Source organism: Nomascus leucogenys, chromosome 22a, assembly GCF_006542625.1.
Source record: "Nomascus leucogenys isolate Asia chromosome 22a, Asia_NLE_v1, whole genome shotgun sequence".
Lineage (NCBI taxonomy): Eukaryota > Metazoa > Chordata > Mammalia > Primates > Hylobatidae > Nomascus > Nomascus leucogenys.
Genome location: NC_044402.1, coordinates 17,703,353 through 17,847,531, shown reverse-complemented (window position 1 = coordinate 17,847,531; position 144,179 = coordinate 17,703,353). Strand labels below are relative to the sequence as shown.

The following is a 144,179-nucleotide window of genomic DNA, read 5'->3' as shown; positions in this document are numbered from 1 at the left end:
CTCACCAACATTGAAATCATCCTTATAGGTACTTGGGAAGGGCTGGGATTTTGGAGGAAGCGGGTAGCTGCCTTTGCGACCACTGGTGAGAGTGGTGAGTGTGAACAGCTCATCTTCATGCAGGTTCAGTGTGAAACTGCCACCGCTGTCGAGGAGCTGAAAAAGAAGACACCACTGTATTCAAGACCAGGTACTACAGCTCATCTCATGTGGACAAAATAGCTTTAAAAAAATTAGCTTAAAGACAAGTCCAAATCATTTGTCAGAACTTCCTAAACATTTGTGGAAAACTCACCAATATCAAGGCCCTTGGAATCTTTTTTTCCTAAGTATTGTAGAAAACTTTATAAAATTATGCTTTATAATTTTAAGCAACCTTACTTCATGGAATGAAGGACTAAACAATCTCAAAATCTATTTCTATTAGCCTATTCTTTTCCACTACACAGTAAGCTCCTTAAAGCTTGGATATATTCAATACATGCAACTAAGATACCTGCTTTTTTCTCTCAGTAGTTTACTAAGGTAGAAAAATCCATAAAATATCACTGTCGACCCAGCTGTTCATCACAGAAATCCTTTTACAATTAAGAGAGAAAAATCCTGCTCATTTTATGATCAATATATATTTCAACTAGCAAGTTAGGCTTATGTCACACTTACGATCTTGGCAACTTAATCTCTTTAAGCCACAATCTCCTCATCTACAAAATGAGGAAAAAATACATACCTCATAGACTGTTGTGAGGATTAAACCAGATAATGCTTTTAAAGTGCTAAGCCCAGTGTGTGACCAATGGGAAACGCTCCCAGTATCAAAGCTGTTCTATGCTAAATGTAGATCTCTGAAGACACTGGAATCCTTTGCATAATCACTGAAAGCATTAAATCTATGCCCAAAATTTGAACAGTGTTTTTCTACTTTGAATTAAAGGAGTTACTATCCTTGTTTTAATGGTAAATTGATGATCAGATCTATGAAATACCTGATGTTATATTCAGGTTGAAGAATAACCCCAAATGACATTATTTTTCTTATGGGGAAAATCAATTTTATTATGCCATTCCTAGCAATTTGTTACACAAAAAGTAGGAACTTTTTTTTCAGAACTTAATATATAATAAGGTGTTTTATCACTGTTAGTGACTAGTTGGTTATCAGAACATTAAGAATAACCAGAAAAAGTGGTAGACTTGTGTCAATTAAGTGAAATAATGTGCTTGTTTGGGCCAATTCGTTCTTGAAACCTTTCCCCAGAAACCACCATGGATGAAGCACTGTGGGAAGCACCTGGGATATAAAGCTAAGGCAAGGCTCAGTCTTCAAGGTGTCCAGGTGGCTCAGGAAAAGCATTTACTAGGTAAGCACATGGCCCTAGGTGAATATGAGCTAAGACTGGTGAGGAAGCTTCAGAGGAAGAGACACTTGAATTGAGTCTCAAAAGATGACAAAGATGAAGAGAAGCCATTCTAGCTGAAGAACACAGTATGTGCAAAGTCACAGAGGTAAATAAACAGGCATGCTATGCTTTGAAAAATGTTAAGTTTAGTCTGTGAAGAGAGGCCAGTTTAGTAGGACACACATCTAGGAAGAAGACCAGTTTTCTACCTCCTGGGAGGATAATGAGGGCCATGTGCCACACTAAGGAATGTCAACTTCTAAGAAAATAATCACTGAGGTACTCTGAGCACGGTGGTCACAAAAATCAGATCTGCATTTTTGACATTTCACTCTGTAGCAGTGTGATGGGTGACCTGGAAAGTCAGACTGAAAAAACAAGAGGCAGTTTCTGAAATCCAGGAGAGAGATAATAAAGAACTGAAACAAGAAGTAATGGTGGTAATGGAGAATAAGGAGTGAGTAAGAGAAATGTGTGGATACAATCGTCTATACTTGACCACTGGCGGGATACAGAGGGTGAATGGGAAAGACAGAGAGTCTCAAATGGGACTTAAATTTCCAACCTGGGAAGCCAGGTGATGGCGTCACCATCCACCAAGGCAAACTAAATGTCTAAGAGCTAAACACATCTATAAACACACAAACTTATAAAAACAAAAATTCTTAATTAATGACATTTCTGTGCCCTTTTACTGTTTTACTGTTGGAATACCCAAAATATAAGAATTTACTTTAAAATTACCCACAGAGAATCCAGCTGCTTAAAAAGAAATCTTTCGGATGTTTTTCCAAGTTTGGTATACCATACCTGTAGCTCTGGTATTTCACTCTGTAAAGAAAAGACAAAAAAACATGGCTGAATAATTAATCACATCCTCTTTGAGGATTTCCAAAATCAGTACCAGCAAGAATGTACCAATGACAATATTATCTCTATTTATCGGGAGAACCACCTCAAATATTAAATAATAATATTTTTAAAAATAGGAAAATATTGTTCAAGCAAATACTTTATTCTCTAAACACTAAAGAATTTTGGCAAATGATAAAAAAATTACAGTGTCTTTGCTTAAAAAACATTCATTACTGTACCTGTGTAATAACTTCTAAATTAAAATAACTTTCTAGTATTAAAAAACAATTCTTATGCCATTAGTAAGCAGAAAGGGTACTGCAGTTTCTCAATTCAAACGTAACAGTTCACAGAAATAGCAAGTATCTGGTACTTTTAAAAAACATTTTTGGCATAGTATACTGTAAATATCAATGCTTGAAAGTTCCCTGGACCATACAATGCTTCTACCACCAAGAACAACTTTCTTGCAAGTGACTTTTGTAAGTGTTCCTCAAAGTCACAGAGCATTTTACCTCCTACTGGCTTCTATCCTGTTAGATTAAAGCAAGTCAGGAGACAGAAGACACCAGGGCCTCTGTCAATTCATATGCAAACTGTTAAAAGTTCATAATATAAGGCTTCACTTAAGAACTACTGGCCTATGATAGAATATATAAATTCTTAAATCAAAACCAAAATAAAGTTAAACATATTTACTTACAAAAGATCCCTTAAGAACAAAGGTGGCAAATTGTTGTGACACATTGAAATAAGGAAGAAATGGCCGTATGCACTTAGAATGTTTATGACTCTGAAAAAAAAAATCACATACATTATCCAAATGATATATAAGCTACCTTAGGGGAAAAAAAGTTCAATAGTTAATGCCCAAAATTAACAGAAATTAACATATACTAGATAACAAATATGAGTTTATTTCACATTTTTAAAGACTTTTTTATAATATAATCTTTACTGAATGTGTATTGTATGTTCCTAGTCAAATGCAAAGGTCAATGGCATTTCAACTGGATCAAATTTTGAATTCACAGCTAAACTGTAGAGACATATATGGCACACAGATTTTTTGTTATAACTGTTTTCCAACTAAAATACATCAAATAAAAAGCAAAAGTAAGGATGTTTCCACTGAAAAGACATCTCATCTAAATATAACTTTCGTTCTCATGTAAGAAGTAAAATATATATATATATGTATGGGTGTGTATATATATAGTATATATAGATATCAAATACACACTAAGGTCAGCTAAATATGTGTAACATAGTTCTCACATTGCCATCACTGTTTACTAAATAGTCACAACTATGGGCTGGGATCAAAAGAAGTATGAGACATAATCCCTACTTTAAGAGATTCCACAGTCACAGAATACTTACAGTACACAGTTCTATTTCAGGCTTTGCAGACAATTAAAAAATTACTTTCATAATCAGAGATTTTAATACCCATCTCTTAGTAATTGATAGTACAACTAGATGGACAATCAGCAAGGATATAAGAGATTTGAACAACACTACCAAACAACATGCCACCTATAAATGCCTCCATCTAGCAACAGCAGGATGCACATTCTTCTCAAGCACACATGGAACACTGACCAAACTACACAATACTCTGATCCATAAAGCAAGTCCTCATAAATACAGGAAGATTCAAGTCACACAAAGTACTTTTTTAACCACAATAGAATTAAATCAGAAATGAATAACTGAAAACCTTCTGGAAAAGTCAAAAATATTTACAAACTATCAAATTTCTAAATAATCAATAGATCAAAGGAAAAATAAAAAGAGAAATTAGAATTTTCAGCTTTATGAAAATGAAAACACAACATATCACAATTTGTGGTATGCCAATAAAGCAATACTTAGGAGGACATTTACAGCTCTAAATACCTAGATTAGAAACCAAGAAAGGATTTGAGAGTTCAGCTTCTGTCTTGAGATACTAGAAAAATAGGAGCAAATTTTAAAAGATTACAAATTGGGTTCAGTGTATACTGCTCGGGGGATGGGTGAACCAAAATCTCACAAATCACCACTGAAGAACTTATGTAACCAAATACCACTTGTTCCCCAAAAAACTGTGGAAATAAAATTTTTTTAAAAAGTAAAAATAAAAATAAAGAAAAAATCAAAATAGGCAAAGAAAATAATAACAAGCAAAGAAGAATCAATTAAACAAAAACAAATTTAAAAACCACAAGAAAATAATAAAACCAAAAGCTGATTCTTCGAGAAGATCAATACAGTTGAAAAACTTCTAGCCAGACTAATAAAAAATCAGGTTAAGAGAAAACATACATTTCAACAATAAGAAAGGTGACATCAGTAGAGATTAGAGATTTACCTAGGGGGAGAGGCAAGGCATGAAACAGCTTCAAACCTTTTCTTAAAGGAATTGATATTTGACACAGAGCATAGAGAGCTTTAAGACTCATGTTGTTCTAAAAAATAATGGAGGTTTTGGTGAAAAGAAAGTAAGAGACCAGTAGCTTCACTATAGGCATAAGCTAAACCACAGCCCAGCCTAATATCCTGTTGAGAACCACCCAGCCTAGTATCCTGTTGCTCCACTAAAAATGACAGTATCACAAGACACAGCTTCTTTAATGTCCATTGCTGACCCCTGGAAAAAAATTCATTTTTATACAGTCAACATTCTTCATATCTGAAGGATGAAAAACAGCACAAAAATCTTGAAAACTATGAAGTCCCAGAATCTATTGGTTCTCCAGATCTCAGTGGTCATTTCTTAGCAAACTGTATGAATAGACATGTTCATGTGAAAGATAACTTTGTACATTCTGTTTCTGAAACACAGAATATAGAATCCCAGAAGATTCACTCATCTAAACTGAGTGATGTAACTAGCTCTAATATGCAAATATGTGGATTTAAAACCACAGTTCCACATTTAACTGAAAAGTATCAAAAGCTTCTCAGTGAAAATAAAATTATAGATGAACAGCCTAAACATCAGTCAGATATATGTGGTCAGAACTTTAACACAAATTTGTTTCAGTTAGGCCATAAATGTGCAGCTATGTTGGATTTGGTTTGTAGTACTAAACAAATTAATATAGGGCCTGAAGTGGTACAAAGAGAGTGTGTGCCAACAGAATATCATGAAATACAAAACCGGTGTTTGGGATTATTTTCCTTGAACACAGTAGATAAGCCAAGGTCTGAAGCAGCAGTTAGGAAGGTCTCCGACCTTAAAATATCAACTGATACCGAATTTCTCAGTATAATTACCTCCAGCCAGGTTGCTTTTTTAGCTCAAAAGAAAGATAAAGGGAGGAGTCCTATAAATAAAGGGAATGTAAACATGGAGACTGAACCAAAGGCAAGTTACAGGGAGATAAGAATACCTGAAGAGAATTCGATTCAACTTGATGATTTTACAGAAGCATACGAAAGTGGACAAAACCAAGCATATTCCCTTGAACATTTTAGTCCTGTTTGTCCTAAAACAGAAAACAGCCACATTCACATAAACTCTGATAAAGGTCTTGAAGAAAATACAGGATCTCAAGAACTTTTCAGTTCTGAAGACGAACCGCCACCAAATGAGATACGTATTGAGTTGTGTAGCTCAGGAATACTGTGTTCAGAACTAAATACCTTCCACAAAAGCGCTACTAAAAGAAGCTGCACCTCTGAAGATAAAGTAGACCAGTCTGAAGCTCTATCTAGAGTCCTTCAAGGAGCTAAGAAAATGAAGTTGATTTCTAATGCAGGAGATTCTGCTGTAGAAATGGATCAGAGGAATGTGTCTGAATTTAAGGGTATTAAAAAAGTCATTAATAAAAAACTGTGATTCTAAAAGCCAGAAGTATAATTGTTTAGTCATGGTGCTATCTCCATGCCATGTGAAGGAAATAAACATAAAATTCAGACCAAATTCTGGCTTTAAAGTGCCTTTAGCAACAGTTACAGTAATTGATCAATCAGAAACTAAGAAGGTTTTTCTGTGGAGGACTGCAGCATTTTGGCCATTTACAGTGTTTCTTGGAGATATAATTTTACTCGCAGATGTTGTTATTCATGAGGACCAATGGGTTGGCGAGACAGTACTACAATCAACATTTAGCAGTCAGTTATTAAATCTTGGGAGTTATTCATCTATTCATCCTGAAGAATATTCCAGTGTAGTTAGTGATGTTGTACTTCAAGACTTACTGGCACATGTGTCCTCAAAACATTCCTACCTCAGAGATCTTGCTCCGAGGCAGCCTCAGAGGGTGAACAGTATAGACTTTGTAGAACTGGAGCACCTTCAGCCTGACGTATTAGTCCACACAATACTAAGAGTTGTTGATTTCACTATACTGACAGACGCAGTATACAGTTATAGAGGACAGAAGCAGAAAAAAGTTATGTTAACAGTGGAACAGGCCCAAGATCAACATTATGTGCTTGTATTATGGGGTCCTGGAGCAGCCTGGTACCCTCAACTTCAAAGGAAAAAAGGTTATATTTGGGAATTCAAATATATTTTTGTTCAGCGCAATTACATACTAGAAAACCTAAAATTGCATACAATGCCTTGGTCATCCTGTGAGTGCTTGTTTGATGATGATATAAGGGCAGTTACATTTAAAGCAAAATTTCAAAAAAGTGCACCCTCCTTTGGGAAGATATCAGACTTAGCAACCCACCTAGAGGATAAATGTTCAGGAGTGGTTCTAATTAAAGCCCAGATTTCAGAGCTGTCATTTCCTACTACGGCAGCTCAGAAGATAGCTCTAAATGCTCACAGTTCTCCGAAGAGTATTTTTTCTTCTCTTCCCAACATCGTATATACTGGCTGCGCAAAATGTGGATTGGAACTAGAAACAGTTGAGAACAGGATCTACAAACAATGTTTTAGCTGCTTGCCATTTACTATGAAGAAAATATACTATAGGCCATCCTTAATGACTGTAGTTGATGGAAGACATGATGTTTGCATCATGTAGAATCAAAGCTGATAGAGAAGATTCTTCTCAACATTTCTGCAGGCTGCCTCAACGGAGTGATAGTTCCTTCCTCAGGGATCACCTATGGGATGGTCGTGGCAGACCTGTTCCACTCCTTGTTGGCAGTCAGCGCAGAACCTTGTGTATTAAAGATTCAGAGCTTTTTTGTGTTAGATGAAAACAGCTATCCATTACAACAAGATTTCTCCCTCCTGGATTTTTATCCTAACATTCTAAAGCATGGAGCCGATGCCCTTCTCTGAGGCCAGAGGAAGAAATTGCAGGCATTTCAAGGAAGAAGTACTGAAATGATTTGTCTTTTGAAGTAAATAAATGATAGGGCTTTTGCTTTGGATTTTTTATTAAATATATTTTACAAAGAGAATTGCAATTAAAACTTTTTTCTAAGAAAATCCTGTGAGGTTTAAAAAGATTATTTTTGTTTTTTGGTTTCTTCCTTTCTTCTGGAGAAATGATCTACCAGTCAAGGCAATATGTAGCAGATCCCTGGGAATTAAAGGTTGGTTTGCCCATTTGTTCACTGTATTTGGTCCCTGCTACGTTCCAGACATTGTACTAAGTACGAGGAACCACAGGGAAGACATTCCCTCAGAAACTGCTGCAGTGCTTTTGCTTATCCCTACCTAAAAAACCGTCAATGTGAAATCATTTCCTTGATTACAACTGTACACGATAATGGATTAGTTTATACAAACCTATGTTTAGACAAGTTCAAGACAAGCGTGTCTTTCTATAAAAAGCATTGAAAACGAAGGAAATGAGATCATGTTTCAATTTATTAAAGCGGGGAAGAGCGTTCTGTGGTTAGTTCGTGTCTAGGATTTGAGTGCCTTACTGAATGTATTTACCAGCAAACATGTAGCAATCTGTTCTCTCATTGTGATTGTAGAAGAAGCTCATGTAAAATGATAGTCATTAATGAGGAAGTATAGAGTGGTATTTATTCTGTAAGTTCAGAGTATGCCGAGTGTTAATAGATTATCATATTGCCTGAAAATAAATTTATGATGACATGAAAAAAAAGTGACAGTTAAAAAAAAAAAATCTCCAGTGGTCAGAAGAAAACTAAAACACTAACCTCAAACCACCCCTGAAAATGAGCTGGAATTTAATTGGATCAGTCTTTGCAACAATTTAAGTCCCCAGGGCATTGTTTAAAACAATACAGAAATCCACCAGCAATTAGTGTAACTTACAGTGAGGTGTGATCAAGGAACCAGACAGAGTTCTGGAAAAACAAATGTCATCCCAGGGTGACTGTAGATATGCCCAAAGCCACATTCTCCAAGGAGCAACATTTCAGGCTTTACAGTGTGTGGAGGGGAAGAGGGAGGGAACAGAGTTAACTAAAATACTCCAGCAAATCACTAAGTAAATAAATAAACAACAACAAGCCTCAAGGGGGAGAGGATCAATGCCCAGAGTTGCTAGCGTATATTATATATGAGTTGCTACCATATATTATATATAAGGTCCAGTTTCCAACAACACACACAAAAAATGAGACATTCAAAGAAATAGGCATTACTTCATTCTTTCTATGGCTGAAGAGTATTTCATGATATATATATATATATGTATATATATACACACACACACCATATATATATATATATACACACACACCATATATATATATATACACACCATATATATATATATATATACACACACACACACACATACACACACACCATATATATGGTATATATATATTTCCTTTATCCACTCATCAGTTGATGGGCACTTAGGTTGATTCCATATGTTTCAATTGTGAATTGTGCTACACAAACATATGTGTGCAGGTGACTTTATGATACAGTGACTTCTTTTCTTTTGGGTAGATATCCAGTAGTGGGATTGCAGGAATGAATGGTAGATCAATCAATTTAGTTCTTATCAATCTCCACATTGTTTTCCATATAGGTTGTACTAACTTAAATTCTCACCAGCAGTGGATAAGCATTCTCTTTTCACCACATGTATGCCAACATCTATTGTTTTTTGATGTTTCTTAATGGCCATTCTGGCTGGAGAAAGGTGGTATCTCATTGTGGTTCTAATTTGCATTTCCCTGATGATTAGTGATGTTGAGCATTTTTTTCATCTGTTTTTTGGCTATTGATATATCTTGTTTTAAGAAATGTCTATTCATGTCACCTGCCACTTTTTAATGGGATTTGTGTTTTTCTTGCTGGTTTGAGTTCCTTATAGATTCTGGATGCTAGTCTTTTGTCAGATGCATAATTTTTAAATGTCTTCTCCCATTCTGTAGGTTGTCTGTTTACTCCAATGATTCTTTGCTTTGCAGAAGCTTTTTAGTTTAATTAAGTCCCATTTATTTATTTTTGTTTTGTTGCATTGCTTTTTGGGTCTTAGTCATAAATTATTTGCCTAGGCCAATATACAGAAAAATTTTTCCTAGATTTTCTTCTAGAATTGTTATGGTTTCAGGTCTTAGATTGAAGCCTTTAATCCATCTTGAGTTAATTTCTGTATATGGTGAGGTGAGAGGTAGGGATGCAGTTTCATTATTCTATATGTTGCTATCCAATTTTCCCAGAACCATTTATTAAATAGGATGTCCTTTCCCCAAATTTATATTTTTGAATGCTTTGTCAAAGATCAGTTGGTTTTAAGTATTTGGCATTATTTTTGGGTCTCTATTCTGCTCTGTTGATATATGACTGCTAGATCTGATAAATGAATTCAGTAAAGTTTCAAGTTACAAAATCAATGTACACAAATAATCTACATAAATCAGCAGCACTGCTATATACCAATAATGACAAAACTGAGAATCAAATCAATAACTCAATCTCTTTTAGAATAGCTACAAAAATATATAAGAATATACTTAACCAAGAACCAATAGTTCTAAAGGGAGAACTATTATACAAAACACTGCTGAAAGAAATAATAGATGATGCAAACAAATGGAAATACATCCCATGCTCATGGATGGGAAGAATCACTATTGTAAAAATGAGACCACAATGCCCAAAGCAATCTACATATTCAGGGTAATTCCTATCAAAATACCAACATCATCTTTCATAGAATTAGAAAAAACAATCCTAAAATTCATATGGAACCAAAAAAGAGTCCAAACAGCCAAAGCAATCCTAAACAAAAAGAACAATCTGGAGGTATCACATTATCTAACTTCAAATTATACTACAAGGCTATAGTAACCGAAACAGCATGTTACTGGTTTAAAAACATATAAATTTATGTATAAAGTAACAACGTCCTATTGAGTTTGCAGCACGCAGTGTTGTGATATATGTGCTAATAATACAACAAAAGGAGAAAGGGAACAGAGCAACAAGGGAATTCAGCATAATCTACTGGAATTCGGTTAGTTTAAATCTGAAGTGAGTCCAGTAAGTTAAGATGTATATGGTAAGCCCTAGAATAATCACTAAAAAATAACTCACAAAAATATAGTGAATAATTAATATTGTTAACACGGCCATACTACCCAAAGCAACTACAGATTTAATGCAATCTGTATCAAAATGCCAAGGACATTCTTCACATAAATAGAAAACACAACCATAAAATTTATATAGGAACACAAAAGACCACAAACAGCCAATGCAACCCTGAGCAAGAAGAACAAAGCCGAAGGCATCACACTACCTGACTTGAACATATACTAAAAGGCTATAGCAACGATTAATAAAACAGCATGGTTTTGGCATAAAAGCAGACACACAGACCAATGGAACAGAATAGAAAGTCCAGAAATAAATTCATGCCCTATGACCAACTAATTTTCAACAAAGGTGCCAAGAAAACACACTGGGAAAAAGGACAGTCTCTTCAATAAACAGCGCTGGGAAAAATGGATAGCCACATGCAGAAGAATGAAACTGGACCCCTATCTCTCACAATATACACAAGTCAACTCAAAATTGATTACATACTTAAATATAAAACCTGAAACTATGAAACTAGAAAAAAACAAAGGGAAAGTGCTTTATGACAATGAGCTGGGCAAGAATTTTTTAAATAAGACCTCAAAAGCACAGACAAAGCAAAAATAGACAAAGGGGATTACATCAAACTAAAAAGCTTTTGCACAGCAAAAGAAACAAAGTAAAACAGCCTACAAAATGGGAGGAAATATTTGCAAATTATACATGAGACAAAGTGTTAATATCTAGACTATATAAAGAACTTAAACAACAAGAACAACAACAAAATAGCCCAATTTAAAATTGGGCAAAACACTGTAATAGACATTTCTCAGAAGACATACAAATGGCCAACGGGTACATGAAAAAATACTCAACATCACTAATCATCAAGGAAATGCAAATCAAAACCACAATGGGATACCACTTCCCTCTACTTAGAATGGCTATTACCAAAAAAAAAACAAAAACAAAAGAAAACAAGTGTTGGTGAGGATGTGGAAAAAAAGAAATACTTACTTAATGTTGGTGGGATTGTAAATCTGTACAGCCACTATGAAAAACAGTGTGGAGATTCCAAAAAAATTAAAAATAGGTGGGGCACATGGTGGCTCACGCCCATAATCCCAGCACTTTGGGAGGCTGAGGTGGGCAGATCACTTGAGGTCAGGAGTTTAAGACCAGCCTGGCCAACATGGTGAAACCCCGTCTCTACTAAAAATACAAAAATGAGCCAGATGTTGTGGCAGACGCCTGTAATCCCAGCCACTCAGGAGGCTGAGGCAGAAGAATCACTTGAACCCAGGGGGCAGGGGTTGCAGTGAGCCGAGATTGCACCACTGTACTCCAGCCTGGAAGTGCAGAGTAAGATTCTGCCTCAAAAAAAAAAAAAAAAAAAAAAAAAAAAATTAAAAGTAGAACTACCATATGATCCAGTAATCCCACTACTGTGTATATATCCCCCCAAAATAAAATATGTATGTTGAAGAGGTATCTGCACTCCCATGTTTATTAAAACACGATTTACAATAGCCAAGATATGGAATCAACCTGAGTGTTCAACAATGAATACATGAATAAAGAAAATGTGATATATAAACATAATGGAGTATTATTAGTCATCGAATGAAATCCTGATATTTGCAACAACATGGAGAAATATGGAGGATATCATGTTAAGTGAAATAAGCCAGACACAGTAAGACAAATACCTCATGATCACACTTACGTGTAGAATTAAAAAAAAAAAGAAGAGTTGATATCACAGATGCAGAGAGTAGAACAGCGGTTACCAGACACTGGGGTGGGGCTGGGAAGGGAAAGACAGGAAGAGGTCGGTCAACGGGTACAAAGTAACTATTGGACAGGAAGTATAAGTTCTGGTGTTTTATTACACACTAGGGTGAAGATGGTTAACAGTAAGGTTTTGTATATTACAAAACAGCTAGAAGAGAGGCTTTTGAATGCTTTCATCACAAAGAAATGATAAATTCATGAGGTGATGGGCATACCCTGATTTGATCATTATACCACATGTATGTATCAAAACATCAAATTGTACCCTGTGTCAATAAAAAATAAAAATATGACAAAATTGAAGTACTCACATTTCCTCACTTCAAAATTTACCAGATAGCTACAGTACTTAAGACAGTGTGGTGCTCACATTAGGACAGATATATAGGTCAACAGAAAAAAATTGAGGTTCTAGAAATAAACCCTCAAATTTATTGCTGATTTTCAACAAGGGTGCCAAGACAATTCAATGAAAAAGGAACAGGCTTTTCAAAAATTAGTGCAGGGACAACTGGATATCAAAATGCAAGAGAATCAAGTTGGACACACATATAACCCCAGTTAAGAAAGAAAATGGACCAAAAACCTAAATTTAAGATTTAAAACTCTCAAACTCTTAAAGGAATACATAAATATAAATCTTCAGAACCTTGAATTAGGCAATAGCTTCTTAGATATGACACCAAAAGCACAAGAAACAAAAGAGAAAACAAAGTGGGCTTCATCACAATTTAAAACTTTTTTTAATTCAAAGGATACCATTAAGAAAATGGAAAGACAACCCATACAAAGGGAGAAAATATCTGCGAATTATATTTCTGATAAGGAATTTTTATATAGAATAAAGAACACTTATGACTCAATAATAATAAAAACACAAATATCCCAATTTAAAAATTGGCAGAGTTTAAATAGACATTTCTCCAAAGAAGATATACTACTAGCCAATAAACACATGAAAAGATCCCCACATCATTAGTCACTAGGAAAATGCAAATTGAACTACAATAACATAGCACTTCACATTCACTAGGATGGCTATAATCAAAGGCATGGACAATAAGAACTGTTGGGGAGGATGTGGAGAATTGTAAGCTTCATAAACTGCTGGTGGCAATGTAAAATGGTGCAGTAACTTTGGAAAACAATTTGGTAGTTCCTCAAAATCCTAAAGACAAAGTTACCATGTGACCCAGCAATTCCACTCCTACATACATACCCAAGAGAACTGAAAACACGTCCACAGAAAAACTTGTACACATATGCTAATCCACACCATTAGTCATAACAGCCATGATGGGGTTCAAGACACACTCCCCCCAAATATTTTAAAGTGAAATAATTTGAGAAAAATGCAGAAGCAGGAAGTTTACTCTCTGACCTTCTCCTTTCTCCTCTGAAGCAGGTCGTAAGAGCCTCATTCAGCAGGTGCTCTCCCTATATTCCTTACCTCTGAAGACAGTTTCTGGTGAAGAAGATGAGATGCCTACTCACTCTTAGAGCCTGCAGATAAGATCCTGAGACACTGACAAAAAGCTGACAGAAAGGTAAGAATTCTCACCAAGGCCTGCTCTTCTGGATCTCTGCCTGAAGTACCCGATCGAGAGAAGACAATTAAAAAAAAAAAAAAAACCTCCTCATCCCTTCCTCTCCAAATTCAGATTAGCAGAAGAAAAACATTTGTTTGGTTTGTGACTCTTGTATAAATTTAGCTTTGGGTACTCATTACCTGTAGATCCCTTCTCTCCCAGGGTCGCTATTGCTTTCCTATTTGTCTCATTTTGTGTACTGAGAACCTGGCTTGACTTCCCACCTGTAAGGGATGTGTGAACTGTCAGTTTTGTGTATGCAGGCAGCCAACTTCAAGTTGGGGGCCCCAAGAATATAACCGGACAAAAATGTGATTTGCACCCTATTTGCATCTAGTTTACCAACTATCGCCAGCTCTGACAGGGAGTGGGGAGTAGGGAGGTTATCTGGGTCTTTCTTTTGACTATCCTTGGGAGTGGTTCTAGGTCTTTGGAGGATCACTTCTCAGCCTTTTGACTATGATCAAGTGTAGATTTTGGGAGGGCTGCATCTTTTTACACCCTTTTGAGGATCCTCTTCATCCACAGTAAGACATAAAAGGCTTATTGGTTTGTGGTGTGAGTCACTTAATAGATACCTTTAGTTTAAAAAGGTCAGTACTGCCAAGAATATTTACTGTTTCTCCTGGCTCAAACCTGATAGTAGGATATTTGAAAGAATTTGTTTTTTAGGAGTCTATGGTCAGGAGTTGGCCAAACTGTAGGCTGACATTCAGAACCTGATATGATAGATACACACACACACACACACACACACACACACACACACACACACACACATTTTTTTAAGGCTACTCTGTTTTCTGTTTTGGATCTTGCTTCTCCCATGGGAACTTAGTTGCTAGAAATACTTCTTCACAAAGCCCTGCTGACTATATGCACTTCCTATTCTGTCTACCTCCTTTTTGTTGGAACTTCATTGACCTCTTTGGGAAGCCTGAGATCTCCCCACACTGGCACCTCTAAGACTTCTTCTCTCCATTAGCTTCTGCTTCTCCTTCCACATTTTTTCACCTTCATTCTTTCATTCAGTTCCCTTGAATCCTTGATATGTCTGCTTTCAAGCCCCTACCTCCTCCCATGCCTCTGTCCACCTGTCAGACCTATTCCCTTCCTACTCAAGCCCCTCAATCACCTGAATTTTAAGCTCCTTGCTCTCAACAGACTTAAAATCTCCCCAAAACAACCTGAGGATGAAAAAGAAAAAAGCCACAGCCTCCATAAGGTTACACATCAGGGCAAGGGAAGGTCGTGAAGGTCTTCTCCACAAATATTGGTATACAAGTAACCTTAATTTTGTCCCAATTGCCAGGAACAAAGTGAAGAAAAGATAAGAGCCAATTATTTTGTACAAATCAGTGAGTTGTGTGCTATGATTTACAACTCATGGCTAAAATTTTTTAAATGAAAGCCATAAGATCTTGGCATCTGTCTGTATGCTTATGTATTTACATGTAAAACAAAAGTATTTAGTTTTGTATAATGTTATTTTTCCAATAGTAAAGAAATGAGTTAATCCAATAGCAACAACAAAAGTTTACCATGGTTTCAATGATGATGGTGAGGTTCCCTAAGCCATCAGTCAGAGCTACGTAGCTTCCTCCTTTCTCTAAATGGCCAACCGTCTTCAGGTAATACCAGCCAGGTTGAGTAAACTGAGTGGTATGAGCTATAGAAAAACAGAAAGTTCCAAATAAGACAAAAATTGTAATAACAGTATTTCTTTTGGAAAAAAAAAAGCTGTATATCAATTTGAGTCTGATTGATTCAAACAAGTTATTTTCTATTTTGGAGGAATATATCTGTCAACCTCATGTTTAAAATTTTAAATAATTAATCTAGATAAATGGTACAACTGCAAGAAGATTCCTGGAATGATGGGTAAAAATAAATGAAGCTGTAAATTCAAGAATATGATCAGTCTTTTTTTTAAGAACAAAATAGTTATTCCCCCCAACCCTGGTTCATCACTATTTAACCCATCCTAAAATAGCTACCAAAAAAAGGTTTAAAAAGTTAATAATGAATTTCAGAAACTAACTTTATGGTTTCAAACATATTTATTTCCACCACATGTACATTTATTGGTCACCTCCTAAGCTCGTCCTGAAAATGCACTAAGCAATATACCATGTCCCAACCCTTGGAAAAGTCACAAAATTAAGAGTACATTAGTTAATCTAGATAATGTGGGGCCAACAATTTCAACATTCAAGGGTCTGATATACAAGTCTAACCTTAATTTTCTCACATAATTCTCAATATTAGAATATACAAGTCTAATATACAAGTCTAACCTTAATTTTCTCATGTTTTTGGGAGGACAATTTAAGGAGTTTAGAATAATATCATGATTACATGATTAATATGATTACAAATCTGTCTTAGGAGAGCACAACTAAAAGGGAAAACCACCAAATTTAAGTTTATAATAAAAACAAATTCACTCCAAATTCATAATTCTCTTCTGAAAGCATTTTACCTTTAAAGAAATTAGCTTTTTAGAAAGATTCTTAGGATTTTAAAACAAAATGGTAATAAATGTTTAATTTTTTACAAAAAAACTGCAGAAAAAATTTCAACACTATTCAGCAATAGATTTTGTTATTTTGTTTAAAATATAATCACTATTAGTATGGTTATATCTCTTCATGAAAAAGTGACACTATGCCATCCATCCCTGCATAATCTCAATTTCCCCTGTGGCTAATGAATGATAGTGTAGTAAAACTTTTGTGTTTCAATAAAAATGGATGTATTATCTATAGCCCTGTTCATTGTTTCTGAGCTATGTAAATTATGTCTTGTCTGGTAGAAATTTAATTAATTTCTTCCCTGTTGTGGGAAACTTAATTTGCCTCCATTGACAATTCATCTCCAATTCCCTTACATTACAAAAATTTGTGCTATGTTGACTTTTCATTTGAACTGTTTCTAACATCTGCCATCTGCCAGGATCCTTCGTATCATATGAGTAACATAAAATCTTCAGTATGTGCTCATTTTTAAAATCTTTATGAGCTTTACATTGTTGCCTATTTTGAAATTTACCTTTTCACAACCCACATTTCACAGATTTAGGGGGCAATATAAAGCCATATTTCACATAACTTTCATATATACTTATTCGATGACTCAATAAACACAGTATTTTTAATCATCTACCTTTGATTTTGCTAGCATATCATTCTAATTGAAACTATATTAACATAAAAGAACAAAGTGTCTTCAAAACTAATCTTAAGACTCCTAGATACTCTATTTACAAATACATAATTTATTAGCAATTATCATCGTTTGTAATTACATCCTTAGATGATTATTTATTTCTGTCTCTATCCCTATACAGCTCCTCCTTTCCCTCTCTCTCCCTTCCTCTCCTACACTTTTCTAAAAGCCTGGTCTTAGAATAATCACAGAGTAGTCTAGTTACCCTAAATATTCTCATAAAACACTAGCAAATCTTGCTTAGAAACACATACTTAAAACACACATAGACACACAGTTTATATAATCTTCTCTAAGTGTTTTTCTGCTTTGTCTCTTAGAGAAGAATTTAGGGAGTGAGAGATGGAACTGAACTATACCTGATACCCAGACAGGAGATTCTACCACGTAGTGCCCACTCCATGGCTCCTGGGCCGTCATTAACCCGCATCTCCCATAAGGCAACTGTTCATAGTAACTAGCCACTAAATTCCATGCGATTGTGCTAAAAGATTTGTTTGATAAAAAAGAAACACCAAGACAACTTGTGATAAAAATGTAAATGTCTAAAAACCTGTAGTAAAAAGACTTTATCGTAGTAATACACATATACATAAATGACAATAAAAGGATCACACAAAGTAAGAAAATATAAGTTGTCTAAATTTATTCACATTTTGAAAAATCCAGTGTTAGGTACATTTTAATATTTTTAATGATGAATCACATGATGAAAAATACAAATGTATTATGTGCAAGATTTTCACTGAACAGTGGTATAGCCAGAAGATGAATCATGTCTTACCAGTACCCAACACACCACAAATTTGAGCCAAATACAAATAAAGGCTTTGTGCATACCTACTTTCCTTTCGACAGTCAGCCTTCTTAATGCCCCAGTTTCATGACATAATTTTTATGAACTTGACTCTGAACTGTTCCAAAGTTTTACAATGGAGAATTATTAGAGTCAGACTGCATGGGTTTAAACCATGGTTTCACCACTTAACCTCTCTGTAAAATGAGGATAATAATTATATCTCTCTCATGTGAGTTTGTAAGGATTAAATGTACTAATGCATATGAAGAATATAGAACAAGGTCTGGACTGTAGTATTGCTATTAAATATGATTCCACTTCATCTATAAGTAGTAATTGGATCCGATTGCTGATCTGCTTTGTGGCCCATTCTTTCTTAGATGATCAGGCCCTAACAGTCCAGAGCAGGTGCTAAACCCTAAAACTTTGACTCTCTGCTTCTCAGGACATCCAAGGACAAAAGGGAAGTTCTTGAACTTGGTATTGTCGGGTCCCTCACAGATTAAAAAAACAAAGCTTACCCACAGAATTTTATTTTTCCTATCAAGTCCTCCTCCAGTATAAAAAAAGAGACTGACATTCTTAGCAAATCAAAGCCTTCTAATTCTATCAATACAAAGTAGAAATAATAGCCGTAATTTTCAAAACACCTTACTACTAGTGGATATTTTAAGTTCTTGTAATTTTGCCCATGGTTTGCAAGATGTGTGGTATCCTTTCTGACTAGTGATAGATGTATAACTCAAGACAAGCTTTCTGGAGGGTATTTTGTAAAATACATACAAAATCCTTCAAAATCTATCTATTTCTGACCATTCCATTTCTAAGAATACAGCCTAAGAAAACAGTCATGGACATGTACAAAGATATTTGTGTACAATTGATTATTTCAGTTTGTACAAAGCTATTAATCAAAACAGAGACAACTTCCAATTCTGAAAGAGGAGAATATTCAATAAGCAATAATATATTTTCCACATCAGTGTTTCCCAACTTGTGTGGCATCATAATCACCTGGGGGCACTGACTAGATGGACAGAACCCCAGGAGGCTTCGCTGTAGATTCTGATTCACAATGTCTGGGCAGCTGCCAAGGAGAAGGTATCACAACAAGTGTCTCAGGTGCTTCTTAAGGGAAGTTTGGGAAATGATGCTTTATGTGACAGAATATTTTAAAATGCATTAAAAACGATGAAGTAGAAATATAGGTAAATATGAGGAAAAGTTCCTAATGTCGTGTCAAGTGAAAAGCAGTTTTTTAAACAGATTCTACAGTATGGTCTCAATTTTGTATTTAAAATGTATACATGCCAATATAAAATAGGAGGACATTCACTAAAATTGTTAAGGATGGTTAGTTCTGGATCATAAGACTGTAGGTGATTTTGCTTCTTTCTTTGTACCTGTATTCAGTTTTCTAAATTCTCTGCCATGAAGATGCCTTACCCCAAGACCAAATTAAGTTTGAACCAAACTCTCCTAAGTGTCTTTTCTTTGACAAAGAGAAGAACAAACACAATATATGGCAACCCACATTAATATCACAACAAATATATAAATATTGGTTTGCTTTTGTTCTATTTATCACTGTTTAAGAAAGCTAATTGGAATCTATTCACAATTAGTTTTTCAAAGCATTTAAGAAATGCTTCCCTAGGAACAAAAGAAGTTGTGTTCTCCCTTAAGAACATCTACTTTTTAAACAAACAATTACACATATTAAGTGATGCCATGAGGAATCAATCAGACAGGCTGGGAAGCAGACAGTCCAGAAGACAACCAGCCTGGTCTCTTCAGCAGATCACTGTCATCAAAAATGAGGAATAAAGAAACTACTCTAGATTAAACAAGACTTGAGGGGCATAACTTTTAAATGCAATATGTGTGTGCTTGACTATTCCTTTTCCTAAAAAAAGCTACAAATGACATTTTTGGGGAACAATTAGGAAAATCTGAATATAGACTGAGAATTAAAAACACTCTCATGTATGAAAAAATGATACTGTGATCATGTAAAAGAGTATCCTTATGCTTTGGAGACATGTGCTAAAATATTTAGAGATAAAGCGTCCTTACATATACTATTTACTTCATAATTATTTATTAAAAATATATGTAGCTTGTCAAAAATCAGAGAGCTGCATGTATTTTGCTACATATAAATTATACCTCAATAAATCTGACTTTATTTAATATAGACTATATTCAAATATAGAAAATTAGATATAGATTAAGTATAGGTATAAAAATAGAAGACGCTAATAAGGCAAAATGTTTACAATCATTGAATCTAGGCTGGAAGAATAAGGAATTCCATTTTTTTCTAACTCTTATGTTTTTAAATTTTTTATGATAAAAACTCTAAAAGGGTTTTTAATAACTTACGAAGTCATATAGCCATTGATATAATTCTGATTTAAAATGCGACCCCAGCAGCCTGCACCCGTGTCACTATTTAAAGTGCTAAAGTCTTCAGAAGACCAAAGCTTCTTCCCAGTCAACTTTGCATCTTTTGCTGAATGGGTTCCAGGATAATGAGCCCTAGAAAAAAAAGGGTGGGAGTCAATGAAAAAAGTCACAATGTGGCACTTATATACATATATATTTGTTGAGTGTATATGTATATGTGTATATACATATATATTTGTTGAGTGTATATATATGTATATATACATATACAAATATATGTGTATATATATGTATAAATATATACACATATATTTGTTGAGTCTTCTCCAAGGTTTTCAATTTTAGAACAGTTGAGTAGCTTCCAGGTAGATAATGAATGTAAGCATCTGCTTTATGCCCTTTTGTCTCAGCATGCCATTAAAATGACAGCAAAGAAAACAAAAGGAGATAAACCTACAACAGCATACAGGATAGGAAGGAAAATCATCAATAGATAAGAAATTTCAATCTATTTCTGGAGCTCACAAGATGGATGGAAGTATATTGAAGGATGCAGGGAGCAGAGAGGGCCACAGCCTAGAACACTCCAAGAGGAGAATGAAGTAAAGATAAGATTCAGACTTCCCAGGGGAAGCTAAGGAGCTTGGGGCAATAGCAAACGAGTGAGGAGGAGGCCAAAAATAAGACTAGTGAAACCTTTATATAAAGTAGTACTCTCCCCATTACTCCTGTCCTTAGAACACAGAAAGATAGCTTGGCATTTACTCCCGGGCCAAAAACAAAAAACAAAACCCACACATGGTTATTTCTTGAATAAAAAGAATAAGCTACCTTGGGAAAACTAAATTACTGTATCAGAGGAGGGCGGTTCTCAACCCAGATGATTTTTGTCCCTGGAGGGAATATTTGGCACTATCTGTAGACATTTTTTTCAACTGTCCCACCTGGGGTTGGGGATATTTGCTACTGGCATCTGGTGAAGAGAGGCCAAAAATGCTGCTAAACATCCCACAATGCACAGGACCAACCCCTACACCAAAAAAATTATCCATTGAAAATATCAATAGTGCAGCAGGTGAGAAACTGCCCCAGAAAATGAATGCCTCCTTCATTTTATCATTTGATGGGAGGGGAGTCAGTCAGTAGAAGTATAAATACATATTCATTACTGCAAGAGTAAAATACTCCCATAATGATGATTGTGGAAGACACTGATTATAGGAATAAAAACAATTAATAAATTTTAAATGTAAAATAGAAAATAGATTGACAATCCAATAAGAGAGCACACTAGCTAAATACCTGTAGGAATAAGAGTATCTACTTTTTAGTTTAAAAATTATTTACAAAAAACAATGCAAGCAAAATAATGGAGATTAAGTTATATCATAATTCTAATCTTTGTAGTTTGGTGTAGTAGTATTTATAACATCAAAAGAATGATTGTGAATACTTGTTTTACTTTTTAGTTATTTAATTCCCTTTTAGGTCACAAATCTTTTAGGAAAAAATCCTATTTGGTAATTCTTTATACCTAGCGAAGATGAATTAGGGCACAATATCAATTTGGCATCCCAGGATTTCATGAGTAAGAAAATAATATACAATATATACTGGAGAACATAAAAAGAAGTATTAGAGAAAAATGAGGTTCCACTAAGATTTTACGGAGTCACTAAACTCAGGTGAAAGCAGGCATCTATTCAATATTGCAAATCTACACTACAAAGATACCAACAGAAATCTAGCATCCAACAGGATTAAGCAATCATTGTTCTGGCACTATAACGCCCAACCTGAAAAATCTGGCTACTAGTCTTTTAAATAATATAAATTCAAAAAATTACATTTTAGATTTATTCTTCTATCCCACAACTCCATTCTATTTCCATGAAATTCAGCTTTGGTACCTCAGCCAAATGTTAATTTTTAATACTCATCTAGTTGTCATCCAGTTGTCTAGTTGCCAAATGCATGTTTGGTGTATTTGGTTAAAATATATTTCTATATTAAATAAAACGCTGTAAAGTAATATGCTAGCATGTTACCAATAATCAGTAGATGTTAGGATTCTAAGTAAATTCTATCTTTATACTTTTCTACATTTTCCAAATTTTCTATAATGAACATAGTATATTTATAAAATGAAAAAGTAACTTTATTGAAGTTATAGGAATAGGTGATATATCCTTCATTCAGAAAACGACGAAACTGTTACTACATTCAAAACCCAGATGATTTATTACACGATCTGAGCAAAGAAAGGCAGAACTAATGCTAAAATCTGGGTCTTTCTTAATGTATAGATTTATTACTAGTGCAACAAAATGTAAAGGCTCTTTAAGAATATAAATTTTTATTGGGAAGCCAAGGCGGGCGGATCACGAGGTCAGGAGATCGAGACCATCCTGGCTAACATGGTGAAACCCCGTCTCTACTAAAAATACAAAAAAAAAATTAGCCGGGCGTGGTGGCATGTGCCTGTAGTCCTAGCTACTTGGGAGGCTGAGGCAGGAGAATGGCATGAACCTGGGAGGCAGAGCTTGCAGTGAGCCGAGATCGCACCACTGCACTCCAGCCTGGGTGACAGAGTGAGACTCCATCTCAAAAAAAAAAACAGAATATAAATTTTTAATGTACATAAGAAGGCAAACATTCTCTATCATTTCACAGCATTATTTTTCAAACTTCAATAACAGACAAAATTAAGATCATTGAAAGTAAACCAACTTTACAGTTTATCCTAACAGAGGAACATATTTGTACTTTAAAAAATTAGAATTTCTGGCCAAGGCAGAACATGACAGCAGCCCAGTTTCTGAAGCTCCTCAGTACTCCTCCTGAAACCAAACTGACCAACCAGATAAGGGAAAGGAAAAACTCACAGATAACACTGCCATTAAACCAGGTGATAGGGACTCTCCCCAGGAGCCTCACAGCATCAGAAATGTCCCAGGATCAGCAGATGGTATGTGGAAACTGGAAGTGAAAGGGGACTGGCTGGTACTCACACAAAAGGAGTAGACCCTACCCTAAGGGGGAGCATAGAAGACCAACTCAGGAAGATGGGAACATCTTCACAGGCTTGAAGTTAGGGGTCAATGCTCAAAACAGTGAATTCATTAGGAGATCAAACCCAATACTGTAACAGTTCAAACCAGATTTGTCCTGTAGAAATATGATATGAACCACACATACAATTTTAAATTGTCTAGCAGCCACATTAAAAACCAGCAAAGGTCTTTACCACAATAAAACACATAAATGGAAAAAATTTAATTGAATTTACAAGGCAGAAAAACATGGAGAACATAATTTTAATGATATATTTAACCCAATATACCCAAAATATTATCACTTAACATGTAATCAGTGTAAAACAATTGTAAATAATATTTTTATGTTCAATTTCCAAAACCCAGTGTATATTTTACACTTATAACACACCTGAACTCAAACTAGCCACATTTCAAGTGCTTCCTAAACATATGTGTCTAGTGGCTACTGTATTGAACAATAAAGGTTTAAGCAATAACAATTTCAGGAGAAGGTAGCAAATAATCAGGAATGGTAGAGCTTCAACATGAAAATAAGCTGTTTGAACTAGAATCCAAGTTGAATAAGGCAAGAACACTTTGTTTGAGGCAGAACAACTTTCAGTCAGTAAGAAGAATGGGGCCCAGCAGAAACAGACCCTAGAAAGTACTGTAACTGTAAAACAAAAATCTGCAGATATAGCACAGGCCAAGCACAACATGAATGAGGCAGGGAGGCATAGTCTTCCTATGAAGATGTGAGCCAAGAAATATCTCCTGAACAAAATTCCAATAGCCAAAAATTGGAAACAGTCTAAATGATCATTAAAAAATAATACACAGATAAGTTGTGGTATGCTACATTTCGTATCCAACAACTGGATGCTAAACAATAAATATGAACTACCTCTATATATAACAACATGCATTAATCTCACAAATTTATATAATATTGGCTGAAATAACAGCTACTATAAGATGCCATTTAAATAAAGTTTTTAAACCAGCAAAATTAGTCCATGGTGTTAGAGGTCAGATTGGTAGTTATCTTTAAGGCAAAAAGAGAGCTTAATTATTGGAAAGATTTCCAAGGAAAAATCTTTCCAAGAGGGCATATCCGTAACCAAGCTTCTTGGGCACTGATAATTTTCTGGGTGGTGGTTACATAGGTACGTTCACTTTGTGATAATTCATTAAGCTATTATCCGATGATTTTTGTACTTTTATATATGTATGTATGTATGCTGTATTTCAATTAAAAATTTTAAAGATTAATTGTTAGTGATATAGGAAATTAAAATGAGAGAATTATAGAAGAATTATTTTTAAAAACACATGTTGGAAATGAAGGCTAAACTAGAAGGAACATAAGACAGAACAGACACTGTGGAAAACACAGTGAGGAACATAGAATAGTAAGGATAAAATAATAGAAAACATAAATAAAGAGATAGAGAAAAATTCAGAGAAATACAAAATAAAGGCATATGCAAATAAGACCAAAGTATAACTAGGGCTTCTAAAAAGAAAACCAAAGTAATGGAATGGAATAATGATTTAACTTATAACTTAAGTAAACCTTATTGAAATAAGAAAATACTTAAATATAGACATTAAGAGAGCATACACTATATATCTGGAAATGGTAAAGTGTATACAACAACTAAACTTTAAAGATGAATAAAAATATTCTTTGGGCATAAAGGAATTGTGTCAAGTTACTTATAAGGAAAAGGAAATTATCTCTGGAGTCAAAATTCTCAATAGCAACATTTTATATAAATAACTAATGGAGCAAATTTTATGATATATTTACACATATTTGAGGATTAAAAAAGGATTATATCCAGTTAAACTGTCCTTCAAGTATAAAGGTCATAGATAACAATAAACATCTGAACATATCAAGAAATATTGTTTCCATTAGCACTTTCTGAGACATTTAATAGATAATTACGCTTCTGACATCCAAGAAATTGAGGGAGAAACTTCGGCAAAAGACTTAAGGTGAGCATTTAATATGTTTAATGGTAGAGCTAGATTAAAAGAAATAGTAATTAAATTATATATAAATATTACACACTTGGCTAAAGTACAACTAATATAGCTACATGAAATAGGACAAGAGGGAAAGAAGGTGAAACGTAAACTAAGTTTGCAGATTATTTGGGAGTAAACAGTTAAAACTTGTAGCTGTCAAATCAATATAGTATAAGCTTAAGTTCACGTAAGAGTACAAAAATTAAAACTAAGATATTTCTGGTAATTAAAATTCCACAGTAGGGGAGAAAAAGGGAGGAAGAAGTTATCAAATAATTTTAGTATTGCTCATAGTAAACCAATAGACAATAACTAAACGAAGAAGAAACCAAGAGTATTAGTATGAAGCAGTTCCTCAACCTCAGCACTTAATATTTTGGGCTGGATCATTTTTTGTTATGGGAAAACTATCCTGTGTACTAGGATGTTTAGAAACATTCGTGGCCTCCATCCATCGGATTCCAGTGGCACCGCCCTACCTATTTGTGGCAATTAAAAATATTTCCAGGCATTGCCAAATGTCCCTCTGGGAGGCAAAATTATTCTCAGTTGAAAATACTGGTATAAATCAGTATAAATATAATTGATAGAACAAAAACCAAACCTTGCTAAATAACAAAAGAAACACCTCCTTAAATAAGTGCAAAGTAAACAAATCACATAGCAGAACAGCTTGTATTAGTACATGGTTAGTATAAATCATTCAATAACAAAAGACAATACAGTAGTATAGAAAACACAAACATCAGTTATATTTAAAAATGAGTTTAACTCATTCATTAAAATATAAAGATTTTCAGAGGAACTTTAAAAAAGCAAAATCTAACTCTATGCTATATGCAAGCAATGCACATAAAAGAGAACGGCCTTGAGAGGTGAAGAATAAAAGGGCAAAAATATATTAGGCAAATCCTAATGAAAAGAAAGCACGGATCTCTTAGTCATACAAAAAGCAGAATTCAGGCCAAGAAGCTTTAAACGAGACAAAGAATGGCATGTTCTAATGATAAGAAACAAATCATAATGAAGATAAAACATTCATCAGTATTTACGTACCAAATAACAAAGCAGAAGCTTCCACACAGCAAAAACTGCCTAAGATTGAAAGGAGAAACAGACCCTACTAACATAAGGAAACAAACACACCTGGTAGCCCTGAGCAGTTCAAGTGGACAAAATCATTAAGATACAAAATACCTGAACAATATAATCAAAAAGGTAGATGTTATAAACTCGATTCTGTATCCTAATAAAGAATACATCTTAATAAGTCAAAATATGCTCTTGAGATAGTCAAGAAAAATGCGAAGGTATTTTTTCAGATTTTTTTTTAATAATCTCCTGAGAAATTTCCCCCAAAAATGTAAATAATACATTTGGTATTAAATGGCCACAATGCAATAAAATTAGAAATTAATGATAAAACAGCCCTATGAGATAAAACTAAAGCAGTACTCAGAGGAAAATTCATTACATTAAAATACCTATATCAATAAAAAATGAAGTACATATTCAAGTCCTTCATGAAGATACAGTAAAACCCATATTTTCATTTAATATTTTTATAAGAAAATATATTTAAGATGAACGCAACTTTGTTTTCCTTCAAGACTTCAACTATTTATGAAAGCTTTAACAACAGCAAAACTTTCATTTTAATTTCAACGTATAAAATGTTTAAATATAATTAAGAAATTTTATCTTGCAAAAAAAAATTAAGCCTAAATCTAACCTAACCTAAATCTAACCTAAACTACCAATTTCAAACACCATTGAAAAAGGATAGATGAGCAAGTTATATTAAACTGCAGGGGTGAAATCAGTAAAATCCAGACTGACACAAAGTTTATAAGACAAACAACCCCGTTCTTCAACAAATTAAAAGAAAGAAAAAGAGCAAGAACCTAAAGATTAGAACAGATTTAAATATCAACCAATCACAATGCATGAATTTTAAATGGATCCAGATTCAATCAAATAAAACTATAAGATAATAATGGATATTTAATATCAAAAAACTATTACATTTTAGGTATAATAATGGTATTGTTTATGGTAAGTAGAAAAATAATCCTTATCTTTGGAGACACATACACAGTAATATTTTTATGGAAGAAATAATGTCTGGGATTTCTTTCAAAGTAATGTAGGCAGGAAGGGAAGAGGAGTAGATAGATGCATGGATGAAGAATTGGCCATAGGTTCACAGTTCAAGAGGCTGAGTGATAAGAACATAGATATTCATTGTATTATTCTGCCTATTTTTGTGTACATTCAAAATTCTTCATTAAAAAAATAAAGCACATGGAGAGATCAATCAATCTTCACATTGGATAAAGAACAAATTCTACACACATACATACACACACACACACACAAACATACATATCCTATTTTTCAAATGTTTATATCCTGTGTCATGGTAGAAAAAATGTAAATTCAGTTTTTTAAAAAAATGAACCCAATGAAGTCAGGGTCCAGAGTTCTAAAAGGCAGAAATGGAATAAAGAGAAGGGGTCAAAACTATACTACTAAGGAGGCATGACAAAAGTTATTGTCAGTGACCATAATGAACCATTTACAAAAGTGTTCATGCAAGAACTTCCAGCCACAGAATATCTGAGAGTTTGAAACTAATTTCACAACTTTGCCTTTATAATTTCTAAAATTAAATACAGGTATTACTCTGCCCCTTAATCTAAAACAAAGCCCTGTTTTATTATTCCAAACATCAACATGCTTTTTAAAAGCTATTAATACATGTTTGTCATAGAAAGATCCTAAAATACATTTAAAAGAGAAAGTAATGAACTATGAGCCATGCATGCTTCAGGTAAGTAAATACAGGAGAGCTACCTTCTGAGAATGTAATCAAATGGAGAGAAGGCAAGAAAAAGATAGTCAATACACAGAGCAAGCAATCAGAAACTGCTAGTTTTCCAAGTAAAACATGCCTTACCCTATAACATCAACCACCTTGAAGAGTTCGGCATCAAGGAGCACGGATGCAGAGATGGACTCCCAGAGATTATCACTTGCTATGATTTTCACTCGCTGGAGACCTTGATAGTTCAGCATTTTTCTTAATATCTTTTGGAGTAATAAACAGAACATATGAAAGGATACAAATGAATTTTTAGCTGTTGAATTTATGACCAAGACAGATAAAGTTATCTTTACAAATCAGCATTCTGGATAATAGCTTTTTTTGTTTGTTTGTTTGTTTTTCTCAGACAGAGGCTTGCTCTGTCGCCCAGGCTGGAGTGCAGTGGCAGGAGCTCGGCTCACTGCAACCTCTGCCTCCCGGGCTCAAATGATTCTCCTGCCTCAGCCTCCCGAGTAGCTGGGATTACAGGCATGCGCCACCACGTCCAGCTAATTTTTGTATTTTTTTAGCAAAGACAGGGTTTCATCATATTGGCCAGGCTGGTCTTGAACTCCTGACCTCATAGACGATAATTTCAATACTATATTTTCTTAATAGAAATATCCCTCCTATGGAAAATGAAAGCATTACCATTAAGATAACCTACTGCAGTAGGAATATAAAAAGAAAAAACAACACAAAGTGTAAAATGCTTTAGAGGATTTTCACTTTGACTTTAAAATTACGTTTAACCATAGAAATATGGGGGGGGGGGGAGTGAAACAAAAATAATCAAATGGTACTACCCTGAAATAACCACTATTATTTTGCTATGCATTCTTCTAGGAAGTCTCCTATGCAGACACAATAATAAAATGGGTAACATATTAATCATACCATTTGGCAAAATGCTTTATCATTTTAAGTATTTTCCACAGTCTTCAAATATTCTGCCATTATTAAACAGGAGAGGAAATAAAATTTACCTGTAGGACTGTCTACCCACGAAAATTAAAAGTAACAAGCTAAATTCTAACAGGAAATAAATCAAACAAAGCACAAACAGCACCTACTTTAGTACTCAGTACTATGCTTGGGCCCCATGAGGACTCTAAAAGAAGTATGAGATGGAGCCCTCACCCTTAGGTGGCAAACACACTCAACAGGACACCAAAACTAACAGGGCATACTAGAAAATCAAAGGGCAGGTACATATCAAAACGTATGGATTGCCTATATGTAAATGAAGAGCAGAGAAAAGCAGACATCATTTTACTCAGGATCAGGAAGATCAGATTTCCTACCATAAGCAGTTCTTGATGAATGGATACAAATAAGCCCACTACTATACCCCAAGGACTCGGAAATCTCTGGCACATAGCAGCAGATGCTCAATACTACTGGTTGAAGAAATTAAGAAAGACCAAAGAATTTCACAAGCTCTCTCTTCACATTCCAACTTCTCTGAACTAGGGCAATTTCCAATTAATGTGCTCTTTTAGGACACAATAAAAGCTCCAATTAAATCCATGGTATACTTTTCAACAGACGGTTTCTTAAAACAGATATATTATAGGATTTTAGGAAACAGGGTGAAAATTACAGGTGGCAGTCTAAGTTCATCTTTCAAACTGGATCAGTTGAGTCCTAGGACACTCTAGAAGTCTACAGCATGAACAGATCCTTCGTAGCAAACCGAGACCAACTCTCAAGATTCAGTAGGATTGAGAATCCCTATCCCTCTAGCAGGAGGATCAATCCTGAATCTCATCACCCTGAAGTTCTTCCTTTCCTTTGAGACGGAGTTTCGCTCTTGTTGCCCAGGCTGGAGTGTAATGGCGTGATATCGACTCACTGCAACCTCTGCCTCCCAGGATCAGCAATTCTCCTGCCTCAGCCTCTCAAGTAGCTGGGATTACAGGCATGTGGCACCATGCCTGGCTACTTTTATATTTTTAGTAGAGACGGGGTTTCTCCACGTTGGTCAGGCTGATCTCGAACTCCTGACCTCAGGTGATCCGGCACCTTGGGCTCCCAAAGCGCTGGGATTACAGGCGTGGGCCACTGCACCCGGCCTCTTTATTCTTACAGAGAAGAGGAAGAGCAACTTAGTCAAATTTGCATTTTTCACTACGGATGGATCTAGTCTTTCTAGTCCTAGTCCTAGAAAATCCCAGTAAGACTGCTTACTTTTTTATACAGGGTATTTGAATAACATTCCAAAATTTACAAGTCTACATGCTATGATTTCTAAATAAGTTTCCATCCAAAAGTCATTATGAACAGCAGCATTCTTTTGAGCAGTTTTGTCCAACATATTTTCAGATTATGTTTTTGTTTTGGAAATTTCTCATCCAGAAAAAGCTTAAATAGAAGCTCTATTTATAAGATAAATGGAAATGAACTCGTTCTGGTTGAAGTGAATGAAGGTCCAAAGACCCACACTTCCATTTCCATCCACTATCCTCAGATCCTAGATGAGATTTTCCAGACACAATTTAGAAAACTTCAGAACACCACTGAAAACCACGATAAACCATACATATCAGTAGCAAAAAAAAAAAAAAAAAAAAAAAAAAAAAACAACTTTAAAGAAACAATACCCTTGTCATCTTTATATAAATTGCTCCTTTGTATTATATTTATTTCTACTATTAAAAACAAATCCTTATTCTTTCCAGGGGTCATCTTATTATCCCATAAAGAATATACATTCGTTAAGGTTATCCAATCTGAGCACCTACATTATTATTGAACTCATCATTATTGAACTCTTTGTGATAGGCATTTCTTTTTTGTTTCTTTTATTTTCTTTTCTTTTGAGACAGAGTCTCACTCTTTTTGCCCAGGCTGGAGTGCTCACTGAAACCTCTGCCTCCCAGGTTCAAGTGATTTTTCTGCCTCAGCCTCCCAAGTAGATGGGATTACGGGCATCTGCCACCACACCCGGCTAATTTTTTTGTATTTTTAGCAGAGATGGGGTTTCACCATGTTGGTCAGGCTGGTCTCAAACTCCTGACTTCAGGTGATCCACCTGCCTCAGCCTCTCAAAGTGCTGGGATTACAGGTGTGAGCCACTGAGCCTGGCCTGCAATAGGCATTTCAACAAACGGAACACAGATCCCAATAAAATCTTGCTGGAAAAAAATGGCAAACACAAAGTAAAAAGTTTTTGTATCCTGAGAGATTTTACTGCAGGAAAACTCAAGGTTCAGAGAAAAGGAAATGAAGTCTGAACTGTCTGAAACACTGAAAATATGTCTTAGAGCAACAATTAGTCTTTCAAACCAGGTTAGTTGAATTAGAATGCACTGGAGTCAGCAACAGACTCTTAATAGTAAAAAAGTTAAAATAAAATAAAATAAAATATAGCCCTGTCTTATTTCATTAGTTTAAAAGAAAATTGAAACTATAATACTTTTAATGTTTCCCTCAAATGAAATGAACACGAGAGACATGTGTATAATCACAAGAAAATAAAGCTTAAGCTTTGAAATGTCAAATTTAGGTATTTAAAAAGTTCATCACCTTTCACTATGAAGATGCTGTAGCAATGCCATCCACCTGATTACAGAGTTATCCACTATACATGCACCAACTTGGCTTCTGCTGTCCCCTTACTGCTCTTATAAGACCTGTGTTCATAGCAGACATGACTTTCCACTTACAATCCCTGTGCTCCAATCTTATTAATAGCTTCACTGCCCCACCTCCCCCACCCATCCTGCTCCCACCACACTCCCATCAGCATACTTCAACCTGGAATTGACCTCGAGTTACCTAGCTCTGGTTGCAATAGATCTTCTCAATCTATGCCTTCTCCACCCCTACAACTACAGATTAATTAAAATATGCCATTATTGGCTGGGCACAGTGGCTCATGCCTGTAATCCCAGCACTTTGGGATGCCGAAGCAGGAGGATCACAAGGTCAGGAATTCAAGACCAGCCTGGCCAAGATGGTGAATCCCCGTCTCTACTAAAAACACAAAAAAAGTAGCCGGGTGTGATGGTGGGCGCCTGTAATCCCAGCTACTCAGGAGACTGAGGTAGATAATTGCTTGAATCCAGGAGGCAGAGGTTGCAGTGAGCTTAGATGGCGCCATTGCACTCCAGCCTGGGCAACAGAGTGAGACTCTGTCAAAAAAAAAAAAAAAAAAAAGCCATTATTCCAGTGAATACATCAGCTTACTGATGGGGGTCAGTACCCCCACTCTTCCTCCATTGTCTAATCCATCTTTCACGACTTGTTTTCCCCCATATCCCTTTACCTCTCAATCTTCAGTTCTTTGCACATGCTATGCCCCTGCCTTAGCAACGTGGAGAGTTCCTATCCATCCCTTCTTGAAGATTCAAATTACACATCACCTCCTCTAAAAGACTTCCCTAATCAACCCAGGCAGAGGTGTCATCTCCTCTGTGCACCTTCTAAGAACCCTGTAGGTGTATTATTCCATTATTTGACACATTCCAAATTATGACACATTTTAATTGTCTATATCTGAATCTATACCACCCTCCCCAATACAAAAAACCTTTTAGGCAGAAAACAGTATTCTCTATCCTTATATTACAACCATATGCACAATGCCTGACAAACTAGTGTTGAGCAAATAAATGCTCTATATTAACTGAATGAAGAGATGAAAGAAATGTATTGAACCTTATCTACTTAAGAACATAAAACACCCAATTTAAAGAAAATTTTTTTCTATAAACACGCATGTGCAAGTATCTCTTTTGTATAATGACTTCTTTTCCTCTGGGTAGATACCCAGTAGCAGGATTGATGGATTTGTGAAAATATGGAACTAGCCCAAATACCCATGAATCAATGAGGGGATAAAGAAACTGCGGTATATGTATATGATGGAATACTACTCAGCCACAAAAAGGAATGCATTAATGGCATCTGCAGCAAGCTGGATGGGATTGGAGACTGTTATTCTAAGTGAAGCAACTCAGGAATGGAAAACCAAACATCATATGTTCTCACTCATAAGTGGGAGCTAAGTTATGAGGATGCAAAGGCATAAGAATGATACAATGGACTTTAGGGACTCGGGGAAAGGATGGGAAGGAGGTGAGGGATAAAAGACTACAAATTTGGTTCAGTGTATACTGCTCCAGTGATGGGTGCACCAAAATCTCACAAATAACCACTAAGGAACTTACTCATGCAACCAAATACCACCTATTCTCCAAAAACCTATGGAAATAAAAAAAAATTTAATATAAAAATTTTTTAAAACTTGAAATAAAATATTGTCCCAAAATTATATTTCTTGGAGAAAAGATACATACAAGACAAAAGGAAGTGAAAAGTAAACTAGAGAATAGCTCCACCTGAAAAGTGAAACTGTGATTTTTTTCCAATGGTAGAAGTTATTATTCTGTTTTTCCTTTCCTGGAAAACAGCAATTATAGTAGTTACCTCATAGGTAAGGTTGTGAGAATTAAATGGAGATAAATAGGAAAAGTGGCACAAAAATAACAAAATTGGCAGATGTTATTGCTACCTCTTTGTTTGTCACAAAGAGAAACATGTACTATAACACACTCCAATAGAAAACAAGAATTATAATATATGCCATAAGTTTTGACAAAAGACAAAGAAAAAGCAGCCACATTTCTTGAAGTCCTAAAAGTCTAAAATGATATAATTGTTTCATAAAATTTATCAGAATTCCAAAACTAATGAGTTTTAAATAGAAAAATTCAACACAACTCTTTAGACAAAGGTAATTCGGGGCTCACAAAGAATTACACATGCTTTAATATCAGGAATATAAACACTGTTAAGATTTTGCTTGAATTTTATGTCACAACCAGCAAAATAAATAACTGTAGTATAAAAAATATGGTGTTTCCAACACAAATTTCCTACTAATTTCTGTGTTTGGAACCACAAGGAATTATTCACTAAAAAGTTAAAAACAGAAAGATACTAAAGTTGTACACACCTTAATATAATTGGCATTATATGACCTCTCATTCCAAATCTGCAAAACAAAAAGTCAAAAAAGTATGAATTGAAAGTTACAAAATGTCAGAAAGTAGATTATCGTTAAGACACCATTTCTCTCATCATCTTTCATATTATCTGATAAGCCATTTTTTAACTTTATGGGATATCCTGCCATAGAATTTATAGATAGTTATAAGATAGCACAACTTTTTAAAAATTAAAATATTATTTTTAAAAACCTTAAAATATTTAGTGGGTATTTTTCAAAAAGTAATTTATTCCAAAGATTTTCAACAATGGAATATATTCATTAATTCATTCAACACATATTGACAGTGCAATGTGTGCCAGAGACTATACTAGGCGTTGGAGAACTAATAGATAGGGAAACTGTTACAATTATGACAAGATCCCTATAGGCATTCCTGAAAGCCAAGTATTAATATTATACTGTATAGAAGGCATACTTTTAAGCATACACAGAGAATCACAGTAATACACTAGTCACAAAAGCAAACTCTGAATGAGGATGGATAAAAGGAACATATATACATCCATTAGGTTTAGAGTCATGACGCATGGGGTTTTAGAATTGAAAGAACTTCCGTAACTCCACAGTTGAGAAAACTGTTAATAACAAGAGATGATTCTAGAATCCAGGTGCAGGTCTTTTTACTCCAATGATACAGGAAAGAGTTTATCAGTGAAACTCCTCACCATAGCATGTTATCATGAGTCTAAACAAGATGTGAATCACCCATTACTTGTGACTGTACCATAAGAGAAAGCTATTAGACCAAACCTACATTTAGTCTCATTATGGGTTATAAATGTCCTGACATTTAAGAAAGTTCTCCGGCCAGGCGTGGTGGCTCATTCCTGTAATCCCAGCATTTTGGGAGGCCGAGGGGGGCAGATCACGAGGTCAGGAGTTTGAGACCAGCCTGGCCAACATAGTGAAACTCCGTCTCTAATAAAAAGAAAAAAAATTAGCTGGGTGTGGTGGCAGGTGCCTGTAATCCCAGCTACTTGATGCAGGAGAATCACTTGAACCCAGGAGTCAGAGGTTGCAGTGAGCCGAGATCACAACACTGCACTCCAATCCAGGCAATAGTGAAAAAAAAAAAAAAGGAAAGTTCTCAAATATAAACTAATTTTTCAGTCATAATTGGAAAAGGATAGCATAAACTAGTATATTCTTTCTTCTGACTTCCTCCAGCCCTTGGCTCATCCTCATGCCCTGTATCATCATGTAGTACTGCAGTTTATATGTTCCAGCGTCTACTTCTCTTACTGAACACTAGAGCTTATTAATCTTAGTAGCCCTAAAATATTATAGTCATGGTTCCTGCAACACAGTAGGAGCTCAATAATTGTTTGCTGATAATCTAAGTCGTGATTGCATGAAAATGTTTAAGTATTAGTTTTAACTGATGGTATATTAATAAGCAAATGATTATGGAGACCCACTATGTGTATGTTAAGGCTCTGTGGGGTACGATGCAGCCTGAGGCATACCTCCACCTAGCCAACAGACAAGCTGGACATGATATCATTTTTCATACTTTTTAAATCCTTAAAAGGTGTTAATTAACAGTTTGTGACAGGTGAACGCAGATTTCAGCCAGCCTGCCAAATCTGGCCCATCATCTGTAATTTTACAACTTGAGAGCTAAAACTGTTTTTAGTTTTAAATAGTTACATTTTAAATAGCTATATATTTACCTCAAGATCCTCAACACTGCCTTTTGGCCCACAAACACAAAACTATTTATGCTCTGGCCCTTCAATAAAAAGTTTGCCAATCTTTGGCTTAAGACAACAATAGGATAAAATGAGACTAACCCATAAGCTGTATAGGAAACACAGCATTGTTGTAGGAACCAGAGAAAGTAGGGAAAGCTTTGAAGGAGAATTTGAGTTGGGTTGATACAAAAAAAAAAAAAAAAAAAAAAAAAAAAAAAAAAAAAAACCCAGCTCAGAGGAAGGAGGTACACACTTAGCACAGTTTTCTTTTTTTTTTTTTTTTTTTTTTTTGAGACAGAGTCTCGCTCTGTGGCCCAGGCTGGAGTGCAGTGGCACAATCTCGGCTCACTGCAAGCTCCGCCTCCCGGGTTCACGCCATTCTCCTGCCTCAGCCTCTCCGAGTAGCTGGGACTACAGGCGCCCGCCACCATGCCCGGCTAATTTTTTTGTATTTTTAGTAGAGACGGGGTTTCACCGTGGTCTCGACCTCCTGACCTCGTGATCCGCCCACCTCGGCCTCCCAAAGTGCTGGGATTACAAGCGTGAGCCACCGCGCCCGGCTAACACTTAGCACAGTTTTCAAAAGTGGGAACACTGGGATGGGCAAAGGGGAGCAATTAAAGGTCACATGTACTTAGTTTGTGTTATTATCAGACACTATTAGAACAAATTAGTCTCATGACATAAAATGATTAGTCAAAAAGTACCACAGAATCAAATTATTTTTTAAATTACAAATTAATGTCCAAAACTGAATCATATTTTAAATATATTACTAACTCCAATATAATCAATGTCCAAATCATGATAACGCTTGGCACCCACAATCCAGGTCACGACATAATAGGCAGTCAGCTGAAGATTGACATAAGGCCAGTTGAAACCTTTTCCCAGCCATCCAGGGAATGACCATGGCAACCCTGCACAGAGAAGGGAGGAGGCAAAAGTAGAGGAGGTGTAACAGTGCTGACGCTATTGAAAATAAATTTTTTTTTAAGAAAAGCATTCAACTAGCAAAAAACCAATACAGATCTGACTAAAGGAAAGTTTATATACCATATAAAAATTACTGAAATCCTTTCCAATCTATAGACACTATAATTCCTTATTGATCCCTAGAGTCAGGTCCCATAATTTCAAATGTTCTTTCCAAGAAAAAGAAAAATAACAAATAGAAACACCTCTCTCCAAGACCCTTACCAATAGAAAGAAATGTACCATGTTTTAACTTAACGTCTCCACTCATTGTTGGAATGTTCAATATTCAACTTCTGTTCTTTGAGGTCAAACCAAAGAATTCTAAAAGGCTTATGCCTAACTACTCCTTTGAGTTATATATAACACAAATTTATCATTCACTTGTACATCTTCTTACAATTTAGGGTCCTTAAAATATTAATCGGGCAATCTAATTTAGCAAAACTAGTTTGTTCTCAGATCAATATAAATTACAATAACTCCATAGAGAAATATACCCTTGTTAAGTGATACACATCAAATAAGTCCATATTCTTCCAATAACCCTGATTATGTTTAAGTAAAAAAATGAGAAGAGTAGAAAAGTACTTATTACAATTCTAAATTTAACTTGCTACTAATATATTAAAATAAGCTCAACAGTTAAGCTCCTCAGCAATAAATGTATTACCAAACTAGTTCACCACTGAAAAAAATAAAAATCAAAATGACAAAATGCTTATTTTCTAAACTCAGGAGGAACACCCAAGTGTATTACATAAGAAATGTGACATTAAAGTAATAGAATTCTTGAAAACAATGAAATGTTAAATGCAATCTGAAGGCCTACTAAGTCTTTGTTAGGACATGGTTTAGCATGCCATATTTTCTACATTTAAATGAGGTCTGACCTTGGAAGCAGTCTAGTGGATATGTGCTGAATTCAGTGATGCTTTTACTGCTTACAGCATTTCTGGAATCTCTTACAAAAGCTCATTTATAAAGAACATATTACTCCTAATTTCTGTTAACTTAGAAAATATTATTCTTCTCCTTTGATTGTTGAGAAAATTATTTTTTAAATAACTAGAAATCAGGTCTTTAAAATGAATCATTAATTTCATTTAACTTAGTTTGAATTTAAGCCTGTTTCAAAAAATCAAATTCATCTCAAATGATGAAAGTATCCCATCACTCTGGATGTTTGAAATACGTCACAGGCTCTGTATGCATTCCCACAGAACTGTGAAATGTACATAGTCCCATTTAAGCAACTAGCCAATGATCCTCCCAATAGAACATAAGCCCCACAGGTGCAGGAATTGGGGACGGGATTGGCTTCCTGAGTCCCAGAACAGTAACCAGCACATTATTGAAGTTCAAAAACTACCAAACAAACAAAAAACACTTTCGTGTGTAACTTTTCTAAAAATGGGATTTACTACTACATGCAACATACAATTTTGTAACTAGTTAGGTGTACCACTGCATGTAATATACAGTTTTGTGAATAGTATATTCACAAACACTGATGACAGATTTTGTGAAGAAAAGTAGTTTAGCATCATAGAAACATGGAATTAGGTGCTAAAACCGATTTTGCCATTTACTAACTGTCTATGACCTTAGGTCAGTGGCATAATCTTTCTAAGCTTCTACTGCTTCTTCCTGTAAAATGGAAAGAGTCATGCCTTACTCCACAGGTATTATAAGGATTCAACATAATATACAAGGGCAAAGAAAGGATCACCCCTGGCACATGCTTTGCTGCTGGTAGCATACTGGTAGTATTAATGACATTATGAGTACTTCCGTATTAATAGAGATTCCAACATGATTCAGAATTTAAAAGTTAAAGGAAAAGAGACTGAAGAAGCATTGCAAACTTCATTTCTTACCAATGAGTGTAATATTGGGATTCCTCTTCTTAGCTTCCTTCATTAACCACCACTCATATCCTCGGAAATAATTCTCATCTAGTGCATAGTGCATGTGGGAGGGCTCAGTGCCATCTGAATAGAGAGCAAAAACGGAAGTAATGATCCATGAATGGTACTTCCTAGGACCATCTCACTCCCCACCCCCACCCCAGACACACACTTCACAAAAGCAGTATTCCAGTTCTAATCCTGAAGTTGGGCAAATCATAATCTTATACACTTAAGGATGGATGATAAAAGCGTATTATTTCATCCTTTTTTCATTATCTTAAGCATTGTAAAAGTCTTAATAAAACCACAACCTTCTATTATAAGCAGTACTGAGAGAAATGTTATCACCTCATATAACTAAAAATTCCCAGTAGTCATTCTTCTGGGCTTTTGATCTCTCTGTGGTTTTCAAATCCCCATGTCCAACTTTAAGTTCTCATTATCTCAACTTTTAGCTTATCAACGCTGGATATGAATCCTTGGGCTCGTGAGCCCTGTTCTCAGAACCCACACTTTAGCCTATTATATGTCTTGATATAGGAAGAGTTTTGAGAAAAAAAGAAGGAATGAGTATACATATCCACTCTAAAAATAACAAAATTCTATACTAACATCTGCAGTTAGTAGAGGTTACATTATCTTAGCACTGAGGTAGGTAACTGCTATCAAAGTCCTCCTATATTCCCACAGTTCACAAACATCTGCCCTTGCTAAGCAGGGCCTTTCGAGAGGCCCTTGCCCATTTCTTCTTAAAGGTAAACATCAGAATTCACAAGAACTGCCTGTTTATGTATCTCTACCTATAATTTAGCTTCAGCAAGTGAAATTAGCCCATCATTGTCAATTCTGCCTAAAAGGTTTTAACAGTAAAATGCAATAGCTTGAAGAAAGTTTCTGTTATGGGGGTTTCTTTTGTTTTTGGTTTGCACTTTTTCTTTCAACATAAACACTAATACCACCATATAGACATATCTGTCCAACAAAGAATTACTTCGAAATCACTAGCAGGAATACAAGTATGCAGGAGATACTCTAGAGTTCATTATAACGGAATCTGATCTGTAAATAATAAGCTATATCTAATCATAGAGAGAATTTTTTTTCTTCTTCCTGGAAACAAAAGGCCTATAAACTGCCAATTGATAACATGGACTACACAAAGCCTATCAAAATAGTGACAATGAAGATTGGAGATTTAGTGATTAAAGATAAGTTTTGTTTTTAAAAGAAAAAAAAGCTGTATCTCTGAAACACTGGTTACATACGTTTTTACCACATATTTTAAGTTAATAACACTTTATATGTTCTATATGAAATTAAAATCTTTCTAACTGCTCAATAAAATTCAAAACTGTCCCTATGTATGCTCTGTCCTGTATATATAAGTTTTAGAAAACTGTGGATTTGTTTACTACCTATTACTTCAACTAAATAAGCAATTTGAAGTCTGAATATTGTTTTTGATGGACCAGTCATATTCTATATTTTACAATAATTACATTTAAAAAATGAGGAACACTCTAATAAGCAACAATCAATCTCAAAAGTGTTGGTATTATTTACACATATTCTGAAATCATAGTCCATATGGTGAGGTACAGATTAAAATGTTGATGGGAGAAATCCTATCTCCCAAATTCTCCTACCTGTTGTCTGCCCATCACCACCTATTTCCACTTTTAGAATATGCAAAGAGGCACCAAAATTCGGCTGTGTAAAGAAGTAACAGTATTAACATAGTGCTGTATTGTATGAAACTTCAAGACAATTACTAATTACTGCCTTAGGTTTTACAGACGCAAAAACAAAAGCAAAACTTCAAATAGCAATTTATTCCAAAAGTAATGTGCCACTTTTTCAAAAACTAGAATTGTGAGGCTAATAAATTCTATGGTGAAATTCACCGTACAATTTCTAAAATATCACAGGTGCCATGAAATAATTATTTTTTCATTACCTTGAAGAGATAATCCAGTATCTGAGAACGATAGGGCTCTGGGTAATTTACTAGAAGTCGGGAGGTTGCCTAAAAAAAAAAGTTTTCAAAAGTATGAATAAAAGAAATCCAATCATGAATATTTGTCTACAGTGTTCATGCACACCACCTGGTATACACATATTTAGCCTCAGGCAAGGTCAGGCTGAGGAAAAGCACCTCACAAATTGTCTGTCTGCCCTTTCTGTGCCAATCATTGGGCAAGTAGGGCTGCTGTTTGTCCGACAGCTAAAAGGTTCTCTTCTTCTGGCATGAGGGTTAACTGGGAGGTAAGCTTGCTAACCGCATGATCACAAACTTATCTTGAAACTCAGGTTTTCTATCTTGAGACCACTTGGCAACAATATCTCAGGGCTAAAATGAGAGGGATGAATGTCAGGTAATTTTTCCCCTTAACATCTTCTGGAAAAACATTACAAGCAGTAATGCTGAAAGGAAGCACTACTTTCCCCACCCTCATAAGGATGTAAACATGCTAAGACCTGTTACTATTAAGAATAACTAGCAATAATCTCCAGACCAGGCTGTACTAAGAAAACTTAACATAAGAGTGGCATCAGAATGCATGGAAAGACAAGGGTGGACAGTGCGGGGACCAATACTGGATCACGCCTGGACCACAGCATACAACTATTTGAAAAAGGAAACCACAAAACCAATAATTGACCCAAAATCTATCCTTTGGGAGGTAATATAAGCAAAAAATAAATAAAAAGAGGCCGGTTTTCAGCACGAAACGGTAGCCTCAGGCTTGTAAACCAGACAGTCCTAGGTTCAAACTGCTGACACTTTGCCAGGTGTATGTATGATGGTTGGGACAAAATACTTTTATGGGGTTCAACTTTCTATTTTATATTCTCATACATGCTACCACTGACATTCTGGTAAGTGCCCATATCTACTCTCTCACACCCAAAACATCCCCAGTCCCTACCAGTGAGGCAAAGACCCATGGAGCTGCTCTCTAGCCATTCTTCCCATCTACCTCAATATACCCCAAACCAAATATAGCACTTTTGCATGTATCTGCTCCTTTTCCTGAACTTGCTGTCTCAGTAACCAACATTTGCTGAAACCATAAACTTGGGCCACCTTTTGTCCAGACTTCCCATGTACCCTCAGTCTCCAAGATATCCTTAATAGCTCTCAAATCCTTCCTGTACTCTTCAACCCCACTGACTTACCCAGGCCCTCCTCACTTACGAGAACAGCATAAGTGGTCTCAGGACATCCCCTCTGCCTCTCCCTGTATTCTATCTTCCATGCTACTTACGAGAGTAACCTTTCCAAAACACAAATGTAATCACGAAACTCTTCTGTGTAAACATGCTAAGACCTTCCCTTCCTCACAAGCTTTCACGATAAAGCTCAAATTGCTCAATTTTGCACCCAAATCCCTTAATTATTTGGCTCCTAACCCTGATACTTTATCCCTTATCACTCTCACACCTTCTGTCTAGATGCATCGAACAACATTTTCTATTCTTATGCCTGGAATGCACCCCACATCCTCTCTTGGACAACTCCAATTCACCTTTCAGCTCAAATTCCACCTCTTCAAGGAAGGATGCCTTCTGGCCCTGCTCACTGATTTGACGTAAGTGCCTCTCCTTTGGCACCAGGTCCATATCTTTATTACAACACTTCGAACCCTGCACTCCTTTACTTTTCTGACTCACCTCTTAGTTCCTTAAGGACATGGACTGTATCTTATTCAAGTTTGTATCCTCATTCTTTGTTATTCAATAAACACTTATTAAATATTTTACGGGTCTTTTGTTGCACTGGGACTGGCAACATAAATAGGAGTCTTTGAGTCAAATGGAGTTTGTATCCTGATTTCATCATTAATAAGCTATGTAATCAGGCAAATTATTGTAAAGTGGGCTATCTTATTCATTCAGCTGTTGTAAGACTAAAATTAGATGTATGTAAAGGACTTGGCGCATTACCTGGCATATAGTAAGTTCTCAATAAAAGCAAGTGTTATATATACAAATTTTTTTAAGTACATATTTCTCAAAAAGCCTACAACCTAGCAGGGGCTCCGATATTAAAATAGGCACTCTTTAAGTGAACACTGTACAGGCACACTAATATATCCTTGACCCTAGGTAAACAATGCTTCCTGTCCTACACTACGCCATTAAAACTGTGCGTTTTGCTGTCTAGGGTTTCTTTTGCCCTCTATGCACTCCCACATTTAACAGAGAAAGTATCGGCTTTAGGCAAACACACCAATTATGCTATTGCAAACCTATAGCCACACCTAACACAACAGCATAAGTCAAAGGCAATATAACCAAATGTTAAAATGCACCATCAAGCAATAACAAATCATGGGATTACTAACCACACTGCCTGAATGAGGCCTGGAACTGTTTACAGGCCCAGAAAAAAGCCTTGGGGACATTTCATCATTCAGTGGCCTTGAAATAACTTCCTCCTCCCTAATCCCTGAAACTGGTTATTAACCAAAATTAGTAATGTGCAAGACATCATCCTAAGCACTTTAGGTCTATCCTCACGGTGCTCCTACCATGCAGGTATAACTGTATCCCAAAAAGAAAGTGAGGCAGAGAGGAGTTATAATAGATAACCCGCCAAGGCCATACAGTGAGGTGGCAGAACCCAGAATACACTCTTGGCAATCTTCTCTTTAGTCTACATTCTTTTTGTTTTGTTTTGGTTTTGGGTTTTTTTGTTTGTTTGTTTTTTGAACGGAGTCTCACTCTGTCGCCCAGGCTGGAGTGCAGTGGTGTGATCCCGGCTCACTGCAACCTCCGCCTCCCGGGTTCAAGCGATTCTCCTGCCTCAGCCTCCCAAGTAGCTGGGACTACAGGCGCGTGCCACCAAGACTGGCTAATTTTTTGTATTTTTAGTAAAGACGGGGTTTCACTGTGTTAGCCAGGATAGTCTTGATCTCCTGACCTCATGATCCGCCCACCTCCGCCTCCCAAAGTGCTGGGATTACAGGCGTGAGCCACCGCACCCGGCCCTACATTCTTAACTACTTACTGTACCATACTGCTTTCCCTCTCTGACATGAAGATTAAATGGCAGCACTCTAAACACTTACTGCCACAACCTGGGCTACGGACCAAGGACTCCACAAAGAAGTTTAAAGTAGTATGCAAATATAATGTTGCAAGAATTTTCATTATTTAGTGAGTTCCTATGAGGAGTAATGCACTATATAGAGATACTAATAATTGTTGTATATTCTATCAGATTAGATAGGAGTTTCCTACTCTGAATTATGAAATGATTCTTCTCATCTTAGTAATTTTAAACTGGGCTTAATAAACCTAATGGAAACAAAGACTTCCACTTTTCGGTAAGCTCTTACTCTAGATTTAGTATCACAAGTAAAGCTATAAAAAAGATGGGGCCTCATTTCATGAAATATTGGCTGTTTCAGGTTTAGCCCAAAAACATAAAAAGGAGAATAGTAGTAGCAAAGAATAAATGCATTAACTCATCGGCCCACAGGTTTCCCCTGAAATACACATCAGCACTGCTGGAGAGATTGCAAATTAGGGAATGAAAACATAAAAGTCAAAAAGGATCAGCTAACTCCAGGGGAAAAAAAATTTCCCCTAGCAGAAGGTTATATCACGTGGTCACACTACAGACAAGGTCATCCTTGCAGCAGGCATTCAAGCTTGTTCTGAGTTGAATGTAAGGATGCAAGCTCCATCCAACTCAACCCCAAAAATCCGAGTTCAACCTTAACATTTTCAAGAAACATTAGCCCTAGATGTAATTTCGGATACAAAACCAAAAAACAAAAACCTTCTCACCCAAAGGTCGGCCACCATGTAGCCCATGGGCCAGAGGGAGTACCCGGTAGTTTCAGGCGGCTCGCTTATCTTCCTTTTAAAGAGACCTTGAGGCACCAGTCCTGCCTCCAAACGAAATCCTATTCGGCGCTACCCTCTCTGGAGGAGCCCATCCTTACCCTGCACTAACAACTGCCCGGACTTACGACTCCACCACCCACCAACTCCCCCAAAAGGAAGAGACACAGCCAAAGCAACCCACTGGGGCGTTCTCTTTCGCACACGGACGCTCCTGCACTCCCTGGCCCTTTCTGGAGCGCCGCTCCCCGACTGCCATCTCCGCGATGAAGACAGCCTGTGCCCCACTGCTTGGGACGAGAGTTCCAGCCCCGGCTTCTTCACTACTTAGACCTGTCACTTTACTCTCTGGACCTATACTCTCTGGACCTCCGGATCCTCATTTGTTCAAACCTAACTGCCTCTCTGGTTCGTGTTAAACGAGAAAGCACCCGCCCCAGACCCGCAGCGGGCCCGCCCCAACCGCCTGCTGACTGGCACCCTAGGGGAATGCGGCGGAGAGTGGAGCGGGTGGAAACGCAGGGCAACGCCGCGGGGGCCTGTGGGGCGGGCCCCACGGGGAGGGCTCTTGCCGCCCCCCGCGTATCTCCGCAGCTCGCCGCTCACCCCGCCGCCGCTGACCCCGCCGATGCCGTCGAACTCCCGGCCCAGCCCGTCGGAGTCGTCCAGCACGTACGCGCCGCCGGGCGCCAGCAGCGCACACAGCAGCAAGGGCACCACGGCGCGGCCCGCCGAACCCGCAGCGGCCGTCATAGCTTTCACTCGGCGTTGCCAGGAAGCCGAGAGTAGCCACTCAGCCATTGTGTGGGTCACATGACTCCGGCGCCCAGGGAGGCGGGTCCCGTCGCCGCCACGATAGATACGAGCAGGAGGCCGCTGACGCTGACGCTGACGCCGCCGCCGCCATTTTGAGTGCGGGTCAAGGGCCACTGACGCAGCTGGCGGAGTGTTGAGGAAAGAAGCAGCGAGCTTTTTTTTATCGCTCGCCTGTCTGTGGTCAGCCACGGGATTTCACTTGTACTTACTTCTGGCTTCTCTTCCGGCGTCACCTGGTGGAGCACTTTAACGCAGGGAAGGTGGATGTCCAAGGTCCGCCAAAGGAAGAGGGCCATGAGTGGCCCTACCCATGGCTCTTACGCAGCATCTCAGGGAGTATCTACTTCGTGCGAGGACCAGGCTTGGACCCCAGGTCCCAATTCCATTGTCATCTTGGTGGAATCAGTTTGCTTTTGGAGCCTGAGTTTTCCCTTATGTGAGATGAGGCGAGAAGAGCAGCAGAGTGAGGGACTGAGAGAAAAGTTAATAAACACTCAGTACATTGAATGCATTCCACAAGTGGCAAATAGCTGAGAAGGTTCTCCAGTCTGGTAACTACCCCGGCATATTCAAGGCTTTTAGCCTTGAAGGAGTTAATAATATACCACCTCAAAATATGCTGCTGTGGCATATTGACTATTTTAAATTAAAGGCACTTAAAAACAGCAGGTGCAAGATCACTCTCATGGATATTATGTGTCTTATAAGGAGGAGATGAAATTCCCATGTGAAAGATGTCTTCCCTATAAAATAACATTCTTATCTTCAAGGACAGAAAGTCGAAGTCGAGGGAAATCTATCCAAACAAAATTTGTTAATCCCTAACTTTCTAGTCGCTTCTTCACCCCAAGCCCCTTCCCCTTATGTTTCACAACTTACTATTTTTTGTCCATTTCACTCTGTAAGCAATTGGCTCGTAACTGCTGCTTTCGGTCCTTTTTTTTTTTTAATGAGGGCCCCCGTGCCATGTAAAATAAATTTGTGTGGTTCTCTCCTGTCAGTTTATTAATATCTTAAATCAATTTAATACTAGGGCCATGCTGGGACCCTACAGGGACGAAGGTGAAATTTTGCCTCCCCTACAATTTTATAAATTGGGTGCTAAGTAAGCACCCTCTCCACCCCCATTCAAGTTCCCACAGAGCCCACCATGTATGTGCCTGAAAAGGGGAAGAAACTTTTTCCTGGGAACCTGCTAATCACACAAAGAACAAAAGGCTTCTATGTTGGGCCTTCCTTTCTTACCAGTGCAGCTGTTGCCTGAGTTTTCCCCAGGCCATTCTATGTGTGCCTGTAGCTCGATTTTTCAAGATGTCTTTCTGTTTAAAAGAATTTTACCAAAGACCAGCTTTAGCTGTCTGCCCAACTAAGTTTTCCCTTTTCTCCTCCCTCAATTGCACCTTGTAGTTGGAATGCATGCCACGGATATTTGAGCAATGTGTGAAATCTACAAAAGAGGAAACAAACTCTAATAGAAAAGGTAGCCTCCCTTCCAGGAAGTCCCAGTAGTTCCTATTAGTTCAGTTACCAAAGAAATTGCTTACCAGATAAATATTTTTTGTTTCTAATTTCTGATCTATATTCATGAGAGCAGATATGAGGTAAGAAAGTTTCTAACAAAAGGCCAATCAATACATGCCGACAGAGATCCTTGGAGTGCTGGGCACAGCACTCAAATGTGCTCAAGATGTGAGATAAAGAAAAATGACAGTTACCCCACAAGTGATCATATGCTTAGCTTCCCTTGCGTCTGTGGATCAGGGTCAGTGAGATAAGACGGTAAGAAAGGAAGGTCCCAGTTTTCAGATTTTGAATGAGTTTAAAAAGTAATGACAGTGTTTCTCTCTCTGTCTTTTTAGTCTGAAACACTTCAAGAATTTACATGTCATCCTTGCTCAGGGGCCACACTGATCTCTGTAACATTCCAGTGTTTGTAAATGTGCTGCCAAAGGAAACACGATGATTTTTCTCTTAAATAACGGGAGTTTCTAAGTATCACAACTATACTTTGGCCACCCCAAATCTCTCCTTTTTCTAAATAAAATAATGTGATCAAAATCAAATAGTCTTTTGAGAAGGATCAGAGATCTTGCCTTTTAATGAAAGTTTATCGATAAACTCTAATAGCAGTCTGGATTTTTTTTCCTTTTTATTTCCCCAAGACTATCATAAAACAGTATGATAGCAGTCTGTTGTCTCACTTCAGGAAAAGGCTTTACTTTTATAAATCAGTCTACCTCCCCTTCAGTCTACCATTGATGGACATTTAGGTTGATTCCATGTTTTTGCTATTAAGCTGTCAGAAATTCCAGGGCAGAGGCCAAGTTTATTTCTTCTTTGTGCGTCTTAAGCACAGTGCCCAAACTGTGCTAAGTACTCAATAAATACTAGTTGAATTGAACTAAAAGACAAATCACTGAATGGTCACATAAGGGAATACGAAGAAAGAATTATTTACAAAAGGAGTTGGAAACATTTGGTTAAAGTAGGAATCCCCTGGGACATAAGAGTGTGGAGTGTTTTCTTGAACTGTCCTGTAACATCTGCTATATTTTTTAACTGTTATTTTAGGTTCAGGGTGCATGTGCAGGTTTGTTACAAAGGTAAATTGTATGTCCTAGGGTTGATATACAGATTATTTCATTACCCAGGTAATAAGCACAGTACTCGATAGGTAGTTTTTTGATCCTCCGCCGCCCCCCACCCTCCACCCTCCACCCTTAAGTTGGCCCCAGTGCCTGTTGTTTTGTTGTTGTTTGTGTCCATATGTACTCGATGTTTAGCTCTGACTTATAAGTGAGAACATGCAGTATTTGGTTTTCTATTCCTGTGTTAGTCTTCTTAGGGTAATGGCCTCCAGCTCCATTCATGTTGCTACAAAGAACATGATCTCATTCTTTTTTTTTTTTTTTTTTTTGAGACAGAGTCTTGCTTTGTCATCCAAGCTACAGTGCAGTGGTGGGATCTCGGCTCACTGCACTCTCTGCCTCCCAGGTTCAAGCGATTCTCCTGACTCAGCCTCCTGAGTAGCTGGGATTACAGGTGTGTGCCACCACACCTGGCTAATTTTTGTATTTTTAATAGAGATGGGGTTTCACCATGTTGGTCAGGCTGGTCTCGAACTCCTGACCTCGTGATCTGCCCGCCTCGGCTTTCCAAAGTGCTGGGATTACAGGCGTGAGCCACAGCACCCAGCCTCTCATTCTTTTTTATAGCTGCATGGTATTCCATGTTGTATATGTGACACACTTTCTTTATCCATTGATAGACCACTGATGGAGATTTAGGTTGATTCCATGTCTTTGCTATTGCAAATAGTGCTGAAATGACCATCCACTTGCATGTGTCTTTATGGGAGAATGACTTACATTCCTTTCAGTATATATCCAACATCTGCCATTTGTCTGGTCCTTCAACTCTGGACATGTTTCTTGATGGCAACTGTTAGTTACACTGCCCTATTCAGTGACTTCTCTTTAAAATATGTTATAAGGCTCTATTCATTCAATATTTGATATAAACAAAATGAAAATAAGCCAGAGGACAGAATCCACCTAATGAAATAAATTATAAATTGCTTACTGAACATTTTCTTAAGTATAACTACAAATAAAAACTTCTATAGCAAAGAGCAGTGTAGTATAGTAGTTAGAATATTGGCTGTGGAGCCCCAGGTTGCCTGGCTTCAAATCTTTCTCCTATTGCTTAGTAGCAGTGTAATTTTGGTTAAGTTATGTAACTTCTTTGGGCTTCAGTTTACCCATCCATAAAATAGAGATAATGATGGCAATACATTAATGTGAACGTTGGACAAGCTAATATTTTTACAGCACTTAGAAGAGTGACCCACACATCCTATGTATTATATGAGTATTATATAAATAATAACATAAATGACATACCTATGTAACTATCATACAACTTTTGAGTTTACTGCTTTACCCACAATTAATTCTGCAAAAACAGATTATTCCTGTCTTTGTATTGGTCTCAATTTTTCTTTTTGCTGGGTTGTTGTCCACAGTCATCCAAATCCATGTCGTGTGTGGCTGATTCCTCATAGTGAGAGTCTTGGTGTGAAGGAGAATTCTGCCTCCTTCAGAAGTAAAGGAACCAGATCCTCTCTCTAACTGTCCCTATTAGTACAGGCTCTGACAATTACCAGGCTTTCTCAATCAGTTTCTTGAACCTGCAAATTTGACCTTGGAAGAGTAACTAGATGTATGCACAGTTGAGAAATCGCACAAGAGCCATATCAGAGTCCTGAGGAGGCAGCTGCATAGAGGCTCCATCAGAGGTGGCCTCAGATACCTAAAGCAGTGGGATCAAGCAGTGCCGTTCTCACCTGAATGCTCAGACAGAGTGACCTGGCTGTCTTTTTGGTCCTTTGACTCTAGCCCATTTTACAAGTCTTATTCTGAAGTTTCTGCATCAATTTGTTCCATATCCTCATTTCTTTCTTTCTAAGTCATTCATTTTCTGCTCAGGTAACCCACAGATGGTTTCTGTTACCTGCAGCAAGGAACCCTGATAGACACCCCAGGTTATAATCCAAAGCTGATGTGATAATTGCAAAGAATTATCAGGCTCCATGTCTGCATTTCTCCACTGTAAAAACTGCCTTCACCACCTGTAGTCGTTTTGCTGGTAATTGTTACAGCATAGATTTGCTCAAATAAAGGAATTCCAGGAAATTGTACTGTCCTCCTATGCTTTACCTGTGATATTTCTACTCTTCCTTGTATTGCAAATACCCACTTTATTACACTCCTGCCAGGAAAAGAATTTTAGAGTCCACCTAGCCTCAGGTCCCACACATGAAGAAAATGTCAGTACAAGAGGTTCTCACCACTCAAAATATTTTTGAAACATCTATTACAATGCTCTTCAACAGAAATATACCCAGTAGTGAGATTGCTGAATCACATGGTAGTTCTATTTTTAATTTTTTGAGGAACTGCCAGTTTTCCACAATGGCTAAACTAATTTACATTCTCACCACCAGTGTGCATGGGTTCCCGTTCGTCTACATCCTTGACAACAACATCTTCCTCTTTTTGATCACAGCCATTCTAACAAGTGTGAGGTGATATCTCATTATGTTTTCAATTTGCATTTCCCTTATGATTAGTGATTTTGAGCATTTTTTAATATACCTGTTGACCTTTTGTATGTATTCTTCTGAAAAATGTCTATTTAGCTCCTTTGCCCATTTTTAATCAGGTTACTTATTTTCTTGCTAGATACTAACCCCTGAGATGTGTGGCTTGCAAATATTTTCTCTCATTGTGTAGGTTGTCTCTTCACTCTGTTGACTGTTTCTTTGGGTATGCAGAAGCTTTTTAGTTTAATGTAATTCCATTTGTCTATTTTCACTTTTGTTGCCTGTGCTTTGGGGGCCATATCCAAAACATCATTGCCCAGACCAATGTTATGGAGTTTTCTTCTGTGATTTCTTCTACCAGTTTTACAGTTTCAGGTCTTACATTGAAGTCTTAACCCATTTTGAGTTAATTTTTGCATATGGTGTGAGATAAAGGTCTTATTTCATTCCCCTGGATGTGAATATCCAGTTGTCCCAACACCATTTAAGGAAGAGACTGCCTTTCCCCATGTGTTCTTGGCACCTTTATCAAAAATAATCAATTAACTGTAAATGTGTGTATTTATTTCTGAGCTTTTTATTCTGCTCCATTGATCTATGTTTCTGTTTTAATGCCAGTACTCTTTTGATTACTGTAACTTTGTAGTATATTTTGGAGTCAAGTAGTGTGATGCCTCCAGCTTTGTTCTTTTTGCCCAAGATTGCTTTGGCAATTCGGAGTTATTTTTTATTCCATATGAATTTTATGGTTGCATTATCTGTTTCTGTGAAAAATAGCATTGGAATTTTGATAGGAATTGCATTGCATCTGTAGGACATTTTGACAATATGGACATCGTCATTTTGGACATTTTGACAATAGTAATTCTAATCCATGAGCATGGGACATATTTCCATTTATTTGTGCCTTCTTCAATTTCTTTCATCAGTGTTTTATAGTTTTCAGCATACAGGTCTTTCATCTCCTTGGTTAAATTTATTTCTACATATTTTTGTAGCTCTTATAAATGGCATTGTTTCCTTGATTTACTTTTAGGATGGTTCATTGTTAGTGTATAGAAATGCTATTCATATGTGTGTTGATTTTGTATCCTATGACTTTACTGAATTTGTTTATTCTAATGATTTTTTGGTAGAGCCTTTATGATTTCTTATATATAAAATTATGTCATTTGCAAACAATTTAACTTCTTCCTTTTTAATTTGGATCTCTTTTATTTCTTTCTCTTGCCTAATTGCTCTGGCTAGGACTTCCAGTACTATGTTAAATACAAGTGGCAAGAGTGGACATTCTGTCTTGTTCTGATCTTAAAGGGAAAGCTTTCAACTTTTCACCATTTAATATGATGTGAGCTGTGGGTTTGTCATATATGGCCTTTATTATGTTGAGGTACATTCCTTCTACACCTAATTTGTTGAGAGTTCTTGTGAAAGGCTGTTAAATTTTGTCAAATGCTTTTTATGCATGTATTGAGATGATCAAATGGTTTTTGTCCTTCATTCTGTTAAAGTGATGTGTGGTGAAAGATCCTGTTAATGTGCTATTATATTCAGTTTGCTAGTATTTTGTTGAGGATTTTTGTATCTTACGTTCATCAGAACATTCGTGTGTAACTTTTTATCTTGTAGTGTTCTTGTCTGGCTTTGGTATCTAGGTAATGCTGGCCTCATAAAATAAATTGGGAAGTATTCCCACTTCTCCAAATTTTTCAGAAGAGTTTGAGAAGGATTGGTATGACTTCTTTAAATGTTTGGTAGAATTCAGCAGTGAAGACTTTAGGTCCCAGGCTTTTCTTCAGTGGTAGAATTTTTATTACTGATCAGATTTCCTTACTTTTTATTGCTCTGTTCAGACTTTCTGTTTTTTTCATGTTTCAGTCTTGGTTAGTTGTATGTGCCTAGGAACTTCTCCATTTCTTCTAGGCTATCAAATTTCTTCTTCCTATAAGGACAGCAGTCAGATTGGATTAGGGCCTATCTTTGGGGCTTTATTTTAATTTAATCACCTCTTTAAAGGCTCTATATCCAAATGCAGCCACGTTCTGAAGTATTGAGGATTAGGGCTTCAGCATATGAATTTTGGGAAAGGACACAATTCAATTCATAACACCCGCTAAGATTTAGGGACTTTTCATGTTGCCAGGGCTGGAAGGTAGCTTGACCCTGGGTTCTCAGAACTGCCCTCTATCAATGCTGGCATCTCCTGAGACACCCCCTTTCCCTTCTGGTCTTTAGTAGTTAGCCCAGGTAGTATTAACCTGAGTTGTCCCTCATCTGTGACTACAAAGTGCCACACTGGGCCACTGAAAGTGCTGTGAGATGGGCTGAGGCTTCCCATCACTTCTTTGTGCCCCTCATTCTACTCCACCTGTGCTATATGGGCACAGAGGGACTTGATGAGTGTCTTAGTTTGTTTCGTGTTGCTGTAAAACAATACCTGAGACTGAATAATTTATAAAGAAAAGAGGTTTATTTAGCTCATGATTCTGTAGGCCAAGAAATTCAAGGATGTGGTCCCGGCTTCTGGCAAGGGATTTCATGCTGCATCACAGCACAGCAAAGAAAGTCCAAAGGAAAGTGGACACATGCAAAGAGGGCTAGAGAGGTATCCAGGCTCTTACAACAGCCCACTGTCTGGAGAACTAATCCATTCCTGGGAGAACTAATCCAGAGAGAGAACTCACTACCTCAGAACAGCACCAAGCCATTAAGGAGGGATCTACCCCCATTGCCCAAACATCTCCCACTGGGCCCCACCTCCCACTACTGCCACACCGGGAATCAAATCAACACCAGTTTTGTAAAGACAAACCATAACCAACTATGACAGTGAGGTCTCTCCGGTACATACTCCTGAGTCTCTCCTTGGAAATGAGGCACAGGTTCACTCTCCTCCCAAGATGACACAACTAATCTAGGGTGTTTGTCACCCACCCCTACCTCAGGGCTTGCTTGGAAGTGAGTACAGCAATCAGGATGCAGGGCCCCTTTCTCAAGCACTGACCACATCTAACTCTTGAACGTACTTCCTGTCTCACAACGGTAAACCCAACCCCCACCAAGCAGGACAATCTTTTTCAGTTTTGGGGGCTGGGAAGCTTTACTTTATTTGAACACATATTCTCCCAAGCATAGTGTCTGTGCCTCAGTCTTTTCCATGGCCTTGAATCTTTTGAAACTCAAAACTCACATTGTCTTCTTTTTTTCCCCTGCTTGTGCCAGAAATTTCCTCAAGGCAATAAATGCAAAATGGTTCACTGATTGTGTAAGAGTAGGGCTAGAGTGAAAAGAAATGTGGCTGGGAAAATACAGCATTATTTCAAAATCTTACCCTGCCATATTTAGTTGCTGCTTTAGCTAGTGAAATTACACCTAGCAGATAGTGTGGCCTCACAAAGGATCCCTTCATCAGTGGAACACACTCTTGCGCTGTCTGCCCAAAGGAGAAGTTGGAACCAGGTAGATCCACAGTCTCCTCCCCATTACCCCATGAGTAGCCCAACTGGCCAGTGTTGGGTCTTCAGATTGTGACCACAGAAGACCAAATAATTGACTGGTCAGAAATGCCAACCCCCTTAAGGCAGTGTTCTGAATAACTACTAATTGTCTTTATCTCATCGTTATGTTGTTAAAATGTCACAGTGACTCAATGATTTAAAATTTCTAACCGTTCATTATAAAAGATAGCCCTATAGTTGAAAATACAGTATTGCCATATTTTCCATATTAAGAAGCAAATTTCTTAAAAGCTGGTAAATTTCTTATTGTGTAGAGTTGGCAAGGTTTTAGCATAGGTCAGCTCCAGCTTTTTCTCCTGTTTAATCAGAAGTGAAAGTTTGTGTTTCTTATGTTTCTTAACTATAACCTTTTTTTTTTGAAAAGCAAAATACATGAATATTTGATATGGATATGAAAATACCCTTTCCCTAAAAGCAGAAGTATAGTCTATTCAGACAAAGTAAGAGATCATGAGAGTAATGAAATACCTACATAACAATGCACTTGTACCGCGAACTTAAAAAAAGATATATCGTGTATAGAAACCACAGATAAGCAGATGTACGAAACCAAGCAAAAATGAGAATTTTGAATTAGAGTCACGAGTAAACTGAAATCATTACTTTTCATTTTTGTAAAACTTCAAGACATTTATTATTAATTTTTTACTTTATACTTAATTTTTTTTATTTCAGTAACAATATATGCTGATTTATAATTTACTATATGCTAAATTACTTTATAAACTTTCCTGTACTTTATAAATGTAAGGTATTAGTTTTATTATTCTCAAAGAAAGACCTACAACGGAAGTATTGAAAATCTTTACATTCCTGATATACCGTGATCAACTTCAATATGAAAAGCCTTGCTTATATACAGGCGAATCTTTTCTATCTCTGGGCAGGGAGAAAAAAACAACAACAAAAAACACCAACAACAACCCTTAATGTCCTTTAACAAACACAGATTCAAAATGTCCTGATTACATCTTTAAAATTAAGTCAAATATTTTCATCCCAAATCAATTCTGTTCTTTTAAATAATATTTTCCCTTCATTTCTAATAAAAGTTTATAAGGGCAAGATTCAAAAGTGATGTTTCTGACCTTTTTATATATCAATAGTAAGAAAGTTATAGGAGCTAATTTCACTTCATATTAAACCACTTATAGATTTGGCATTAATTTTAACTTGCTAAAGTACAAGAGTTTTTATAATAACGATGTAAGTCTTTCTCAAATAAAATTTTCAAGTTTCATAAAATTATTTGTCTCAGCTAGTTAATTCAACTGGTTTTAGCCATCTCTGTTTCCAAGAGGAGAGAATCAAGGAAGAAAATAGTTCTACAATCAAATACTATATATCCAATCCCATTAGCCTCTCAAAAAAAAAAAAAGACTGTATGAAGTTGGCTACCTTAACCCCTGCCTTAAACAGCACAATATCCATCATTAAACCCCTCAGCCTCAATTCTCCCTTTTCTGTTTTTGTCCCAGGAACTTTATCACCCTGAATCTATCTACAATATCCTCCCCTATCTCACACATCCAAATGGTTCATTGTATTTTATCTGTACCCCTCTTGAAGTACTTCTTCATTTTGCCGTTGCATTACAATCATTATTAAACATGCCTTTCTCCTTTACTAGGTAAAAAAAGCTCCTTTTGGTTGATAGCCAGTTCGAATACGTCTCCCCGCACACTGCTGGCATGATGAGTGAATGAATGATTGAATGAATGAATGAATAAATAAATAAATAAAATATTTAACATATATTCCATTAAGTAAAAGGCATATAATATAATATCAGTACACATTTGTAATTAAGATGCAATGAGACGAGTGAGTTATAAAAATTACAGTACAGTAAACAATAAATAAAAACATCTTTAAAAGTATTTAGGAGACTTTATTTGTTCAAACTTGGATAACGCACGTCCTTCTCATTGAGATGCTGCTTCCTCATTGGTTTGGGCTGAAATATGAGTGCAATTTCCTGTCCCCTCAGCAGTGTTGGTTTCTCTTCTTGACTTGATGCAGGCACAGATTTATCAAGCTCCTCGGTCAACAAACACATCACCAGAAGAAACATGGGTAAGTATAAGATTAAAAAATAAAATAAGATTTTGAAGTAGGTAACATGCTTTAGCATAATTGTCAGCGATGTTCACAACATTCTACCTGGTTTAGGCTGTATAAATGTAGTAATGCAAACCATTATAAGAGAGAAAGAAATGAGGAAGACACATGGTTTCCTCTACTTTGAGCAGTGGTAAAGGGCCAAACTTTAAATTTAGAACTAATTAGGTAAAACTATAGATACAGGAAAAGGGGGTTGTTCATACTTTATTTTCTTTTCAGGAAACAGTGCTTTGGCAAACTTCATTCAGTATTTAGGAAGAAACCTACCAGCCCCTGGCCTTAGAGCTATCTGGCACCAATCCCTCATCTGTACAATGGTCCAGTAAATACCTTTTATATCCATCAGAAAAAAAGTGATATTAGGAAGGAATATTTCCAGTATTAATAAATGTCAAGTAATAATTATTAGTTAATAAGTGACTACCACAGTGCCTGAAATATATAGTAGAGTCTTAATAAGTAACTATTAAACTGATAAATGAAAGCAAGCATTTTCTATAACACTGTAGGAAAATATTGTACTTTTGGTCATCGTCATCAATGATTTGTACTATTTTTAGAGCTGTTCAAGAATAGATGTACTTTAATATACTGTACATTGTCTTTTTTGACATCTGGTAAAAATTTAAAAATTAAAAACTCATCAAAATTTCTCAGTGCTGGTTCTAAAAATATTTTTCTCAAAATTTGATTAAAGGAGCCAAAATAATATCTGAAAAGATATATGAATACTGTAATAGGAATTATATACAGTATTCCACTAAAGTCTCAGATCTACTCAAATTAAATGAACAACTATTATCTGCAGAGCCTAGTATTATACGTGAAGTGTTACCATACAAATTACACTCTGAGCACCTCCAGCTTTTCTGCTATGCTCTGGCTAGATGGCTAAAGATGATTTCTTTTCAGGAAATGTAGGGGACAGCACACAGATTGGTGCAGACTACCAATGTCATTAGAACAATATTACTAGCTAACGTACAGTGAATGCCTCCCATGTGCTAGGAACTTTGCTTCATATGTCATTTCATTTAACCCTTACAACAATGTTAGAAACTGGGTACTAACTTACACATGTGAAAACAGGAACTTAGGTGAAGAAACACAAATGGGCCCAGAGTGCTGCTGAGAGGCGTTCGAATTGTCTCCAGAGCCCACGCTCATAACCACAAGCCTGCACTGCCTCTGCGTCACTACAGAGAAGAGTGCCTCTGTCTGCTTCATCAACCCATCCTGTCTTGTGGTTAAGTCAAGGCAGGAAATGCTTTTACAGCTAGAGAAATGTATTCCATTGAAAACTTTATAAACCTTTCTAAAAATCATTTTTTTCATTTAATCTATCATACCATTTTTAAAGAAAATGATGCCTATGTATTGAGTAACACGGACAAAGGAGGAAGAGGTACACGCTGCCCATTACCCAACTTTCTAGGTCCTGGTCTTAAGGGAGAATGTTTTCATGGTTCAGGTGTTCTCACCAAGACACATGAGCCTGGTGTTGGACGTGTTGTGTGTGCATCAGAGTCCCAACCACGGGGGCTGATTCAATCCTTCCTGCATCTCAGACATTACTGTAGTGTCCTTTTCCTACTTCAATTATATCCTTTAGAAGTTTCTTTAGTGGGGATTTTGGATGTAAATGTTCTCAGTGGTAGTTCATCTGAAAATGTCATAATTCTTGCTCTGGTCCTTGAAATTTAGTTCTGTTGAGCATGTAACTATAGGATGACATCTATTTTCTTAGCAATTTGGAACTTTTAATCTTCTGCTGTCTGTTATTGCTGTTAAGAAGTCTTTTGTCCGTCTAAATTCCATTCTTCGTAGGTAGTCCATGTTTCCTCTCTGGCTGTTTTTTCCTTAATCTTTGGTGAACTGCAATTTTATTGCGATGTGTCTAAGTATAGGTTTCCATTTTTGTGTTTTTAATCCTATTTGGGATTTTCTAAGCTTCATAAATCTGCCGATTCCATGAGGATTGAAGATACATGAGGATTCTTCATCCATCCTCAGGATTCCTTCATCAGTTCTAGAAAGCTCATTATCTTTGTGACTATTGCCATTTCAACATTCTCTCTTTTCAATCTTTATGGAATTCCAATTATGTATATGCTACCCTTTTTGCCTTTTCTCCGTATCTCTTTTATATTTTCCCATGTCTTTAACATGCTGATAATTTTGTGTTATTTCTTTATCTCTATCTTGCAATGTACTAATTTTCTCTTCAGCTGGATCTAATCGGTTGGTTAGTCCCTGTGTTTATTTTTAAATTTAAATTATTATATTTTTTATTTTTAGAAAGTCTTTTTCAATCTTTCTAAAAATATGGCTTGGCATTTTTTAATCTCTTTCTTCTTACTCATGTGTTTAAATCCCTCCTTTTGTTTCTTTAAACATATTAAACATACTTATTTTGTGTTTTATATATATTAATTTTATCTCTAAAGTTTAGTGGATTTGGTTTACTTTGTTGTTTCTGCTCAATCTCACACGTAGTTGCTTATTTCTCTCTCTGTGTGTACGTGTGTGTGTGTGTGTGTGTGTGTGTGAATAAGGTCATATTTGTTAGAACTCTATCTGTAGGATTTTTTGAGGCCCGAGTTAAAGAGGACTTGTTCAAGGGGGAATCTGTGTCTACTTCTTCCAGGAGCCTAGAATTTATTTTTTCATATATAGTTAACCTTTATTTTTGGTGAAGTTATTTTCATAATTAGGTAAATTATTTATTTATTGTTTTGTTTCTCTCAATTACATTTTATATATGAGGATAGAAATAAAATCAAATTTCTTAGGAAGGCATATGCGTTCCATCTGCAGGTAAAACAGATGTTTGTTTGTCAAGATGCTCTACATGCCATCTCACACAGCCTTTCTATTCCACTCTTTAATGTTTTCATTGCAATACAATACACATGCAGCAACATGCACATATCCTAAGTGTACAGCTTGATGCATTTCTACAAACTGAGAATGCTCATGGAACCAGCCACCCCTATCAAGAAATAGAACATTACCAAATCTCAGAAGTCCTCCTCATGCCATCTTCCAGCAGTACCCAGCCTTTCCCCAGAGGTAGCCACTACCCAGACTCCTAACAGCATAGATTAACTTTGCCTGGTTTGTATCAGATAATACATACTCTTTTGTGTCTTTTTTTTAATCACTCAGCATTAGTGATCTCCAAACCATGTGATTGAAGCAATAATGCATGTTATTAATAATAATTATTATAATTATATAATAAATATAATTATTATATAATAAATATTAATAATATTAATTATAATAATGTGATTGTAGCAATAATTTATTCATCTTCATTGAGGTGTAGATTTCAATGGTGTTACTATATCCCAATTTACTCATCTATTATACTGCTAGTGGGCATTCCAGTTAGGGGATATTACAAGTAGTGTTACTGTGAATATCCTAATTCTAGTACCTGTCTTTTGGTTAACATATGTATGTATTTATGTTGAACAAATACCTAGAGGTGGAATTGCTGGATCATATGGCATGCATAAGTGCCTAATGGTTTTTTAATCAACAGCATATGAGTCAAGGTGTTCTATTTCCTTCCTAACACTTGATATTTTGTCTTATTTTCATTTTATTTATTCTGTTGGGTGTGTAGTGGTATATCATTTTAATTTTAGTTTGAATTCCTCTAATAACTAATGAAGTTGAGCATGTAGGTTGGCCTGAAGTTTGCAGGATCAAACTAATAATGTAGACCCAGACCTAGTTTCCAAGTGAGGACCCCACAGGCCACAACTACCTAGGGTAGAATTTTTTATTGCAACTCCTCACAGAAACCAAGCAGAGGTAGGGAAATTGCCATCTTTTCTCTACTGTCTGCAAGTGTCTGTGGAATTTATTTTATTTAGTTTATTTTCTAGTTCACCCTTTCTCTGACAGCAGAGGTTCCTGGATCCCATGTGTTTGGGATGGTCAAGGACCCCTTCTTACCTGCATAGGCCCAAGTTTTGTCTCTAGTTTCTCTGATCCCTAGTGAGTTCCTCCAGATCTACATATGTCTTCAGACCATCCAGAGCTCCAGGGCTCACTCACCTCCCTGATAGCAGCTCCCACCTCCTTTTTTCCAACACAAATTTTTCCCCCCTTTGGAAGCTTCCCCATTTATTTAAAAGGCTGTTTTTCACATTTTATTCCCGTTTTTTTAGGTTGATAAAGCTAAAAGGTTTCAGGAGTTTTAGTTACCTGTTTAAGAGTGAAATATGATATATTCTCCCATATGGCTTACTCTGCTAGTAGAATTCTTGTGACTGGTGATGGCAGGTCTTTTTGTGCTCAGGATTCATCAACAGTTGGGAGGGAGTGATTCTGGTGCCCTGAATGGTGTTTCTAGAAAGCTTTCTGTGAAGGTATTCACCACGTAAATAATCTCAGCCACCAGTAGGCCTCAGCAGCAGACGGATATAGACGAAGTATTTCTCTACTCCAGTATGGAGAGAAGGATGGAACCTTTACTCTTACGTGAATCTATGACATCATAGCTTTAAAAAGACACTAACCTCTTAAACTATCAGATATAAAGGTGGAAATTAATGATTCCAAGATTTCACCCAGCATGAGAACATTCTGTCCTCTCATTTATAAAAGTATAAGAAAAATAAAGTGAGTTAGTCTACAAAGGAAATAAAAAGATAAACAGAAGTAGGATTGTCTAGTTATATGCTAAGGCTTAACAAACTGCTACATTTTAAAATTCTAAAACTTTATTGTATTTCTATTATAGTATTTCTTTGGATTATAAGGTGATTTTTGAAAGTGCCATACACCTATATTGCATAAGAAATTAGAAATTTGAAATAATATAACCATACAGTTGATCACACATGCAAAAGTATTTACCAATCACAGACAAATAACAGAATTTTTTGTCTTTAGCTGCTAAAATGACTTTTTAACTTGAGTTTTGTGTTCTTGGGTTATGTCCATTGAGAAATATAATTCGCTCTAATCTAACATGCCTCAGGTAATTCTTACCTGATATAAGTAAAATATCTTGACTTGATTTTATTTACTGAAGTCAGTAAGATAATTTTCCCACTTTAAACACCTTCACTGTAACTTAATGCCTTTTCTTATTTTATTTTATTATTATTATACTTTAAGTTTTAGGGTGCATGTGCACAATGTGCAGGTTTGTTACATATGTATACATGTGCCATGTTGGTGTGCTGCACCCATTAACTCATCATTTAGCATTAGGTATATCTCCTAATGCTGTCCCTCCCCCATCCCCCCACCCCACAACAGTCCCCAGAGTGTGATGTTCTCCTTCCTGTGTCCATGTGTTCTCATTGTTCAATTCCCACCTATGAGTGAGAACATGCGGTGTTTGGTTTTTTTGTCCTTGCGATAGTTTACTGAGAATGAAAATTTCCAATTTCATCCATGTCCCTACAAAGGACATGAACTCATCATTTTTTATGGCTGCATAGTATTCCATGGTGTATATGTGCCACATTTTCTTAATCCAGTCTATTGTTATTGGACATTTGGGTTGGTTCCAAGTCTTTACTATTGTGAATAGTGCTGCAATAAACATACGTGTGCATGTGTCTTTATAGCAGCATGATTTGTAGTCCTTTGGGTATATACCCAGTAATGGGAAGTGTGGCGATTCCTCAGGGATCTAGAACTTAATGCATTTTCAATATCTTCAATAAATTAAACAAAAAGGGATTATTTCAAAATCATGATTGTAATGAAGTCATGCATCTTAAACATCTAAACAATTTTAATTCATCTTTCATTACAGAAGGAAAGGAATTTTAAAAGGAAATACCAATCTCCGTGAAAACAAAGCCTTGTATATTCATGTTTGCACCAATCTACTGAGATTTATGAAGAAAAACAAATTGCGGACAACTCTCTATGTACACTTACAAATGCCTCAGTTGATTCTTGTGGGCTGTTTGTCAGCGTTCTGTGATAATGAACACATGGACTTCTGTTTATTAAATTCAGTTGACCCCTTTAGCCAATTGCCAGGAGCCTGGATTTTTACTTCCAACTGCTGATATCTGTGTAAAAATTGATCTACATCCACCCTTTAAAAGCATTGATGAATTAATTAGAACTTTAGACACCAACAAAAAATTGAAAAAGAATTCTCAGTAAAAGAGAATTCGATGTTCAAAACAAACTACAACGAGACAAGACTTTTCTGTTTACTTTCTAAGAACTAATATAATTGCTACCTTAAAAAGAAAAAAATGAACAGCACATGTATTGAAGAACAGCATGACCTGGATCACTATTTGTTTCCCATTGTTTACATCTTTGTGATTATAGTCAGCATTCCAGCCAATATTGGATCTCTGTGTGTGTCTTTCCTGCAAGCAAAGAAGGAAAGTGAACTAGGAATTTACCTCTTCAGTTTGTCACTATCAGATTTACTCTATGCATTAACTCTCCCTTTATGGATTGATTATACTTGGAATAAAGACAACTGGACTTTCTCTCCTGCCTTGTGCAAAGGGAGTGCTTTTCTCATGTACATGAATTTTTACAGCAGCACAGCATTCCTCACCTGCATTGCTGTTGATCGGTATTTGGCTGTTGTCTACCCTTTGAAGTTTTTTTTCCTAAGGACAAGAAGATTTGCACTCATGGTCAGCCTGTCCATCTGGATATTGGAAACCATCTTCAATGCTGTCATGTTGTGGGAAGATGAAACAGTTGTTGAATATTGCGATGCCAAGAAGTCTAATTTTACTTTATGCTATGACAAATACCCTTTAGAGAAATGGCAAATCAACCTCAACTTGTTCAGGACGTGTACAGGCTATGCAATACCTTTGGTCACCATCCTGATCTGCAACCGGAAAGTCTACCAAGCTGTGCAGCACAATAAAGCCACGGAAAACAAGGAAAAGAAGAGAATCATAAAACTACTTGTCAGCATCACAGTTACTTTTGTCTTATGCTTTACTCCCTTTCATGTGATGTTGCTGATTCGCTGCATTTTAGAGCATGCTGTGAACTTCGAAGACCACAGCAAGTCTGGGAAGCGAACTTACACAATGTATAGAATCACGGTTGCATTAACAAGTTTAAATTGTGTTGCTGATCCAATTCTGTACTGTTTTGTAACCGAAACAGGAAGATATGATATGTGGAATATATTAAAATTCTGCACTGGGAGGTGTAATACATCACAAAGACAAAGAAAACGCATACTTTCTGTGTCTACAAAAGATACTATGGAATTAGAGGTCCTTGAGTAGAACCAAGGATGTTTTGAAGGGAAGGGAGGTTTAAGTTATGCATTATTATATCATCAAGATTACATTTTGAAAAGGAAATCTAGCATGTGAGGGGACTAAGTGTTCTCAGAGTGATATTTTAATCCAGTTCAATAAAAATATCTTAAAACTGCATTGTACAGCTCCCTCCCTGAGTTTTATTAAATGATGTATATTAAACAAAGATCAATATTTTCTTAATGACTCAGGGTCTTTATTGTTAATGCCAATTGTTTTTGTATCTGTGCTATAATCCCTTAGAGTCAGTAAAGTATGTAGGACTGTTTCTTCCTTTGTGTCTGGGTTTTATGATTTTTCTCACTCTTTCTTTGGACTCCAGGGTATCAGCCATCAGTTCTCCTAATTTTGTGTACCGGTCTCCAACAACCCCAGCTACTGAATACTGCTTCTAATCTCATTCATTAACAAATATTTATTTTTTATCTTGTATAAAATAACTGCTTTATTGACACAAAATTTACGTAAGTTAAAATTCAGCTTTGTAATGTGTACAATTCAGTGATTTTTTGTATATTCACAGAGCTGTGCAACCATCACCACACTCGAAAAATTTTCATCACCCACCAAACAAATCTTATACTCTTAGCAGTCGCTCCCTGTTCTCCCGTCCATGCCAGTTACTAATTTACTTTCTGTCTCTAAGGATTTTCATATTCTGAACATTTCATATAAACAGAATTATACAATATGTGGCCTATTGTGACGTATTTCACTTAGTATAATGGTTTAAAGTTTTATCCATGTGTAGAATGTATCAGCACTTCATTTCTTTTTATGGCCTGATAGTATTCTGTTGCATGGTTGTACCACATTTTGTTTGTCTAATCACTTGGCTTCATTAACAAATATTTATTGAATCCATTCCATAAACTAGGTTTTGAGTTAAGTACTGGGGCTGTGAAAGAAATGGTCTCATGAAGCCTCATGAAGTTTACATTAGTTCAAAAGCCTAGTCACTGAGCTTGAAAGATTTCTATATAGAGGAAAAGGAAATAGGCTCTGAGTTTTATTTTGATCTCTTTTTAATTTATAACTGGGTATAACATAGCTGACATTAACAGAAGTTTAACGCATAGACAAGTAAATAGTTCTATTATATCTTTCTTTTTGGACTTAGAATCTTAGAATATTTTGAGAGTTCTTTTTTTTTTTTTTTTTGAGTCAGAGTCTCGCTCTGTCATCCAGGCTGGAGTGTAGTGGTGCCATCTCCACTCACTGCAACCTCCACCTCCCAGGTTCAAGCGATTCTCCTGCCTCAGCCTCCCAAGTAACTGGGATTACAGGCACCCACCACCACGCCCAGCTAATTTTTGTATTTTTAGTAGAGACGGGGTTTCACCATATTGCACAGGCTGGTCTCGATCGAACTGCTGACCTCAACTGATCATCCTACCTAGGCCTCCCACAGTACTGAGATTACAGGCGTGAGCCACCATGCCTGGCCAAGAGAGTCTTGATACAACACATTCTTTTGAATCATCATTGTGGAAATTGCCTAGTTGTAAGTAGACACTCAGTAAACATTTTCCTCACCAAAATATTTTTAAGGATTTTTCTACCCTTCTCCTTTTCTCTTTGCTTTCCTTCTCTTGCCTGTTCTTTCCACTCCCCCCAAAATGATCAGATAGCAAATGTCTTGATAACGTGGTGCCCTCACATTAAAAAATAAAATATTGAACCGGGCGCGGTGGCTCATGCCTGTAATCCCAGCACTTCGGGAGGCTGAGGTGGGCAGATCACCTTAGGTCAGGAGTTGGAGACCAGGCTGACCAATATGATGAAACCCCGTCTCTACTAAAAATTCAAAAATTAGCCGGGCCTGGCCTGGTGGCATGTGCCTGTAATCCCAGCTACTTGGGAGGCTGAGGCATAAGCCTGCAATGGGAAAATGGATCGAATCTGGGGTGAGGGGGAAGTGATGTGGGGGTTAAGATACCTCCTTTCTCTTCCAAAGATGCTGTTCTTACTGCATCACTTGTAGCTGGCCAGGAAAAGCCATGCAGGAGTTTTGTTTGTGGCCACTAGGTGACGATCGTATTCTGTACGGGACCTCTTATTAATAGTTCACCACAGCCACCACTCCAGGAGAGCAGAGGTACCCAGGATAATATTTTGTCAACCAAGAAACAAGAAGTACCTCCCAGGAACTGGAAATGAATGGGGAACATGCTGAAATCTCATTTGCACTATTCATTTCTCTTCTCTCTGGAAAGCTCGGCAATCATCAGGTCATTTCATTTGGCTTAAATTCCGTATGTCTTTCCAAACTTTTAAAAGTTGGTGAAAATTGTTCCGCCCATATGTAAGAGAACATAGACTAAGTTGTCTAATTCTTGCAGGAATGTGGATATAGCATTAAAAATATGTCTTTGTATAGTTATCTTACCCATGTAAGAAAAGAGTGGCCAACTTTCATATAAATAGAAACAGAACATTTAAGCTATATGCAGTTTGCATTTTTGTCTACTATTATGAAATTATTATCTATGAAATTCAAGATGTAATTCAACATATGTATAATTTTAATTTCTAATTTATTGTTAGATCTCAGCACTTAAAAATTACATCTTGTATTTGAATTGTTTAAATCTGTTCCCTGCAAAGAACAGTAATACAATCATGTTCTAATTTACTAGCATTTGCATATCTTAGAAATATAATGGCCTGTAACTTACTTTTCTTTTGACTGTAATTTTCTGAAGCTCTTTATGAAGCACTGGTGCATTTTTATTTAAAAAATAGGTTGTGACTCCTCAAATAATGTTACAAATCAATGTTCAAAAAGCAATCCATGTACATAGCCATAAAGGGATGAGCTAGAGAGGTCTCCAAATGATCATTCAGTGTGAGCTCTAGAATAAAAATATAAATTTCTGTATCTAGGAAATATGTGTTGATTGAACTTCAAATCTAACACAAGCAAGAAACCTTACTCTACAATGACTTGATTTGCCAATACTGTTAAAAATATTAACTTCAGTTCTCAGCATTTCATTGAAAGCTCTTAGATATTTGCTTGAGCTTGTAAACATCCTTTTAAAAGAATTATTTTCAGAATTACTCTAAAATTTCTGGTATTGCCTCCAAGACTGTTGACCCTAACAAAAAATTTAACTTGGAAACCTCGATTGAAAATTTAGAAACAATTCTTGTTCTGATCCCCAGAAAGGACAATTTTAAGGGTATTCTCACTGGTAATCACAATTGTTTGTTGGATAAATAAATAATAAGTTAATTAATCAAACAAACTAAAAATGCTGCAATTTTACAGTTTGTCCTAACCTCAGGATTCAGTTCCTAAAACCCTTAGGGATATTTGTATTCCTGGTTGAAAAACTTTAAGCTTATATGGGAAAGTAAGGTTAAAGAGAAAGAGTCTCCCTTTAGGAAAGCCATTATTAATAGTTTTTACATTTGCTGAACTAAAATAATAGGAACAAACATTAGCAAATGACATTTTATTCATCTTAAATTAGTAGTAACAAAAATTGTCATGTTAATTTCCAGCTATCATTCCTTGCTCATGAGAAATGTTTTTAGGATATCCCTTCCCTAAATTTTTAGTAAGCTGTTCATCAGTTGACTTACTTTTGTTGCAGACTACACGGTGGCATGAATCTCTGTTCATGGAATCAGTGCTGTGAGAAAACATTGCTACATTTTCTTTGTCAGCTTAATTGTAACTCCCAGCCCACATACCACCAAGCTATAGGAAATTCCATCTCAGGCATTATGGGATTGTCTTCCTCTTTTTGGTTTACACCAGAATCGGTGTAATTACATGATGCTAAGAAAATGAAAGGGGTCTTTGATTTATAGTCACCAGTGATGGTAATATTGCCTAACCTTTTAGTGGTTGCTTGATTCCTTTATGGTCTCCCTGAATCTCTTGGGGCACAGGGCAGGACTTGGTAGGAGCCCAGTTAATGGCCCAGATTCTTGTGCATCAGGTAGAGTTTCCTTCAAAATGTTGTATATCCGCATGAGAACTAAAAATAAAATCCTAAAATTCTAAGCCCTCCAAACTGACTGAAAAGACCTCTCTTGGCCAGGGGACCCCAGAGAAACCTTAAAAACTGAGTTCCTAGCCATGACAGAATGGGAGCTTGTACACATCTCATTGTACCCACTCTGTTTTACAACTTAGACACAACAACTGACCAGTGTTAATGTTAAAATGGGGATCATAAGACTGACAAAATTGACTCTTTATGGCAATAAGATACTAAATTGTAAACAAGACCTAAGGCCACGCCAAGCAAGAGTTAAGTCACATACCCCCTGTACTTAAAGAATAAACTATGTTCCACCTGCCACAAGATTTTTCTTTTTCTCTAGCAGCTAAACAAGCAATGGCCTCCAGATAAGAAATATTGAAACAATTACAGCTCACCAATTGCCAGATGCAGCCTGATTTCACCCCTCTGTTCCACAAGCCATCACTACAGTTGTGATGAGACAAGAGGTTGATTTTGGTAACTTTCTCTTGATGAAAGACCACCAACCGTGGACTGGTTCTGGCTGGTTTACAGAGGCTGTGCACTTGAGTGCCTCTGTGTCTCTGCTTCACCTTTGGACATACAAGGCCTAATTGCAATGCATTTATATGTTAAGTCTCCACACCAAAGTGTACAGGCAACATGCATGTTTATTCAGTGCACATGCGTTAGGAAATCTTCATGAATATTTATAGCTACTCTTATAACCTGCTAAATATGTATACTTGGCCAACCTGTTCAGCATAAATCCCTGTTCCATCCTCCCCTCCCTCAACGTACCTGCCTTCTGGCTTCTACCAGAGGCTACGTTTCCCAGCTTGTCAAAATGACCACCCTGCAGGCTGTAACCCTTTATGAGAAATCAAGTCTCCATTCTAAATGTAACATCTCATGATGTTTCAGCTGACACTTCAGAGCTGCCTCTTTTTAGGAATGCCTGACTTCCAGACCTGCATGGTTCTTGGCTTTAGGAATGGAGCATGTAGTACCTAAATAAGTCAATCAAAGCCACAATGATTGGTTCAGTGGTGGGCATGTGACCAAACCTGCTTAGATTCTGGGACAAAGGCCCTTTCTTTTAATCTGGATGTGGTAGTATGTGAATGAGATGCCTGGAATCTTTGTGGCCATTTTGTTAACATGAAATAGCCAATGCATGGGAAAAAGGAGAGCTCAGGGAATCACACAACACTGGAGCTGTGTCCTAAAGATACAGAGAGTCTTGAATATTGCAGGTACATGAACCAAATATACTTCCTTATTATTTTAGTGTGAATCTCGTATTTTTGTTCCTTGAGTCCTAAAGGATCCTAATGGAATTTGGAACATGGAAGTGAGGGTGATGTTACAGACTCCAGACTGTTGAATAGGCAGAGCTGAAGAGTTACAGTGGAGAAGGCAATGAAGATAGAGCTAGCTTGTGATGTTAGCAGCCCATGTTAAGTGGTAGCAAAATCGCTGGTTAAACTATTTCCTGCTATATCCCGAGACACAGATAATGTCCACCAAGGGTCAGGAATCAAGACTTTGGAAGGAAAAATTCAAAATGTTGGTGGTTTTTGGCTTCTTCTTATAGTTTTCAATAAAGTCCCACAAGAGACAGATAAAATAATACAATTTTTGTGAGAGCTTTGCTGTTAAATTTTCAAATCCAGAAAACACTGCTGCCCCGTGGGGCCTACACACAAAAACAGTGTGTTTTATGCTTCAGGAAAAGGGTAAATTTTAGCTAGAAAAAGCAAGTCAGCATTGTTTGTGAGTCACTAGTGAGGGAGTCTCAAAAGCCAGACATTATGGGGAAATAAAAGAACTTTTTAAACCTCTTAGGCTCCCATCTCATATCAAGAAGCAGGACTGGCTGACTTAAAATTGGAGTTTTCTGTATGCCAGGGGGTAGTGAGAACCAATCATGATGTAAACAAAGCTTCTATTATTCAGGGAAATGAAAAAGCCTGGGCTCCTGACCCCATTGGTCTAAGGGGAGGAGGCAAAGAAGAGTTAAAATGAGGACGTCAGAGACAGATGTTGATCCTCATAGCCTGAGAGCAATAGAATTTCCAGAATGGCCAGGATGGTCAATGCCAATAGTCTGCTTTTCCTGAAGATAGCTGCAAGCCTCTGAGGAAAACCCCATATTCAGCCTTATGCATGCACTTTACTGTGGTACAAAAATAGAGACTGGCATACAGTTGAGCAGGTTGAGTATTGCACAAGAAATCCATGTCTAAGAGGGCACCATTCAATTAACAGACATTGAAGATTTGCACATTTATTATGTCCATTTTAAAGCATATGGCAACAAGATGCTTGCTCTAATAAAAGCAGCACGACAGCTTTCCAACATCTGGAAGGAAGGTATCATAAGGAAGACACATCTTACTTTTACAGAATGCCCAATGAGCAGCATAGCCCTGCCTCTGCCCTGTTACTACAAGGTCATGTAAGCCTCTCCAACCCCGGAACCACCATGGGAGGAGCTAGGGTAAGTGGAATATATCTGAAAGACTGAATGTTTAGCCCAGAGTAGCTGAGCTAACCTAAAAAGACTGTTTAAGCAAGAAAAGGTGGTGATATCATTAATTCGCAAGTAAAATAATTTTTTGCACCGATACCCAGTAGGTTCGTAAATCAGAAAGAAGAATAAGAATAATAATAAGAAGAAGAATAAACAGTCAGAGAAAATAAGCTACTGTTTTAGGTGTGCATGCAGTTGAGTTGTAGTGTGATCACTGTCTCTCAGATGTCCTAGCTTTGACAGGAGGTGGCCTCCCTGGAAAAGAGAAGAAAACATATCTTTTAAAAAAGGATGAGTTCATGTCCTTTGCAGGGACATAGATGAAGCTGGAAACCATCATTCTCAGCAAACTAACACAAGAACAGAAAACCAAACACTGCATGTTCTCACTCATAAGTGGGAGTTGAACAATGAGAACACATGGACACAGGGAGGGGAACATTACATACCAGGGCCTGTCGGGGGTTGGAGGGCTAGGGAAGGGATAGCATTAGGAGAAATAGCTAATGTAGATGATGGGTTGAGGGTGCAACAAACCACCATGGCATGTGTATACCTATGTAACAAACCTGCACGTTCTGCACATGTACCCCAGAACTTAAAATATAATAATAATTTAAAAAATGATACTGTCCACTTATGATCTAGAATCCAGGTTGAATATAGGTCCAATCACCTAGTGCAATGGTTCTCAAACTTTAATGTTTATAAGAATTAACTAGGAATCTTAGTTTAAAAGATTCTTATTCAATACATCTGAAGTGGGGCCTGAGATTCTACATTTCTAAGAAATTCTCAGGTAATGCCAGTGCTGCTTGGCCCTGGGTGTGGGTGTGGAGATACATAATTTTACAGTCTAGAGAAGAGGTTCCCAAACTTTAGCATGGATGAGAATCACCTGGAGAGCTTGTTAAGACAGAGCGCTCAGACTGTAGTCTACTCTTGTGTCATTACTGAGTCTTGGCCAATCAAAGGTGACCAACTGTTCGAACTGTGTTCAAATGATGCAAACATCAAGTAGTAACCCATCTAGTTGTTTCTGTACCTCACACCATTTTCTGTATGTCACTTTCTTTCTTCTATCTATAAATCTTCCACCATTTGGCTGTGCTGGAGTCCCTGAGCCTACTCTGGCTCAGGAGGCTGCTCAATTTGCAAATTGTTCTTTGCCCAATTAAACTCTCTTAAATTTAATTCAGCTAAAGTTTTTCTTTTAACAACAGAAAGATGAAGTAGAGATGCCTTCTGATTCTACGAAGAAGGCATGCGGTACAGAAAGCGAGAGCAAGAAATAGGACATATTTCCGGATTCATATCAAGAGAGATCAGCAAGGAAACCCAGAAGCAGAGCAGCAGAGGGGACTCATGCCTTGTTTGGGGTTCAGGGAGGAGATCACCTTTTAGGGCACCCCTGCATTAGTAAAACTGCAAGAGAACAGAAAAATCGACATGGTGGTATACCATGGTGGTGATACTTAAGAAGAAAAGATAACTGGGAATAGGTCCTCTGCTGTGGGATAGGGAAGGAATCCAAACATTGTCACTTGCTCCCAGAGGAAGAAGAGTAAGGAAGAGAGATGAGGGCCAGTGGGCCTCCCATGGATCCCTTTGGGAGGGAAACTTGACCCCATGGCAGAGGCTGCTTGGTGGACAACCAAGGCCCAGGGTGGATGGAGGAGGCAGCTGAGACCATGGGGAGCTGCTGCTCTAGCAAGAACCAAGGTAAGGGAGTATAACAGGAGGGGACACAGTAGACCCCCAGCAGGCCACCAGATCACCAATTATACTGGCTGTGGTCTCAGCAGCTTCTGTCAGGGGGATGCCTAATGGACAGACAGGACATCATCTCAAAGGCCAGAGGGACCAGAAGACAGTATGAGGAGCAGCAGGTGGACATCCTCACAGTAAAGAGGACAGGTAAGCTTTCCTCTCCATCCAGTTGCCATCTTATGGAAGACTACATCTTGTGAGAGGCAACTCTCGTGGAAAGTGCCTTCTAGTGAGTGGCTCTCCAAGACGAGAAACAGTACTAAGAGGGGCATGGACCTTAAACTTGAGTCTTTATCCAGAAGACATAAACAAGTCTTTAAAAGACGATTTAAGCCAGCAGACATGGAGATATCTTCTATGCACAAATTTAGGGGTTTTTTCCCCCCACCAATGGTGGGAATGAGGTTTTCAGGGCACAGTGATGATAGTTTCTTTCCCACATCTAAATGTAGTGTGCAAATATGTGACCTTTCAACTCATCAAATGCTTGGCAAATTATGCAGGATTGTGCTATTACATTGATTTTACATAAGCCTGGTTTATTTAAGCTAGGCTTATTTTCATCAACTAAAAAACAATAGCAGAAAATAGAGCTACTGTGAACAGCCCAGAAACAGTGCCTTGGTCATTGGATAGTGGAACAATGAATGGATGAATAATGAGGAAATTAAGTACTGTTCAAAATGTTCCTTCATCTTTACTTTAAAACTCATTTGTTTTTCTGGCATCCTTTGATGAAAATAATTTTCATCAAATGGATGCCAGAGGAAAGTATCAAAAAGCCACAGTGGGTGAAGGAAGATATTACTTGGTGGAAACTTGGAGGGCTTGGAAGGGTTTTTTGAGTCCCTTTCAAGGATGATAGACATAAAGATGGAATGCTGACAATCACAATAACTAGCACCACATTTTACTTTTGGTAGACATTGAATATTTCTTTGGACATTTGGTGTGCTGATTAGATTTTAAGAGAGGTATCATGAAAATTATATAGTGTATTTGGTTAATTGGATTGAAGTGGGAAGATGGGATGAACTCTCCTGGGAGTTACCAATAGGGCTGACCAGGGCTGGGTAGGGCCCTTATTTGTAATGATGTCTGTCCTTTATTGGATGGACAGCAGTGCTGCAGTGAATGTGCCGGGAACAGAGAATGAGCTCACATGGAGGCATAACTTTTCTCTCAGTTCTAGCTGACCTTGAAGATTGGCTTCTGTTGATCCTTCTCCATGTTCAGCTCTAGAAAGGCATTTGAAGAACATCCAGTACAAAACCCTCATTTTATAGGTGAGGTATCTAAGCCCAATTCCAAGTCTCCCAGTTCAGAAATTTTTTCTTTACTGTAGACTTTCCTGGATAAAGGTGACAACAGATCACACACACACATACACACACACACACACACACACACACACACACATACATACATACAAAGACTATTGGTCCAGGAGAGAAAAGTGCAGGGATACTTTCAGGTATGGCTGAATTCAAATGCTCAACCTCTGTGGCCAGGAGGACATTTTCACCAACTCTCAGTTCCACCTTTTGCTATTTTATTTTGGCGTTTATATGATGTCAAAGATAGTTAACAGCATCTCCAGGCCTAGGTTCCACAGATTAGAAAATCCAGCGGGAAGAGAACCTCTTTCTTGGTATCTCTGGAAAATTTCAAGGTTCCCCTGCCCTTGTCCCTTCCCATCTTTAAACTGATCACCGTGGTTAGGGGTGTATAGTTTTCTCATAAGCCAGGGCAGGGCCCCACGCCTGCCCTGGAGAGTAGGGTTGGTCCCATCATAACAACAGAGACTGTAAGGAGAAGAGAGGATGGTTTCTCAAGGGAAAATCAAGATGCTGTTACCAAACAAAGAGAGAAAAGAGTCTGTTTCTATGACTACATCATTCTGGGCTGTGTGGTCCAAACACACCTGTGACACCAGACATGTCCCCTACATTATTTTCCATTGAAAACAATGTTTATTTCCTTTTATACATGGTAAGAAATTGAGTTTCTTTGCATAGAGAATAGACTCCTTCAGAAATATTCATTCTGGACGGTAATGTCAGGAAGGATCCTGGCAGGCAATGGAGAGATCACTCAAATTCAGGTATTCTGAGGAGAGTTTAGTAAAGAGATAGTTACAAAGGATGGGCAGGGTACAGGGAAGCCATAAGGATGATGCGGGAACTGGGGATAAGAACATCTGGGCACCCTGAGGCCCCTGGCTCTGAGAGGGCAAGCAGAGGGGGTGGTTACCAAAGCTGGAGGCACAGAAGTCTGTCTGCAGACCCCCAGGCATAGCCAGCCTATGGCCAGGCATTAAAATGAGAACTAGGGAAAGAAACAAAAATCCACCCCTGCTTCTCCTCCCTCCCTCCAACTTGCTGTGGGAATTCCCTATTGAATGAACCACCAGGAAGCCAGTGAGAAATCTCTTTGTTGTAGGTCCTAAGATCAGCCTCCCAGGGCACAACAGGAGAAGGACAAAAAGTGGGAGCAGAGAAACAAACAGGAAGTCAGTTTCTTATCTATTTTTACACTCTATTCATGGGCCCGTTCAGGGAAATATCCATAAGATGTCTAAACACATGCCCTGGTCTGATTTCCTGTGGCATTGACTGCTAAACATGTATGTTAAAAATGGTCTGTGCAAACATCAAAATACATAAGACTGTGAACATATCTAACAGCAGTATCAGTGTGGTCCCTTGAGGCTTCCTCTTTTTTTTTTTTTTTTTTTTTTTTTGAGACGGAGTCTCACTGTCTTCCAGGCTGGAGTGCAGTGGCGTGATCTCGGCTCACTGCAAGCTCCGCCTCCCGGGTTCACGCCATTCTCCTGCCTCAGCCTCCCGAGTAGCTGGGACTACAGGCGCCCGCCAACACGCCCGGCTAATTTTTTTTTGTATTTTTAGTAGAGACGGAGTTTCACCGTGTTAGCCAGGATAGTCTCAATCTCCTGACCTCGTGATCCGCCCGCCTTGGCCTCCCAAAGTACTGGGATTACAGGCGTGAGCCACCGCGCCCGGCCGAGGCTTCCTCTTGATTTGGAGGCATGAGGTTTGTTTGAACTTTTGTTCTTTCATTTACAGGCTACGTGACCTTTAACAAATGAGATAACCTCTCAGAGACTGTGTCCTTGTCTTTAATAGGAGGATATTTCCCCTGCCCACCTAATGGCATCTGTTATTCAGTGAAAATGAAATATTGGATATAAAAGTATTTGAGAGTGATAAAGTACTAATGTTATATTGATCTTTTCAACCTTAAAATATGAGCATAAGAAATGCAGACTAATATTTTTATGGGTATGATTTTTTGCAATTTTTATTTCAGAGTTCTATCGTGGGGAAAAGAAAGAGAGATCAGACTGTTACTGTGTCTATGTAGAAGGAAGTAGACATAAGAAACTCCATTTTGTTCTGTACTAAGAGAAATTCTTCTGCCTTGAGATGCTGTTAATCTGTAACCCCAGCCCCAACCCTGTGCTTGCAGAGACATGTGCTGTGTTGACTCAAGGTTTAATGGATCTAGGGCTGTGCAGGATGTGCTTTGTTAAAAATGTGTTTGAAGGCAGTATGCTTGGTAAAAGTCATCGCCATTCTCTAATCTCGAGTACCCAGGGACACAATGCACTGCGGAAGGCCACAGGGACCTCTGCCCAGGAAAGCCAGGTATTGTCCAGGGTTTCTCCCCATGTGATAGCCTGAGATACGGCCTCATGGGAAGGGAAAGACCTGACCGTCCCCCAGCCAGATACCCGTAAAGAGTCTGTGCTGAGGAGGATTAGTGAAAGAGGAAGGCCTCTTTGCAGTTGAGAGAAGAGGAAGGCATCTGTCTCCTGCTTATCCCTGGGAATGAAATGTCTCAATGGAAACCCCGATTATACGTTCTATTTACTTAGATAGGAGGAAACCGCCTTGTGGCTGGAGGTGAGACATGCTGGCAGCAATACTGCTCTTTAATGCACCAAGATGTTTGTGTACATGCACATCAAGGTACAGTACCTTTCCTTAAACTTATTTATCACACAGAGACCTTTGCTCACATGTTTTCCTGCTGACCCTCTCCCCACTATTACCCTATTGTCCTGCCACATCCCCGTCTCCGAGATGGTAGAGATAGTGATCAATAAATACTGAGGAAACTCAGAGACCAGTGCTGGCGCCCATCCTCCGTATGCTGAGTGCTGGTCCCCTGGACCCACTGTTCTTTCTCAATACTTTATCTCTGTGTCTTATTTCTTTTCTCAGTCTCTCGTCCCACCTGACGAAAAACACCCACAGGTGTGGAGGGGCTGGTCCCCTTCAGTTCTAAAGCCCACTTGGCTCATTCCACATGTGGCAATATTTTTTTATCATGTGAACGCCGAAATGGATTCGTGACAAATGAACCTCCCGTTTATTCCAGGCTTGCGTTAAGGAAATGATTTCCTATGATTCTGCTTACTGCTTAAAAAAATTAATCAAGTTTTCTGCCTGACAAGTAAGTCACTGTGTTTATTTTCTGTTCATGACTAGGCAAAAGCACGTAACATCCCTGTGTGTCCAGTGAGTTACGAAAGTCCTTTAAAAGCAGTGCATTAGCCATGGATCTTCCCACTATCTCTCCCCTGCAGTTTGCCGAGAATGTTTTCCATAATAGTACCAGACTTATCACCATTTATTCCTGCCTTACTGACTACTAGGTCATTGCCTAGAGTTCTGAACCCCGGGCTGGAAGCTGTTAAAGTTTAATAAAAACTACTTTAGAGAAAATGGTCACTCTCCCTTTATCCTCTCTCACCTCCCTCTGGCTCCTTGACCCCCATCCCTCCCTGAAGATGCTGGTTCCTAAGGCTCTTTTAATAGATTTCCTTGTTGTCCCAGGTTTCCGGAAATTCATCAGTGATAGCGGCCATGGGTATGTTGAGAGGATACTATGTGCTGAGAACTCCACATCTGATATTTTACTTACTTTCCCCACAATATTATGAAGTAGATGTTATTTTCCCCATTGTACAATAAGAGATGGAAAGCTAGAGAGGCTAAAAGCAGAACAAGAATTTGAACCCAAATGCCTGTGACTGTAACCACCATACATATAGCCTACCTGTTTCCATGTTGTTCTAGCAGGATCCTTGTTTTCTTCCTTCTTACAGTAAAATCTGACCGATCACTGTTGAATAACGGATCTTAATTAGGTCGAGATGCGGAAGGAGTTTGCTCCTGTAATTTCAGGAGGTCTTTGCATGTACCTATTATTACAAATAGATTTCGCTTTATTGGAAAAAGGCTATCAGTATTCCCTGGGGACTCTATTTTTTACAGCTGAGGCTGCTGCTCTCTATCAGTCACTATGAAGTAGAAATTCTGATAATGATATCATATAAGATTCAAGGCCACTAGTGATAAATGTTCAAGAGGAGGTGTGTTCAGCTTTGTGATGCACTATTGTGATAAAAATATGGCACAGGATTTTAAAAATATGAAAATGTAAAAGGAATACGAATATGATACATGATTACAAGTCTACGTATGGAATTTAATCTATATGTCCTAAATGCTGACTATAAGAGGTTTAGCCCAGTGATATAAACTGTGCCTGAGAAAGGTCCCAGTCAATTTCATGCTGTTCACATGCCATTTATTTTTACTTTTTAAGTACATTGGGAAAATACATAAGAAAAAATGTACATTCATCTTTTTAATGATATTATAAAAGATGGTGAACAAGTTAATCGGAAGAAAAGAAAAACAATTCATCTAGACATTCTTGCAATGAATTTTTGCCAAATGCTTAATTTTTACTAGATGCTAGGAGAATTGGGAAGCCTTAGGTCTGACAGAGGATCCAGAGACAAAAATTACAAAGTAGCGCGTGCTACAGTAAGAGTTAAGTAAGAAGGTTGGATAAGATGTGCGCTACTAGCTCAATCTTGAAAGGGTCCAGGACACTTGCCTCTGAGACCTAAGCGGCTGAGTGGGCATTGATCAAGAGTGGGAGGTTGTTTCAGGGTCAGCACATGCAAAGGACAGGCTCCATTTTAGGAAAATGAAAGTAGTTCAGTGTTATTGAGGCTGATGGTGAGGGAGGAAGTGGCAGAAGATAAAGGCTGGAAAGAAACAAGTCAATAAGTAGCCACAAAAAAGTTTTAAGTAGATGAATGACACGATCCAATTTGTGCTTTAGGAAGATTACTTTTGTCTCAGTGTCCAAAATAGGTGGAGGGAGGCAAAATGAGAAGCAGAGAGTTATTTGATGGTGGAAAGAGAGAGCTGCTCAAACAAACAGGCAAGATTCAGTGGAGACCTGAACTAGGCAGGTGGCATCTTGGGTTGCAAGAAATGGACAGATACAAAAGATATTTAGAAGGACAAGAAGGTATTTTAGTTGGATGACGTACATTTCAAAGGAACAAGGAAGAAGAATGGTCTGGGAATAGTATTGGTGGGCCAGGAGTCTTCATTTGAGCAGGCTGCAGGGAAAGTTGTGTCCTCAGAAGATGCCACATTTCAGTTATGGTACAATGAGAGGGAATGTTCACTGTGGCAGTGGAATCACCAGAGGGCCACAAGTGGATCAGATTGGGAAGTGGGATAATATTTCAGCCTGAATTCGATTGTACAATCCCAGGGAGCAGGAATGAGGAACAAGGGAGTAGAATAGAGAAAGATGGGGAGTAATATGAGCATGCATTATAGGTCTAACTGCTGCCAGGTATGACTGATTGCTCAATCCCATAGGACCATCTTCTAAGAAGTTGTAATAATTTCATCACAGAGAAAACTGAAGAATTTAGCCACTGGCTGCAGCCTCCAATTGGTCAAAGGTTTGTCTCACAGAGCATGAACCTCCCTGCACCTCCATATTACACATATTTGAATGCAACAAGGTTCTTATGTAAGTATCATCAGGGTGGCCCCAGGGAAGGAGGTGAGAAGTTGCAACAATGTCAGGTTGCGTTTGCATGCAAGTGATCAGAATATACCCTAAGAGCAAGTTATCTCAGTGGCAGCTTGAATGAAATCGGTGAGCCAAAGCATATAAATTAGCACATAAAAGGTGCATAATACAGTCCACCTTCTGCACTATTCAGGGCCACTTTCCCCCATCATTATATCCAAATCACATACTACAATATAGGTCCCCATTTTTGTGAGAATAAGTTGTCCTTATCTATTCTACAAGAGGGGAAGTACTCATCCAATCTGTCACATCCCCTTCAAGGGGATGGTCCACCAGAGTCTGGTTGAGGATAAGCAAGACAAACTTCTGTTCCATAGCTGGACCTGGATCTGAAGTCATAAGTAATATTTATCTCCAACCTCTTCCAGCAATTCTATATTTCCCTCACTATGGGCCAGCACGTTAGCTATCTGTGTTGGTCTCCTGGTGGGATGACACAAACATTCATCCTTGAGGGGCTTGAACCTTTATTTTCCTTATCCTTTTTGGGCCATAGTTGTTGCAGTACAATTACACATCAACTTTTGACAATACAATTATGTAGGTACAATACAAACTATGTACAAATCTGTTATCGCTGGACCCAGGAGCACCAAGAGACCCTTGTGAAACCCTTGGGTTCCAGATGTGTTTCTTCTTGTCCTCACTGGGAACAGCAACTCTAGCTATTCAGCAGAGTCAGGGGCTATTACTTTTAATGATGTGCTAACTTTTTATTCCCTGCTGGCCCATAAGCATGAGGAGTTCAACTGATATTTTCAGCTTCAAATTCAGGGGACCCTTACATTTTATCTGGCAGAATTATTCTCTTTCCAATCCACAGTCACAATTAAGATTTCTAATCCAATAGAGGCTAAAGTTGCAAGATGGAAGATGGTAAACACAAATTCTGTAATCACTTGGTTCCCAGTTTTATATAATTGAGCTACTGGGGATTCAAAACCATATATTGGTCATTGGCTTAATGTATATGCCATATCCTGGAAGATCACATTCAAACCTGCTAGATGTTGTCCCCAAGCTGGGATCTTAATGAACCTTTAATATGATTTCTACCATTCTCTTAGGATGGCTGCTTCTGGGTGATGGGGTACAAGGAACAATTATTAGATTCTGTTTCATGCACTCATTACCTTGATTCTTATAAAACAGTTCCCTTGGTGTGTGGCAACGCTGTGTGAAATACGTGTTGATAAGTCAAGCATTCTAAAAACTTTTGGATGGTAAGCCAGTGGAGGTACTACAGACAAGGAGGGCAAACCCAGGGTTTATTCACATTAAGGATCAATTCCTACAAGGACAAATTTCTGTCCTCCCCAGCCCCCAGGGTAGAAGATGTCTAATTGTAATCTACCTGATACCAAGAGACTGGCTGATATCCTCAATCTCTGCTGTTGACAAATTGAGCATTCAAGAGTATCATTAGCTAGACTAGAAGGAGTTCATGCAAACCTTTATCTCTGCCATGAGACCACCCTTTTCTTGGGCTCACTGTCCAGCATAGAAGCAGTCAATGAGAGAGAGATGAAGTGACATACATGATGAGGTAGCCTTCCCCACTGGTTGCTGAGAGACCTGTTGGTGGTAGATGTTCTCTGGTAGGTAGTAATAGCTGCAAAATTTGTGTCCATTTTTATAGGTCAATCTATATGCCTCATCCTGTGACATCATCATTCCCCAGTTTTCTAATTTGATTCCTTCCAGACTCCTCACCAGTCATTCATGTCAAGTGGATGACAAATTTACTGCTCACCACTTTCCCGCTGGCTAATTTACTTTTACCGCTGCTCTTTAGAGATACCACTGAGTGGATCTATAATATGTCAGCAGTGTGTTTTTGACTAGCATCTGTTGACACACTTGTGAGCCAGGTGTGAAGTTTTTTTTTCAATCTTCTATCAGTTGGTCATAGGGAATCCCCTATAAACCATAAGTGCAAGATGAGATAAAAGGTATCAGAGTGATAGAAACAGATGACATGCAAATTTGTGCCACCTCTTCGTGCAATTTACTCTTGCCTTTTGGACCTGCCTCAGTCCCATTTCCAGGCACGACATTCCATAATGTAGATTGCTGCTGTGCTAACCCAATCTATGATTTAGTGGATCTAATCATACACAGCTTGCTGTAGTTCAGATATTTGCTCCTTTCAAATCTCATCTTGAAATTTGATTTCCAGTGTTGGGGGTGGGCCCTAGTGGGAGGTATTTGGGCCACGAGGAGTGGATCCCACATGAATAGCTTGGTACCATTCTCTCATTAGTGAGTGAGCTCTTGCTCTTTTAGTTTCAATGACAGCTGCTTGTTAAAGAGTCTGGCACCTCCACTTCTCTCTCTCTCTCTCTCTCTCTCACTTCCTTTCTTGCCATGTGATCTCTGCACATACTGGCTCCCCTTAGCCTTCCACCATGAGTGGAAGTAGCCTGGGCCCCTCTGCAGAAACAGAAGCTAGTACCATGTTTCTAGTACAGTTTGCAGAACAGTGAGCCAAATAAACTTCTTTCCTTTATAAATTACTCAGCCTCAGGTATTCCTTTATAGCAATACTAAATGGACTCAGAAACAGCTCACACTTGGTGTCTTGTGATGTTATAACTAGACATTCAATCTCTACAAATATCCGGTAGCAGGCCAGGAGCTGCAAAAGAAATTGCAGTCTGCAAAAGCCAGATAACTCTTTGTCAACTTTGAAGGAGATTCTCATTTCCTACAGTTCCTTCATCATGGAGAGCTCTATCACGATTAGATCTACTGAGTTTTATAGTTCAATAGTCTGGCTCTGCAGAAGGCTCCTGCAGAGGCTTCTACTAAATGTGGCCCAGGCAAAACTTCCATATCTCCCAGAATATAGACCAAAGCAGTATTTTTAAATGCAGTCTATTCTTCCACCAAAATTCAAAAAGGCTCACCAAGCAGTGTACCTCTTTCTTAGTGGTAGGAGTTGCAAGTAGAACAATGTGCTTATTTCTTTGGAAGAATGTCCTAGCATATTCTGGATTGCTGTATATCTACTAAGTTGACCAATATCATGGGAACCTGAACTTCATTGGGTTTATCACCTACCCTCTGATATGAATGTATCTTACTGGGTCACCTAGGGTATTAACATTTCCAATAAGCATGGTATCATCAATACAGTAGACAAGTGTGACACCATGACATTCTGCAGAAGGTTAAGGTGATGGAAATATCTAGCTATTATATTGTGACAGGGAACAGGAGAGTTAACACAACAGTGAATATGTACAGTTGCCCCTCTAAATGTAAAGTCAAATTCCTTTTGATCATTTTTGCTGATGGAAATCTAGTCAACAAACATTTTCTGTAAAGGGTCATATAATAAATATTTTTAGCCACATGGTTCTGTTATAATTATTCAACTCTGCTTTTGTAGTCTGTGGTCATGTTTGGCCCATGAGCTGTAGTTTGCCTACCCCTGACTTAAAAACAAGGTGTTTTCCAGATTAGTAGCTGCATATAAAACGCCAAAGACTGTGTTGATCTTTTTCATGAAAGGTACCACATTTTGTCTGCCATGACCCATGTGTTTTTTTCAGGATACAGATAAACCAACTGAATAGGGATGTGATGAGACCACCACACCTTCATCCTTTAAATCTTTAATGTGTAACAAAGATTTACACATTAAAAGAATTACACATTGTATAATTCCTTTTAGGATGCGGATTGCTTATCTTCCATATAGGGCATGGATGTGTACATAGGGGTGTGTGTGTGTGTGTGTGTGTGTGTGTGTGTGTGTGTGTGTATTTGTGTATCTGTGTATATGTAGGAGGAGAAGGAATTGCAGAAATTTCAGGGGTTTCCACAGAGCCCTTACTACCATAATGGCCCTTAATCTACAAGTCAGAGAAACAGTGGGAGGGTTCTGCCAGATGCTTAAAATAACTGTGTATTTGGAGACTAGAAAAATAACTGAGATTTTTTGTCCTTGCGATTGAACAATGAGAACACATGGACACAGAAAGGGGAACATCACACACCGGGGACTGTTGTGGGGTGGGGGGAGGGGAGATATACCTAATGCTAAATAACGAATTAATGGGTGCAGCACATCAACATGGCACACGTGTACATATGTAACAAACCTGCACGTTGTGCACATGTACCCTAAAACTTAAAGTATAATCATAAAAAAAGAAAAATAACCGAGATAAACTTGAGATAACATTCCATTTATCACCTAGCTTCCATATACCTACTCTGACTGGAATTCCATGATGAAGCTTTGAGTCCACTGGCATCAGAAAACTCGGATCCCATATTTAACGGTGCTCAAAAACAAATATATGTACTTCCTTCCCCAGTGTACAATAGTCTATCAATGGCCACAGGTCCCTTTTGGGAAGGATTATAAGGAATATTTCATATTTATATATATTTTTTCAATAGCATTGCAATGTTATTCCTTAAGGGAACTCAGCCTCCCTTTCAATTAGCGGGTTCTAGGTCTACAAAATAACTTAAATTTTGAAACTGGAAGAAAGACTACAGATTCCATTGTGGTGACTGATGTTAACACTTCTATTCTGTAGTTCTCCATTTTTTAAAATAAAATAGTGCAAGTCAGCAATCCTTGTTAGCAGTCTAGCTGTCTCACACCTAAGAACACCATGGTCTATTAGCCAACACCAATGATCCCCATTAGGGCATTTTGATTGAGCCTGACCTTAGAGCTCATTATAGACATTATGTCCACCATGTTCCTTATAGTTTAACTATCAGAATCCCAAGCTCTGCCACTCTGGAATCCTGTCATCCCCGCCGATAATATACAGCCCAATTTTATGGCAGCATCTCCAACCCTCAGTCCTTTTACAAAGACAATTTCCATTAAACTTCTAAACAATTGTCTGTACCCTCTGACCACTGCATTCCTTATTTCTTTGGTTAATGGAATATATTCTGTGTTTCTTCAATGAACACAGCCGGGTGATATGTTTTTAGATGTTACATAATAAATTAATTCTAACAGCCCCATCTTTATGATCCTTCTGATCCTTTCTTCAATACTATACATCAAGAAAGTCCTAGCATCTCTACCTCATTTACTGAAGGCCATCATCCTGTATAAGCTTAAAGAATCCATTCAAACAGATTTTCAGAATCATCTTGAGATATGTCCAAAGCATTGAAATCCAAGTCATGAATGAGCTCTCCCTTGTTGAAAATGCTCCCTACACAGCCTTATATCTGTCTTCCCACTCCAGGACAATGCCCTCTTAAATCTACTTCCACATGTGTTCCAGGTCCTGAAAATCCTTTTCAGTATAGACTATTCCTCCTGGGGCAGAGGTTGTGCTTCCCTGATCAGACTGTGCTGAGACCTGACTCTGGTCATTGGCCTGAAACTAATGAGAATTGGATCTGGAAGAGAACTAGTGCCATATTGCAAAGCACCTGCCTTAAATGGTGTCATTTCATTGCCTCCAGAAAAGGGGAGACTGTTCCCCTCAGGCAAGTTGGAATCAGTTGCTTCTGCCATCCTGGGGAGTTCAGGGACATCTCGGAGTTCAGAATTCTCAGGATAATATACCTAAATATCCCTAATACAAGTTAGGGGTCCTGCTCTTTTCCCATCAGGGCATTAACTTTGACAGATGAGATCTGTTGGGGCTATGCCTTGAGTCACCTGTGCAGCTCTGCTACACTGAAAACTAGATGCTGGGCCTGCTTTTCAGCAGTCTGCAGGAAATAAGAGTCTCCTTCAAAGTTGCCATAGAACACTTCGACTTTTTAAGGGTGTCTTTACTTGGCAGTTGGCTGTCATGAGCTTCTCGTTTTCTTGTGCCAAGTCTTTCAATGCAGTTAAGAAACATCCCACTCAAAATTTTGTGTAATTATCATTGCCCTCATAACATTCAATTACAACATATCCCAGTGCCACATCTTCTGCCTGCACCTCACTCCCAATTACTCTCGGGTCAAGGGCAAAAAATTACATAGAGGTATGGGGTAGGAATGCAGGAAAGGAAAATGGCCATATGCAAATTGAAAACTTAGGCCTTCTGAATAAATTGGCCTAGAAGTGTATTTTGTTTGGCAGGCTCAACTTCCAGAAAAATTCTGAACTTAAATATCTTTAGGCAGAGCATGCATTTTTCCCATTTGCCACAGTTCCTACCAATCACGATGGTGTTACTCCACATATTCTCCTTCCCTGCCTGACTTCTGAGGGCATTTGGGCTTAGCATCTCTGGGTGTCAGGATCACATCTGGTAAGAAAGCATAGTGGATTTAGCTAGCTGCAAATTTTCAAGAGGAGTTACTCTCAGCAGCCTCCAGATAGGAATGCCCCATGCCTCCTGAAAACAAGTGAGCAAAGGCCCAGATTCCCTGAGCGCCTTTGAGATTTCCAGCACAGGCAAGCAGGGAAGCAACAGGGCTAGTTGATTCCCAGAACCCTGGGCACATGTTAGAAACAGTAGCAATCTCTTTTTAAGAAAATGCTTAACATTTTCAGGGGATGAGAAGGCACTGAAGTATCTTTATGCAGATGAGGTTTCATCTTGGTTCTGATTAAACAAAACGATGTTGTACCTGGTTCTCTTCCCTACCATTTTTTAGTGGCCTTCAATTCAGTCATCATTTTCCCCCATTTTCAAGTGAGATAAGAGTTAGAGTTGTTATATATCATCGAAGCAGACCTTGAGGTTGATTGTCTGTGCATACTGATAATATGGTAACGCCATTCTGTTAAGTGAATGATCTAGATTTGTAAGAGATGTTGAATTTCTTAAATTTACTCTGAGGTAGACAATAGATACCATAGACATTTTATTAGAAAATTTATATCATAGACATATTTATTGAGGCTCACTCTGTGCCAGGCATTGTATTGGGCTCTGTTGATGCAAAGAGAATTAAGATATGGGTTGCCGCTCTCGGGAAGTTCAGAATCTAGTAGGAAAACACATGATATCATGTGGAGTCTAAGCAGAGTGTTATGGAGACACCAAGGAGGGAGAGAAGGCTTCACTGAGGAAGTGACATTTGTCCTGAATCTTGAAGGATAACTTGCTCCTGAGGCAGAAGTGGGAAGACGGGATGGCAGTTCAGAACAGTGAGTTAGGGACAAGATGTGGGACTTCTTGTCCCTGTCTTACTGAGCTGCCTGTACCCCTATCACTCCTGTTCAGCACCTCACTTTGGTACTACTGCAGCTACCTTCATGAACAATCTCTGATAGACTCTGCCTCCCCACACCTCTGAGATGAGCAAATTGTACCAACTGCCTACAAGTAGCAAGCCAGTCACTAGTGCCCTCAACTGGGCACATGGGAGCTGGCTGAAAATCCATTCCCAGCTGTAAATTTTAAGTGTAACAGTATACCAAGGACATCTATCAGTAAAGTGCCTAGACATTCCTTATTTTCCCATTTTCACAAGCTAGGAGATCAACGGGCAGGAGGAGGAATAAATTACTATGTTATCACACTTTTCTGAGCATCTGGAAGAAAAGCTGTATCTGAAGAGCTGTGGGTGACCAGAATAGCTGAGTGGGTACTTGGGTGATCAGGTGTATTATCAGTGGAATAGCTGTTTCATCTTTATGATGATTTGATAATGAATGGCATTTTCTACTTCCATTGACTCCATGTTCTCAATCAGTTATATTGTACTCTGATATGCACACAATGGGATTGCCTTGGTGCTTAAAAAATGGATGCATGGACTCCACCATTTAAATCAGAATCTCGGAAATTGGGGCCCAGATATCTGTATTTTGAAGGCTGCTCACAAGGTTGTCATGTGCAACCAGGGTTGCTTACCACACTTTTAGACCAACAGAGAGATAAAAGATAGGGGGGCTTACACTCAAGGAGCAAGGACCCTTATTGGCATCTTCCCACTTTATATAGATATAGCTTCCATAACAACGACATGGGAAAATGTAATCAGAATTCTTGGAGCAGCATTCCACTAGTTTGACAGAAATACAGAAATTCTTTGATAAGTTGCTGGGGGTAAGGGGTGAGTCCTCTCAGAGGCATGCTTAGGAAACAGAGTAGTTCCTAAAATCAATGCATATGACAGAGAAGAATTAGATGGCCTTTGAGAGATCCAGAAGAAAGGGCAAAAAGGAATAGGGAAAAAAAGGGCAAAGCAACCTGCTGTGAGCATCCTAATCTTCCATGGCCTGAATTCCCAGTGCTTGAGGTAAGGATTTCAGTGCTGAGGGTGACATGAGCAATGTGAAGCAGGAGCTGGAGGATCAAGATTGTCTCTGCAGAGGTCTGGGTCTCAACCATGGTGATGGCTAATATGCATTGAGAGCCCTTTAGACATTCAGGAGTAGGGGGAAAGTTGAAAGATACTGTTACATTGTGACAAAAGAGAATTTGCTGATGTCGGTGGTCACCTTGGTGACAGGCTCACAGCTAGAACTGCATTTATGAGGTTCTACAGAGAGCCATTGTGACCAAAAATCCCCCTCCAGGGTGTTAAACTCCTGGAGGATACTCATAAGCCAGGACTTCCCAAGAGTGTCCCGTGGAACCTGAGTTCTAAGGAGGGTACATGAAAAAAATCAACATGGGTTCCATGATCAAAGAAGTTTGGGAAATGGGCTAAATGAAAGGACTTCCAAGGCCTTTTATCTGCTAATGGGAAAGGTGATGTTTCTAGAGGCAAGATACAGACTGCAGCTCTCTCTGCAGGCTCTCATGAAATATCTCAAAGAAACAGAATTCCTTAAGGGTCACTTTGGGAAACACTACTGCCGGTCTATGTATGAATGACTGGAGCCACATAGAATGTTTTGCAAGAAATAACCAGGAGACACAAATGTATAAAAATACATACCAATGCATTTTAAATTTGCCCACTTTTTCGATCAAAAACAAACAAGTATAAGTTGTTTTCCCTTTCCATGTCCATTTCTAGAAAGAAGCCCTGTGAAAAACAAGCTGCTGTCCCTGCTAGAGGCATCCTGCAATCCGTGGATGTTTATCACCAAGCCATTGTTAACATGAGGTAATGGCTATACAGGATTTATTTCACTCATACCTTGAAACTCAAATTCCCTGTGGAGAGTTGGAGTAATATATATGAGGACAATAGGGAGCCTGAAAGTTAAGGATTCATCCTGTTGTATTTCTCCAACGGCACATTCATGATGTGGCTCCATAGTTTAATGCAGACTGAAAAGCAGTTGGCATTTCACAGCAGGAGGTTAGAAATAGAGTGTGCTACTGGGTCAGGGTAGCTTGACTGGATAGAAGTGCATGCCACGGATGCTGTAATGAGGTGGGAAGCAGGTGATCTGAATTTTAGTCCCAAAGATACCACACTAAACTCTTGCTATGTGACCTTAGCCAAATTCTTAGTTTTCTTATCTGTAAAATGAGGTTTAGATGGTCCTGAAACCGCCCACTCATGCTCCTCCTCCTCCTCATCTTTCCTGGCTGACTGGGATGATGACCATGAGGCAATGTTGGCAGCCAGGAGTAGAAAATGGCAGACTCACTAGCACACCTGAATCCCTGAAAAACAGTATCACTGTTGCTGCTGATCAAACCTCCTCCTTGAGAAAGGAATACATTTTTTGTAAGCTACTGGATGTTATGGGTCCCTGTGTTTGCCATCTTCCTTATTTCATATGAGAACTAGTACAGAAAAGTAAGCACTATAATATCTAAAATGGAAGGTATTAGCTTAGCATTCAGACTGAAGGCAGGAATAAAATGGTTATGAGAGTCTAGAAAGCGAAAGCCTCATGTTATCCATGGATAACTTTAAAAATTATCATCTATGATTATTTGGAAGGTAGACCAAGAACCTATTGAGTCTGTGGCTTTAGGGAAAGCAGTTGAAAAGAGTAGGAATATTAGTGTATGTCAACTGCTATTTGTTGTTTTTAATCAAGTGCTACAAGAAACAGATAAACTCGAGCAATAATTGGTTAGTTTGCCAGCGAAAGTGGAACTGGAAAAAAAATACAAAGCTTCTTGGGGCTGAAAAAACTCATGGGTTCTGTATCTCAAATACTAAAACATAAGATTTGCAGATCAAAAAAAAAAAAAGAAGAAGAAGAGAGAGCGAGAGATCCAGCCAAGTGGCAAACATAATATCAATAAAGTTGCTTTGCCACCCAGGCTATTTTAGACTTCAGTGTGGATTCCATGATGGTGGAATACACGGTATGATCCAGGAAGACAAATCTTAGATCAGGTCTAGAAAAGAATTTGGGAGTTATTTACGAACACATGAAACTGACTGGAAACAAGTAGGTCAGATACCTAACGAGTTTTTGAGAAAACTGTAATGCCCAAGAAACCACAAGCTTGAATCTGTAAAATTACCCTCATGTAACAGCAGAAAGTGGGCTCTGGAAGGTGTGCAACTCCTAGTAACATACTCCTCAATATTCACCATTTAAGGGTCCATGGAGGCTAATGGACAAAAATATTTTCCAGGAGGTCAGAACCAAGAGACAGAGGAAAATGAGAAAGAAAGTTCCTTGCAGAGAACAGACCCAGGGTCTATCAAAACATTTTCTTCCAGGGCTTGGGGATCTTTGCAATACCTACCCTATAGGATTCCATTATTGCTCTGAACCAGGGATTTCTTTAGGCATTTTTATTGTGGTTAGCCAGTCCACTTTTGTGTATTGAATAGGCAGATGGAGCAAAGATAACTGGTCTGTTAGTTCAAAGGATGCTGAACTTTAAGGTACAGTATCTGGACTTTCAGAAGAGGCCAGAGCATCATTTGGAGATCCTAGACTTTGATATCAATAAGTGGACAATTCAATAGGTGGACAAAATTTTGGGTTTTCTCCCTAGAGTATTAGGTACGTATGTTTAACGTAAAGGGTGATAGCAGCGAAAGGGGCTAACTGTGATAGAGGTTGCTAGCTATCTACTAAAAATCCATTCCCTGCTTCTTTCCGGCACAGAGCTAAACTGCATTTCTCAGCCTCCCTCGCAGTGAAGTGGCCAAGTTTTCTTCAGTGAAATATGATTGCAGTGACATATGTCACCTCTACGTTTGGCCCATACAAACCTCACACTTATCCCAATATGTCCTTTCTTTCTACTGGTTGATTGGTGTGGCAAAGCTTTGTATAACTTCTAGATGCCACATATTGAGGATGGCAGAGCTATCCCCAAATGGCTCTATAGGGACCACTAAGTGACTGTGGAGGAGAGCTGACATCAATCCAAATCCTATTATAAAAACTGTTTGTTTTTAAGCCACTGGAATTCAGGTTTTATTTCAACTGCAGTTCAGAATACTCTAATACATCACTGTAAAAGTAATAATGTCTATTTATGCAGAATTTGCCAACTTTTCCAAGGAAGTCTACAGTTGATATATTGAATCTAAGAGCTTTACACTGTCTAATCTGATCATCACTCTTGGTCAGATTAGATTACACGGTTCCTTCTTATGACTATTTTAAATAAATACACTCAATCTCTTCTCTCTCATCCTCTCCTCTCCTCTCTTTATCTCTCTTCTCCGACTCCCCTATTGCACTCTCCTGGCAAAACCCCAGCTCTGGTTTCATCCAACTCTACCTATGCCCACACTCACAAGCTTCCTGTGGCTAGTTTCACTTTAAACTCATGACTGCTGATGCAAAATAAATCCATAGTGCTGCCCAGTAATCTCACTACATTTCCATAGTTCATTCATTCATTCATTCATTCAGTCTCATGCACAGCTATTTCATACTTTCTCTTCTCTCCACAACTGTCCAGTTCCTCCCCACTCCTCTTCTTTCTCAGCTGATGAGCTAGAATTCTACTTAAATAAGAAAAAAGAAGCAATCAGGGAGAAATTTCCATTGGTTCACAACATTTCCTCCACTGCCTACCTGCATCTGTTCCTATGTAATTTGCCATCCCTCCTGGGTGAATTGTCTGTGCTTCTTTCTAAATCCAAAACTTCCATATGTGCACTGGGCACACTTCCTCTTATCTACTTAAGAATCCTACTCCAACAATTGTCTCCTCTTCTGCATCATCAAAATTTCCCTCTATGCTGGATCTTTCCCTTAACACACAGAACATCTTAATATATATCCCATCTTTCAAAACATCAACAACAAAAAACCCAAAAAAAATTGACTTTGCATTATCTTGCAACTACCATCCTATTTTGTTGCTAGCTTTTATACATATATTCCTGAAAATAACTGTCTACATTCACTGTCTTCCTTTAATTTCATTCCCTTTTGAGCCCACTCCAGGCAGGTTTTCATACTCACCATTTCACTGTGTGCACCTATGATCCCAGCTACTGGGAAGGCTGAGGCAGAAGGATCTCCTAAGCCCAAGAGCTTAAAGCTTCAATGAGCTGTGTTCGTGCCACTGCACTCCAGTCTGGACAACAGCGCGAGATTCTGTCTCAAAAAAATTTTTTTTAAACCAACTTACATCGAGATCACCAGTGATCCTCATCTTACCAAATCTGGTGGGTAATTACTAATCTTCAGCTTAGTCATCCTGTCAGTAGTATTTGATAGAGTGTATCCTTCACTTCTTGAAATACTTTTTTCTCCATGGACTATTCTTTCTTGGTTCTTTGCTTTCCTTACTGGTCTCTCCTCCTCATCTCCCCAACGCTTAAATGTTGGAGTGCCCCAAGCTCAGTTCCTTATGTTGATTCTTTCCCATCTGCACTCATTCTCCAGATGATTTTGTCAAATTTTATAGGTTTTCATACCAAATCTATGCAGATGGATCCAAAATTTCTAGTTCTAAGCCAGATGTCTCTGTTGAACTCTGGGTTTGCATATTCAACTGCCTTCTTGACATCTCTACTTGGGTGTCTCATTATTATCTTGAAGTTAACATTCCTCAAAATCAAACTCTTGATTATCTTTATCCTCAAGGTTGCTCCATAAAAGTAGCTCCACTTCTCATTTGTTTAAGCCTGAACCTTCATGATCTCCAGCTGTACTCTTTTCCTTACATCCTACAGCCAGTGCATCATCATATCCTGTTGCCTCCACCTCAAACCATATCCAGAATCTGAACACTTCTCGTGACCCCCTTACCATCACCTCCCACCTAGATTACTGCAATAGTAGCCTGTGGATAACACTATTTGTTCCCTCACTATATCCTGTGCAAATACAATTTTCATCTGGGTACTTGGTCTTCCAGAATGTATATTATATTTCCTAACATTTCCTGTAGTTTAGTGTGACCAAGAGGATGTAATCTGAAATATCTATAGAACCTTCCTTAAGAGATAGCTCCAAGGTATCCTTTCTTCTTTTTTTTTCATCTGTTCTTCCACCCTGTTTTTAAGTACAGAGATGACCACTCAGACCACAGGGATACATCCTTATGTTTATTCTTTTCTATTGTACTCATGGCAGTGAGTTGGAAGGTCTTGGGGTCCCTGAGGACTTGGTGAAACAGATCTGTCATCTACTTTTGGATTTTGATATCTGAATCTATAAGTAAGATAGAATCTAACTTCTACTTAAAGCCACTGTCATTTGGGTTTTCCTCTCACCACTGAACTTCATCCAAATCAATACGCTTTCTAACTGGTTCTCTTCCTGCTACTTTATAAATGATTCTCCCCACAGCATCAGCAAGAGTAGACCCTTTAAGACTCAGATTGGCTCATGCTACTCTTGTCCTCAAAGCCCTCTGGTAGCTCCTCTTATTTCTCCCATTGTGCTCTCACCAAAGCCATTACTGGAAATCTCTGTTATTCTATGCTCTGTTGCCTGCTCCTCCTCTCCTCTCATCTATGTCCACTCTTCATCCCATTCCTTCCATTCCAGGGCAATAACCTATGCACTGCCTTGCGAGCACACTCCTGCTGCAGGGCTATGCACTCCTTTCTTTTTCCTGAAAGCCTCTTGGCCCTGTTATGGTATGACCCACTCACTCACTTTCCACAAGACTGTACCCAAACATTATCTTATCAAACAGGCTGTTTCCACCCACTCAGTCTAAACTATCACCACCACCATGAGAACATATTCTGTAAAAATCAGAATGCTCAGCTTCTTTAGAGAAAGCAACCACTATGACAAAACTGGGCCCAAATTCTCAAAGGGCAGCAATGGACTTGATCCAGGGAACACCAAGGTGGGGCTTAAGGCAGCTCTAGTTATTCTTTCCATATAATTTCCATCAGGACTCTGTCCTCATTCCTTGGTATGGAGAATGGGTGTTGTGTTGTATTTTTTAAATGTAAACTTCTATGCAAAGTTAGCTTCGAACACCAGTACCCCATCCCATTCTCTCCATTCCTCTTCTGCCAACCCATTCCCATTCCTGCCCAGCTAGATGGCCATCTTTCTAAATGAAAAGCATAAAGTTGCTACTGCTAGAAATTGGATGGCACAGGTACTTGACAGTTTACAGTACCCCAAACTCCCTGTTTTCATGTACCTCTCTGCTTCACTAATTCATCTTTGTCTGGTTTCTAAAGGCATATGATTAGCAGATAACACATTAGGATATTTCAGTCCTCCCAGGTTCATAGGAGAAAATCGAAAGATTAAAAGGCACTTCGAGACCCCAAGGAATGACTCATCAATATGGAATTCCAGATATCAAGAGACAATCATTCCACATAGTAACTTTCTTTTTTATTATTATTATACTTTAAGTTTTAGGGTACATGTGCACAACATGCAGGTTTGTTACATATGTCTACATGTGCCATGTTGGTGTGCTGCACCCATTAACTCGTCATTTACATTAGGTATATCTCCTAATGCTATCCCTCCCCTCTCCCCCAACCCCACAACAGGCCCCGGTGTGTGATATTCCCCTTCCTGTGTCCATGTGTTCTCATGGTTCAATTCCCACCTATGAGTGAGAACATGTGGTGTTTGGTTTTTTGACCTTGCGATAGTTTGCTGAGAATGATGGTTTCCAGCTTCATCCATGTCCCTACAAAGGACATGAACTCATCATTTTTTATGGCTGCATAGTATTCCATGGTGTATATGTGCCACATTTTCTTAATCCAGTCTATCATTGTTGGACATTTGGGTTGGTTCCAAGTCTTTGCTATTGTGAATAGTACCACAATAAACATATGTGTGCATGTGTCTTTATAGCAGCATGATTTATAATCCTTTGGGTATATACCCAGTAATGGCATGGCTGGGTCAAATGGTATTTCTAGCTCTAGATCCCTGAAGAATCGCCACACTGACTTTCTATACTTTCTACTCTTAAGACTGAATTCCTTCTACCAGATTATTTTACAAAGCCAAATGGCTCATTCCTGGAGAGTTGTTTCATTTGGTTCAGAATCCAAGTCTGTTTTCTTTTGAAATGTCAATACAGACCAACCAGGTTTTGAACACGTGCAAAGATTATTGAAAACAGATTAATTTTCCTAGGAAAGGATCTAGCCTGGTACCAAGGAACTACTATTTTAAATGACTAAAAGAAGAATTACATTATTTAGCTTGCAAATACTATATTTAAAAGTTACTAAAGATATAAATTCGAACCATTGCCAGGTCAAGTGAAGTTCAAATCTGCAAAGTGAATAGCTTCTAAAAGGTTTATACAGAGCTTAGTAGTTCCCTGTTACATATTTATGTTGCATTTTTATTAAAGAAAAGTGTTGGTAAAATTAGCATGCTTCCATGTTAATTTTACTACGTCTTTATAAGTTCTCTCAAAACCAGATTCTTGGAAAATGGTAATAAAAACTGCTTTTAATGGAGTTTATGGACTTTTCTTTTTAGCAGTTTGTCCAGGATTAAGCAATTATTGTGAAAATAATCTCATCTGAATGGAGTTTGTGGACTTTTCTTTTTAGCAGTTTGTCCAGGAGTAAGCAATTTTTGTGAAATAATCTCATTAATTAATTCTTTCAGCAAAATCATGCAACAAATATTTATCTATCAATGCTAGTCACTGTTCTGTGCTCCGTGTTCACAGGGGTAAACAAAAGGGCAAAGTCTGTGCTCTTATGGAGATTATGGTCTGATTGAGAGGAGAGGTGATTAACAATTGTGTAATATGTGTGGACTATGAGGAAATGTGTTAGCAAAGCAAACAGGGATGGAGTTTTATTCACATTTGCATCACCAGCATCTGGGGCTTGGAAAGGGGCTTAAGGGATGAATGGATTAATGACTCTATATAAACTGTACCTGCAGAATCTCTGATCAGACAGAACATCTGCTCCAAAGCCATTGAATGGACTGGGGTGGAGCATACATGGTTTTAGCTTCATCTCCCACAACTGTGGCTTTGTTATGTGTTGGTGGCAGGTGGTTTCCAAAAGGAAAAGCTTTGGGAGATAGAAGTCCTCGTTTTGACCTCTGCCCTCCTTGTACACCGGGAGCCAGAAAAACTTCATCTCTTTTACAAGAAACATTGAGATTCCTGTAAAATTAAGAAATCACACAATTTGACGCTCTACATTATCTAAAGCAAATGAGACTTCTATTTGGAACAAAGACTACCTTGTTGGGAAATGAGTCTGCAAGCTGAAGTGTTTTCTGATAAGTTTCTTTGGTCCTTAGTTTCCTTAAAGGGGAAGTAATCATTGCCCATGGGCCCCTTTTAATTTCCCCAAGTTAGTTTATCTATTGAGTCATTTATGGTAGTTTCAAATTGCCTCATAGAACAAAGTCAGCACTTCTTGTTTACGCACACTGTGCCACATTGGCAGAGTTATCTGGGTCTTCTCTCTCTCAACATTTCCAGAAAGATGGTATCTGTACCATCTAGACTGTGTTTACCCTGAGGAGAAACTAAGACAGACATGCCCAAAGGCTGAACTCAATATCTTTGTAGAAATTATTAAAAACAATATCACCTTTAGCCTTGTCAAGAGCCTCTAACAAGACCTTTTCAGACCAAAGTGCCCTCAATATCAGAGCATGTAGTCACCCACCCCAGGTTGACCCCGGAAGTATGAGAGAGCTAAGGTGGGAGCCAGAGGCTGAGAGAAGAAAGGGGGTGACCTAGTTCATGCCAAATGAATCTCACAAGCAGGACTAGATTGTAAAATCAGCAAAGTCACTCACAGCTGCATTATGTCCTCCCTGAGCTCTGGACACTTTTGCCTTTGTGACCTCCTTCCTCCAACAATTAACAATAAAAATTGTATTTTATTATAAAGACAAACATAATCATGACAGAATTTATTATTACAGATATGTTATGATTAGAGTAATTTTTGTTCTAACTTTAAGAGAAATGAAAATTAAACATTTTTGTGGGCCCCAGGCACTGTACCTCCTGTGGCTTATGGAAAAGTATGCCTTAAAGTTGGTGCCTTAGCATCTTTGCCTCCTCTTATTTTTCCTGTGCATGTCAACTGTCACTTTGCCCTTCTTTGGGACACCACTTTTTACAAATGAATGTCTCAGGTATCTAATATATTTGCGTTTCCATTGCCTCTCCTGCCCGCTGACCCCATTGAAATATTTTGGCCAGCAACAGAGTTAGGAGGGGTGTGATCCCCAATGCACTTCCCATTTCTACTTCCTCATTGCCCACTTGGCACTAGCTTTTGCTGCCACTTCTCCACTGAAACTGCCCCTGTAAGGTCATCAGAGTCCACTAGATTGCCAAACTTATGGATGATGGGCAATCTCTATACTTTAGACCTTCCTATTGCATTTGACACTATTCTTCATTTAACTAGTTTTTACTGAGTACCCACAATGTTTCAGGCCGTGTGCCAATTTGGGAGGCATAATTATCAAGTAATCAGACAAGATTCTGGCCCTCATAAGGCTTTTTGGCTAGTAGGAGACACAGATAAATAAACAGCAAGTACAATACATTTGGGGATACTATAGAATCACCTAATTGGAACTTGAGAAATCAAGAAATGCCTCCTGGAGGAGATTACCCTTAACCTAAGACCTGAAATATGAATAGAAGCTAGCCTGGTAAGGGGAGGAAGAGTGTCCTAGGTGGAAAAAGCAACATGCACAGAGCCCTAGTGATAAAAGGAATAGCTGCACACTCTGGTAATAGAAAGTAATTCCACATGGCTAAGACCTAGATATATATGCATGAGAGGGGAGTTTGTGCTGGGTAATGTCATGAGCATATTGACATTATATGAAGACGGCTCTAGTGTCAGTGTAGAGAATGAATTGGGTTGGAGGCAACACTGGGGTCAGTGAGAGCCACCAGAGAGCTGCCAAAGGGATGCGGTGGCTGTGATGTGGACAGGACACGGTAGGGTTCTGAACCAGGGAAGCAGCAGAGGAGAAGGAGAGAAGTGAACAGATTGAAAAGATCTGTCTTAGTAATAAATTGGATTTGGGGGTGCAGGGGAAATAGGAATCAAGGATAGCATCTGTATCTGGGCTGTTAGTGGCAAAAAAAAAAAAAAAAAAAAAAAAGAATCCCTTTGCTGATTAGTCAGAAAGGAGTTTGAGGAGTTGAGTTAAGAGGCAACTCAATCTTTGGGAAAGGCAGAAAAAAAAAAAAAAACACCCAGTTAGGAAAGCTCACATCCAGGACCAACGTAGCCAAGAGCAAGCCCGGCTGAACACCACACCACTGAGCAGAATTATGCTTCTTGTTCGTTGGCTCCCATAATACTAGGAACTGGACACCAAAAGCTTTCCTGCAGCTACCCCAGAAGAGCCTAATTCCTCCACATTTGCCATTGTCACAAGAGGCTACTTCCCCTCACCCAACAGCAGGTCCTGTTGCTCACTTCTGCCTCCTATATTTGTGCAGGTGCAAATGCTTGACCAAACCTGGGTCCCATGTTGAACCAAGTGGTAAAGAAGCTTGGAAAACATGGTTCCTAGCTAGTTCCTCCAGGGAGGCAACTACAGAGGAGTTGAGATGGATGCTGAATTCTTTATTGTATCAGCCATGATTGGTGGCTCAAGGGCCAGGCACATATTTTCTGGGGTTCTTCCCTGAGTCACTTCAATCATATACCATCTGGGCCATCTAAACTTGAAGCTCCCTCTGCTTCTGGCCCTATGTTAATTTTTGAATTGTCACCAGGTAGTATTTTTGAACAGAAGTTCAAGATGTTCAGACTCACTGAGTAATCCATGTTCACAAGGCTCTCAACCTCACCAGCATATGAACCTTCCACAGTTAACCTGCCCTGCATACTTTTCTATTTATTATTAAAAGTTGCACACATGCACAAAGCAGAGAGAATGGTGTGATGAGCCCCTGTGCACAGCAATGCACAGCTTTGACAATGATTTGCATTTTGCCATTCTTGGTGTCCAGCATTCTTTCTTCTGCCTAGATCCAGACTCCTTCCATGCTGGGCTTTGTTCAATCCCAGTTCTCTGTTCTGTCAACTTCATCCTCCAACTCAGAAATCCTCCCAAGCTGATGATACCATGTGTACACAAAGTCCTCCTACCCCAGCTTTTTCACAAGCAGCTGAAATACATTCTACTTTGACTGTGGCTCCCATCCTACCAAGCTCATCTTTCTCATTTATTAAGTAAAGTGGTATTGTTGGGCCAGATGATCCTTTTCCACAACAAAATTCTAGGATGGAGTGTGAACTTTCACTTTTTGGCTTTAGACTCAATAACAATGTTGAATGATTTTAATTGGATTCTTGAGAGCCAGGACTCATTCTTTTACAATTAATACTCCTCCCCATCCCCTTCTTCTGGGAGCCTCTACCAACTGTGTCAAGCAGCCCCCTGCACTTGGCCAGGCACCCTGTGTCCACCTGTTCCACAATATTTAGTACTCCCATTTGCATTCATATTTGTTTCCCACCAAAGGCACCTGTGCAATTGTTTCCTACTACCCTGCATGCTGCTTAAGTCTGACGAAGCCATTCTTCTTTGGAGTCTGACAATAGGTAATAAGGACACATAAGGTGATTTGAGTCCCTAACTGGACTCAAAAATGAGATGGCTTTTGTTTGGGAAATGCTTTCACTTCACACCAACCAACCTACTTACAACAAATGATACATAGCAGAGAGCACGTGAGCCAGAATCCACTAATCCTATCATACACCACACCACTTAGAGCAATGGGACAGCTCTTTAAATGTGCAGCTGAAGCACCAGATTGGAGATGATACCCTGCCAAGTGGGTGCCATCCTCCAAGATGTGGTATTCTCCCTAAATCAGTGACCATTAAATGGCACCATGTCCTCAGTAGCTAGAACACACAGGTTTGGGTCCCAACAAAGAGAAGCAGGAATGCCCTTGCCTTACTATAACATCTGGGGAAATTTTTGCTCTTGGCCTTGGTTGCCCAGGGCAGTACTCAGCCATTATCTTATTCCTCCTTGGCTTCCTCCCTCCTCTGTGTCACTTCCTAGTACCTCGCCATACTCTCCTGACATTCCCTCCAAAATAAGCTACTTGCCCCTGAATGTATGTCTCAGAATGTGTTTTGGGGAGATCCATGCTGAGGTGTGGGGTTAATGCTAATATTCATCTCACAGATTTGTTAGGAGGAACAAATGGAGAATGTACCAAGCACCACATCTGGCTTTGAGTAAGTGCTTGGTAAATGACAGTTATCATTGTTGGTGACATCATTATCACTATTCTCTCGCAAAGAGAGCTGAGGCTGGGCTTATTCAAAGTTCTAAGAGAGGCAACATTAACACAACGGCTTATTCCTTCCACATCTTCCCTCCAATAAGTAAATTATTGATCATATTAGTAGCTATCTTTTGTCTACTCTGCAGCTAGGTACTGGGCTAATTGCTTTGTATGAATTATTGCAGTACAATGTTGTCTCAATGGCCTTACCAGATTACAATAATCAGGAGTATAATTATAATCCTAATAATAATAGACAACATGTGTTGAGATTTTTCTATAAACTAGAAGAATCTTCTGAGTGTTTCACGTGTATGTAGCACTGCAGTATCTTTCTATTTTACATGTGTAGCAATAGGCTCAGAGAGGAGAAATGGTTTGCCCTTGGCCACACAACCTGGACAAGGAGGAATCTGAATCAGAACCCAGACCTAACCGGCTCCAGAGAGCTTGCTCTTTTTAGAAGACCACAGTCTTATAATAACTCCTTGTGTTTCTCTAGATGGGACTGTATATTTGTGTGATTTAAACTTTTCAGGGTAATAAAACATTGTCCTTCACAGGAGCTAAAAAGAAAACTACCACTCAACATAGACAAGCAAAGTTCACAGGAAATCTGACCCTGTGACAATAATTTTAAGGAACAAGAAGGCATGAGTCACAATCCAAAATAGCAAGAATAAAGCGTAGGATTCTGCTTATGCCAAAATATTCCTCTGTGATTTAAACAGATGCAGGGACTTTGTTTCAACCATAGTGGATATGGGAGGGAGAATGTCTACTGTTAACTTGGGATGTCTACAGAAGAAATGGATATCCAAGACACAAATACCTATTTTTAAACAAGTACATAAAAGACAGGGATGTGTCTATTTAACAAATTCTTATCATTTTCTACCCTTAGAAAAGTTTCACTTAATAATTTATGCTAATGTGAAATCATTGTTAGAAAATTAAAATTCAGCCTTATGAAATAATCCACTGAAATCTTCCAAGTTAAGATTACACATAATACAAAAACATTCTTACTAACTACAATTAGAGGAAGAAAATGGAGTCATTTTACCAGCTCTTCAAGCTATAAAAAGTACATTTGATAGATTCTCCCTGCCCCTGTCTTATTTTCAATCATCACAATGGCTACTATTTTTCAGAGGCTTGTCGTTTGCTGAGAACTGAGTTAAGACCTTTACATTATTTCATTTAATTCCTATAATAACCCTAAGAGGAATATGCTATCATTATTTTCATTTTACACAAAAGGGAACTATGGATTAGAGAGGTTAAAATCTTGCACAACATCACTCAACTAGTATGCGGAGGAATCAAGACTCAAAATATGATTAGCCAATGTTATTGACTGAAAGTATTATTCCCTCAGTGTTCTTTCTACATAGACCCAAACATCTAAGTTCCACAATGGCTGGAATCACGGTAGACAAAAGTACAATGACAAAAGACATGTATTACTGAGTTCTGAAAATAAAGATTCAAGGCCCTTCTAAAAGTGACATCGTAATAAATTGCTCCAAGAATTGGCTTTTCTTGGGGACATGCAAAGAGCTCACTTTTTGGCACTGTGATTTACAGATAAGTAGCCTCATTGTCAGGCTGTGGCAGCCATCACAACGAGTCAAAAACACAGGCTTAAAAATGTATACTTCTCCAAAAACAGAGTCAGAATTCACACTCACGGTACAAAATTATAAACATCCTGCACCACCCAGTGACCCTGAGCCAACTTGGTGATCACAGGTGATCCTGAATTCAGTAGGAACCAAGAAGTAAACTCTATTAAATACTATAATTTCCTTAGTCCATCTGTTACATGCAAATACTAATAGTAGTTTCCAGGTTGATTGTTGAAAACCAAAATGAAAATTTGAAGAAGTAGAGGCAAGGGACATATAACGAATGTGTCTTCATCATAAAGATCTTCAATTCAGCCTGATCTATGACAATGATCTTAGATCATTATATTGAGATATAATTCACATACCATAAATTCACCCATTTAAAGTGTACAATTCAATGGTTGTTAGCATATTCTCAGAGCCGCACATCCATTACCACAATCAATTGTTGAAATTTTCACCACTCCAAAAAGAAACCCCATACTCTTTAGCAGTCACCTCCCATTCTCCACATGCCTTCAGCCCTAGGCAGTCTGCATCCCATCTATATAGATTTGCCTATTCTGGATATTTTATATAAATGGAATCATATATGTAGTATTTTGCGGCAGGCTTCTTTTACTTAGCACAATGTTTTCAACATTCACCTATGTGTTGCAGCAGGTATCACTACTTCATTCCTTTTTATAGCTGAATAACATTCTATTGTATGGATATGCCAGATTTTGTTTGTCCACTCATCAGGTGATGAACATTTCAGTTGTTTCCACCTTTTGGCTGTTAGGAATAATGCTGTAATAAAATTTTTGTGTACTAGGTTTTGTGTAAATATGTGTTTTCAATTCTCATCAGTATATACCTAGGAGCGGAATTACTGGGTCACAAGGTAACTCTTATCTTTACCTGTTTGAGGAAACACCAAATTGTTTCACATTTCTGCCAGCAACATATTAAAGGTTCTTAATTTTGCACATCCTCATCAACATTTGTTATTATCTATCTTTTTAAATTTTATTTTTTATTTCAATAGGTTTTTAAGGAACAGGTGGTGCTTGATTACATAAATACGTTCTTTAGTGGTGATTTCTGAGATTTTGGTGCACCCATCACCCAAGCAATGTACACTGTACCCAAAGTGTAGTCTTTTGTCCCGCATAGTTTAGCTCCCACTTACGAGTGAGAACATACCATATTTGGTTTTCCATTCCTGAGTTACTTCACCTAAAATAATAATCTCCAATTCCATTCAGGTTGCTGCAAATGCCATTATTTAATTGCTTTTTATGGCTGAGTAGTATTCCATGGTATGTGTGTGTATATATATATATATATCTCACATTTTCTTTATCCACTCATTGATTGATGGACATTTGGGCTGGTTTCATATTTTTGCAATTGCCAATTCTGTTGCTAGAAACATGTGTATGTGAGTATCTTCTTCGTATAATGACTTCTTTCCCTCTGGGTAGATACCTAGTAGTGGAACTGCTGGATCAAATGGTAGATCTACTTTTAGATCTTTAAGGAATCTCCACATTGTTTTCCATAGTGGTTGTGCCAGTTTACATTCCCACCAACAGTGTAAAAGTGTTCCCTTTTTACCATATTTACGCCACCATCTATTATTTTTTAATTTTTTGATTATGATCATTCTTGCAGGGGTAAGGTGGTATCACATTGTGGGTTTAATTTGCATTTCCCTGATAATTAGTGATGTTGAGCATTTTTCCATATGCTTGTTGCCCATTTATACATCTTATTTTGAGAACTGTTTATTCATTTCCTTAGCCCACTTTTTGATGGGATTGTTTGTTTTTTTCTTGCTGATTTGTTTGAATTCTTTGTAGATTCTGGATTTATTCCTTTGTTGGATGTACAGATTGTCAAGATTTTCTCCCACTCTGTGGGTTTTCTGTTAACTCTGCTGATTATTTATATTGCTGTGCAGAAGCTTTTTAGTCTAATTAAGTCTCATTTTTTATTTTTGTTTTTGTTGCATTTGCTTTTGAGTACTTGGTTATGAAGTCTTTGCCTAAGCCAATGTCTAAAAGGGTTTTTCCAATGTTATCTTCTAGAATTTTTATGGTTTCAGGTCTTAGATTAAAGTCTTTGATCCATCTTGGATCGAAGTTGATTTTTGGATTTTTGAATAAGGTGAGAGACGAGGATACAATTTCATTCTTCTACACGTGGCTTGCCAGTCATCCCAGCACCATTTGTTGAATAGGGTGTTCTTTTCCAACTTTATGTTTTTGTTTCCTTTGTCAAACATCAGTTGGCTGTAAATATTTGGCTTTATTTCTCAGTTCCTATTCTGTTCCATTGGTCTATGTGCCTATTTTTATGCCAGTACCATACTATTTTGGTGACTATGGCCTTATAGTATAGTTTGAAGTTGGGTAACGTAATGCCTCCAGATTTGTTCTTTTTGCTTAGTCTTGCTTGGCTATGCGGGCTCTTTTTTGGTTTTATATGAATTTTAGGATGGTTTTTTTCTAGTTCTGTGAAGAATGATGGTGGGTTTTTTGTTTTTTTGTTTTTTTTTTTTGTTTGTTTTTTTTTTTTTTTGTTTTGAGACTTAGTCTTGCTCTGTTGCCAGGCTGGAGTGCAGTGGCACAATCTCAGCTCACTGCAAGCTCCGCCTCCTGGGCTCATGCCATTCTGCTGCCTCAGCCTCCTGAGTAGCTGGGACTACAGGTGCCTGCCACCACACGTGGCTAATGTTTTTGTATTTTTAGTGGAGACGGGGTTTCACCGTGTTAGCCAGGATGATCTTGATCCGCCCACCTCAGCCTCCCAAAGTGTGATGGTGATATTTTGATGGGCAGTGAATTGAATTTGTAGATTGCTTTTGGCAGTATGGTCATTTTCACAATATTGATTCTACCCATCCATGGTCATGGGATATGTTTCCTTTTGTTTGTGTTGTCTATGATTTCTTTTAGCAGTGTTTTGTAGTTTTCCTTGTAGAGGTCTTTCACTTCTTGGTTAGGTATATTCCTAAGATTTTACACTTTTTGCAGCTATTGTAAAAGGAGTTGAGCTCTTGATTTGATTCTCAGCTTGGTCGCTGTTGGTGTATAGCAGAGCTACTGATTTGTGTACATTAATTTTGTATCCTGAAACTTTGTTGAATTCCTTTACCAGTTCTAGGAGCTTCTTGGATGAGTCTTTAGGTTTTCTAGACATGCAATTATATAATCAGCAAACCGTGACAGTTTGAATTCCTCTTTACCAGTTTGGATTTCCTTTCTTTCTCTTGTCTTATTGCTCCAGCTAGGACTTCAAGTATCATGTTTAACAGAAGTGTAAGTGGGCATCCTTGTCATGTTCCAGTTCTCAGGGGGAATGTTTTCAACTTTTCTCCATGCAGTATGATGTTGGCTGTGGGTTTGTCATAGATGGATTTTATTACCTCAAAGTATTTCCCTTCTATGCCAGTTTCACTGAGGGTTTTAATCAAAAGGGGATGCTGCATTTTGTTAAATGTTCTTCTGCATCCATTGAGATGATCACGGGATTTTTGTTTTTAATTATGTTTATGTAGTGTACCACATTTATTGACTTGCATATGTTAAGCCATCCTTGCATCTGTGGTGTGAAACACACTTCATCATGGTGGATTATCTTTTTGATATGCTGTTGGATTCAGTTAGCTAGTAATTTGTTGAAGATTTTTGCATCTATGTTCATCAGGGATATTGGACTGTAGTTTTCTTCTTTCGTTATGTCCTTCCCTGGTTTTGGTATTAGCGTGATACTGACTTCATAAAATGATATAGGGAGGATTCCCTCTTTCTTTATCCTGTGGAATAGTGTCTATAGGATTGATATCAATTCTTCTTTGAATGTCTGATAGAATTCAGCAGTGATTTTTGTCTGGTCCTGAACTTTTTTTGGTTGGCAATTTTTTTACTACCATTTCAACCTTGCTGCTCCTTATTTGTCTGTCCAGAGTTTCTGTATCTTCATGTTTTAATCTAGGAGGGTTGTATATTTCCAGTAATTTATCTATTTCCTCTAAGTTTTCTAGTTTATGTGTGTAAAGGTGTTCATAGTAGCCTTCAATAATCTTTTGTATTGCTCTAGTATCAGTAGTAATATCTCCCTTTTCATTTCTAATTTATTTAACTCCTCTCTTCCTTTCTTGGTTAATCTCATTAATGGTCTACCAATTTTATTTACCTTTTCAAACAACCAGCTTTTTGCTTCATTTATCTTTTGTGTTTTATTGTTTGTTTGTTTGTTTATTTCAATTTCATTTCGTTCTCCTCTGATCTTCGTTATTTCTTTTCATCTGCTGGGTTTGGATTTGGATTTTTCTTACTTCTCCAGTTCCATGAGATGTGACCATAGATTGTCTGTTTGTGCTCTTTCAGACTTTTTGATGTAGGCATTTAATGATATGAACTTTCCTCTTGGCACTGCTTTTTCTGTATCCCCGAGGTTTTGATAGGTTGTATAACTATTCTCGTTCAGTTCAAATAATCTTTAATTTCCATCTTGATCTTATTGTTTACCCAATGATCATTCAGGAGCAGGTTATTTAATTTCCATGTATTTGCATGGTTTTGAGGGTACCTTGTAAAGTTGATTTCCAATATTATTTCACTGTGATCAGAGCGAGCACTTGATATAATTTTGATTTGCTTAAATTTGCTGAGACTTGTTTTGTGGCCTATCATATGGCCTATCTTGGAGAATGTTCCATGTGCTGATGAATAGAATGTATATTCTGCAGTTGTTGGGTAGGATGTTATGTAATCATCTGTTAAGTACATTTGTCCTAGGGTATAGTTTAAATCAATTGTATCTTTGTTGACTTTATGTCTTGATGACCAATCTAGTGCTGTCAGTTTAGTATTGAGGTCCCCCACTGTTATTGTGTTGCTGTCTATCTCATTTCTTAGGCCTAGTAATAATTGTTTTGGAAATTTGGGAGCTCCAGCATTAGGCGCATGTATATTTAGGATTGTAATATTTTCCTGTTAGACTAGTCCTTTTATCATTATATAATGTTCCCCTTTGTCTTTTTTAACTGCTGTTGCTTTAAAGTTTGTTTTGTCTGATACAAGAATAGCTACTCCTGCTTGCTTTTGGTGTCCATTTACATGGAATATCTTTTTTACCCCCTTACCTTAAGTTTATGTGTGTCCTTATGTGTTAGGTAAGTCTCCTGAAGACAGAAGAAACTTTGTTGGAAAATTCTTACCCATTCTGCCATTCTGTATTTTTTAAGGGGAGCATTTAGGCCATTTACATTCAACATTAGTATTGAGATGTGAAGTGCTATTCTATTCATCATGTTATTTGTTGCCTGAATACCTTGTTGTTGTTTTTTCATTGTGTTATTGTTATATAGGTCCTGTGAGATTTATCCTTTAAGAAGGTTCTATTTTGGTGTAGTTTTAGTATTTGTTTCAAGATTTACAGTTCCTTTTAGCAGTTCTTGCACTGCTGGCTTGGTAGGGGCAAATCTCTCAGCATTTGTTTGTCTGGAAAACACTGTAACTTTCCTTCATTTATGAAGCTTAGTTTTGCTAGATACAAAATTCGTGGCAGATAATTGTTTTGTTTAAGGAGGCTAAAAATATGACCCTAATTCCTTCTAGCTTATAGGGTTTCTGCTGAGAAATCTGCTGTTACACTGACAGGTTTTCCTTTACAGGTTTCCTGATGCTTTTGCCTCACATCTCTTAACTTTAGATAACCTTCGTCTTGACTTTAGGTAACCTGATGACTATGTGACTAAGCAATGATCTTTTTGTGCTGAATTTCCCAGGTGTTCTTTGAGCTTCTTGTATTTGCGTGTCCAGATCTCTAAAATGGCCAGGCAAGTTTTCCTCAATTATTCCCTCAAATATGTTTTCCAAACTTTTAGATTTCTCTTCTTTCTTAGGAACACCAATTATTCTTAGATTTGGACACTTAACATAGTTGCAAACTTCTTAGAGGCTTTGTTCATTTTTAAAATTATTTTATCTTTGTCTTTGATGGATTGGGTGAATTTAAAAAGCTTGTCTTCAAGCTCTGAAGTTCTTACTTCCCTTTGTCTGGTGCCATTGTTGAGACTTTCCAGTGCATTTTGCATTTCTCTAAGTGTGTCCTTGATTTCCAGAAATGTGATTGTTTTTTATTTATGCCATATATTTCACCAAAGATTTTTCCTTTCATATCCTGTATCATGTTTTTTATTTCTTTAAGTTGTACTTCACCTTTCTCTGGTGCCTCCTTGATTAGCTTAGTAATTGATCTTCTGCACTCTTTTTCTGACAATTCACAGATTTTGTCTTGGTTTGGACCCATTTTTGTTGAGCTGGTGTGATCTTTTGGGCACATTAAAGAAACTTTATTTGTCATAGTACCAGGATTCTTTTTCTTGTTTCTTCTCATTTGGATAGACTATGTCAGAGGGAAGATCTGGGACTCAAGGGCTGCTGTTCAGATTATTTTGTCCAACAGGATGCTCCCTTGATATAGTGCTCTCCCCCTTCCCTTAGGGATGGGGCTTCATGAGAGGTGAACTGCAGTGATTGTTTTTGCTCTTCTGGGTCTAGCCACCCAGTGGAGCTACCAGCCTCCGGGCTGGTACTGGGGAGTGTCTGCAAAGAGTCCTGTGATGTGATCCATCTTCAGGTCTTGCAGCCATGGATACCACCATGTGCTCTGGTGGAGGTAGCAGGGGAGTGAAGTGAACTTCGTGAGGTCCTTGGTTGTATTTTTGTTTAGTGCACTGGTTTTGTGTTGGTTGGCCTCTAGCCAGGAAGTGGTGCTTTCAAGAGCACATCACCTTCAGTACTATAGGGAGGATGCAAACTTGCTCTAGGGTCACCTGGTTAAGTATCCACGTTTCTCAGGCGGTGGGCAGGGCCATAGACCTCCCAAGAAATTATGTCCTTCATCTTTGGCAACCAAAATTGGTAGAGAAAGACCACAAGATTGGGGCAGGGATAGGCATGTCTGAGCTCAGACTCTGCTGGAGTGGGGCTTGCTGCAGCTGTGGTGGGGGGGTGGGGGTGTTGTTCCCAGGCCAATGGAGTTATGTTCCCCAGGGGATTATGGCTGCCTCTGCTGAGTCATACAGGTCCCCAGGGAAGTGGGAGAAAGCTGGTAGTCACAGACCTCACCCCACTCCCATGGAACCTGCAGTCCTATAGGCTGTATGGAAATCAATCTATACATCTACAATGAACTCATTTTTGACAAAGTCACCCATTTCTACCATGCCCCGAAATGAGGGAGCACCGAATCTATTTCCAGGCATCCAGTGACCAGGGAAAATAACTTGCCCCAGACCACCAGCCTCCCCACTGAGAAAGCAAGCAGACTCACGGTTTTTCGGCATCTCAGGGAGCCTGCAGTGGCGATCCAGTTTCTTCAAAGGGTCTGTAGATTATCTCAGCTTTCCTTGTAGGTTCCTTTAGTAGTTCTTGGAGCAAAAGATCACAATGTGAGTCTCCACATGCTGGCTGCTCTTTCTGTCCAAGCAGGATCTGCAAGCAAGTCCTGCCTCCTATCCACCATCTTAAACCTATCTCTCACCACTATTATTCAACATAGTACCAGAGGTCCTAGGTAGACCAATCAGGCAAGAGAAAGAAATAAAGGGTATCCGGATTGTAAAGGAAGTAGTCAAATTATCCTTGCTTGCAAATAATATGATGTTATATTTGAAGGAACTTTAAAACTCTACCAAAAAACTGTTAGAACTGACAAATTCAGTAAAGTTGCAGGATATAAAATCAACATACAAAAATTAGTTGCATTTGGCCAGGTGCGGTGGCTCACACCTGTAGTCCTAACACTTTGGGAGGCCGAGGCAGGCCGATCACCTGAGGTCAGGGGTTCGAGACCAGCCTGGCCAACATGGAAAAACCCCCTCTCTACTAAAAACACAAAAAATAGCTGGACATGGCAGCTCATGCCTATAATCCAAGCTACTTGAGAGGCTGAGGCAGGAGAATCTCTTGAACCCAGGAGGCAGAGGTTGCAGTGAGCCAAGATCGTGCCACTGCACTCAAGCCTGGGTGACAGAGTAAGACTCTGTTAAAAAAAAAAAAAAACAGTAGCATTTCCGTATGCCAATAACAAACAAGCTGATAAAGAAATCAAGAGAAAGGGAGACAGGCGGGAGCCAAGATGGCTGAATAGGAACAGCTCTGGTCTACAGCTCCCAGCATGAGCGACGCAGAAGACGGGTGATTTCTGCATTTCCATCTGAGGTACCGGGTTCATCTCACTAGGGAGTGCCAAACAGTGGGTGCAGGACAGTCGGTGCAGCGCACCGTGCACAAGCCGAAGCAGGGCAAGGCATTGCCTCACTCGGGAAGTGCAAGGGGTCAGGGAGTTCCCTTTCCTAGTCAAAGAAAGGGGTAACAAATGGCACCTGGAAAATCGGGTCACTCCCACCCTAATACTGCGCTTTTCCAACGGGTTTGGAAAACGGCACACCAGGAGATTGTGTCCCGCACCTGGCTCAGAGGGTCCTACGCCCATGGAGTCGTGCTGATTGGTAGCACAGCAGTCTGAGATCAAACTGCAAGGTGGCAGTGAGGCTGGGGGAGGGGCACCCGCCATTGCCCAGGCTTGCTTAGGTAAACAAAGCAGCCAGGAAGCTCGAACTGGGTGGAGCCCACCACAGCTCAAGGAGGCCTGCCTGCCTCTGTAGGTTCCACCTCTGGAGGCAGGGCACAGACAAACAAAAAGACAGCAGGAACCTCTGCGGACTTAAATGTCCCTGTCTGACAGCTTTGAAGAGAGTAGTGGTTCTCCCAGCATGCAGCTGGAGATCTGAGAACAGGCAGACTGCCTCCTAAAGTGGGTCCCTGACCCCTGAGCAGCCTAACTGGGAGGCACCCCCCAGTAGGGACAGACTGACACCTCACTTGGCCAGGTACTCCTCTGAGACAAAACTTCCAGAGGAACAATCAGACAGTTGAATTTGTGGTCTCACGAAAATCCACTGTTCTGCAGCCACTGCTGCTGACACCCAGCCAAACAGGGGCTGGAGTGGACCTCTAGCAAACTCCAACAGACCTGCAGCTGAGGGTCCTGTCTGGTAGAAGGAAAACTAACAAACAGAAAGGACACTCACACCAAAAACCCATCTGTACACCACCATCATCAAAGACCAAAAGTAGAAAAACCTACAAAGATGGGGAAAAAACAGAGCAGAAAAACTGGAAACTCTAAAAAGCAGAGCACCTCTCCTCCTCCAAAGGAACACAGTTCCTCACCAGCAATGGAACAAAGCTGGATGGAGGATGACTTTGACGAGTTGAGAGAAGAAGGCTTCAGATGATCAAACTACTCCGAGCTACAGGAGGAAATTCAAATCAATGGCAAAGAAGTTAAAAAATTTGAAAAAAAAAATAGATGAATGTATAACTAAGATAACCAATGCAGAGAAAGGCTTAAAGGAGCTGATGGAGGTGAAAGCCAAGTTTCGAGAACTACACGAAGATTGCAGAAGCCTCGGTAGCTGATGCGATCAACTGGAAGAAAGGGTATCAGCGACGGAAGATGAAATTAATGAAATGAAGCAAGAAGGGAAGTTTAGAGAAAAAAGAATAAAAAGAAATGAACAAAGCCTCCAAGAAATATGGGACTATGTGAAAAGACCAAACCTACGTCTGATTGGTGTACCTGAAAGTGACGGGGAAAATGGAACCAAGTTGGAAAACACTCTGCAAGATATTACCCAGGAGAACTTTCCCAATCTAGCAAGGCAGGCCAACATTCAGATTCAGGAAATACAGAGAACGCCACAAAGATACTCCTCGAGAAGAGCAACTCCAAGACACATAATTGTCAGATTCACCAAAGTTGAAATGAAGGAAAAAATGTTAAGGGCGGCCAGAGAGAAAGGTCGGGTTACCCACAAAGGAAAGCCCATCAGACTAACGGCTGATCTCTTGGCAGAAACTCTACAAGCCAGAAGAGAGTGGGGGCTGATATTCAACATTCTTAAAGAAAAGAGTTTTCAACCCAGAATTTCATTTCCAGCCAAACTAAGCTTCATAAGTGAAGGAGAAATAAAATACTTTACAGACAAGCAAACGCTGAGTGATTTTGTCACCACCAGGCCTGCCCTAAAAGAACTCCTGGAGGAAGCACTAAACATGGAAAGGAACAACTGGTACCAGCCACTGCAAAAACATGCCAAATTGTAAAGACCATCGAGGCTAGGAAGAAACTGCATCAACTAACCAGCAAAATGACCAACTAACATCACAATGACAGGATCAAATTTGCACATAACAATATTAACTTTAAATGTAAATGGGCTAAATGCTCCAATTAAAAGACACAGACTGGCAAATTGGATAAGGAGTCAAGATCCATCAGTGTGCTGTATTCAGGAAACCCATCTCACGTGCAGAGACACACATAGACTCAAAATAAAGGGATGGAGGAAGATCTACCAAGCAAATGGAAAACAAAATAAGGCAGGGGTTGCAATCCTAGTCTCTGATAAAATAGACTTTAAACCAACAAAGATCAAAAGAGACAAAGAAGGCCATTACATAATGGTAAAGGGATCAATTCAACAAGAAGAGCTAACTATCCTAAATATATATGCACCCAACACAGGAGCACCCAGATTCATAAAGCAAGTCCTGAGTGACCTACAAAGGGACTTAAACTCCCACACAATAATAATGGGAGATTTTAACACCCCACTGTCAACATTAGACAGATCATCGAGACAGAAAGTTAACAAGGATATCCAGGAATTGAACTCAGCTGTGCACCAAGTGGACCTAATAGACATCTACAGAACTCTCCACCACAAATCAACAGAATATACATTTTTTTCAGCACCACACCACACCTATTCCAAAATTGACCACATAGTTGGAAGTAAAGCTCTCCTCAGCAAATGTAAAAGAACAGAAATTATAACAAACTGTCTCTCAGACCACAGTGCAATCAAACTAGAACTCAGGATTAAGAAACTCACTCAAAATCGCTCAACTACATGGAAACTGAACAACCTGCTCCTGAATGATTACTGGGTACATAATGAAATGAAGGCAGAAATAAAGATGTTCTTTGAAACCAACGAGAATGAAGACACAACATACCAGAATCTCTGGGACACATTCAAAGCAGTGTGTAGAGGGAAATTTATAGCACTAAATGCCCACAAGAGAAAGCAGGAAAGATCCAAAATTGACACCCTTACATCACAATTAAAAGAACTAGAAAAGCAAGAGCAAACACATTCAAAAGCTAGCAGAAGGCAAGAAATAACTAAAATCAGAGCAGAACTGAAGGAAATAGAGACACAAAAAACCCTTCAAAAAATTAATGAATCCAGGAGCTGGTTTTTTGAAAAGATCAACAAAATGGATAGACCACTAGCAAGACTAATAAAGAAGAAAAGAGAGAAGAATCAAATAGATGCAATAAAAAATGATAAAGGGGATATCACCACCGATCCCACAGAAATACAATCTACCATCAGAGAATACTACAAACACCTCTATGCAAATAAACTAGAAAATCTAGAAGAAATGGATAAATTCCTCGACAAATACAGCCTCCCAAGACTAAACCAGGAAGAAGCTGAATCTCTGAATAGATCAATAACAGGCTCTGAATTAGTGGCAATAATCAATAGCTTACCAACCAAAAAGAGTCCAGGACCTAATGGATTCACAGCCGAATTCTACCAGAGGTACAAGGAGGAACTGGTACCATTCCTTCTGAAACTATTCCAATCTATAGAAAAAGAGGGAATCCTCCCTAACACATTTTATGAAGCCAGCATCATCCTGATACCAAAGCCCGGCAGAGACACAACCAAAAGAGAGAATTTCAGACCAATATCCTTGATGAACATTGATGCAAAAATCCTCAATAAAATACTGGCAAACCGAATCCAGCAGCACATCAAAAAGCTTATCCACCATGATCAAGTGGGCTTCAGCCCTAGGATGCAAGGCTGGTTCAACATACGCAAATCAATTAATGTAATCCAGCATATAAACAGAATCAAAGACAAAAACCACATGATTATCTCAATAGATGCAGAAAAGGCCTTTGACAAAATTCAACAACCCTTCATGCTAAAAACTCTCAATAAATTAGGTATTGATGGGATGTATCTCAAAATAATAAGAGCTATCTAGGACAAACCCACAGCCAATATCATACTGAATGGGCAAAAACTGGAAGCATTCCCTTTGAAAACTGGCACAAGACAGGGATGCCCTCTCTCACCACTCCTATTCAACATAGTGCTGGAAGTTCTGGCCAGAGCAATCAGGCAGTAGAAGGAAATAAAGGGTATTCAATTAGGAAAAGAGGAAGTCAAATTGTCCCTGTTTGCAGATAACATGATTGTATATCTAGAAAACCCCATTGTCTCAGCCCAAAATCTCCTTTAGCTGATAAGCAACTTCAGCAAAGTCTCAGGATACAAAATCAATGTACAAAAATCAGAAGCATTCTTGTACACCAATCACAGACAGAGAGCCAAATCATGAGTGAACTCCCATTCACAATTGCTTCAAAGAGAATAAAATACCTAGGAATCCAACTCACAAGGGTTGTGAAGGACCTCTTCAAGGAGAACTACAAACCACTGCTCAATGAAGTAAAAGAGGATACAAACAAATGGAAGAACATTCCATGCTCATGGGTTGGAAGAATCAATATTGTGAAAATGGCCATGCTGCCCAAGGTAATTTATAGATTCAATGCCATCCCCATCAAGCTACCAATGACTTTCTTCACAGAATTGGAAAAAACTACTTTAAAGTTCATATGGAACCAAAAAAAAGCCCACATTGCCAAGTCAATCCTAAGCCAAAAGAACAAAGCTGGAGACATCATGTTACCTGACTTCAAACTATACTACAAGGCTACAGTAACCAAAACAGCATGGTACTGGTACCACAACAGAGACATAGATCAATGGAACAGAACAGAGCCCTCAGAAATAATGCCACTTATCTACAACTATCTGATCTTTGACAAACCTGACAAAAACAGGCAATGGGGAAAGGATTCCCTATATAATAAATGGTGCTGGGAAAACTGGCTAGCCATATGTAGAAAGCTGATACTGGGTCCCTTCCTTACACCTTATACAAAAATTAATTCAAGATGGATTAAAGACTTACATGTTAGACCTAAAACCATAAACCCTAGAAGAAAACCTAGGCAATACCATTCAGGACATAGGCATGAGCAAGGACTTCATGTCTAAAACACCAAAAGCAGTGGCAACAAAAGCCAAAATTGACAAATGGGATCTAATTAAACTAAAGAGCTTCTGCACAGCAAAAGAAACTACCATCAGAGTGAACAGGTAACCTACAAGATGGGAGAAAATTTTCGCAACCTACTCATCTGACAAAGGGCTAATATCCAGAATCTACAATGAACTCAAACAAATTTACAAGAAAAAAACAAACAACCCCATCAAAAAGTGGGCGAAGGACATGAACAGACACTTCTCAAAAGAAGACATTTATGCAGCCAAAAAACACATGAAAAAATGCTCATCATCACTGGCCATCAGAGAAATGCAAATCAAAACCACAATGAGATACCATCTCACACCAGTTAGAATGGCCATCATTAAAAAGTCAGGAAACAACAGGTGCTGCAGAGGATGTGGAGAAATAGGAACACTTTTACACTGTTGGTGGGACTGTAAACTAGTTCAACCATTGTGGAAGTCAGTGTGGCGATTCCTCAGGGATCTAGAACTAGAAATACCATTTCACCCAGCCATCCCATTACTGGGTATATACCCAAAGGACTATAAATCATGCTTCTATAAAGACACATGCACACATACGTTTACTGTGGCACTATTCACAATAGCAAAGACTTGGAACCAACCCAAAAGTCCAACAACGATAGACTGGATTAAGAAAATGTGGCACATATACACCATGGAATACTATGCAGCTATAAAAAATGATGAGTTCATGTCCTTTGTAGGGACATGGATGAAACTGGAAACCATCATTCTTAGTAAACTATTGCAAGGACAAAAAAACCAAACACCACGTGTTCTCACTCATAGGTGGGAATTGAACAATGAGAACACATGGACACAGGAAGGGGAACATCACACTCTGGGGACTGTTGTGGGGTGGGAGGAGGGGGGAGGGATAGCATTAGGAGATATACCTAATGCTAAATGACGAGTTAATGGGTGAGGCACAACAGCATGGCACATGGATACATATGTAACAAACCTGCACATTGTGCACATGTACCCTAAAACTTAAAGTATAATAATAATTAAAGAAGAAATCAAGAAAAAAGCTCATTTAAAATAGCTACAAATAAAATAAAATATCTAGAAATTAACTTAAAAGAAATAAAAGATCTTTGCAATGAAAACTTTAAAATACTGATGCAAGAAATTGAAGAGGACACAAAAAAATGGAAATATATTCCATGTTCATGTATTCAAAAAATTAATATTGTTCAAATGTCCATACTACTCAAAGCAATTACAGGTTCAATGGAATCCCAATCAAAATACCAATGACATTCTTCATAGAAACAGAAAATCCTAAAATGTATATGGAATGACGCAAGATCCAGAATTGCCAAAGACATCCTGAGCAAAAATAACAAAACTGAAAGAATCACATTACCTGACTTCAAATCATACTATAGACTATGGTAACCAAAATAGCATGGTTCTGGCATAAAAGCAGGCACATAGACCAGTGGAATGGAATAAAGAACCCAAAAATAAATCCATACATCTACAATGAACTCATTTTTGACAAAGTTGTCAAGAACGTGCATTAGGGAAAGGGTAGTCTCTTCAATAAATGGTGCTGGGAAAACTGGATACCCATATGCAGAAGAATGAAACCAGACCCTATGTCTCACCATATAAAAAAACCAAATCAAAATAGGTTAAAAACATAAATCTAAAACCTGAGACTATGAAATCACTAAAAACAAACACTGGGGAACCTTTCTGGGGACATTGGTCTGAGCAAAGATTTCTTAGGTAATACTGCACAAGCACAGGCAACCGAAGCAAAAATGGATAAACAGGATCACATCAAGTTAAAAAGCTTCTACACAGCAAAGGAGACAATCAACAAAGTGAAGAGACAACCCACAGAATGGGAGAAAATATTTGCAAACTATCCGTTTGACAAAGGGTTAATAACCAGAATATATAAGGAATTCAAATCTATAGGAAAAAAAATCTAATAATCCAATTTGAAAATTAGCAAAAGATCTGAATAGATACTTCTCAAAAGAAGACATAGAAATGGCAAACAGGTATATGAAAAGATGCTCAACATCATTGATCATCAGAGAAATGCAAATCAAAACTACAATGAGATATCATCTCACTTCAGTTAAAATGGCTTATATCCTAAAGACAGGCAATAATGAGTGCTGTGGAGGATGTGGAGAAAAGGGAAACCTTGTACACTGTTCATGAGAATGTAAATTAGTACAACCCCTATGGATAACAGTATGGAGGTTCCTCAGAAAATGACAAATAGAGCTACCATACAATCCAGCAATCCCACTGCTAGGAATCTACCCCAAAGAAAGGAAATCAGTATATCAAAGAAGTGTCCACAATCCCATGTTTATTAAAGCACTATTCACCACAGCCAAGATTTGGAGGCAACCTAAGCGTCCATCAACAGATGAATGGATAAACAAAATGTGGTACATATACACAATGGAGTACTATTCAGTCATTAAAAAAATGAGATCCTGTCATCTGCAACTACATAGATGGAACTGGAGGACATATCATGTGTAATAAGTCAAGCACAGAAAGACAAACTTCACATGTTCTCACTCATTTGTGGGAGCTAAAAATTAAAACAATTGAGCTCATGGAGATAGAGTAGGAGGATGGTTACCAGAGGCTGGGAAGGGTAGTGAGGGGAGGGGAGTGGCGATGGTTACTGGGTACGAAACTATAGTTAGATAGAATGAATAAGATCTAGTATTTGCTAGCACAACAGGATGATTACAGTCAACAAAAATTTATTGTACATTTTAAAATAAATAAAAGAGTATAACTGGAATGTTTGTAACACAAAGAAATGATAAATACTTCAGGTGCTGGATACCCCATTTACCCTGATGTGATTATTACATCTTGTATGCCTGCATCAAAATATCTCATGTACCCCATAAAATAATGTACCCATAACTATTTTCAATTTTTTAAAAAAAGAAGTTGTTTGTGGAAATCCAGGAGTGTTTTGTCCCCTCCCCTTTTTCCTTCTTAAATTGTTAATTAATAACTTGATCCCATTCATAGATTTGCCACCTTCTAAGAAACAAAAAAAAAAAGGGGAAAATAAGCATCCTTCCAAATATGTATGATATGGTTCTTAAGATGTATGAGTCTTAAACCGGAGGGACTTTAACAGATGATCTCATGAGATAGTACTTACCAGAAATAGGCTGCTGACCAGCTGGCCACCACCTGAGTTCTATTCCTTGGTTGAGTGCCTTCTCTAAGAGCTGTCTTGTTGTCTTACTAAATCATCAAAAACACCTGGGCTACATAAGCTTTATTCTGGCAGAAATACTTCCCTTAGGTTTTGATTTTTCGTGAGGTCCTTGGCCATAAGGAGAATTTCTCTACAAGTTGTAAAAAAGTAAAACTGTTGTTGACAACCCTTTCAATGTCCTTCATTTAAGAATGCATGTTTTAAATTTCTCTTATGATTTAGGGAGAGAAAATCATTTAATACAATGAAACCAAAGTGTTTCTCTTGGTTTTCAGAAAGATGAGAAACAAAAAGCAGTAAGCATTTTCTTCTGCTTAAAATAATTATTTGCGGCCAGACGCGGTGTCTCACGCCTGTAATCCCAGCACTTTTGGAGGGCGGATTACGAGGTCAGGAGATCAAGACCATCCTGGCTAACACAGTGAAACCCCGTCTCTACTAAATACACAAAAAATTAGCTGGGCGTGGTGACGGGCGCCTGCAGTCCCACCTACTTGGGAGGCTGAGGCAGGAGAATGGCGTAAACCCAGGGGGCGGAGCTTGCAGTGAGCTGGATCGTGCCACTGCACTCCAGCCTGGTGACAGAGTGAGACTCCGTCTCAAAAAATATATATATAATTATTATTATTATTATTTGCCTGTTCTCCTGAATGATTTCCAATTTTCCTTTTATTTCTATTTAACTGTCTTGTGTGTATTTCACATATAAGGTACATGTTTCTATGGCATACATATATTTTTTATAAGTCTTTACAAATCCTTCTACAAATGATAAATAAATACATATCTATATACCATATGTAGAAGATAGTTCACCGTAAAAACTCCAGAGGTGATAGAAGCAATGACTATTCATCCAGGTCTCTTGAGCTAATCCAGCTCTTAAGCTAGTGTCAGGTAAACTTGTGAAGGAGGTGAAGATATTCTGAATCCTAGCCTCTCCCAGGCCCCTTGATTATCTATTGCTGTATATCAAATCACACCCAAACAGTGGTTTAAAAACAATAGCCTATCACTCATTTCATTCATGAATCTGGAGGTTCACTGGGATCAGCTAGCCAATAGTTCTCAAATATGAAAAACCACTTTTTCCCTGGAGGACATTTGGAAATGTCTAGAGACATTAGCTGGTGTTAATGAAGTGGCACCATCAGATAGGTGAAAGCCAGCTAAAACACAAGATTTAAATAACATGTGGTCTTAAAGCAAAATATCCCATATGTCCAAGTTTCAGTCAAAAATCTCGTATACCAAGAACTATTAGAAAGATCTCAAATCGAATGAGAAGAGACAACTGACAGAGGACAACACCTAGATGACACAGATGTTAGAATTATACAATAAGGATTATAAATCATCCATCACAAAAGTGTTTCAACATGCAATTATGAAAATGAGTAAAATATAGAAAGTCTCAGCAAAGACTTAAGAAGATATCAAGAAGAACAAAATATATATTTTAGAACTACCAAAAAATACAAAAACCAAAATTAAAAAACTAAATGTATGACCACAACAGAAGAATGACTGGAACAGAGGAAAGAATCAGTAAACTTAAAGATACCTAATTTGAACAACAGAGAGAAAATAGATTGAAGAAATGAGCAGAGCCTTGGAGATGTGGGACTATAACAAGTTTCAGGAGAGCATAAGAAGGTGGGACTGAAAAAATATTGCAAGAAATAATGGCTGAAAAAGTCTCAAATTTGGCAAAAAAACAAACAAACTACAGGTTCAAGAAGCAAAGTGAATCCCATACAGGAAAAATTCAGAGAAACCCACAGCAAGACACATCAGAGTCAAACTTCTGAAAACTAAAAACAAGAAAAAAATCTTGAAAATAGCCAGAGAAAAACAATACATTATCAACAAGGGAAAAAAACAACTGGAAGGACAGTGGATTTCTCACTAAAAAGCATGGAGGCCAGAAGAAAGTGGCACATTTTTCAAGTGCTGGAAGAAAAGAATTGTCAACACAGAATTTTACATCTAGCAACAATATCCTTCAAAAATGAAGGAGAAATCAAGATATTCTCAGTTAAAAGAAAACTAAGTGAATTTGCCTTGCCCCCAGCACACATACATTAAAGAATGGCCAAAGGAAGTTCTCTAAACACAAATTATAAAAGAAAGAGTCATGGGGACGTCTGGAAGTAAGAAAAAATATTATAATAGTAAAAATATGGTAAATAAAATTTCCTTCTCCTCTTGGGATTTCCAAATTATGTTTGATGACTGAAGCAAAAATTTTAACACTGTCCAATGTGGTTCTCAGTGCATGTACATAAAATATTTATATCATTAATGAGAGAGGGTAAAGGGATATAAATGAAGGCAAGTTTTCTAAACTTTACTTGAATTGGTAAAATATCGATGCCAGTAGACTTTGATAAGTTATATATGTAATACCTAAAGCAACTACTTAAAAAGCTGCTCAAAGATACATACTGAAAAACGCTAGAAATAAAAATGGGATTCTAAAAATGTTCAACAAACCTACATAGAGCCAGAAAGAAAAAAAAAAACTGAATTTATTGCTCACTATGGTAAGGGAGAGGTAAACCGGTTAGACACAGTTCCTCTGAGCAAAACAAAGCATTGATTTCATATTGAGTTTTTGGGAAACATGGAGTTCAAGGATCGGCAGACTTTAAGAGGTGTGAGGGGTTAATATCATTTGTAGAAGCACGATTACTGGGGTGACACCCTTGTTGATTGGTGTGCTGTCCCTGGCGTGTTTACAGGAATAAGTCCATCACTGATTGGCGAACTTTTAGAGGCAAAAGACTGACACTGATTGGTTGGCTATATGCGTGTTCAGTGAGATGAGTTGTCTTGTCTATGGAACAGGTTTAAAACTGGCCCTGGTAGCTACTTCTTACCACGGCTAAAGAAAAATCCATCTTTTCCTAACTTTGTAGCAAATTTTAAATTGTCGCTGGTATGCTATTTGAAAGTATGTATTTTAAACTTTATTTCTATTATTTCAGCTTTTTGTCTCTCACATCTGGTAGGGTGGGGAATGTTTGTGAAAAAAGATTAAAGCATATCTTTTCTTCTTGCCTACTCATAACCAACTTTTCCCCTTCTGATAACAATATTCATCCCTCCACCCACACTCATCTGACATATCTTTGGGGAATTCTTCCTTTCCTACATCAACCACGTGGTTCTGATGAGGGCTGTCATTGTCCCAGCCACATAAATGGACATGTGATCCAGACCTAGCCAATCAGAATACCACATTTCCTTGATTACAGTGATTGGTCCAGAAATGAGCATATAACTGAGGTTGGGCCAATCAGTATTTTACCCTTGGAATTTTAAGTAAAGTTTCCTTTTACTCTTGAATCACTAGGCAGAAATACAGTAAGACCCGGGCTATTTCTCCTGCAGAAAGAAAGCACATCTGCAGGAGAAAAAAATGAAGTTACCAGCAGAGAAAAACGGAGATGAGAAATGGGGTGGGGAGAGGTGGGTGGAGAACAGCGTCCACAGCATTCTAGACCCTGTTTCCACATGTCAAAGGTCAGCTCCACCCATGCCCTTCTCAATTTCATGGGCCAATAAAGTCATTATTTGATTAAACTAGTTTAAAAGTAAAGGAATAAGGAAAGGCTGGAAAAAAAGAAACCTTCAAGGGTGCCTTGAAATAGAGGAGGACAGTGGCTCACGCCTGGAATTCCAGCACTTTGGGAGGCCAAGGCGGGCGGATCACTTGAGGTTAGGAATTCGAGACCAGCCTGGCCAACATGGTGAAACCCCGTCTCTACTAAAAATACAGAAATTATCTGGGTGTGGTGGCACATGCCTGCAATCCCAGCAACTTGGGAGGCTGAGGCAGGAGAATCGCTTGAACCCAGGAGGTTGCAGTGAGCTGAGATCAGGCCATTGCACTCCAGCCTGGGTAACAGAGTGAGACTCGGTCTCAACAACAACAACAACAAAAGAAATAGAGAAGGACAAAGCCAGCACTTTGGTCCAAGTGAACATGCCATCCACATAGAACTAAAATAGCTTTTAAAAGGATACTTTGGGCAGCAGTAATGAGAAAGCTATTGTTTCAGTAGGTAGTTGCCTTGGTGAGAAAGGTCATTGCAAAGAATTTAAACCACTGACTCTCTAGATGACAAGATTATCATGGTTTTTGCTGTGTGCAGACTTTCCTGTCAGATTATCTCTCTCACACTCAGCTATCCCTATGAGAAGAAACTTTAGAAGCAATATTTATTAGCGGTCATGTAATATATGAGTCATAAGCGGGTGAGACCATTGACCTCATTCATCTTCGACCACATGGTAAGGTTTTCTGAATAAAACCAGTCCTCCCTGCTCTAGAATGCTCTGTATTTTTCTCTATCATATCACCCTGTGACACTTCATTGCATGGATATTGTTCTGTGACTGCCTCCCCCAGTAGACTGAGTTCCTGGAGGGCAGCGACCATGTCTGACTCATTGGCGTATATCTAGAGCTTATCATCATGCTGTTAGGTGCTCAATAAACATTTCTTGATTGCATGAATAAAGGCATGAATGGGCAATGGGTCAATAATTGGGTGAATACTCAGCTATTATTTGTGAAATAAACAACAGATGTAGAAACTGTTAGAAAATCTAGGGTAGGAAGATATTTAGGAGGGCTCATCACCCAATAACCAGTATTGCAGAGATTGTAGCCCACAAGTGATTAGGTTCAGGAGCTGACCATTTATAGTTTTTCTCTCTAAAAGGAACCACCAAAGTCCTTCTCTCCTATCGGGCATGGAGCAGGCAGGGGAATAGTGCTTAGCTGCCACAATCAGATAGCCTCACATTTGTACAGAATTTTCTAACTTTCACAATGTGTTTTACTTTGCAGTCCTTCATTTGATAGCTTGTGCAATTGGAAGGACATTCCTAATTCTTCTGATACAGCCACTTCAGCAGCTTGCTCACACTCATGCAACTAGCACAAGGAGATCAAGTCTCAAAGTGACTTTCAACAAGTCCTTCTGGGGGTTCACTGTGTACCACGCATGGTGCTAAGCCCAGTGTGTTTCGTTTTCGTTGTTGCTGCTGTAACAATTACTATAAACTTAGTGGCCTAAAACAGCACAAATGTATTCTCTTACATTTCTGGGGATGGGAAGTCTGAAATCACTTTCACAGGGCTAAAGTGAAGAAATCATCAGGGTTCCATTTTATCTGGAGGCTCTGATGGGGAGAATTCATTTCCTTGTCTTTTACAGGTCATAGTGTCTGCCTGTGTTCCTCGGCTTATGACCCCTTCCTTCATCTTCAAAGCTTCTCACTCCAATATCTGCTGCTGTCATCACATTGCCTTTTCCTCTGACTTTGACTCCGCTGTGTCCCTCTTATATGGATTCTTGTGGTTACACCGGGCCCACCAGGATAATCCTGGATAACATCACCATCTCAAGATCCTTCACTTAGTCACATCTGCAAAATCCCCTTACCAGGCAAAGTAACATATTCAGAGGTTCTGGGGATTCTAAAATGAACATATTTAGGGGCCATTATTCAGCCTACCACATCCAGTAAGCAAGTAAGTCTGCCCATCCTGAAGCCCATACGTGGGCTCCTCTATGACCCCTAACTAGATACCAAGGGCTTGGGTCTTCATCTCAGCAGTTGACTTATTTCCTCTTTATGTGCCACACGCAGGTTTGCCAAAATCAAAAGTAACGATCCCAATTGGTGGTCTCTTAAACACAAGGGGATGCACCATTAGGGTAAAATACCAAAGGTACCAGAAGAGACAGCTCTCACTGCAAGTATTACCAGAGCCTTTCTCACCCTCCCCATGGACCCCCATTCTGTTGCAGTTGCTAGAATGGTGAGGCCAGTGTGTCACCCAAGGAGGGATATTGGGGCTGCTGAGTCAAGTGGATGTCAGCCAGCTGTGTCATGTGGGACAGCTCTGTACTTTCTGCAGACATTAGGGCCAGTGCTCAGACTGCCCTCTATTCATATCCCTTAGTAATTCTGAGCATGGGGTACAATTGCTTCTCTAAGAACTCTTGAGCAAATAAAGAGGTAGTAACATCAATGACCAACTGGATAGACCTCAAGTGTCAGCAAAACTTTGTAACTGGCTGCTACTCGTGCCATATTGGTGTGTCCCAGGAAGGCTGAGGGAAGACAGCTAAGATTAGATATAACTTTCTAGGATCTAATCCCTGCTGAAAACTCAGAGTAAGGATTGCAAAGTTAGGCTAACAAGAGTCCAGTAACTTAGGTCCTAGTAACCTTGAGCAAGTCATTTAAATTCTGTGGTCCACAGTGCCTCCATCTGATAAAGAGTCAGTCCTTTTCGTCTCTAAAACCCACCATTGTACTGTCTCTAAGTTTCAAGATGGGAAAGCAGGTCCAGTATCCAAGGCTGGTGCCATGGCCAAAAGGTCACCCCAAGTCTGAGTAAGGCGGAGTTCCTTTCCTGCAGGCTTCTGTTTCTCCTCCTACCCTTAGCCTCTTTTAACAGAATGTTCAAGGGTTATGGCATGAATTGAGTAAAACCTCCCAATAATTCAGGATCTGTCCACTTTGGACAACATCGACTCCAAAGTCCTTGAGTGTGAGAGATGCTACTTTAGAATTGATTGACTACATCAGTGACTGCCTGGCTTCCACAGGAAAATGTCTCTGTATTCAGGATGTTTCCTTCAGATTCTTTCTCATGATCTTTGTGTGTTTTCCTGAAGGTACTACACAACAGTATTACTGGAAGTGTAATGATAGAGGATTTGGACAGTCTTTGATGATGTATTCCAATGAATGATGATGATACATAATAATAAGGTTCATGTTTGATGACATTGGCTGAAGATATAATTATGATGAGGAATTAATAATGCTGACAGAAATTATTCTAATAACTCTAGAAGTTATTAAAAATGTTATTTTTGGAAAGCATACTGAATTTAAAGTCTTGCCTTCTGTACTTCCTTCAAACACATAAAATATAATCCAAATTTAGTTTTCATTCCTGATAAGAGATTGGTTTGTTGGGAAAAGAAGTGCAATGTCACAAAATCTTGGAGCAAAAGAATTCTCAGGAAAAATTAAATTCAATATTTAATTTTGCAAATGAGAAGACATGTTCATAATGGACATTATTTGAGTTGCTCAAAGTCACACTATAGCTGTCAGGACTAAACATGACTCTCTCTATACACAATATGTCTCTATATCTATGTCTACCTCTATCCAGGGCTTTGTATCTACCCTGATACCCACTATCTAGTACATATCTATATTCATTGCACCAGTATTTTCCAGATTTCAGTACTTCATAATTCTCAACCTGTACTATATGTACTCACCATCTTACTATTATTTTTTTCCTTCAAATCAACTCAAATTTTCCCTCAAGTTTATTTAAAAACAATATTTGTAACACCGGTGTAAATAAAAAACCAGTTTACTTGCCATAAAAGACTGGCAATCAATTTGTGTCTATGTACTAGAAGAAGTTTACTTTCCAAACCTTGTGAAAATCTGTCTCCTCCCAGGATGACTTGCCTATGAAATAAATAGAATATTGAAATTCTTAAAGGATTAGGAATCACTGGCCTAAGATAAAAGTAATCAACAAATAAACTTGCAGGCTTGAAACAGTTCTAATGTACTGAAATATCACAGAAAATTGCTATTTGTTTTATTACAATATCTTGCCTTACCAGTCCACACAATTTTCACTTGGCTTATAGGGATGATATTGAAACACTTCGCTGTGTGCAACAGGGAAAAGTAGGTCTTAGGGAGAGGTAGATATTTCACAAAAGAAAGCTGAAGCTAGTAAAACATCTCCGGTTGGAACAATTATGCTATCTGTGTGATATTAGACTCACTTTAATACCTCAGAGCCTTGGATTTTTCTCATTTTAAAAATGTGAACAATTGGTACTTTTCAGAGTTATTGTAAGGATTAATGAGAAAATATAAATAAACACAAAATAATTAGCACACATAAAACATAAACACAAATAAATAATTAGCCTGTATAAAGAACAAAATGGAATTTCAATACATATATTTATATGACAAGTTGGGTCTTTTTCTCTGTTCTCCCTTTTCTGGAGTCTGATGCCTTTTATGGTTTTCATAATGTAATTCAAAAATGAGAAGCAGAGAAATATTGTTTTAACATCATAAGGTATAGTCATTTTTATTTCATTTTTCAGACAAAGAAACTGAGATGTAGAATTAGTTTAAGTAATGTGTCTATCCAGGTAGTAAGTTCTGAAGCCAAAATACTCTCCATCTTCAGAGCTTAAGCTCCTAACAATCTATACTATCTATTGCATAGTATCCAATCTATACTATGAGTCATGGCAGATTAAGATGACCACAAATTCTTTTGACACTCCTCCCACTGAAAGATGGATTCTATGTCTCCTTCTCTTAAATCCAGGTTGGTTCTCTGATTATCTAGTGGAATATAAAGGAAATGATGTTGTACCAGTTTCCTGGCCCAGGTCTTAAAAGACTGGTAGCTTCAGTGTTCTATTTCTGTAATTACTTATTCTTAGAGTTCTGAGGATGCATGTAAGAAATCAGACTATCCTGCTAGACAGACTACCTGTTCTCCAGTTCAGTGCACAGGCTTACCAAAAGACTGAGACCTAGCCATAGGACTATGGAATGCTTCCCACTCCCCAACACCTTGCCAATGCATTACTAAGGGCCTATTTACCACAATTCCTCTTACCCAGTACACATCATGTTCACCTGCTATGGTTTTCATGTTTGTCCTCTCCAAACCTCATGTTAACATTTGATCCCCAATGTAGCAGTGTTGGGAGGCAGAGCCTGGTAGGAGGTGTTTGAGTCATAAGGGAGGATGCTTCATGAGTAGATGAATGGCCTTCCTTGGGGCTGACTGTGTTCTCCTTCTATTAGTTCCCAAAACAGCTGGTTATTAAAGAGGCTAGCACCTTTTACCACTCCTTCACCCCAGCTTCCTCTTTTACCATGTAATGTCTTAGCATACACTAGCTCTCCTTCCATTTTTCACTGTTAGTTGAAGTGGCCTGAGGCCCTCACCAGATGTAGTTGCCCAATTTTGAACTTCCAAGCCACCAGAATCATAAGCCAAATAAACCTCTTTTCAAAATAAACTACCTCATTTCAGGTGTTCTGTTACAACAACGCAAAATGAACAAAGACACCACCTTTCAATGAAAAATTACAAGGCTAAAGAAAACATAGTTTGAAGAGTCTGAACAAGCATCAGAACTAGAGTCAGATGTACAGAAATACTGGCATTATCAGACTAGGAAATTAAAATAACTATGATTAATAAGCTAAGGGCTTTAATGCAAAAGTAGACAACATGGAAAAACAGATGGATGATGTAAGTAAAAAGATAAAAATTCCAAGAAGGAATGAAACAAAATGCTGGAGATTAAATACAATGTAACAGAAATAAAAAATGTCTTTGATGAGTTCATTAGAAACCTGAAGATGACTGAGGAAAGAATCTCTGCTCTTAAACTTTGGGTATACATGGACATAAAGACATGAAAAATAGATACTGGGAACTGCCAGAGAGGGGAGAGAGGGAGGGAGGCAAGGGCTGAAAAACTACCTGCTGCATACTATGCTCACTACCTGGAGTACATTCATACTCTAATCCTCAGCATCATACAATATATCTTTGTAACAAATCTGCTCAAGTACCCCCAATTCCAAAATAAAAGGTGAAAAAATAATGAAAAAAGGATCTCCAAGTTTGAGGATATGGCAGTAGAAACTTTTAAAACTAAAAAGCAAAGAGAAAAAGAGATTGAGAAAAAGTAGAACCAAATAGAAAAGAACTGTGAGAAAACTACAAATGTTATAAACTACACGTAGTGGCAACACCAGAAGAATAAATAGAGAAAGGTACAGAAAAAAGTATTTGAAGCGATAATGACTGATAAATTCCCAGATTAATGTCAGACACCTAATCAACGGATACAGAAAGTTCAGAGACTATCAAGCCGGATAAATGCCAAAATAAAGTACACCTTGGTACATCATATTCAAACTTCAGAAAATCAAAGATGAAGAAAAAATCATGAAAGAAGTCAGAGGAAAAAAAATCTTACCTATAAAGAAGCAAAAATAATAATTATATTTGACTTCTTTTCAGAAACCTTGCAAGCAAGAGAGTGGAAGGAAATATTTAAAGCGTTTAGAACTAAAAAAAAAAAAAAAAAAATCCACCAACTTAGGATTCTGTATCCCATGAAATTATCCTTCAAAAGTGAATGAGAAATAAAGACTTTCTCAGGCAAACAAAATTTGAGGGAATTTTTTCCAGTAGATCTGCTTGCAAGAAATGTTAGAAGTTTTTCAGAGAGAAGGAAAATAATATAAGTCAGAAACTCAGACCTACAAAAAAAAAAAATCAGAGAAGAAATAAGTTTAGATAAAATGAAAACATTTATGTTTCTTAATCTTAATGGATCTAATAGATAGCAGTTCGTTCAATATAATAACAAAAATTTATTTGATTACATATGGTCATGTGTGTATGTTTATGTTAAGTGAAATGAATGACAAGTTACAAAGAACAGGAGAGAGGAATTAGGAATATTTTGTTGTCGTTATTATAAGGTACTTGCACTACCTGTGAAGGAGTGTAGTGTTACTTGAAAGTGGGGTTGGATTATATATGTACATTGCAAACTTCAGGGCAAGTACTAAAAATAGTTTTTTTAAAAAAGCATATGGGCCAGGTAGGATGGCTCACACCTGTAATCCTAGTGTTTTGGGAGGCCAAGGTGAGAGGATCACTTGAGCCCAGGAGTTCAAGGCTGCAGTGAGCTATAATCACACCACTGCACTCCAGCCTGGGGGAGCACAAAGTCAAACAAACAAACAAAAACCATAATTGGCCATAAGTGATATGCTAAGAAAGGAGATAAAATTGAATCTTATACAACACTCAATTAAAACCACAAAAGGCAGAAAAAGTGTGGAAGGCAAACTAGGAAGAAAGAACAAAAACGCAAATAAAAATATTAATGACTATGATAGATATTAATCAAATTATATCAATAATCATTTTAAATGTTAATGATCAAAATATACCAATTAAAAGACAGAGATTGTTAGAGTGGATCAAAAACAAGACCAAACTATATGCTGTCTAGAAGAAACCCACTTTAAATATAAAGACACATGGAGATTAAAAGTAATGAGGAAAAATATAATATGCTAACACTAATTTAAAAAAAGAGGAAGTAACTATACTAATTTCAGACAGAGCAGGCTTCGGAGCAAGGAATGTTATCAAGAATGGATAGAGGTATTACATAATTATAAAGGAGGTAAATACTTCATGGAAACATAATAATCCTCAATATGCATGCACTTAACAACAGAGTATCAAAATATATCAGGTAAAAACTGATAAAACTATAAGGAGAAATGGGTGAATCCATTGTTAGGGTTAGACATTTTAACATGTCTTATCAGAAATGGAGTGATTCAGGCAGAAAATCAGTAAGCACATTGTTGAACTCAACAGCACCATCAATCAACTGGATATAATTGAAATTTACAGACTACTTCATCCAACAGCAGCAGGTTATGCATTCTTCTCAAGCTCACATGGAACATTAACCAGGATAGACCACATTCGGGGTCATAAAACATGCCTTAACAAATATTTGAAGATAAATATCATAAAACATCTACTCCCAGACTACAGTGAAATTAAACTTGAAATCAGTAACAGAAAGATAGCTGTAAAATCCCAAGATAACCAAACTGCACTTCTAAATAACACATGCCTCAAAAAAGAAATCTCAAGATAATTTTTTAATTTGGAACTAAATGAAAATACAACTTATCAAAATTTGCAGGATGCAGCAAAAGCAGTGCTTAGAGAGAAATTTGTGGCATTGAATGCATATATTAGAAAATAAAAAGTATCAAAAAAAAGAAAATAAAAAGTATCTAAAATCAATTGTTTATGCTTCCACCTTAAGATACCAAAATAAGAAGAGCAGCTTAAATTCAAATTAAGCGGAAATAAATAAAAGAGCAGAAATCAATAAAATTGAAAACAGGAACTCAATAGAGAAAATCAATAAAACTAAAACTAGTTCTTTGGAAAGATAAATAAAATTGATAAGCCTCTAGCCAGGCACCAAGAGTAGAAGAGAAGACACAAATTACTAATATCAGGAATGAAAGTGGGAACATCACTACAGAACTCATAGACTTTAAAAAGATAATAAGGAATATTATAAACAACCCCATGGCCACTACTGTGATACCTAGATAAAATTGACCAATTCCTTGAAAAATAGAATATACCAAAATGCAAACAAGAAAAAAAAAAGACAATCTAAATAACCCTACATCTGTTAAAGAAATTAAATCAATGAAAATAACCCTACATCTGTTAAAGAAATTAAATCAATGATCAATAACATTCCAAAACAGAAAGCACCAGTCCCGGAGCAATCACTGGTAAAATCTACCAAACATTTAAAGAAGACATTATGCCAATTCTCTACAATCTCTTCCCAAAAAAAGGAGAAGGGATCCATCCTAATTCGTTCTACAAGGCCAGCATTATGCCAATATCAAAACCAGAGACATTTTAAGAAAATAAACTATAGATAAATGTATTTTATGAACATGAGAGATGAGATGCAAAAATCTTCAGCAAAGACTTAGTAAGTCAAATCCAAAAATGTGTTAAAATAATTGTATACCACTACCAAGTAGAATTTATCCCAGGTATGTTAGGCTAGTTCAACATTTGAAAATGAATTAATATAATCCATCACATCAATAGGCTAAAGAAGAAAAATCACATTATCATATCAATAGATGTAGAAAAAGCATTTAACAAAATCCAACATCCATTTATGATTTTTTAAAAATCTCAGCATGCTAGAAATAGAGGGGGACTTCCTAAATTTGATAAAGAAAATCTACAAAAAAAAAAAAAAGCCTACAGCTAACATCATGTTTAATGGTGAGAAACTCAAAGCTTTCCTGATAAGATCAGAATCATGACAAGGATGTCCCTGCTGACTACTGCTTTTCAACATGATACCAGAAGTTCTAGCTAATGTAATAAGACAAGAAAAGAAAATAAAATTATATCGATGAGGAAGGAAGAAATAAAACTGCTTCTATTTACAGGTGGAATGACTGTCTATAGAGAAAATTCAAAATAATTGACAAAACTAATAAACAATCATATAAAGGTTGCAGGATAGAAGCTAATATACAAAAGCCAATCACTTTCCTTTATACCAGCAATGAATGAGTGAAATTTGAAATTAAAAACATATTACCATTTACATCAGCATCCTCACAAAAATTTTTAGATATAAATATAGCAAAATATATACAATATCTGTCTGAGGAAAACTATAAAACTCTAATGAAAGATATCAAAGCAGAACTAAGCGAATAAAGACATATTCTATGTTCATGGATAGAAGACTTAATATTGTCAATATGTCAATTTTACCCAAGTTGATTTAGAGATTTAATGCAATCTCAATTAAAATCTCAGCAAGATATTTTATAAATATCAACAAATTGAATCTAAAATGTATACAGAGAGTCAAAAGACTCAGAAGAGCCAACTCAATATTGTAGAAGCAAAACAAAGTCAGAAGACTGACAGTACCTGACTTCTATATTTACTACAGTAATTAAAACACAGTAATTAAAGCTACAGTAATAAAGACCATGTGGTATTGATGAAAAATTAGAGCAAAACAACAACAACCATTAATGGGACGAGTAGAGAGCCCCAAATTGAAATGCATGAGTATAACCAACTAGCTTTAACAAAGGAGCAATGGCTATTCAATGGGAACAAATATTGTGTTTCAATGAATGGTATTAGAACAACTAGACACCCACATAAAAAAAACAGAGACACAGAACTTACACTCTTCTCAAAAATTAATTCAAAATATATAAAAGACTTAAATCCAAAACTGTAGAATTCCTAGAAGATAACATAGGAGAAAATCTAGGCGACCTTGGATGTGACAATGACTTTTTAAATACAACACAAAAGGCATGAGCCATAAAATAAATATTTGATAAGCTGGACTTCTTTGAAATTGAGAACTTCTGCTCTGCAAAAGACAGTATCAAGAGAATGAGGAGACTAGCCACAGACTAGGAGAAAATATTTGTGAGACACACATCTTATAAACGACTAGTATCCAAAATATAGAAAGAGCTAAATTCAGCAATAAGAAAAAAAAACAGTTGATTTTAAAATAAGCAAAATACCTGAACAGACACCTCACCAAAGAAGATATTAAAGTAAACATATGAAAAAATGTTCAACATCAAATGCCATTAGGGAATTGCAAATTAAAACAATGAGATACCACTGCACACCTATCAAATGCTGACAACATCAAATGCTGGGGAGGATGTGAAAGAACAGGAACTCCCACTCATTGCTGGTGAAAATGCAAAATAATACAACCACTTTGGAAGATAATTTGGCAGTTTCTTACAAAACTAAACATATTCTTACTATACAATCCATCAATCATTATTTTTTTGCCCAAATGATTGAAGGCTTATGTTCACACAAAAACCTGCACTTGGATATTTATAGCAGCTTTGTTAATGATTGCCAAACCTTGGGAGCAACCAAGATGTCCTTCAGTAGGTGAATAAGCAAATAAGCTACGATACCTCTAGACAATGGAATACTATTCAGAGCTAAAAACAAATTAGCTATCAAGCCATAAAAAGACATGGAGGAAATTTAAATGCATATTACTAAGTGAAAGAACACAATCTAAAAAGGCTATAAACTATGTGATTCCAACTATATGACATTCTGGAAAAGGCAAAACTATGGAGGCAGTAAAAATATTAGTGGTCACCAGGAGCTACAGGGAGGGAGGGATGAATACGTAAAGCACAGAAAATTTTTAGAGTAGTGAAACTATTCTGTATGATACCACAATGAGGAATACATGTCATTATACATTTGTCCGAACCCATAAAATGTACAAAACCAAAAGTAAATGCTAATGTAATCTATGGACTTTGGGTGACAATGAGATGTCAGTATAGTTTGGTCAACTGTAACAAAGGTACCACTGTGGTGTAGGATGTCCACAGTGGGGGAGCTTGTGAATGTGTGGAGGTAATGGGGTATGTGGGAACTCTCTGTACTTTCTACACAAATTTTCTGTGAACCTAAAACTACTCTTTGAAAAAAAAGTTTATTAACATGAAAAACATTTAATAAAAAGACTTTTAAATTCATTCATTAAGGTCATTCATTTCTTTAATACTTTTATTAAACATCTTCTATGTGCCAGTGTATCAGTTTGGGTCCTCCAAGAAGCAGGCATCAAGACAAGACTAAATGTGCAAGAAAGTTATTAGGGGAATGTCTATGAGAGAAAATTGGAGACTGCCAGGAAAGGCTGAGAGAACCATTAGAGTGTGATGTAGGTCTGACTCTGAGTAAAGAAGAGAGAGAAGGAAGGAAGGCTAGGTAGAAGCTTGCTAGATTGCTATGCAGTCTAAGGAAAGTTGGACAAGGCCATTGCAGAGTTCTCGAGCCAAAATTGCCTATCAGTGGAGTCTTGCATCTCTCAGAAATGGGTCTGCTTCAATGTCACTACTGGGCACAGCTAATAGCTGGGAAACACGGATTTGACACAAACTCAGTGATGGATTTCACAGCTAAGCAGCTGGAGCCCTTGGTCCCTACAGTTGGAGATCTGAGAGGCACATTCTCATGGCCACCACAGAGAGGAACTTTTTTATCCACCAAAAAATGAGAAGAGAGGTTCTAGTGTGGAAAGGAGGGGAGGAGTTAGCCTAACTCTGCTGCTAACCCAGTAGCTATCCCCCAGAAGCCATTCTGGTGAGGCAGCAAAAGCCTGGGCCTTTACACCAATACTCCCAAATATGGAGAGATGCAAACAGAGTGAGAGGATTTTTGTCTGTTTATTCAATCAAATTGTTGATATATTTTTGGCTGGTTTGTACTCTCTCCTGCCCACTATTTATTAAATATTGGAGAATAGAGATTCTGTGAGTTTATTTCAATTCACTATTTTAAGTCGTAAGTCCTCCATTAGTTTTCTAATATCACTTCAGCTACTATTAGGGGAATGGATTGAAGCAAAGAGACAATTAGGAGCCCAGACTAAAGTAGTGGCAATGGGGGTAAAGACAAAAAGAATTGGGCCAGACACAGTGGCTTATGCCTGTAAACCCAGCACTTTGGGAGGCTGAGGCAGGTGGATCACTTGATGTCAGTAGTTCAAGACCAGCCTGACCAACAAGGTGAAAACTCGTCTCTACTAAAAATACAAAAATTAGCCAGGCGTGGTGGCACACGCCTGTAATCCCAGCTACTTGGGAGGCTGAGGTAGGAGAATTGCTTGAACCTGGGAAGCGGATGTTGCAGTGAGCTGAGATCATGCCACTGCACTCCAGCCTGGGCAACAGGAGCCAAACTCCAACTCAAAAACAAAAAAAAAAAAAGAGAGAGAAAAGAATTGATTGAAAATATACTTTGGAGACGTAATCAACAGGATTGCAGGTAGATTAAATGTCCCTGCCTTCAAAATTTGCACACATGGACAGACTGCTGAAGTATAGACTCTCAAAAGGCCATTACAATGTAGAAATATTAAGTGCTGTCACTCCTTAGCTTCTACTACAATCTTACCATGGAAGAGCCATCTCCAAGGATGCTTTTAATTCCATCATTTCCTATCCTCTTATGATTCCCACAAAATAAAAGACCTATCACTGTCATTTTCATTTGTTAATATTTTGTTTAAATTTTCTTTTTTAAATGAACTCATCTCCTAAAAGCAAATGAGAACTCAAAACTGTTTTATAAAACCATCTGGGTAATAATGTAAGAGCTCAGCAATTTTCAATTAGGTGGAGACGATGTCCCCAAATAGGAAATTCACCTAAATGTGGGAAACAGGGTATTAAACAGCACATACCAAACATCTTGTGAGTCTTGCATATCTAACACCCAAGAGATCCCACTGCATTTTTCAGTGAGAACCCAGGATTACTCTAAGAAGTTGTCTTTGATTTCTTTGCTGAGCACAATACCTGCTTTAATTAGCCTAAATGAAAGTGTCTTCTATTAGACCACTCTCAATCTCTAAACCTAGCTACTGACATTGTTCTTGGAAGAAGGAAGTCTAGGGTGAGTGTATATGAATGTAAGCTGCCTTCCTATGCAGAGTGACCTCAATGCCATGCCCTTCACGTGGGGTCTCACTAAAATGCCTTCTGAGGAGGGGTATGCAAGTTTGCATCCAGAGAGGAGAGAATGAGCAACATGAGGGAGAGTAACCCACCAGCTCCACAGAGCTGGTGAGATTCAGAAAGGAAAAGCACATCTAATGAGGTTGCTGAGGTGTGATGTAAGCGGGCCCTGGGCGATGTAAGTCCCACTTCCATATCACCTATGAATTCTTCAGTGACATCTACATCGTACATGGAAGCATTTTAATGAATAGTCTGAACTTAGTAAGAATACAAACAGTAATAGTTTTAGTCTTCTCTTTCCACTGCTTTCTGCATATTCTGATGGATCGCCTTTCTCTACCTTTTAATGACATCCCAGGTAGATGCAGTGATTATCTAATCCCTTTTGTTTTTTTACAAACGATCTCCTTTCTAAAGGAGATTTTTACATACTCTAACATTCTGTCTAATCTAAAATAAAACTTGAACCTCGCATCTAATTTCAGGCCCCTTCCCTTTCTTTTCTCCTCACTACCTGCCTCCACCGCCTACTCCTTCTCCAGTCAGGCTTGAACTTGGCTTGGGGACTTGCAGTAGAGGTTGAGCATGACCTGTTCTTCCACCTTCTTCCCTCTCTTCTGCCCTTTTCAGGGTCAGTACATGAAGAGGGATTAGAGGAAGTGGCAAAAGTCTCTTTTCCCCCTTAGATAGTCACTGTTATCTTTCTCCCTTGGCTGACACTAGGTGGCCCTTCTGTGTTGCCCTCTTTCAAATGCTGGCTTCTTGTGAGATGTGTCTGAGTTCTCAGAGTCACAGTGGGAACTGCCATACTGTTCAGGTCCTGGAGGGGGTGGCGTGCTCTCCAGTTGCTCTCTTTGGACCATATATTAGCTCCTGCCCCCCACTATGGTACTTTCCACAGCTGAGTCCCCTCCCACATGTGCTGCCCTCTTAGGAAGATGCCTTCTAGATGACTTAAGCCTGGGCAGCTCCCATGGCAAGGAAAATGCTTGCCAAATGCTGACCCTCTTATCCTTTTTCTCAACTCAGCCATTGCAAGCTGCACCATCCACCCTCATACCTCCACAATCGTCCAGGTTGTAATTATGCCCCATTCTCTATATTCAGGGATCACTCTAAGCTCCAGTGTCAAGGAGTCAAGTCCTTCGGGAATTCTCTGCCTCCACTCCCTGTGGCAGAGCTAGAATGACTGCGTGCTTCTGAGCTCAGCCAGCATCCAGGCAGAGAGTGAGATACCAGCCTCCCCTTTTTGAAGCACCCACTTCTAAACTCTATGACAGTTTTCTTGGAACTCTGTTACATGGGTCTGGAGATGACAATGTCACAGCACTCCCCTCTAAGCCAAAATTCCCCCACATCGATGAACTATTGGGTGAGTTTCCTTCAAATGTCATGTCTTCACTTTATATAGGATAGTTAGGATGTGGTGGGCAGTAGTGATAGTCAGAGTATCAATAGATTACCCAGAAAGCCATAGAAGGCACCTGTGCCAGCTTCCTGACACTCTTGTAAAAATATGGGGGACCTCGTCTGCTCTCTTCAGCTTTGGGGCTTTACAGGAAACTCTGAGAAAATAGGGAAAGTCTCATGCATAAGCAGGTTATGCACACTATTGCATTGGTGTGAATGGGTCATTCACTGTAAATATAAGAGCTGTGGAGGATGTGCGTTCAAGATTGGTACTAGGTGAGAACCAAAGCCTTTGGGGTGAGGGGGCACATATAATGCATATACACAAAAAGGTAATGTTATAAGCAGTTTCTGAGCATCCCTGTGCTGGGTGGACAAAAGCACATCAGAGGCTGCATAATGAGGGAATTTCTAATGAATCAGCAAATGTTAACAAAAACCATCAATGTGCCAGGCAACTGTGACAGGTGCTAGAGATATAGAAATGAATAGAACCCAAAGGTGGTGGAGGAGTCTCACTTGAAAAACATTGTCCAGGCACCTAATGGTTAGGTGAATACAAACAAACATCCCAATCACACTCTTTCCTAAATGGATTTGTAATTGCCTGCATTGGGAGCAGATTGCAATATCAATAACTACAGTATAATGAACTGACTTGCTATTCCATTTTCATGGGGAACTTTGCAGTTTCTCCATTAAGCCATGAATCATGTTTATTTGAAGACCAATTTCACCCCCACCCAGTATCCACAGGAAGAAGTGCACTCATCCCAGAGGCTCAATTACTCCCTCCCGCTTCCCAGCACTAGCCTGGAGAAAGCTCCAAGAATCATACATTATTGCCTCTGAACTGTGGCTAATTTCTTAGAGTGTTTAAGAATTTGTATAAATGGTTATCTTTAAAGATGCATCAAATTAGAGGAAAAAAATAAATAATATCCTGAAGTTTAGAACTTCATCAACTCAATCAGTGAGCATTTCCTTTTGCCAGTTAACTCTTCACTTACTGTGATTTGTACCTTCCAATTTGTATACATAATGACTAAGTTTCATTGGCTTGCATAAGTAAATGCTTTTTGTTTTGGGGTTTTTTATCTACATACAATTACTATGTATTAATATCTTCCAGGATGCTGGGAACTTTGTACAGATTAGTTCTTACAACAACTGTGGAAATAAGTAGTGTTATCCCCATTTAATAGGTGATTAAATGAGGCCCAGAATCATTAAATAATTTGCTGACACTCATGCAATTAGCAATGTGGACAGAGAATTTCAAGCTAGGTTTCTCTAATCCAGATCTTAGAGTCTTACCCTACTGCATATCTCTAAAGAAGATTAAAGAAAAATATTCTGAGAAATGTAGCCAGGAAGTGAAAAGAAAAGCTTATGCATCTCTACGAAATAGGTCAACAGTAGCAACACACCACCTTGGATATGCTATGTGCCAAATACTCTGGAGTCCTTGTCTGAAGAGCTTCAAGAAGAGTGACATAACTGTTAATTTTCTCTACCTTAGTGGTGTAACACCAAAATGAGAATATCCACCGCTCTCATTACTGCCACATTTCCCCAAATCTCCAAAGGACATCTAAGTGTCATCTGGTCCCACGATCCCTCCCTAGACCCACCACATTTGCTCTGAGAGGTCCTCTATTCCCTACTGGAACACGGTCGGGGATGGGAACTCACAGCCTCCCCAGGCAGCCCCTTCCATCTTTGCATGGCTCAAAGATAAAATTATTCTGAGCCTGGATCTCATGCCCTGTGGTTTCCGCTCATGGTTCTGCCTTTTGAAATTCGGAATAATTTTAATCCATCTTTTACATGACAGCTGTCATATATTTGAAGGCATCTCTCATATTCCCAGTTGAAACATCTAAGCATCTCCTGGCTTTTTAAGTATAAATATGATATGATATTAAATTCCTTCATTATTCTAGTCATTCACCTCTGGTCTTGACTGCTACCTGTATGTCCCACCTGGGCAATTGCAGTAGCTTCTTGGCTAGTCTTCTTCTTTCATCCATAAACTACAGTCTAAACTCCACTCAGCACCTGGGATATTTCTTTAAAATGTATGATCCTGTCTTTCTCCAACTGAAAAACTTCCAATAGCTTCATTTAAAACAAAATCCATACTCCTTACTCCAGTGCATTAGGCGCTCACTGTTTTATTCTCAGAGTGACGGTCAACTGACCTGAAACAATAAAACTTCATCCGTGCTGGATGATTTTGCAACTGCTCTATATTTTATTGACATTCAGATAAATACTCATGTGAAATATGTTCAGAGCAGATTCAAGGGTACGTTTAGTTTGTCATGAAATGGAAGCATGATCTGAAATGCAAACAGGTCCTAAAGTAAAATACCCTCTGACCCTGATGCTTAGAATATTTTATGAACTTTTCAACCTCTTGTAGATGCTAGCTCTTCTGACACAAACTCTAGCTTTTATGTTATTATAAACATCTAGGATGTAGAAGGTTTTTTAACTTCTCATCAAAGAAGGACATTCCGTAGCCATTCTAAATAAATCCAAAATAATATAACTAAAAATATAAGTGCAGTATATTTTATGCTGTAACACCTAAACTAGGTGTTCTTGATCTGAAATCCATGAGGCTCTGAAATTCTCTCTCTCGGTAAATTTTGATTTTAAAACATAACCAATGAATGAAAGAGAGACTCCTCTTTGCAGAAATCTCTGTGCAAACCATAGAAGCTGGTTGGCAAGATCAGATATGTTGATGTTAACCACTCACCTATGTCTTCATTCCACTATAACTGTTGCCTGTTGTCTTACTGAGAGCCAGCACCAAGCTAAGTGCAGGGAATCAGTGGGGAGCAGGAAAAGCAGAGCACCTGTCCTCAGAGAGTTCAGTCCAGTGTTGGAGACATATGTTAAATCAATAATCATAGAAATATGTCATTACAAACTGTGATAAATGCTATAAAACAAAAATGCTGGAAAACCTAATTTAATAACAGAGCCTTGGACAGCCATCCTAGGGAAAGTAATGTTTTAGCTGAAAGCTAAAGGTTGAAAAGTAGTTCACCAGTAAGGAATTCCTGCTAGGCCCAGCACTAAAGGTCTCCAGTGTTTCTCTGTGGGTATGTTTCCTGGGAAACTTCCCAAGGGGGACAAACTGTGTAGCAGTTTGTCTCCAAAGACAGCCCCCATCCTATTCCTAATGGGTTCCTCTTAGTACCCACAGGTGACTCCATTCTCTGGGTGAATTTGAGTTGGCCTTTCCCTGTTTAGAACAATAGAACATGGCAGAGGTGATGCTGTGCCATATTTGTCACATGGAAGGGTATTAGGGACTGGACCTGTGAGTACCGAGGCCAGGCTGATATCTAGTTCATTTGGGCCTTCTGATGATGCCAGCACCTGCAGCTATCTAAGTGCAACCATGTGAGACAGCCCAACAAGAACTGCCAAGCCAAGCCCATCAACCATCAACAGAGAATCATAAGTCATTATGTCAAGCCAATAAGTTTTGGGATATTTGGTTACACAGGAAAAGATAACCAGCATACCTGTCCATGATCTCGAAAGACTCTTTTGGGGGACTTAGCCTAAGAGAACTAAGTTTAGATCAGCTGACAGGGCCTCCTGAAAAATGTTTATTCAGACTTTCTTACTCCAATGGCAGGAAAAAAGAATTTGTCCTCCCAGTGGACCCAACCCTTACCTCTCCGCATGCCAAGCCTCCCCTTGTTCAGGTCTGGAGGGAAGTGACCCAGGATGTCTCTGACAAGACCCTACCCTAACACTTGACTGGACTCTCCGTGACAGTCTTTACCAGTTTTAATTTCTTCCAGTTTCTGCACTGCCATGGTTTCCAAACCTTTCATAAAAATCCAGCTCCAAGACAGATAAAAATGGTGTTTCTCTTTCTCAGGATGGGTAATTTTATTGTCATTGTCATCTCTTGATTTTTTAGGATCCAGTATCTGCTGGAGGAGCCCCACCTTCTGCTACTATTATGTTCTTCAGATGAGTAGAAGAGAGTGGGGAGGGAGAGAGCAGGAAGAGGAAAGGAAGAATAATGTCTTGAAATTGGTAAGAGTGTTTTTGTTTGCACATCCTGCATTATTAATATTTCTTGTTTAGCATAATTAGCTACCCTCTCAAGCTTACACACAACCTGCAGTGTTTATGCCTTCCATTGATAGCTAAACCATCCGCAAAGCAGTCCAGGTCCCTGAAGGCTGAATGCAGGTGGTTCTGAATGCTGCAGGATGCATTCGAAAAGCAGGATACATAAGCTTTAATTGTTGCTAAAAATACATTCATTAGAAGAATCGGACTCCTTCTATCTGTCTGGAGTGGATAAAAGCCATCTATGGATTCAGTAGTCTTCAGAAAGTCACAGAAGAACAAAGAAAAGGTAGAAAAATGGGCCCAAATGAACTCCATTAATGAGAGAAAAAGATAACTAATATAAAACAATACCACTTCTCTTTATTCAAATAATTGGCAGTCCATTTTACTTGGACAATAACTATGGCCTCAAATGTGATTTCAGGCTCAACAAAGCAGTGCAATTTAAGGTCTATCATGCCTTGTTGTCATGCTTCACGCAGCCCGGGATAAGTAATTCAATACCCCTTACAGGATCACAGGCTATTAAACCAGGATAAGAGCTTAGAGGCAGAATTACGCATTCTATGATATATTGTTATTATATAATATGCTATTTGTATTCTATTATTACATGTATACTTCAGTGGCCTGAGTTAATATTTTTCCACCAGCCACTAATTCCATACTCAAGAGTTATTCATGAAAGAAAAAAATAAACTATTTTGACCTGTTAGAAATGGGTCAATATGAAAAGAATGTACACATATGGGAGTGTGTGGAAGTACCTGTCCTCAATTTGATTAGCAGAACATTCAGCAGGAACTGTGGAAATCCAAGTCAAGTAATATTCTCAACAGGTATTAATATAGTGCTTATTATTTGCTACTGTTCTCGATCTTGTCTATGTATTAATTCATTCAATCCTATAAAAAATCTCTTTGAGCTAGAGACTATGACTATCTCTCATTTGTTAGATAAGGAAATTGGGACATGGAGGTTAAATAAATCACCTAAGTTCCTAAGTTCACATCATTAGTATCTGCTGGAGTGAGGATATTTGGACCCAGGCAATCTGGTGCAACCATCTGTGTGTTTAATCACCACACTAAATTGCCTCCCAATTCAAAGTTGAATGTTTCCATATTTACAAGTTATCAGGTTTATTTACCCTAAAACAAGTCATTCCTTCCTTTTTAGTGTACAGAGTGCTTTCACATATATTTTTTCATTTGATCTTTGCATCAGCTTTGAAAAGTAAGCATGGCAAGAACGATTATCCCAATTTACAGATGAAGGAACTTAACAAGCATCTTCCCCAATTCCTTTATACTTCTGGCAAGAAAAGTAAAGCTGGATGTCTAAATAATGCCTACACATAAATATTAAAATAAGACAATTCAATAAGAAGTAGGGAAATCCATGGGCAGATGTTCTGCAGATGAAACACATGGCTTGCAAACATTCAAAGAGGTGTTGAACGTTATCAGGGAGCCGGGAAATGCAATTAAGGCTAGAATGGGGTACCAATTCCCATGGCTTTTTCAGGCAAAAGTGTAAAAATCAATCTATGCCAAGAGATAAAATAGAGCCATAGGATCTATATGTTGCTGATAGAAATGTGAATTTAGAAAAACTTGACATTCTCTACCAAAGTTGAAATTAATATATCCTGTGACCCAGAAATTTCACTCCTACATATATCCTCAAAATATATTCTTATACATCAACAAGAGACATGTGCAAAAATGTTTGCATCAGCATTTTCACAGTAGCAAAAAATCTAGAAACAATTCAACTGCCCATCAACATGAGAGTGAATTAATTCATCATATAAAAATTCACTTAATGGAATATTAAGTAGAGTTTAAATGAATGGATTATAAAAACATATGTCAATATGGGTGAATCTTAGCAATATCATACTGACTAAAAAGCAAATCTCAAGGTAAATAAGTTGATAGAGAAAGGAAAGCTAAGGAATGATGAGATTTGGAGGGAGAGAGTCAGGAGTGTGGGAATTTGGAGGAATTCCATAGGGGTAACGTGGCAGGCAGAATTCTTAGATGACCCCCAGTGACCCACACTCTTGTATAATCTCTTCCTCTTAATTGTAGGTGGGATCTGTAACTTTCTCCTAACCAATACAATGTGGCAAAGGTGATGGGATATCCCTTCTGTAATTAAGTCCTGTTATATGGTAAAGATGAAGGAATTTTGAAGATGTAATTAAAGTCCCTAACAGTTGGATTTAAATAATCAAAAGATAAATTATCCTGGGTGGGGCTTACCTAATCAGGAGAGCCCTTAAAATGAGTTTAGAAGTCACGTACTTAAAGCAGCAGAAACTCTTTCTCTTCATTGCTGATTTTTTTTTTTACTTTTAATTTAAGTTCAGGGGTATATATGCAGGGGTGTGATATAGGTAAAATCGTGTCACAGAGGTTTGTTGTACAGATTCTTTCATCACCTAGGTATTAAGCCTAGTATCTTTTAGTTATTTTTCCTGACCCTCTCCCTCCTCCCATTCTCCATCCTCCAGAAGGCCTCAGTGTCTGTTGTTCCCCTCTATGTGTCCATGTGTTCTCATCATTTGGCTCCCACTTGCAAGTGAGAACATGCAATATTGGTTTTCTGTTCCTGTATTAGTTTTCTAAGGATAATGGTCTTCAGCTTCATCCATGTTCCTGCAAAGGACATGATGCTGACTTTGAAGATGCAAGCTTCCACATCTACAGCCTCAAGGAAACAAATTCAGCCAACCACCTGAGGGAGCTTTCCTTGTCCTGCCTCAAGATGAGATCACAGTCTGTCCAACACCATGATTTAAGCCTTGTGACACCTGGTATGGAAAACCCAGCTAAACTCTCTCCAAACTCTTGACCCACAGAACCTGTGAGAAAATATATGGATATTATTTTAAACTGCTAAATTTGTGGTAATTTGTTATGCAGCAATAAAAAAACTAATGCAAGGAGATATAGATTATTGTAAAAATCTTAGCTTTTGTTTTAAAATATAGTTCACCAGTAGTAAGTTACTAATAAGTAACTAAACAAATAAAAGCAAGCCATTTACAAATCAATAATAAGTCATGAACTAAAGATTGTAATTAATCAATTTCTGTACTCCTGTAATGAAAATAAAGGAGGAAAAGAAAATGAAAGAAAAGACAAGAGACCAGGGACTCACTCTCTTCCTTTGTCAGGGAGCTCAGATTAGAACTTCCAGTCCAGTGCTCTTTTCTACTATAATTGGTTACCTCCTAATTCAAATTCTAAACACCTAGAGTCACTAAAAAGTGTTCAGAAATCAATGGTTATGCAAAAATTATATTCAACCCATGAAACCTTGAGTGAATCAACCCATCTTTCCCCACGCCAAACCTTCCTATGCCCTGTCTTCTGCTACTATTCTTAGAGAAGAATCTATGAAGAAGACTACAGTCTCCATACTTGTTCATAACCAATACTCTGGTCACAGCAGATTGAACCAGAGTAGCCACTGATCCAAAGGCATTTAGTGATAGGCTGGCCAACCACCTATGAAGAAGACTGTGCAATGTTTAGACTAGATGTGAGAGTTGAAAGATATCTTTGGGTACATGTCCAAACCTTATTCCATTTTCTTTTGATGATATATAGGAAAAGAAAAGGCATACATTGAATATCCCATTCAAACACTGAATGTCCCATGTCTTTTGTTATTATGAAAACAATTCAGACTTCCCCTCACACTCATAGGATATAAAGAGAAAGAATAATGAGGAGAAAATAATAGGGACAGCATATCTAAACTCCGTGCTGGCCATGGCTCCTGCTTAGAGAAACTGA

The 144,179-nt window shown here is 38.1% G+C and overlaps 2 protein-coding genes, 1 long non-coding RNA gene, 1 other non-coding gene and 1 pseudogene across 10 annotated transcripts in view; 3 read left to right on the top strand and 2 right to left on the bottom strand.

Moving 5' to 3' along the window:
* The window catches only part of GALC (galactosylceramidase), a 61,381-nt gene extending 14,694 nt beyond the window's left edge, over window positions 1-46,687 (bottom strand). For 3 of the 7 annotated variants that reach the window (XR_004027792.1, XR_004027793.1, XM_030802712.1), the window contains exons 1-14: window positions 45,495-46,687; window positions 40,990-41,058; window positions 40,679-40,742; window positions 39,000-39,113; window positions 36,925-37,064; window positions 34,394-34,432; window positions 28,525-28,655; window positions 26,622-26,660; window positions 20,467-20,622; window positions 17,642-17,766; window positions 15,596-15,723; window positions 2,959-3,048; window positions 2,145-2,231; window positions 6-156 (exon numbers count right to left, since the gene is read on the bottom strand). Coding sequence is in view for 5 of the 7 variants with exons in the window: in XM_030802712.1 (XP_030658572.1) it covers window positions 6-156; window positions 2,145-2,231; window positions 2,959-3,048; window positions 15,596-15,723; window positions 17,642-17,766; window positions 20,467-20,622; window positions 26,622-26,660; window positions 28,525-28,655; window positions 34,394-34,432; window positions 36,925-37,064; window positions 39,000-39,113; window positions 40,679-40,742; window positions 40,990-41,058; window positions 45,495-45,689 (1,528 nt within the window). In the remaining 2 variants the exon portion in view is untranslated. Of the gene's footprint in view, window positions 1-5; window positions 157-2,144; window positions 2,232-2,958; window positions 3,049-15,595; window positions 15,724-17,641; window positions 17,767-20,466; window positions 20,623-26,621; window positions 26,661-28,524; window positions 28,656-34,393; window positions 34,433-36,924; window positions 37,065-38,999; window positions 39,114-39,380; window positions 39,509-40,678; window positions 40,743-40,989; window positions 41,059-44,831; window positions 45,364-45,494 lie in introns of those variants that run through there. The other 4 variants (XM_030802713.1, XM_003260850.3, XM_030802714.1 and 1 more) reach the window with 4 other exon arrangements.
* LOC101179624 lies at window positions 3,217-7,609 on the top strand (annotated as a pseudogene).
* An 871-nt stretch (window positions 46,688-47,558) lies between the features above and the next one.
* LOC115832575 lies at window positions 47,559-47,662 on the bottom strand. Its single transcript, XR_004028104.1, has one exon. It is a non-coding gene; the product is annotated as a U6 spliceosomal RNA (small nuclear RNA).
* An 8,652-nt stretch (window positions 47,663-56,314) lies between these two features.
* Window positions 56,315-63,922, top strand: GPR65 (G protein-coupled receptor 65). The gene is made up of 2 exons (XM_003260853.2): window positions 56,315-56,402; window positions 62,239-63,922. The coding sequence occupies exon 2, from the start codon at window positions 62,696-62,698 to the stop codon at window positions 63,707-63,709; it is 1,014 nt and encodes a 337-aa protein (XP_003260901.1). The 5' UTR covers window positions 56,315-56,402; window positions 62,239-62,695; the 3' UTR covers window positions 63,710-63,922.
* Window positions 63,923-75,579: 11,657 nt separating this feature from the next.
* Window positions 75,580-143,507, top strand: LOC105737985. Its single transcript, XR_001113697.2, has 4 exons — window positions 75,580-75,699; window positions 76,436-76,510; window positions 140,207-140,325; window positions 142,996-143,507. It is a non-coding gene; the product is annotated as an uncharacterized LOC105737985 (long non-coding RNA).
* Window positions 143,508-144,179: the final 672 nt, after the last annotated feature.

Bases quoted from the DNA above. Each gene is read 5' to 3' on its own strand.
- GPR65 (XM_003260853.2), top strand. From the start codon at position 62,696: ATGAACAGCACATGTATTGAAGAACAGCATGACCTGGATCACTATTTG.